A 144,179-nucleotide genomic window follows, 5' to 3' on the forward strand; every position below is an offset into this window, starting at 1 on the left:
AATTACGTCATGTGACTTTCATTTGATTTGAACATCGAAGTTGTTTGCTGTTTATTTACTTTTTGTTCATTAGTTTCAGCCATATACGAACACCTAGGCGCGTTAAATTGATATTGAAATAAAGTGTCATGCATGGACCAATAACAATAAATTCCCACCTACTTGTCATAGTACTGCAGTATCTGCCAGCGTCTTCAGAAGTGGATATCGGATACGACGTTCCTAGGGTGTTTATAAATGGATATAGCAGACGACTTCGAACAAAGTTTGAATATAGTTTCGTAAAAGTTCCGTGATCAAACGATCTGAGTTGCTGGCGAATACAGCTTATCCTCACTAGACAGTATATATTATTATTATACATGAGGTGAATAGGTTTTCGCCGGGTGCGGTGGCCGAGCGGTTCCAGGCGCCTCAGTCACGAACCGCACGGCTGCTTCAGTCGCAGGTTGGAATCCTACCTCGGGCATAGATGTCTGTGAGGCCCTCAGGCTAGCTAGGTTTAAGTAGTCTAGGTCTAGGGGATGATGACCTAATCAGTTAGGTCGCATTGTTCTTGAAGCCATTTTTTGACCTTTCGCGTAAATTTTCTTTACATAAACGGTCGTATCTTTAGATTGCGTTGACATAGAAGCTCACTTTTTTACACCACCAAGGGACCGATTACCGCAAGAAGTGCGATACATTTCCGCTTATTATGTCCACCCGCTCTGGAGGTAAACGGGTTTTAAGGGTTGGGTAGACCGATAGACGGTCAAGAAAGTGAGACTAGTAGGGTTCCGTTTTTACCGGTTTAGGTGACGAAATCCTAACAACGAAAAGAGCTACGACAGCTACTGAAGATGAGGGCCGCATAAATAACACCCGCTACTCTTTATTCGAAATGTTCCAGTTGCAGTCGATACATCAGCATATTAATCGTAGCTACGCTTTCGATCCAAATCACGTTTACAGGAATGCAAATAGAATCCATTTGCCTATACACGTGGTAATTCACATCCCAGTATTAATGCCACCGCGTTTTAGAAGTGTGAACACTCCCATTGCTAGCTAGCCTAAGAAACACTTCGGCTAATGAACGTTTTCTGGCTGTGGCGAGTCTAGTGGAGAATTCGAAACAGTGCAGAATATGTTTGGCAGCTATGTAGCCGTTTATTTCCTGGGGTGGTGCAGAATATTCCTACAAAATTTACTCTCTAATAACAGAATTTTTTATTTCGATAAACATCCCGAATGATTGTCACATAAGCGGTGACATAAAGGAAGAAAATTCATGTTTTTGAGTCCAGAAAGCTCTATGCAACAGAAACTGCAGATTTTCATTGCGAAATTGCCGGCTTGTTCATGTCTGGGATAATAATAGAGGGCTGTTTGCCTGGGTTGTCTGCTAGCGTTGTGAAAGGAAGGTCTGGTCTGTTTTCGGTTCTAATCTCGATGGAGGCAGGTAGAATATCAGTAAAGCAATTTTAAGAAATTCTCGCGCCCCCAATACGTTTTATCGCTAGCTTCATTCTGTACTGGCGCCCTGTGGATGTCAATATGACACTCTTGTAGAATTTCATACATGTTACAGCCAACTTTTTCCGGTTCTGTCAATAATGGAATTGACTTAAGCGTGGCACTGAATGATTTTTAAGTGAATTTCGTTATGAATCTTCACGCATTGCTAAATTTGCACACTTTCATGGTAGGTCAGCAATGGTAATCCAGTATGACTGGTCTGAACGTTGACACAGACCGTTTCGCGGCCGAATGCGGATAATATTTTGCTACTTCGTAGCGATCTGGGGTTCTTTGTCTTACTGAAACAGTTATGTTATCTCGATAAGTTGAAATTCATTTTTATTGGTCCAGTTCATACCAATTAGCGTTTCTTCTTTCAGTTCTGTCTTATATTTACGTGTTGTATTTAACACACTAATCAGCATTAATATAGTCTTACAAATTATTGAAAACAATCTAAAAAAGTTCAGATAGTTTGTCAATTTCACGCCTGTGCATATTATGTTGGTAGCACTTCGTCGCCTTGCTTGTTATGTTGTGTAGCAGACTTTAAAGCCGTGCGGATCAGCATAACGAAAAGGCGAGGGGTCTCGCTCGCTTTGGCCACGACTGTACATGTAGAGTAAAACAAATGATTACAATTTCAGAAAAATAGGATGATTTATTTAAGAGAAAGAACTCCACAAACTGAGCAAGACAATGATGCGTTGGTCCAACTCTGGCCCTTATGCAAGCCGTTATTCGGCTTGTCATAGATTGACAGACGTTCTGGATGTCCTCTTGAGGGATATCATGCCAAATTCTGTCCAGTTGGTGCATTAGATCGTCAAAATCCCGAACTGGTTGGAGGGCCCTGCCCATAATGCTCCAACCTTTCTCAGTTGAGGAGAGATAAGAGATATGGTGCTCTTGCTAGCGACGGTACGGTTTGACAAGAGTGAAGACAAGCAGTAGAAAATCTCGCCAAGTGTGGGCGGACATTATTTTGCTAAAATGTAAGCTGAGGATGGGTTTCCACGAAGGGAAACAAAACAAGACGTAAAATATAGTCAATGTGTTATTGTGCTGTGAGTGTGCCCCGGATGACAACCAAAGGGGTCCTGCTATGAAATGAAGTGGCACAACAGACCATCAGTCCTGTCTGCTGTTTATACACGTCTTCGGCCTCGAGTCTCATCGACTGGAGTAGAATTGTCTTCGTGATGAGTCCCGCTTCGAACTGATTCGCAATGACCGGTGAAAACGTGTCTGCAGACGCTCTGGACAGCAGTGGGATACTTACCTGACTCTCGCTCGCCGTACGGCCCGACAAACAGGAGTGGTGGTCTGGGATACCGTTTCTTTTCATAGCAGAATCCGTTTGGTTGTCATCTGCGGCACCCTTATAGCACAGCGGTATGTAGAGTATATTCTACGCCTTGGTTTGTTGCCCTTCATGGCAAGCCACCCTGGCCTTATATTTAAGCAAGATAATGTCTGCCCAGACACCGCGAGAGTGTCTGCTGCTTATCTACGTACTTGCCACACCCTACCTTGGCCAGCAAAATCGCTGTATCTCTCCCCTCTCCCCAGTTAAGAACCTTTGGAGCATTATTGTCAGGACCCTCCAACCTGCTCGGGATTTTGACGATCTAACGCTCCAATTGGACACAATTTGACACGATATCTCTGCGGAGGACATCCAACAGCTCTGTCAATGAATGCCAACCCGAATAACTACTTGCATAAGAGCCAAAGGTGGACCAACGGGTTGCTCAGCTGGTGGAGCTCCTTCTCTTGAATAAATCATCCAATTTTTACAATCATTATTGTCAGGACCCTCCAACCTGCTCGGGATTTTGACGATCTAACGCTCCAATTGGACACAATTTGACACGATATCTCTGCGGAGGACATCCAACAGCTCTGTCAATGAATGCCAACCCGAATAACTACTTGCATAAGAGCCAAAGGTGGACCAACGGGTTGCTCAGCTGGTGGAGCTCCTTCTCTTGAATAAATCATCCAATTTTTACAATCATTATTGTCAGGACCCTCCAACCTGCTCGGCATTTTGACGATCTAACGCTCCAATTGGACACAATTTGACACGATATCTCTGTGGAGGACATCCAACAGCTCTGTCAATGAATGCCAACCCGAATAACTACTTGCATAAGAGCCAAAGGTGGACCAACGGGTTGCTCAGCTGGTGGAGCTCCTTCTCTTGAATAAATCATCCAATTTTTACAATCATTATTGTCAGGACCCTCCAACCTGCTCGGCATTTTGACGATCTAACGCTCCAATTGGACACAATTTGACACGATATCTCTGCGGAGGACATCCAACAGCTCTGTCAATGAATGCCAACCCGAATAACTACTTGCATAAGAGCCAAAGGTGGACCAACGGGTTGCTCAGCTGGTGGAGCTCCTTCTCTTGAATAAATCATCCAATTTTTACAATCATTATTGTCAGGACCCTCCAACCTGCTCGGGATTTTGACGATCTAACGCTCCAATTGGACACAATTTGACACGATATCTCTGCGGAGGACATCCAACAGCTCTGTCAATGAATGCCAACCCGAATAACTACTTGCATAAGAGCCAAAGGTGGACCAACGGGTTGCTCAGCTGGTGGAGCTCCTTCTCTTGAATAAATCATCCAATTTTTACAATCATTATTGTCAGGACCCTCCAACCTGCTCGGCATTTTGACGATCTAACGCTCCAATTGGACACAATTTGACACGATATCTCTGTGGAGGACATCCAACAGCTCTGTCAATGAATGCCAACCCGAATAACTACTTGCATAAGAGCCAAAGGTGGACCAACGGGTTGCTCAGCTGGTGGAGCTCCTTCTCTTGAATAAATCATCCAATTTTTACAATCATTATTGTCAGGACCCTCCAACCTGCTCGGCATTTTGACGATCTAACGCTCCAATTGGACACAATTTGACACGATATCTCTGCGGAGGACATCCAACAGCTCTGTCAATGAATGCCAACCCGAATAACTACTTGCATAAGAGCCAAAGGTGGACCAACGGGTTGCTCAGCTGGTGGAGCTCCTTCTCTTGAATAAATCATCCAATTTTTACAATCATTTGTTTGCCTGTACACGTACGAGTATATCACATTGTCGATTTCCGTCGCATTCCGATAATTAATTCGAGGTATGTCGTTCTATTTTGTTTTACAGTGTACTTCCACTCCTAAGAATGGAACGGCACCGTTCTTCTCTGCTTCGCGTGTGAATTGTATCTTCCCGTGAATTTTGCTCAAATATTGCTGAAACTTATACTGGTATAGCTCCATATCACCGTGGGGCCATAAAGCGACCGTGTTGTCCATATGTCTGAAACAGCAGCGTGGGCTGAAAGGAACAAAACAAAGTGCCGTTGCTTCAGAGGCGTCCATGAATATGTGGCTGCCAACGGTGATAGGAGAGAACCCATTGGAATGCCGCCTTAAATTTTCCTTCCCAATTTAAGTATGTTGGTGACAAAAACAAATCAACAAGGTTTCATATGGCTGGCGGGACGTGCTCCTGTCGGATGTGAATGGTTTCATCTACTGGTACTTCCATAAATAGTGACTTTATGTCCATGGTGAAAATTGCTTCTGCCTTTATGAGTTCTATAAAGTACATCCAGTTCTTCACGTAAGAGCCCATTTTGCCGACTGGAGGTCTTAATTTGCAGGCTAAGTACTTTACCAAATTGTACGTAGGCTAGTTGATCCCATTTACAATCGGCCTTAAAGGATGGCCTTCTTAGTGTCTTTTTGGCATTCCATAATTTCTAGGAGAAACTGGAATTCTGGGAAGGAGTCCTTTGGTCATTCCAGTGTCATTCTCGAGTCCTTGATTGAGATCTGTATCTTTCGAACTTGGTTGTCTGTTGCGTTTGGAATCATTTCATAACTCTTTCATCTAGTCTTCATAATCCATGGTGTCCAAGATGACAGCAGAGTTGTCTTCATCTGCTTATAATAGTATAATTTCGTTTTTTTTTCTTTATTTCTGTGACAGCTGCCCTTTCCTCACGGTTACTGTTGTGCTTCAATGGCTTAGTCCATGTTAAAATTCGAGCGGTTTCCTGCCTTATTTTCTCAGCTACTATCGCTAATTTGTGCCAAAAAGCTGCTTCTACAGACTTGATGTTTTCTTCTGTAGGAATCCACTCAAGCCGGCCGGAGTGGCCGAGCGGTTCTAGGCGCTACAGTCTGGAGCCGCTCGACCGCTACGGTCGCAGGTTCGAATCCTGCCTCGGGCATGGATGTGTGTGATGTCCTTAGGTTAGTTAGGTTTAAGTAGTTCTAAGTTCTAGGGGACTGATGACCTCAGAAGTTAAGTCCCATAGTGCTCAGAGCCATTTGAACCATTTTGATCCACTCAAATGTGACAGCGAAATTTAGTCCCTTAGCCAGAGCTTTTGCGGCTGCGTTGCTGATAGAATGAGATAAGACATTCCTCACTGTTCGAGATGCATCCAGTAGAGCTTTAGCGTTCCGTGTCGTCCTTACGAGCTGCTCAGATTTATTAATTTGGCGGCTGGTGGAAGTTTCATTGATTCCAGAATGAGATTTTCACTCTGCAGCGGAGTGTGCGCTGACATGAAACTTCCTGGCAGATTAAAACTGTGTGCCCGACCGAGACTCGAACTCGGGACCTTTGCCTTTCGGGGGCAAGTGCTCTACCATCTGAGCTACCGAAGCACGACTCACGCCCGGTACTCACAGCTTTACTTCTGCCAGTATCTCGTCTCCTACCTTCCAAACTTTACAGAAGCTCTCCTGCGAACCTTGCAGAACTAGCACTCCTGAAAGAAAGGATATAGCGGAGACATGGCTTAGCCACAGTCTGGGGGATGTTTCCAGAATGAGATTTTCACTCTGCAGCGGAGTGTGCGCTGATATGAAACTTCCTGGCAGATTAAAACTGTGTGCCCGACCGAGACTCGAACTCGGGATCTTCGCCTTTCGCGAGTTCTGCAAATATGGCCATGTACAGAGCTAACAAGTGCAGCACAGTACTTTAATATTCTGCTAGGCACTCCATTATATCCATGAGAGTCCTTGGTCTTCAGTGACTTAATTATTGACTCAATCTCCCCTTGTGAGTATATCAGAGGAGTATTTCAGACATCAGTCTCGGAACTCAAGTTCTCTTTGCATTTGCTGAATACGCTCGTTCAGAAGAGCAACTTGCATGGGCAGGAATCATACAGCAAAATTCGCGAGCTGGAAATGTTCAGGAAGAAGAAAGGGAAATGTCGAGAAGCGAGAGCATCTACAAGCAATCCACTAAATCTCTCCTGAAGGAGCGTATTGAGTCCGTCTTCTACAGCAGCCGCATGGTACAGGATGTGCCAGGCTCCATCAGTGAAAAGCCAGATGATCTGTACATAGAAGGCATCTACACAACTGGCCATTAAAATTGCTACACCACGTAGATGACGTGATACAGACGCGAAATTTTAACCGACAGGAAGAAGATGCTGTGATATGCAAATGATAAGCTTTTTAGAGCATTCACACAAGGTTGGCGCCGGTGGCGACACCTACAACGAGCTGACATGAGGAAAGTTTCCAACCGATTTCACATACACAAACAGCAGTTGACCGGCGTTACCTGGTGAAACGTTGTTGTGATGCCTCGTGCAAGGAGGAGAAATGCGTACCATCACGTTTCCGACTTTGATAAAGGTCGGATTGTAGTCTATCGCGATTGCGGTTTATCGTATCGCGACGTTGCTGCTCGCGTTGGTCGAGATCCAATGACTGTTAGCAGAATATGGAATCGGTGGGTTCAGGAGGGTAATACGGAACGCCGTGCTGGATCCCAACGGCCTCGTATCACTAGCAGTCGAGATGACAGGCGTCTTATCCGCATGGCTGTAACGGATCGTGCAGCCACGTCTCGATCCGTGAGTCAACAGATGGGGACGTTTGCAAGACAACAACCCATCTGCACGAACAGTTCGACGACGTTTGCAGCAGCATGGACTATCAGCTCGGAGACCATGGCTGCGGTTACCCTTGACGCTGCATCACAGACAGAAGTGCCTGCGATGGTGTACTCCACGACGAACCTGGGTGCACGAATGGTAAAACGTCATGTTTTCGGATGAATCCAGGTTCTGTTTACAGATCATGATGGTCGCATCCGTGTTTGGCGACGTCGCGGTGAACGCACATTGGAGGCGTGTAATCGTCATCGTCATCCTGGCGTATCACCCGGCGTGATGGTATGGGATGCCATTGGTTACACGCCTCGGTCACTTCTTGTTCGCACTGACGGCACTTTGAACATTGGACGTTACATTTCAGATGTGTTACGACCCGTGGCTCTACCCTTCTTTCGATCCCTGCGAAACCCTACATTTCAGCAGGATAATGCACGACCGCATGTTGCAGGTCCTGTGTGGGTCTTCCTGGATACAGAAAGTGTTCGACTGCTGCCCTGGCCAGCACATTCTTCAGATCTGTCACCAATTGAAAACGTCAGGTCAATGGTGGCCGAGCAACTGGCTCGTCACAATACGCGAGTCACTACTCTTGATGAACTGTAGTATCGTGTTGAAGCTGCATGGGCAGCTGTACCTGTACACGCTATCCAAGCTGTGTTTGACTCAATGCCAAGGCGTATCAAGGCCGTTATAACGGCCAGAGGTGGTTGTTCTGGGTACTGATTTCTCAGGATCTATGCCCCCAAATTGCGTGAAAATGTAATCACATGTCAGTTCTAGTATAATATATTTGTCCAATGAATAATGAATACCTTTTTATCATCTGCATTTCTTCTTGGTGTAGCAATTTTAATGGCCAGTACTGTATGTACAAGGTAGAATCTGAGTGTGGATAAGTTTACCTCGTCTAAACCGGCAGGCCAGTAGCAAGGCGCATGCGGGAACACGGGCGCAGCATTCGACTTGGGCAGCACAACAAACTGCAGTGGCCGAACACAAGAAAGACGGCGTCAAGGAAATAAAAATAAACAAAACCTGCGTATTTCCGAAGCACCCGATGATGGAAACGCAATATTAGAGAGGCTATGAAATATTAAAACAATCGAACAACATGAACAAAGAGGATGGACTTGGGTTTGCCCCGTCCTGGTTGCCAGCCATCGGAGCCCAACAGGCCGCAATAACACGAGAGCGTTACCAGCGCCCAACATATAGCATGAGGAAAACAATAGAGTCCACACGCCATTCGCCTATGACTAACAGTCATGGCACACGCTGTAAGAAGCAATGGACGATAGCAGATGCTCACTCCCTCCACCACACTGATCTATTACAATGAATATTTCCACTCCTTCCGCTACAAGTGAGCAATTATATCAATCTTTTTTGAATTATGACCTAATGTCATGCTCAGTAGAGCAGTCATGACTCTGGACAGAAAAAATACATCTGCAGACCCAGAAGAAAGCCACTGTAACCGTATCCGAATCGTTGGTTTCCTCAGTAATAGATTTTCAGAATATTACCCGGTACCGCAACCAAAAAACTTTCATGTTTACTGACTCTACATCTACATCTACATCTACAGGGATACTTTGCAAATCACATTTAAGTGCCTGGCAGCGCGTTCATCGAACCACCTTCACAATTCTCTATTATTTCAATCTCGTATAAAGCGCGGAAAGAATGAACACCTGTATCTTTCCGTACGAGCTCAGATTCCGCTTGTTTTATCTTGGTGATCGTTCCTCCATATGTATGTCGGTGTCAACAAAATATTTTCGCATTCGGAGGAGAACGTTGGTGACTACAATTTCGTGAGAAGAGTCCGTCGCAACGAAAAACGCCTTTCTTTTAATGATGTCCAGCCCAAATCCTGTGACACTCTCTCCCATATTTCGCGATAATACAAAACGTGCTGCCTTTCTTTGAACTGTTTCGGTGTATTCCGTCAGTCCTATCTGGTAAGGATCCCACACCCCGCACCAGTATTCTAAAAGAGGACGGACAAGTTTAGTGTAGGCAGTCTCCTTAGTAGATCTGTCACATTTTCAAAGTGTCCTGCCAATAAAACGCAGTCTTTGTTTAGCCTTCCCCACAACATTTTCTATGTGCTCCTTCCAATTTAAGTTGTTCGTAATTGTAATACCTAGGTATTTAGTTGAATTTACGTCTTTTAGATTAGACTGATTTATCGTGTAACCGAAATTTAACGAGTTCCTTTTAGCACTCATGTGTATGACCTCACACTTTTCTTTAATTAGGGTCAACTGCCACTTTTCGCACCATTCAGATATCTTTTCTAAATCGTTTTTCAGTTCAATTTGGTCTTCTGATGACTTTATAAGTCGATAAACGACAGCGTCATCTGCAAACAACCGAAGACGGCTGCTCAGATTGTCTCCAAAATCGTTAATATAGGTAAGGAACAGCAAGGGGCCTATAACACTACCTTGGGGAACGCCAGAAATCACTTCTGTTTTACTCGATGACTTTCCGTCAATTACTACGAACTGTGACCTCTCTGACAGGAAATCACAAATCCAGTCACATAACTGAGACGATATTCCATAAGCACGCAATTTCACTACGAGCCGACTCTGGTCGCGGAAGCCTACGCAGTTATATAATACTTCTCTCACTAGGCAGATACTCGACAATAGAATCAGTGATTAAATCTCCCACATAGATATAAGAGTATTTAGAGTGTACGAGAACTCCATCGACAGACCTTCCTTCAGAGGTTGTTGAAGGAGGCCTTCTGAGTGTTTTGGCAAAAAGGCTCCACATTCTCTTGCTGCTCGTTACAGAGTTATAGGATTTCGTTTGGTTTCTTGCACCAGTTAGCTTTGTATTCGAATTATACTGAAAATTGTGCGTAGCAGTGCACGTGTCGACGATATGCGCTGTGTGCCTTGCTTATAAACAATTTTGTTCCATTTACTCACGGTACTTGCTGTTAACAACAGTATTACCAATTCTAATCTCCTTGTGGTGTCACCGCCAGACACCACACTTGCTAGGTGGTAGCTTAAAATCGGCCGCGGTCCATTATTACATGTCGGACCCGCGTGTCACCACTGTCAGGGATCGCAGACCGAGCGCCACCACAAGGCAGGTCTCGAGATACGGACTAGCACTCGCCCCAGTTGTACGGACGACTTTGCTAGCGACTACATGGACGAAGCATTGCTCATTAGCCGAGCCAATAGTTAGAATAGCCTTCAGCTAAGTCAATGGCTACGACCTAGCAAGGCGCCATTAGTAACATTGCATGTATCTAAAGAGTCTCACTTGTATCGCCACAATCTCCAGATGTACCACAAGGATGGATTAAAGTTAAGTATTCCAGAAGCTACGTACTTTTCTTTATAGAATTCGTTACGTATCCTGTTTCAGACCTCACGCACCCTGCTTTGGCTTAGCGCGTGCCTTCCGGCTTCCTCTCATTGTGTCTAGGCTGTCTTGTCTAGACACAACACTCCTTCCTCAAGCTTCAGCTCAGCACTAATCTGACTTGTTTCTCCGGCAGCGTTATTTGTACAGTAACAGTAATACCCAGCAGTATGGATGTTGTTCACGCCTCTTCAGTACCCTACCAGACCTCGTAACAACACTGACACGAGCACCACTAATCTTCTCTTGTAGACGTTCAAAAAATGGTTCAAATGACTCTGAGCACTATGGGACTCAACTGCTGTGGTCATAAGTCCCCTAGAACTTAGAACTACTTAAACCTAACTAACCTAAGGACAGCACACAACACCCAGCCATCACGAGGGAGAGAAAATCCCTGACCCCGCCGGGAATCGAACCCGGGAACCCGGGCGTGGGAAGCAAGAACGCTACCACACGACCACGAGATGCGGGCTGTAGACGTTCTACCTTTAATCTCTTCCATAACTGCCGACGTGTTTTCCTTCACCCAGAAGATGACAGCTGTTTCTCTGACACGCAGTTTGAAAAGTAGGACCCTAAACGCTACTTCCAACGCAATTTACGGAAATCTTGGAAAACCTAAACTGAATGGCTAGATGCGGATTTGAACCATCGCCTCCCAAAATACCATCGTAAGGGCCTATCCCTAATTTTGTTGTATTTCGACTTCTCTATCAGCTCCTTCAATTTGTGCGCAACTTCTGTATATAACTGTGGCGTGAGCAGATAAGGCTCTGTAGTCTTTCTGTAATTGTTGGATCATGCCAGAAAAGATGAGGATGATTGGAAGAGCACTGACGTGGGAGTGAATAGCGCCCATTCTAGGCGAAAACTTTTGTCTCTCATTCGTAAAATGGACGCTTCGTCTACATTTCTCCGTGAATGAAGTCTATCAGAAATTAAGTCAGGTAGTTTAGTTAGCTATACAGCAAGTTTCGCTCTCCGCATCCAGTAGTATTCATATCAGTGTGAAATACAGCTTGATGGCATCCTGCTCAAAATACCTGTCTCTTCATATTGTTGCAAAGCGTATGTAGAAGGGCATGATAAGCTGTTCAAACGGAGTGATAAGATGACAGTTTCCAAAAGGTGAACACCAGCAATTACAGCCCGTCCACTCAAGAAATGTATCGAACGCCACACGAGAGTTACCATCACTGCAGATGTTCTTGTTTCTGGAGCTGAAGCACCAGTCTCGTGTGAAACTGACATCAGCATATGATATGTGCAGAAGAGAAGGTGTCAGCAACACCTCGCTGGCTCCACACCGGCCTGTCACTGCACATCTGGTCTTGGTACAGGTATGGAAATGGTCTAGCACTGTTCCAAAAGCTGACGTTTCAGCTATGCCCAAGTGCAGTTAACGGCACAATTGTCACTTGAGGGTTCGTTGGCGGATCTCTCAATTACATCCTCTTAAATTAGTGTGTCCTGTGATTGCGCTGTACTCTAGCAACGCGTGTCGTGAGAAGTAGGATTAAAATGTCGATCTGTCCATTCTGATTTTGGACTTTCACGGGTTGAAGCGCTATGCCATAACGTGTCTTCAACGAGGACACGGCAGATTCGTTAACAACCCTTCTGAAATCCACGACAATTTTCAACGTCATCAAAATACAGAGGGGTCCAAAAAATGTATCCACTGTTTAAAAGTCCATAACTGGCAAACTAATTGACGGAGTTGTCTCATCTTTGGTAGTGTAATAGTTTGTAGTTCAGGCAATCGTCACACAAGCGTTGTATTGCGTTGTTTTGTTTTGTCAGATGACAGTCGCCAGATAGTCAGTGTTTTGTTCTTAGTTGCACCTAGTTACTCGAGTAAACATGGCTGGTGCAAGGCTTACATTCGATGAAAGGAAGTCAGTTTTGAAGTGGTATTTTAAGCACGAAAACATTAATGAGGTTCAACGGCAATGGCGAAATGAGTATCAAACAGAGCCACCGACACGTTTAACGATTTGTCGCATTCGAGACAAATTTGAAGCCGAAGGCTGTGTTAAAGATGTATACAAACAACGATATGGACGACCTGTAACAGTAACAAGTCCGGTTAACTCCCGTCGTGTGTTACAACAATTCACTCGCTCACCACAGAAGTCTGTTAGACAGTGTGCCCGTGAAACTGGAGTGAGTCGCTCAAAGTGTTCGGCGAATTTTGAAGACAGCAAAGTGGAAGTGCTACATCCCACGATTGCTACACGCAATGAACGACGACGACCCAGATCGTAGAATGGAGTACTGCGAGTGGTTTACTAACATGGTGCGCAACGATGAAGAGTTTGCAGAGATGATTGTGTGGTCTGATGAGACACAGTTCAAACTCAATGGTACAGTAAATCGTCGCAATTGCATCTACTGGGCCACTGAAGATCCGAACGTCCATGTAGACAAAAAAATGGCTCTGAGCACTATGGGACTTAACATCTATGGTCATCAGTCCCCTAGAACTTAGAACTACTTAAACCTAACTAACCTAAGGACATCACACAACACCCAGCCATCACGAGGCAGAGAAAATCCCTGACCCCGCCGGGAATCGAATCCGCGAACCCGGGCGTGGGAAGCGAGAACGCTACCGCACGACCACGAGATGCGGGCGTCCATGTAGACAAAGCCGTGAATTTGCCAGGAGTAAATAAGTGGTGTGGGTTGTCTTACCAAGGCTTGATTGGGTCATTCTTCTTTGACGGCACATTTACCGGTGAGGTGTACCTTCAGAAGCTTCAGACATCCATTTTACCTACCATCCGAGACTTGCATAGAGACGGAAGAGTTTACTTTCAACAAGATGGTGCCCCAGCCCACTACCAAAATCGTATTAGGGTGTATCTCGATGAAAATCTACCAGTAAGATGGATAGGCCGTAGAGGTGCTGTGGAGTATCCACCTCGTTCCCCAGACCTAACACCTCTGGACTTTTACCTGTGGGGAACACTAAAGGACGTCGTTTATCGACAAAAGCCACTTGTCACTGTGAACGATGGCCTTACGCACTGAAGTGCGGTAAACGAAGACCTAATGTGAACGTAAGTTTCACGAAATATGCAGACTCTACAAGCAGCCCCTCCAGACTTCGAGAATCCATCGTTCATTCATGTGCAAATATCCAACTGAACACGTTGCAGTCAGTAGTTCGTGCTGCAGTTCGGCGGCATCGTTTGTGTGTGGATGTTAATGGTGACCATTTCGAACACCTACAATGATATCTTTAAGTTGGACTTTAAGCTACACTTTCACCAAAAATGAGACAACTCCGTCAATTACTTTGCAAGTTATGGACTTTTAAACAGTGGATACATTTTTTTTGGATGTCTAGCTCCTTCCTACCGCAACATGCCCACTCCTGCAACATCGCCCTTTTCAAAAGTTGTCGATTTTGAGGGGATTGATTTTGGACAGCGAGTTGCCAGGCACGTAAAATGCTTTGCATTTGGTTGGTTTTCGGCGAATTCGGTGACTGAATTTGTATGAAAGTTAAGACACGTATATGTGGTTTGAACTTAGAAGTTTTTCCAGTGGCCTTGCGTTATTTCCTTTAGATGGCGTTAGACCCTTGAACTTTTATGAGTGCCACTCGGGACTTGCAATGGCATACTGAAAAGTAATGCTACCGAATTTTTTTTGTTCTGTTCTGTTCTCAGTATCGGCTGAGGTATTAGATGTCATACATATTACTCGGTTGACATTCCCATATCGATGACGCAAGTTGCAACCTTCTGCTGCTAGAGGGCTCCGGATTGTAGCGTGTAACATGGCGGTGTGTAACGTAACTATGTCGATGCGTGAAAAACAGCGTACTGTAATCGAGTTTCTAACCACAGAAGAGCTCATCCTTCAGCATGACAATGCTAGACCACACAGGTGAGCTGCGGCGTCTGCAACAGTACGACGCCTTGGGTTCACTGTCATTGATCATCCTCCGTAAAGTCCCGACTTGGCTCTATCCGGTTTTCATCTGTTTCCAAAAGTTAAAGAACACCTGTAGTGGACTTCCTTTGATAGTGATGAAGCGGTGCAAGCGGGAGCAAGGTTATGACTCCGTCAACAAATCAAAACATTTTACAGTGACGGTATCAACAAACTTGTCTCTCGTTGGGAAAAACGTGTTCGTCGCCAGGGTGAATATGTTGAGACATAAATACGTAGATATGAAAAACAAAGATGTAGAATGTTAATAAAGTTCGTTTTATTTAAAAAAACCTTAAGATTTTTCACATAAAAAATTCGGAGGCATTACTTTTCAGCACGCCCTCGTAGATTTTGTGCGTGCGTGTCATGATTTACTTAGCCTGGAGAGGCTGCTTGTAGAGACTGCATATTTCGCGAAACTTAACTTCACGTTAGGTCTTCGTTTACCGCACTTCAGTGTGTAAGGCCACCATTCACAGTATCTTTTCGAAATGATTTAAATAAACCTGATTTCATTTAAAAGTTTGGTTTGGTCTATTTAATTAATCCTGTAAGATTTATACCGTTCATTCTTTTATAATGATTTTATTCGTACTGCTGCATACTTAGAAATTTGTGTGTAAGATCTGTGAAGTATTTCTGAATTGCTGGAGGGCTTAAAAGATAGCGGTGTGAGACTCATTCTTAAGAACGACAGTGAGCCAACATTCCCTCCCGCCGGAGGTTCGAGTCCTCCCTCGGGCATGGGTGTGAATGTTGTCCTTAGCGTTAAGTTAGTTTAAGTAGTGTGTAAGTCTAGGGACCGATGACCTCAGCAGTTTGTCCCTAAGGAATTCACACACATTTGAACATTTGAGCCAACATTACGACTTAGGGTCCCACATTTGACCAGTTCCCGAAATTATGTTTATTTATTTATTCAGCTAAAAGAAAGGCGAGCATGCTTTCATATAGACAGTGTTCAGCCATGTCGAGGACTTGGATAAGGTAAGAGGCAGGCGAGAGGTCTTGAAGAACTGCGCACCAAGTTTACTGAAACTGGTGGCAAATTGGGTGATAGATTTAACAATAAAAAAACGAAGCGATGGAAACGTTAACTGTGTACTGTGAAATGGGTTGTTAGCACACTGAACTCGCATGCGGGAAGACGACGGTTCAAATCCCCGTTCAGCCATCCAGATTTAGGCTTTCCGTGATTGCCTTAAATCGCTTCAGGCAAGTGCCGAGATGGTTCCTCTGAAAAGGGCACAGCCTATTTCCTTCCCGATCGTTTTGTAATCCGAACTTGTGCTCCGTCTCTAATGATCACGTTGTATACGGGACGTTATACTCTAATCTTCCTTTTTCCTTCCTTCTGGCCAAATAAGGAAGTACGAGGAGAGCTATAGAAACTAGGTTTCAACATATACTGTGAAACACCACTTACTGACAAAATTAAAGTGAGACGTGAAATGGATGTCCCCGTAAATAGAAATAAGAGGAGGTTTCAAAAATTTTATCCTGCTAAGAAGGACTTAAACTTATGACAGAATACAAGGTCAACTATGTCGTAGTTTTGTGTCAATGTTAAAAATATACATTTATAGTATGACATTAGCAAGGACCTTTTAGCTTTTGAAACAGGGTATTTAGAAACAAACAGGGTGGTTAGAAAAAGTCTGAAAAGCTTGTGAGGATGTTGCAGGGTAAGTTGTTCTGAGAAATAAATGTTAAGAAAAAAATCGTCATGTTACGCCATTACCAACTTAATTAGCATTGAAGTTAGCCAATCAGGCCGCCGCCAGCGCAAATGTAAGTGCCCCTCCAGATACAAGTAACGTGACTTGTCAGAGCGTAGCTAATAGCGCACTAGCGTACTCAGTCTTTGGCTCGGATTCGATCCTTTCTGTGGACCCATGTCCAATGTTTTATCGCTTTCTTGTTCTTATTTAAGAAGCCAAACGAAGCACACATTTGGCGACACAGTCTCTGGTGGGCCGCTTGAATTTGCACGCGCAGTGACCTGATGGCTAACTTCCATGCTAATTAACTCGAAAACGATGCAACGTATCGAATTTTTTCTTAACAATTATTTCCCAGCACAACTAACTCTGCAACACCCTTACAAGCATTTCAGACTGTTTCTGACCACTCTGTATGCCTGGGAACAGATAGTGAAAAACAGATAATGAATATTTGTCAGAATAGTAAGACAGACCGCAAAACAGCCACTTACAACAAGCTGCATATGTTTCACCAGGAAAAGAAGCACGTTAAACGTAATCACCAGAAAGAAGACCCCGAGAAAACCTAGGTAGTGACAGTTGGAACGTAAACATTGCCTTGTCGTTCACAAAATTTCCAGGAACTCAATGAAAATCACGCACCAATTAACCATCACATCGACCAAATGAGAACAATCAGCTTATCTGGTTTGATCGCCTCGCACAGGCAAGCGGCTGTAGCACATACCTAACAATAACTGCTTGTCCACTGATGACTGTTCACAACTTGGGCACCTTTATTTATACCACAACCTGGCAGTACGCAAAAACAACAAGTTTACTACCATGAGCAGGTATTATTTCTTATCACAGATAACTGGCTTCCAGCGTGTTACCAGGTTTTCTTCTAGAGTACTGTGCGCGTTGCTCGACAGAGGACATCGAAAAAGTTCAAAGCACGCCAGTTCGTTTTATATTAAAGAGAAATAGGGGAGAGAGTGTCACAGATAAGTTGGGGTGGTAGTCAGTAAAACAAAGGCAGTTTTCGTTGCAACGGGATCTTTTCACGAAATTTCAATCACCAATTTTCTCCTCTGAATGAGAAAATATTTTGTTGGCGCCCAAGTACATAACGAGAAATGACCAAAGTTATAGAATAAGAGAAATCAGAGCTCGCACGGAAAGACTTAAGTGTTAGTTTTATCCGCACGCTGTTCGGGGGTGGAACGGCAGAGAAATAGTTTGAAGGTGGTTCGATGAACCCTATACCAGGCTCTTCATTATGAATTCCAGAGTAGTCATGTAGATGTAGATGAAGATGAAGATGTCATCTTTTGCTGCAGCGTATTATATGGTAAACAGTGATGTTAATAAAAATGGAAATTTTCAACAGACATTGACGCCTAGAATGCTCTGCCTTTGCATTTCAGGGTCATAAAGAGATGAAAGAAATTAATTTAAAAATCCAGAGCCTTACCTTCTGCTTGTCCCCCGTTGTGTGGGCGCTGAAGGCAAAAAATGAACAGCATACTGTTAAACAGCAGCGTGAACACAGAATGCGCCAGTGCGAGTCTATTTTTAGGAAGCAGCAGCAGAGAGAAAAATACATTTGCCAGTTTGGTGTAAACGTTACACGTTGATAAACATAAAGCGGGTCCTGCAGCTTTTTCACACTAGGGGAATCATGTGACCCTGAGTTGCTGAGGCGATGCGACCCTAAACGACACAAGACTCTTCAACATCGGCGAGAAATCCTTGATATTATTAACAGCAATGTAGTTCAGATGGCTTACGACAGCGAGTGATAAATGGAAAGACCTCAAAATACAATGGTCATAAACTGATGTTACTGTGAACTAGAATTTATATGCAGTAGAACAGATGATGTATTTTTTTGGTGCTGTGAGACAGTGACATATACTCGTATTTCCAGTGTACGATATGGCGGATACTGGAATCCACTGAGAAACATGCAATATCCTCTAATAACAGAAAAATATACACTGCCTTACTAAAAAAGAGAAGCAGCCAGAAAACATGGACGGATATCATGATAACTTCGTATATGTCCACACCTTCAGTATGTACGTAAATGATTAGAGTTGCAATTCTCTGTGACGCACAGAACGGTCACCAGAGCGTCTTAGTATTGTTCGTGGTTAGTGTTGAGATAAGTCTGACAGGGTATATACGGGGCTTGGATAGCGTCAGATGTTGAACGATTGCTGTGAAGGACAAGAACATTTCGAGTGCTGGTGTGAGGCAGCTTTATCAGTACCTGATAGAGTTTGGAAGGGCCTCACTGTGTTTCCTCATTTGCCCAGCTGCTGGAATAGGGCAATATCCAGATTAGTGGGGCAGTCGGACATGACAGTGGCCAGATGTCGGACTGTATGAAAACGTGAGGGCATACACGTCGCCAAGATTCCAGTCGATCATGTCTCACCACCGCTAGGAAACATCGACATATTGTGCACCAGGCACATCGTTACCCATTCACATCTGCACCTGCCATTAAAAAACAAGTAGTGGACACTATGCAAGATTGTGTATCATCCCGCACCGTTATCCGGAGACTCGCAGCAGCTGATATAGGAAATTATCGTCACAGTAGTAGGCTGCCATTAACACCACAACGCAAACACTGCCTTTGGGTTGGTGCCACAACCGGGAACCATGGACTGCTGATGAATGGCGTCACATGACCTTTAGCAATGACTCGCGAGTCTACACTACCCCAGATGACCATCATCGACGACCTGGGTAGAGGTTGCATTCTTCCAATGATTTAGAGAGTCACAACAGTGTTACTCCTGGCACCATGGTGTAGCTTGAATCGGGTATGACTTCAGATCACGACTGGTAATTATTGAGCGAACTCTAAAGGCACAACGGTACGTCATTAACATCTTGAGCTCTCATGTGTCATCTCTCATGCGACAGTATTGTGGTCCCATTTTTCAACAGGACAATACTCATCCACACGTGGCACGTGTCTCTATGAACTGCCTGCGTGACACTGACCAACAAGATCCTCAGATTTTTCCTCGATAGAACATGTGTGAGACCAGCTCAGATATCAGCTGCGTCCAGTCACCAGTATTCAAAATATCAAGGACAAGTTACAACAGTTGTAGATCAGGTTGCCTCAGGAGAGCCTTTATGCTATTCTTCCCAACAAAATCAGTGGATGTATCCAGGCCAGAGGAAGTGCAACGTCATGCCGAACATCACATACGTTCTCAACCCTTGAAGTTTCTTTTCCTCCCCTCCTCCCCTTACGTGTCCTTCAGTTTTTTGTCAGGCAGCGTATTTCCATTAGCAATAACCTTTTTACTCTCAGGTGTTATATTAGTTAAATCAGCAGCGTATATAGTGAAATAATATTGATCTCAACGCAGCTAAGATTACATACGTTAAATGTAGTAACCATTATCTATGAATACAGCCTTCGGAAGAGACATAACATTATGTAGCGTACATCTCTAATGACCTTGTTGTCGACGAGGCTGTAAACTCTAATCTTCCTTTTTGTGTAGCACTGAAGGAGATTTCAGTTGTTATGCCTTTTGCATTAAACCTAACTTTCATTATCATGGCCAACGAAGTGGGCCTATCTCGTTGAGCTACTGAGACTACTCTACGGCATATGAATGCTTTTCAGACCCATCAAACTGTCTTCCCTCGTCCTAAATATCGAATAAGAAAGTAAATCAGACGTTACCCGGAATCGTTGTACCAAAAGCCTCATTGTTTTCCCTTAACTTCTAATCTAAGTACGCTGCCACACCAGTACCAACAAATACCTCTAACCCTGCGTTTACGCATCTCTCTTACCCTAATGCATTCTGACTCCAAAAGTTCCCACTCCTATATCACGAGATCCGCCCTGATATCTGATTAACTGTCACCATTCGTCGTAAAAATCATCCTTCATCCACACCCTCTTCTTAATATTTCTCTTCTTCCGACACATCAGCGATTTCTTCTTCTAATCTCCCTCCTATATACCATATCTCCATCCCTTCTTCGTCTTTCCTTGTGATACACCTTGTATCAACTCGTAAGGAAATACTCTTCGATCACATCGCGGACTCTCTGAACCATTGGATCTCCACCACATCATAGAATGTTACAATACGCTATCCATAACTGGCATAGTATACTCACTCTTAATACCCTCAGTCTAACATACGCTTGTGCAATTTCTTCATTGGGATTTTTTCTCCAAGAGACACAACCTATATTCACATTCTCACAGACGACTAAAATGGAATCACAACCACCAGAATCAATGAGAAAACGCCAATTCAGCATGTGATACTTATAATATTAAACATTAAAAAAGTAATTCATATTTTTCCTTCATTCTCACTGAAAAAAAATTACTGTCAACGATTGATCTGGAATTTCTCTCGGCTGAAGAACGGTACCTTCTAATAATCGGCAGCCTGCCTCCACTTGGAGGGACGAAACAACAGTAACGAAAACAGTACATTCCTGGCCTCAAATAACCTTATATACAAAAATCACCAAGTACAATGTATGGAGACACAGCCAAATGTCAATAGTAGTAGTTGTTAAACTGGACGCTTGGTGAAATGAGGCGCTCAATCCTGCAATGAGCGCCGAATTCTTTTGCAAAGAGTAAATGACACTGTCTCTGAAAAACGTTCACTTATGTATTTCCTATAAGAAGACAATACCATTAAGGAACCGCACAAGGAACCCAAACCACAATGTTTTCCGCAAAGGAATTTCGACAACTGCGTTCAGATAACGTGTCACCTAGACAAACAGTTCGTGTAGAGTCACATTCCATAAAGTGAAAAATGCACCTCGTGCAGCCACAACACTGAACACTACGTTTTCTATTGCTACGAAAGCTATATTTTCAAATTTTTCATGTCTCACAAAGTCAGTTGATTTCAGTTGGTATACGCGCTGAATTTTGTAAGAATATATCTGAAGTATGGAAATACACCGATGAGCCAAGACATTATTGCCACTACCCGCTGCGAGAGTGAATTTCATCTGATGACGTTGCGAGCATGTGGCGCTGTAAGGAAAGTACAGAAGCGCAGCAGAGCGACGATATGAACTACAAATGGGAAAAAACCATTGACATAAGCCACTTTTAATCGGAACAGATAGTTATGATCTGGCGCCTGGGACCAGGCGTCTCAGAAACGAGGAAACCGGCTGTTCACGTGTTACTGTCGTGAACATCTATGGAAAGTGATTGAAGGAGGGTGACGAGTGGGCGAGAAGTTGTTAGACTTGGACGCCTCACACAGAAGTAGAGGCTTATCCATTTTCTGAGCAGTGTAGGCGGCGATCTGTAGTAGAACTGATGACAGAATGATATTGGTTCAGGCACAAGTCTTTCGGAGCACATTGTTAAGTGGACGTTGCCGAACATGGGGCTCTGCAGCAGATGATCCCTGCGTGTTGATTTGTTAAATAAACGACATCGTCAGTTACGACTGCAATGGGCACGTGAACATCAAGATTGGAACGGTGGATCAGTGGATACGGGTTCGCCTGGCCAATCTTCTTGTTACACCAGGTTGGTGGGAGTGTGGTGCTGCGGACATAAGTGTGTTTTATGCTATAAGAAACATTCACCTTCGAAGGGCCTGTGGTAGTAATGGAAGGCACCGTAGCATCTGTGTACTACCATAAACGAAAGTTACTGCAGACCACATGTATATTTTCATGCTTTATGTCTTCCACTACAGCGATGGCTGGTTTCAGTAGAATAATTGTTTGTGGCACAAGGGCAGAATCGTGCCACAGTAGTATATGGAGCTTCTTAGTGATCTTGTTGTGAATTGGCAGGAGCCAATCCACGGGGTTTGGAGGAAGCCGAAAGGCACGCGTTTAAGCTCACGCAGGCTGGCGTGAGGTCTGGAACAGGTAAAGTAATTAGACTATCAAGAAAAGTACGTAGCTGCTGGAATACTTAACTTTAATCCATAACTGGTGAACATCGGTCTGACGGTACATGCATCACAAGATAAATATCAAATGATAATGGGGCCTTGCTAGGTCGTAGCAAATGACGTAGCTGAAGGCTATGCTAACTATCGTTTCGGCAAATGAGAGCGTAATTTGTCAGTGAACCATCGCTAGCAAAGTCTGCTGTACAACTGGGGCGAGTGCTAGGAAGTCTCTCTAGACCTGCCGTGTGGCGGCGCTCGGTCTGCAATCACTGACAGTGGCGACACGCGGGTCCGACGTATACTAACGGACCGCGGCCGATTTAAAGGCTACCACCTAGCAAGTGTGGTGTCTGGCGGTGACACCACAGATCTCACGTTGATGTCTTGTTCTCCAAACTCACCAGGCATGTACTCGATAGAGCACGTTTGTGTCCCTACCGAGCGACAGATCCGCGACCACAAACCACCTGCCCGTAATTTACGGAAAGTGCGTGATCTGTGCGAAGACATGTGGTGCCACATACCTCCGGTAAAGCACCAAGGAATTGTCGAATCCGTCCCCGTCAGGACAGCGGCTGCATTCCGTTACAATGGTGCACCATTACACCATTAAGCAGGTGGTCGTAATGATTTGGAAGATTTCTCCTTAGTTCGAACCAAATGCCTGCGGGACTCCAGAATTCACCCACACCGTGTTCCCCAGTTAACGAAGCCGCCACCTGCGTCGGCATCAAGTTCAACTTTGAGAGTAAAGTCTTCAAAGTGTTTCATCCTTACGGTCAGTGAGGAAAAAAACGCTGCTACCCTTTCACGTCTGACCCCAAATATCGTAAAATAGGAAGCCAAAGATGCACTTAAACATTCATAGATCTGGTGACACAGCTTCACTTCAAAAGCCTTTTGTCGGGAAAGGTAACATACCTCACCTTAAGAGAAAGGTTTACTTGAGTGAATCGGTTAAGTAAATGAAGTTATACTTCACCATTCATAACGAAAGGAAGTTATTTCCATCACGGCGCCGTTTGTTTGATTGGACTTCACTCACGCAGAATGCGCAGAGCAAAAGACGGCAGAAATAGCTTAAATAACCACGCGCAGCACAGTAGTTTCCAGGACGTTAAAGCGCCATTTTCTGTTGAAAGAGTGGTGAGTGTTGTATGTAGGCGGTAGCGTACCTAGGGATACAAGGTGTTTTTTGGTTGGTATATCAGTCTAATGACACATTTTAGAATCACGTGAGGGATAAACAGTTTCCGTTCTTTATACAGTTTTTGTTGTTGTTGTTGTTGTTAGACGTAGGTATGTTTTGTGCAGCATTTGCAAATCTTTCGCGTTGTAAAAATTTAAGTGCCGTATATTATACTAAAGGTAATTGGAGCATATTGTTAATTCTTCAGGTACAGGATTTTGTGGTGAGTAAACTGCTACACGACTGGCCATTAAAATTGCTACAACAAGAAGAAATGCATATGATAAACGGGTATTCATTGGACAAATATATTATACTAGAACTGACATCTGATTACACTTTCACGCAATTTGGGTGCATAGATCCTGAGAAATCAGTATCCAGAACAACCACCTCTGGCCGTAATAACGGCCTTAATACGCCTGGACATTGAGTCAAACAGAGCTTGGATGGCGTGTACAGGTACAGTTGCCCATGCAGCTTCAACACGATACCACAGTTCATCAAGAGTAGTGACCAGGCGTATTGTGACGAGCCAGTTGCTCGGCCACCATTCACCAGACGTTTTCAATTGGTGACAGATTTGGAGAATGTGCTGGCCAGGGCAGCAGTCGAACATTTTCTGTATCCAGAAAGACCCACACAGGACCCGCAACACGCGGTCGTGCATTATCCTGCTGAAATGTAGGGTTTTGCAGGGATCAAATGGAGGGTAGAGCCACGGGTCGTAACACATCTGAAATGTAACGTCCACTGTTCAAAGAGCCGTCAATGCGAACAAGAGGTGACCGAGACGTGTAACCAATGGCACCTCATACCATCACGGGTGAAACGCCAGTATGGCGATGACGAATACACGCTTCCAATGTGCGTTCACCGCGATGTCGCCAAACACGGATGCGACCATCATGATCTGTAAACAGAACCTGGATTCATACTAAAAAAATGACATTTTGCCATTCGTGCACCAAGGTTCGTCGTTGAGTACACCATCGCAGGTGCTCCTGTCTGTGATGCAGCGTCAAGGGTAACCGCAGCCACGGTCTCTGAGCTGATAGTCCATGCTGCTGCAAACGTCGTCGAACTGTTCGTGCAGATGGTTGTTGTCTTGCAAACGTCCCCATCTGTTGACTCAGGGATCGAGACATGGCTGCACGATCCGTTACAGCCATGCGGATAAGACGCCTGTCATCTCGACTGCTAGTGATACGAGGCCGTTGGGATCCAGCACAGCGTTCCGTATTACCCCCTGAACCTACCGATTCCATATTCTGCTAACAGTCATTGGATCTCGACCAACGCGAGCAGCAATGTCGCGATACGATAATCCGCAATCGCGATGGGCTACAATTCAACCTTTATCAAAGTCGGAAACGTGATGGTACGCATTTCTCCTCCTTACACGAGGCATCACAACAACGTTTCACCAGGTAACGCCGGTCAACTGCTGTTTGTGTATGAGAAAAAAAAATGGCTCTGAGTACTATGGGACTTAACATCTGTGGTCATCAGTCCCCTAGAACTTAAAACTACTTAAACCTAACTAACCTAAGGACATCACACACATCCATGCCCGAGGCAGGATTCGAACCTGCGACCGTAGCAGTCGCGCGGTTTCGGACTGAGCGCCTAGAACCGCTAGACCACCGCGGCCGGCTTGTGTATGAGAAATCGGTAGGAAACTTTCCTCACGTCAGCACATTGTAGGTGTCGCCACCGGCGCCAGCCTTGTGTGGATGTTCTGAAAAGCGAATCATTTGCCTATAACACAGCATTTTCTTCCTGTCGGTTAAATTTCGCGTATCTAGCACGTCGTCTTCGTGGTGTAGTAATTTTAATGGCCAGTAGCGTATATGTTTTTGAAACTACTAGTATTTATACAACATGTGGACAGTTAAGCCATACTTCGTTGGTCGTGCGTATCTTGTACCTTGAAACAGAAGAAGGTATTTTACCACGCAACATGTTATACTTGCAAATGGACTGAAGTCCCTTAGTGTCTTAATAAATTCACTTGTCTTGAAAACGGAAACTAGTTTTAATTTCGGTAGCTTCCGTCTCAAAATTAATTTAACTTGTTACTGGTTTTTGATAATACTTCTGCGTAATTTAATTTCACTTACTGATTGTTGGTGGCCAACGGTCTTGCCGCAGTGGTCACATCGGTTCCTATCAGATCTCCAAAGTTAAAAGCTATCGGGATTGGCTAGCACTTGGATGGACCACCGTCCGTGGCTGCCGAGTGCGGTTGGCGAGCGGGTTGCATTCAGCACTTGTGAGGCCAATTGAGGAGCTACTTGATTGAGAAGTAGCGGCACCGGTCACTATAATTGACAACGGCTGGGAGAGCGCTGTGCTGATCACATGCCACTCCGCATCCGCATCCGGTGATGTCTAAGAGCTGAGGATGACATGGCGGCCAGTCGGTACCGTTGGGCCCTCATGGCCTGTTTGGACGATTGTCTTTTTCTTTTTTTCAACAGGTTTTAGGTGTGTGTAGTAGAGTAATAATGTAACTGATAGATGATTAAATACAGTGTTGACAAGATTTTTCTAGATTGCAACGCATTTAAATTTCATTAGAATATTTGTTACTAGGTACACAACTATGTTGTACCTTGGAATGTGTTTTCATATTTGTGAAAATCTTAATTTTCCGCAATAATTTTTGTAATTTCAGAAAAAGACTGCAGCCCACATTAAGTGAACGCATTCTTTTAAAAAAAGGAACAAGAAAATGTATGAAACTTGTATTGTAGGAATGGCTAAAGGCGAAAGTCTGCAAATTGTACCACGGTATAATATTCTCCCCCACTATTTGCAACAAACCGTTTCATTATGCCGGCCGCTGTGGCCGAGGGGTTCTAGGCGCTTCAGTCCGGAACCGCGCTGCTGCTACAGTCGCAGGTTCGAATCCTGCCTCTGGCATGGGTGTGTGTGGTGTCCTTAGGTTAGTTAGGTGTAAGTAGTTCTAAGTTTAGGGGACTGATGACCTCAGATGTTAAGTCCCATACTGCTTAGAGTCATTTCAACCTTTCATTATTTGAAAGTCCCAACGCCTCCCTGCGGATTTATATCAAAATTTTCATCAATGGATATTTAATTTTACTCTTTTTTCTGTTACTTTTGGATCACCAGTACAAAAAACTATCCCAGTGAATGACCATCGTCAGGTTCTTACAACTCTTTTCCATCGGATGGACAAATAATAAATAGAAAGAAATAGTGTTTCTGTTGCAAGCTAAGGCATCCGCATTACTTTCCCTTGCAATAAAGAAGTGAGATATCTGATTTACACAGGTTTAAAACAATTGGGAGTAGAGGCGTGTTGTTCCGTTTCTCGGATGTGCTGCGATAGCAGAAACACACAGCCCGTAGTATCGGGAGGTCGTGACTCTTGGCTAACACTTGTTTAAGAATAATAGACTTGATTCTGTAATCTGAGTTTCAGTAACTCAGTCAGCAAGGCTGCTCGCACAAACATGGCGTCATTTTGGTCCTTGAGAAGTTTGCGTACAGTACGCTTCTTTTAGATTAGGTGCAGTGGACTGAAAGGCCTAAAACGTATATCTAATGTCACTTGCTGAGTTCTTTGCAATGTATATGATACCTTTATTGTTCACATTGTCTTATTTTTTATGTGAAACGCGTTCTGAAAATGCTGTGCGCGTTGTCTGCTTGTACTCGAATTTGGAAAATTTGCTAAAGGTTCGATGGCTTTTCGTCGACTGATCATTCAGACACTCATCTTAAATATGTATAAGCTGGTCAGGTGTCTAATGCATTCCCTTTCAGTTCGCAATTAGGTGAGAATGTAATTGGCGAGGTTTTCCATTATTTCTGTCGGTACTCGTCAGTGTATGTCCCTTTCCTTACTGATGGGTATAGCTTATTGCATGAAGTAGAATTCTCAGGTTTTAGCGTCTATTTCGGGTGCGGGAAGAAATAACTGCAACAGTTGATAATTATGCTAAGGGCTATAGAAAATTCCGCACATCCGCATCACGTAGCAACTTTGTACTCTTTCGTGCAAAGCCAGTAATGTTTCAACTGTAACAAAATACTATATTTTCATGGAAATTATGATAACACTTGTAACTGGTTGACTTCAGAGTTTGCTCTTATTTTCCACAACCACGAATTAGTTATATCAGAAGATATTCTGTAACATATAGCATATTCTAATGACTCGACAGTAAGTTAAAAGTGAATATGATAAACGGCAGGAATTGATACTCTTTCCTTTTCTTATGTAGTTTCTGATAGCTGAAATAGTGATAAGAAAGATGATATGACCATTGCACAATTGGAGAAGTAGTTCACTGAGATTCGACGCTAAAGATAGGTTCGCCATAAGTGAAAATCTGCTACATGTATTTCATCTGGCCCATAACAGTCGCAGAGAGGGCAGCGCGTCTGATTCTCATGCGGAGGACCAGGCATTATTTCGTAGTGGGAGTACTGGAGAAGGGTGCAGTCTACCTCTTGATGCGAACTGAGGAGTAACTTGAATGAGAAGTAGCCGCTCCAAGATCTGATTGTCGACCACAGCCCCGAGAGCAGTGTGCCGAGTCCTGTGCTCCTCCATACGTCATCCAGATGACGCCACATAGCAGAGGATGGCACGGCAGCCGGTCAACATCGCATTATGTTCAGGGCATGATCGCAGATTTTAGATAATTAGATCCACAAGAACTTGAGAAATGGGTATTAGTTACACATGGAAGTAGACTAGTGTTCAAAAAAATTTCTTACTGGGAAAATAAGGGAAACTGAAAGAGAAGAGGCAAGAAATCACAGCAAATGATTGTCAAGATCTGCCTGCAGATCGTCATCAGGATATCTGTATCTTCTTTACGTTTAAATAACCAGTATTGATTTGCACATTCTCTTCGTGAAATTTGACCGTTGACCATCCTTTTCAATTCCACGAATGTTCCACAGCCGAAGTCCTGCAATCCCATTCAGTTTCGTATGGAGAAATGGCTGCTTAAATTCCACTTTAGTTTGCGGATTGAGTCTCGTAGCACATGTATGGAGAGACATGGTAACCTCCAAAACCGCAAGTACATTGTGAAAAGAAACCAGTCTGTTGGTGGTGGGGTCATATTGTGGGCAAGCATCAGCACGGATAGGAATCGCAGCATCACTTCCTCGTTATTGGTCCGAGAAACATTTTGAACGCACAGAAGTGCGAAGAAGTTTTCCAGCTAGACAGTCGCTTTTCAGAGGTGGTTTTAGTCCAGACCATCTCATCGTGGACTATAATGCCCGTCGATTTTTAGCTGCTTGGTTGGTAAATTTTTCGTCAGCAAATTATTCGGATGTGGATGTTATGGAATATGTCTGGCCTGAGTCTATTTGCCCGTCAGCCAACACCATGGAATTATTGATATCTCTTTAATATCCTTGCCGGAAGGAACTGCGTGCAGTCGACTCGTCTCTGAGGGAACCACTGGCCGGCTGTAGATGTCACTCACAGCGCGCGTCATGGGCACAAGTCTGGCGAAGATTGACGGATGAAACGGCTCACGACAGCCTGTCTTCCTATACTCTCTAATCTCCGGCCTGCTGCCGCGCCTGTAGCAACTTGTCCCCACTCTCCACCTCCACCTCCACACCCTTCATACCCTATCTCAAAGAAACTTCAACAAATCCCCTCTTCCTAACACGGAACTCCTATCTGTCAAATAGCCACCCAATCAACTGCAGTCCTAGCCTCCATATCCTTTCCGTAGATCGAGACTCCAACACTCCTCTAAGCCTTCTGGCCACCATGACTCCACTCTCGTTCCTTCCTGTGTCAGATCCCCCTTATCGATCTCACTTCCCGGCACACCATCCTTCCAGCTACCAGACATAGCGATCCATCGTATTGTTCCTCATCCCTCTATCCTACTGTCCTATCCCTACGGCATTTGTTAATAGCTGACATCCAGAAGCACATCGCCATCTTCAGCACCAGTCATCATCTTTTATTAAATTTTAAACGCATTAGTTACACTGCAGAGAGTTTTGGCAGGACATCTGATAACGCCTTTATGCCCCATCGACAGATTACGATCGTGCGTATATCTCGCGAAAAGGCCATGAAGATATAATCTGAGAGTTCCGAGCTAGCGCAGATGTTTACGAGCACCCGTTGTTCCCACGACCCACAACAGGGAAACATGAATGACAACGGTACACCACGTACCCTCCGCCACACACCATAAGGAGGCCTGCAGTGTATAGGTGTAGATACACATGTATCAAACTGTCAGGAAATAACAAGGCCAAAATACACGACGAGTAATGAGCTGGGCACCTATCATGCCGGTATCACATATATCTTCGTTCTGTAACGGGTGCTTCTTCCAATGCGTATCTTTTACCTGTTAACGTTCCCACAACGAAGTAAGTACTAATTAAATAGTATTCATTGATTTCACGTCGAACATTCGCACTTCATTGCCTCTGATGTCCCATCTACTTCAGCCCACGTGGATGGTCAGTAACAAACCGAGCGAAGTGCCGCAGTGATTAGCACACTGGACTCGCATTCGGGAGGACGCTGGTTCAGATCAGCGGCCGGCCATCCAGATTTGGGTTTTCCGTGATGCCCCTATATTGTTCTAGTAAATGTCGAGATGGTTCCTCCGAAAGGGCATAGCCGATTTCCTATCCCATGCTTACCAGTCCCAGATTGTGCTCCGTTTCCAATGACCTCGATGTCGACGGGACGTCAGATCCTAATCTTCCTTCCTTCCTAGACAGCAACAATAATGGTTATTTCTTATATTTACACGTACATTATTGGTGAAATTTGGCATCATCAATGTAGAGACTTCTTTGATAAAACAACGGAATTACCGACATCTTTCGGTCGAGTGAAATTCCTGATGAAGTAACGCGCGATATGGTTGAAATTAGTTCGTGCGTAAAATTCGAATAAGGTTGCGCCGACTCATTCATAGGCACTAGCAACTTTCCTGTATCTAAATTTTAGGTTTCAACCAAAAACACATTTCCTTTTCTTGCAGGCTTGCCGTGAATATTTGATGTAGCTTTCTGGAGCTTTGCACGTTCTCACTATTGTTCTGGCTGATGGAGACTACTTGTCAGGATATCTTTGTGCACTTCATCTCCCCTCTAAGTGTTCTTTCTGCATTCCCTGTGGTGTGTCACTATCAAATTTTTCTTGTTTCACATAAAACTAAACAACACCCGACAATAGAATTCGAAACACTAGCTTTACACAACTCAAATACTAAAGTGTATATTACTATCATTTCGTTATTTCGTTACCTCACACGAGCCAGGCTGAAGCTAGTCTGTTCTTCAGCCTAGATATTTTTTTATATTTACACTGCATTACAATAATTAAAGAGTTGAACATAAGGAATTAAATATGTTGTTGTGTTTGTTGTTGTGATCTTCAGTACGAAGGCTTGATTGATGCAGCTCTAACCCCTAGGCTATCCCTTTATCCCTGAATAAGTACTGCAGTCAACACCAATTTGAACCTGTTTACCGTGAAACGTCCCCTTAGAAAAATTATAAATGACTGTACGTAAACTGACACACAATATTTTTAGCGCAACGCAATCTGACTTAAAAAAATCCCTACAAAAGAATGGCACTGACTAACAATGCCCATACCTTTCATTAACCACTTATCTCACAAAAATCTTCGTTACTCGAACTACTGCAAGCGCCAATACTGCCAGCTAAATAAAAGATTCCAAATACTGAAGGCACTAACTACTGATAGGCATAGTTAGCAAATGAAAGATTTTGATAGAGAACAAACAATGTATTTACCTTAATAGTGTTCAAAAGTCATTATATATATATATATATATATATATATATATATATATATATATATATATATATATCAGTTCATGACATCCAGTCTTGCAAATTTACTGTCTCTGATGGACAGACGTCCCGATCATCCGCTCTCAAAACTCCGCCATCTCACTCCCCACATCCTCCACTGCTGGCGGCTCACATCCAACTGCGCAACGCTACGCGCTGTTAACAGCCAACTGCCCAACACTACAATAGCAAATTCCAACAGTGCAAACCACCCACAGACTGCAAACAGCACAGTCAGTGATTTTAATATAGAGCGCTACATGGCGTTACCAACATACACTCCTGGAAATTGAAATAAGAACACCGTGAATTCATTGTCCCAGGAAGGGGAAACTTTATTGACACATTCCTGGGGCAGATACATCACATGATCACACTGACAGAACCACAGGCACATAGACACAGGCAACAGAGCATGCACAATGTCGGCACTAGTACAGTGTATATCCACCTTTCGCAGCAATGCAGGCTGCTATTCTCCCATGGAAACGATCGTAGAGATGCTGGATGTAGTCCTGTGGAACGGCTTGCCATGCCATTTCCACCTGGCGCCTCAGTTGGACCAGCGTTCGTGCTGGACGTGCAGACCGCGTGAGACGACGCTTCATCCAGTCCCAAACATGCTCAGTGGGGGACAGATCCGGAGATCTTGCTGGCCAGGGTAGTTGACTTACACCTTCTAGAGCACGTTGGGTGGCACGGGATACATGCGGACGTGCATTGTCCTGTTGGAACAGCAAGTTCCCTTGCCGGTCTAGGAATGGTAGAACGATGGGTTCGATGACGGTTTGGATGTACCGTGCACTATTCAGTGTCCCCTCGACGATCACCAGTGGTGTACGGCCAGTGTAGGAGATCGCTCCCCACACCATGATGCCGGGTGTTGGCCCTGTGTGCCTCGGTCGTATGCAGTCCTGATTGTGGCGCTCACCTGCACGGCGCCAAACACGTATACGACCATCATTGGCACCAAGGCAGAAGCGACTCTCATCGCTGAAGACGACACGTCTCCATTCGTCCCTCCATTCATGCCTGTCGCGACACCACTGGAGGCGGGCTGCACGATGTTGGGGCGTGAGCGGAAGACGGCCTAACGGTGTGTGGGACCGTAGCCCAGCTTCATGGAGACGGTTGCGAATGGTCCTCGCCGATACCCCAGGAGCAACAGTGTCCCTAATTTGCTGGGAAGTGGCGGTGCGGTCCCCTACGGCACTGCGTAAGATCCTACGGTCGTGCATCCGTGCGTCGCTGCGGTCCGGTCCCAGGTCGACGGGCACGTGCACCTTCCGCCGACCACTGGCGACAACATCGATGTACTGTGGAGACCTCACGCCCCACGTGTTGAGCAATTCGGCGGTACGTCCACCCGGCCTCCCGCATGCCCACTATACGCCCTCGCTCAAAGTCCGTCAACTGCACATACGGTTCACGTCCACGCTGTCGCGGCATGCTACCGGTGTTAAAGACTGCGATGGAGCTCCGTATGCCACGGCAAACTGGCTGACACTGACGGCGGCGGTGCACAAATGCTGCGCAGCTAGCGCCATTCGACGGCCAACACCGCGGTTCCTGGTGTGTCCGCTGTGCCGTGCGTGTGATCATTGCTTGTACAGCCCTCTCGCAGTGTCCGGAGCAAGTATGGTGGGTCTGACACACCGGTGTCAATGTGTTCTTTTTTCCATTTCCAGGAGTGTAAAAACCTAAACAGCCTACTTACAACAGTAGCCAAACCTCAGTCTCCTTATACAATTTTTATCCACCTCACTTCACTCCATTTCCAAATTCACGGTTCTTCGATACCTCAGAATGTGTTCTACCAAACGATTCATTATTTAGTCAAGTTGTGCCATAAATTTCTGTTTTCCTCAATTCGATTCAGTACCTCCCCATCAGTCATCCGATCTACCCATCTAACCTTAAGCATTAAAAATCTCATGCACCAATTAATACAGGATCAGACAAGTTGTCTTTTTCTTGTCTCGATTGCACGGACACAACGCCGCTTATATCTCTTGTGAAAAATGTTTAATTTAGTTAATTTATATTGCTCTGACAATAAGCGTCCTGAAGTCAGAATCGTGGGAGGTGGGGCTGCTGATAAACAGGTAGTTACGCCGTCTCTACTCAGTTGGTTTTGCGGATGCAGTAGTGAGGACTCAGTGTTGTACGTCGGTTCGGGCGGTGATTCAGGCGCGTTTGTTTGTATCGTCGATACGCCATAGTTCTTTGATAATTATTAACTTTTTAGAGTTGGCCTCCCGCGTGACTTATGATGTAAAAATCACTAGTTACACTGAACAGTGAATACACCTGTGAACAAAAAAATGGTTCAAATGGCTCTGAGCACTATGGGACTCAACTGCTGTGGTCATAAGCCCCCTAGAACTTAGAACTACTTAAACCTAACTAACCTAAGAACATCACACACATCCATGCCCGAGGCAGGATTCGAACCTGCGACCGTAGCGGTCGTGCGGTTCCAGACTGTAGCGCCTTTAACCGCGCGGCCACTCCGGCCGGCACACCTGTGAACAATAAAGTTAGTTTAATAATAGGAATGACACTATCGAACTTTGTCGGAATTCCTGTAACTCGTACGTTTGAAGTGCACCTTGGTGTACAACAAGATGTCCTCTACCCTGTAAGTTAACGGTGCGATTTTTTTTTATGGACTCGTGCATGAACTTCAAGTATACGGCGGAAGTGATCGAAGATATTCTATCACATGTCTGCTAGAATGAAGTCAATAGTTCCTGGTTTCGAATGATCGCGCTGATAAAGTTTTCAGCCAGTCGCCGCTAATTTTTGGAACATCTAATGATACGGCTACCCCTAGACGACGCAGAAACGTTTATCCGTGCACTAGATTGAGGTGACAAAAGTCATGGGACAGCTCTATGTACACATACAGATGGTGATTGCATCACGCACAAAAGGTATAAAAGGGCAGTGCATTGGCTGGGCTATCATTTGTACTCAGGTGAGTCATGCGAAAAGTTTCGGACGTGATTATGGCCACAACCCGGGAATTAACAGACTTTGAATGCGGAATGGGAGTTGGAGCTAGACGCATGGGACATTCCATTTCGGAAGTCGTTAGGGAATTCAATATTTCGAGACCCACAGTATCAAGAGTGTGCCGACAATACCAAATTTCAGGCATTACCTCTCACCACAGACAACGCAGCGGCCGACGGCCTTCAGTTAACGACCGAGAGCCGCGATGTTTACGTACAGTTATCAGTGCTAGCAGACAAGCAACACTGCATGAAATAACCGCAGAAATCAATGTGGGGTGTATGACGAACGTATTCGTTAGGACAGAGAGGCGAAATTTGGTGTTAATGGACTATGGCAGCAGACGACCGATGCGAGTGCCTTTGCTAACAGCAGATCGCCTGCAGCGCCTCTCCTACGGCTCCTGACCCTATTAGTTGGATTTTAACCAACATTGCGATCTTACTTATGATAATTAGTTATGAAGAAACAGTATGTCATTTATTTACTTTTAGTACCGACATAGCCACATAGCTCTTATTACAAATTTTAATTAATTATCTAAAAAAATTACTCACACGTCATAATTATTGCAAATGTCGTATAATTCTCCCAGTATTTTATAAATCATGGTATTCTCTAAGCACAACGTTGAAAAGTTCGAGCAAAACGCTAATTCAACCAAAGTAACGGTCACCTGGGCACCGTCTCAAATGGGAACAGCGTAAAAAAAAAAAAAAAAAAATGTTTCAAATGGCTCTGAGCACTAAGCGACTTAACTTCTGAGATCATCAGTCCCCTAGAACTTAGAACTACTTAAACCTAAGTAACCTAAGGACATCACACACATCTATGCCCGAGGCAGGATTCGAACCTGCGACCATAGCGGTCGCGCGGTTCCAGACTGTGGTGCCTAGAACCGCTCGGCCACAACGGCCGGCGAGCAGGGTAATCTGCACACATGTTTGGACGCCAATAGACTCTATACAACGTCGCCTAGGCAACAATGTTCTACAGCAGGGTCTTTGACGAACACCGGCCAACACATGGCCTCTCCACGGAAACGGCGTCGCATTAAAGTACCAACAAGCACCACCAGCTGGCGTTCAACGCTCGCATAACATTTTTTATTGGTGCACTTCTATTTAAAGTTTATTTAAAGTTAAGCAATTTTATTAATGATCTGCACTATTTATTTAAACAGCAGCACTCTAATGTTAGTTTTATACTTCATTCGCACGTCATAAACATTTTTACGTCAAGTGAGATTCCATTGGGTGCGGCTGGCGTAATGCAACAAATTGGCGAGCTATCAAGCACTATTTAACTCGTGGCAGTACAGCCAGTAGCAGCAGCTGTCGTCTTGGCAACACGCAGTTGCTCAGCACATCGCCGGCCTCAAATACGTGGGTAAAACATCACGCCTTTTTAGTTTAATCTTTGTACATTTTATGCAGGACTGACTACCTTAATTACCATGCACTTTTATAATCTTTACAGTGCAGTCAATCTGATGACGGCCTACTGTATGCGCTGAAACCGGTCATTTTAAATAACTGATATTTTGCGATCGTCACTATTCCTTCATAAGTAAATATCAGTTGGAAAACCGTGGCCTGGTGAGATGAGTACCGATTTCAGATGGTAAGAGCTGATGGTAGGGTTCGAGTGCGGTGGAGGCCCTACGAAGCCATGGACCCAAGTTGTTACCAACGCACTGTGCAAGCTGGTGGTGGCTTCGTAATGATGTGGGCTGTGTTCACATCGAATTCCAATCAAGAACAACTGGCAAGATGAGAAACATAGAAGTAGATATCCTCGGACTAACGAAGCAGCTTAGATCACTTAATAAAGGCAAGGCCTCCGGTCCAGATTGTATACCTGTCAGGTTCCTCTCAGAGTATGCTGATAAAATAGATCCATATTTAGTTATTATATACAACCATTCGCTCACAGAAAGATCCGTACCTAAAGACTGGAAAATTGCTCAAGTCACACCAATACCCAAAAAGGGAAGTAGGAGTAATCCGCTAAATTACAGGCCTATATAACTAACGTCGATTTGCAGTAGGGTTTTGGAACATATACTATGTTCGAACATTATGAAGTACCTTGAAGAAAACGATTTATTCGCTACGGTCGCTGGTTCGAATCCTGCCTCGGGCGTGGATGTGTGTGATGTCCTTAGGTTAGTTAGGTTCAATTAGTTCTGGGTTCTAGGCGACTGATGACCTCAGAAGTTAAGTCGCATAGTGCTCGGAGCCATCTGAATTTCTTGAAAACGATTTATTGACACATAGTCAGCACGGTTTCAGAAAATATCGTTCTTGTGAAACACAACTTGCTCTTTATACTCACGAAGTAATAAGTGCTATCGACAGGGGATGTCAAATTGATTCGATATTTTTAGATTTCGAGAAGGCTTTCGACGCCGTTCCTCACTAGCGCTTTCTAACCAAACTGCGTGCCTACGGAGTATCGCCTCAGCTGTGCCACTGGATTCGTGATTTCCTGCCAGAAAGGTCACAGTTCGTAGTAATACACGGAAAGTCATCAAATAAAACAGAAGTAACATCCGGCGTTCCAAAAGGAAGTGTTATAGGCTCTCTGTTGTTCCTGATCTATATTGACGACATAGGAGATACTCTGAGTAGCCGTCTCAATTTCTTTGCAGATGACGCTGTCATTTACCGTCTTGTTAAGTCATCAGATGATCAAAACGACTTGCAAAATGATTTAGATAAGATATCTGTATGGTACGAAAAGTGGCAATTGACACTGAATAAAGAAAAGTGTGAAATTAAATTTCGATTACGCGATAAGTCACACAAATCTGAAGGCTGTAAATTCAACTAAATACTTAGGGATTACAATTACAAATAACATAAATTGGAACGATCACATAGATAATATTGTGGGTAGAGCAAATCAAAGACTGCGATTCATTTGCAGAACACTTAGAAGGTGCAACAGGTCTACTAGACTGCTTACACCACGCTTGTCCCCCCTATTCTGGAGTATTGCTGGACGCTGTGGGATCAGGATCAGGTGGGACTGACGGATGACATCAAAAAAGTACAAAGAAGGGCAGCTCGTTTTGTATTATCGTGAAATAGGGGAAATAGTGTCACAGACATGATACGTGAATTGGGGTGGTAATCATTAAAACAAAGGCGTTTTTCGTTGCGACGGGATCTTCTCATGAAATTTCAGTCACCAGTTTTCTCCTCCGATTGCGAAAACATTCTGTTGGCACACATCTACATAGGGAGAAATGATAATCACTATAAAATAAGAGAAATCAGGGCTCGCACAGAAAAGTTTAAGTGCCCGTTTTTCCCCTGTGCCGTTCGAGAGTGGGACGGTAGAGAGACAGCTTGAAGGTGGTTCATTGAACCCTCTGCCAGGCACTTTATTGTGAATAGCAGAGTAATCACCTAGATGTAGATGTAGATGCAGTGGATACTCTAGACCAACTGAACTGATCATTGACTGGAAACGGTTATGTTCGGCTACTTGAAGACCATGTGCAGCCATTCATGGACTTCATTTTCCCGAACAACGATGGAATTTTTATGGATAACAATGCTCTATGTCACCGGAGCGCAAGTGGTCGCGACTGTATATTCTGGACCATTCGAGCGAATGATTTGGCAACCCAGATCGCCCGACTTGAATCCATCGAACATCTGTGGAACACAGTTGGTGCACAAAATCCTGCACCGGCAATACGTTCGTAGTTATGGAGGACTGTAATGGAAGCGTGGCACAATATTTCTTCAGGGGACATCCAGCGACTTGTTGAGTCCATGCCACGTCGAGTTACTGCACTATGCTGGGCAAAAGGAGGGTCGACACGGTATTAGGAGGTATCCCATGACGTTAGCCACCTCAATGTTATACGTTTCGCAGGACTATGATAAAGTGGTACTTTAGAGAGCAGTAGTCATTCAGTATCTACGGCTCTCGTCTTCCGTCCAGTTTCTGAAGTCGTACGCTCTAGACAAATACATTCAGAAAAGACTTCCTAATACTTAAATTTGTATTTGATGTTAACAAACAACTTTTTTCAGCAGTCTCTCTCGCTAGTGGCAGTCTGCATTTTATATCAACTCTACTTTAGCCACCGTCAGTTAATTTTCCTCCCAAACATCAAAGCCCATCGACTGCTTTTCCCAAACATCAAAGCGCATCTAGTGTTTTTAGTATTTAATTTCCCAATCTAATATCTGATTTAATTCGGTTGCAATCTATTATACTTGTTTAACTTTGATTGATATTCATCTTGTAACGTCTTTTGAAGGCAGTATCCATCTTGTAAACTTTTTTGACGACGATATCCATTCCATTCAAGTGGGAGGAGGGAGAGGGAATGTTATTTTATTCCTAAGTGTCCTTCTTTCTCGTACATTCTTATAAAGGTCACATTATGGCCGGTGTCGGCTTACTGCGGTCATCATCTGAGTTAAAGCAAGATGGAACTTAACACTAAAGTAACAATAATAGGCAAAGTCTACCAAAAAAAATCTAAGAGTACGTAATTAGCATAGCAAAGCACAACATGACAGAAAGAGATAACATACCATTTTGTACACACAGGTAAACGAACCAATGTTAGCGATGCCCTGAAGGCATCCTATAATTATGCAGCGCTAGCTATGAAATTAGTCATAAATAATCCATCAATACTTGAGAGGAACAATGCTGTGCGTACCTGCAACGTTAGAAGGAAAAATGGCCTTTATTACCCATTGTTAAAGCTGTCAGTGGACCAGAGAGGAGCTCAATATGCTGCAATAGAATTTTTTGATCCTTTCCAAATAAAATAATATGACTGACAGGTAGCGAAGGGAGTTTTAAATCTAATTTAAAATAATTTCTCCAGGACAACTACTTTTATTCCACTGACGAATTACTAGCAGCAGTAAAATAAAGGGAAAAAAGAAAAGAAACTTGTTTTTAAGTGTAGTTGCATAAATAGGAATATAATCATGTGTTCACTGATGTTAACACTAACCATGTGTACATATCCTGTAAACTGGCTCGTTCCACATGATTTCGATAAAAGAACCGTTAAAATTATCTGTGGCATATGTGGAACATGTAATTAACTAACTAAAGCGGTAGCTGACGCAAGGGTGGTGAGGTTGATGGGATGATGAACATACGTGTTCAGCATCACAGATTCAGTTCTTCAGAATGGGGGTATTAATAGTCACCAATTAAAGTGGCTTCACAAGGCTAAAGTGTGTGTCTAAGAGTAAGATATAAAATATAATACAATATGTAGCAACAAAATTCATACTTAAAATCAGAATAAAAGTGTAAGAGTGGTAAGCAGTCTACGAACAGGAGACCTTCTAGTATGACAAGGCAAATAAAACAAGAATTTATGTGATCGTGATTTGTGACGGAATTAAACAGTAATTATTTAATTACAGTCTCGAGGGTCGATGGTGCTTTCAGAGGACAATGCAGTAGCTGCGCCTCGTGGCAACAGTGTGAAATGTTTTGTTTTCCTGTGGTGGTGCTTACGGGAAGAGGCCCACAGTTCATGGAGCCGGTGGTACGCAGCCCCATGTCGAGCTGCTGTGATATGCAATCCTGTTCACACTAGTAAGTTCCTGAATAAATCGAAATAAACATTCAAGTTAAAGTCACTCTGTTCATTAAACAATAACTCTGGTTGCGCTTTTCTGTGCACGTAAATCTCCATTTCCTCTTGTAGGTTTAATAATTGCACTTTCACTGCTTTCTGCCACATTTCTAAATTGTTCTGTTTATATTATGCCACCTGTTCTTCTTTTTCGAAATGTGTACCGAATGCGGTTTTATTTTGTCTATACATCTGTTCTCTGAAGTGAGTCTTAAAACCCTTCTCCATCTGACCGATATAAAACTTATCGCAGCCCTTGCAGTTGATCTTATAGACACAGGCTTCCAAATATTTATTGATGTTGTTGCCAAATTGGTGGTATGGCATAGTGCTAGTTGTGCCCGTCGTTTTGGTCGCGTAACCGTTTTAACATCCTTGTAATAATGGCTGTAAAATATGCATATTTATGCTTTTATAGTTGACAGGATTTCACTTTTATGATTGTATCAGTAGCTGCTAGCTTCCTAAATAAGCTAATTTTGTGTATTCTGTCTCTTTTAGTCAACCTGAGATCTAGAAAGCTTATGCTTATCCTCTTCTTCCAATCCCCGAATAAAATTGATTTTTTCATGCACCACAGTGATTGTTTCTGCTAGCTCACGTATTTCCATTCCGTCACCTGTGTACGGTACGATGATATTGTCAGAATACCGCCTGTAACTGATAAGTATTTCTTTGCATAAACCAGGATTTTGTTAAAAAACCCTATTTTCTAGTTCGTTTATGAAGATTTCTGCTAAAACAGCTACAAAACTGTTACGCATCCCAAGTTCAACTTTTTGTAAAAAAAATTATCACTAAATTTATGGTAATTAAATAACAATAACCATTTCCATTCGTAACCACGATGTCCAGTCACAAACTGACCACCTGTCAAAAGCCTGAATAACCAGTTCTGCAGTGCGGACCGCTGCAAGACGTGCAGGAAGAGTGTTAGCGAGGTTCTGGAAGGCACCGACAAGGATTGGGACCCGTGCCGACTCCAGTGCTGTGGCCAGCTGGGATAGGTTTCTCGGTTGAGGATGCATGGCGCGTACAGCCCGATCGAAGTGGTCCGACAGATTCTCGGTTGGGTTTAAAACTGGGGAGTTTGGTAGCCAGAGGAGTACGGTAAACTCATCCTGTTGCTCTTCGAACAACGCACGTACACTGTGAGCTGTGTGTCACGTTGCATTGTGCTGCTGGTAGGTGTCATTGTGCCGAGGATAAACAAACTGCATGTAGGGGTGAACATCTACATACACTACTGGCCATTAAAATTGCTACACCACGAAGATGACGTGCTACAGACGCGAAATTTAACAGTCAGGAAGAAGATGCTGTGACATGCAAATGATTAGCTTTTCAGAGCATTCACACGAGGTTGGCGCCGGTGGCGACACCTACAACGTGCTGACGTGAGGAAAGTCTCGATCCGATTTCTGATACACAAACGGCAGTTGACCGGCGTTGCCTGGTGAAACGTTGTTGTGATGCCTCGTGTAAGGAGGAGAAATGCGTACCGTCACGTTTCCGACTTTGACAAAGGTCGGATTGTAGCCTATCGCGATTGCGGTTTATCGTATCGCGACATTGCTGCTCGCGTTGGTCGAGATCCAATGACTGTTAGCAGAATACGGAATCGGTGGGTTCAGGAGGGTAATCTACATCTACATTTATACTCCGCAAGCCACCCAACGGTGTGTGGCGGAGGGCACTTTACGTGCCACTGTCATTACCTCCCTTTCCTGTTCCAGTCGCGTATGGTTCGCGGGAAGAACGACTGTCTGAAAGCCTCCGTGCGCGCTCTAATCTCTCTAATTTTACATTCGTGATCTCCTCGGGAGGTATAAGTAGGGGGAAGCAATATATTCGATACCTCATCCAGAAACGCTCCCTCTCGAAATCTGGCGAGCAATCTACACCGCGATGCAGAGCGCCTCTCTTGCATAGTCTGCCAGTTGAGTTTATTAAACATCTCCGTAACGCTATCACGGTTACCAAATGACCCTGTGACGAAACGCGCCGCTGTTCTTTGGATCTTCTCTATCTCCTCCGTCAAACCGATCTGGTACGGATCCCACACTGATGAGCAATACTCAAGTATAGGTCGAACGAGTGTTTTGTAAGCCACCTCCTTTGTTGATGGACTACATTTTCTAAGCACTCTCCCAATGAATCTCAACCTGGTACCCGCCTTACCAACAATTAATTTTATATGATCATTCCACTTCAAATCGTTCCGCACGCATACTCCCAGATATTTTACAGAAGTAACTGCTATCAGTGTTTGTTCCGCTATCATATAATCATATAATAAAGGATCCTTCTTTCTATGTATTCGCAATACATTACATTTGTCTATGTTAAGGGACAGTTGCCACTCCCTGCACCAAGTGCCTATCCGCTGCAGATCTTCCTTCATTTCGCTACAATTTTCTAATGCTGCAACTTCTCTGTATACTACAGCATCGTCCGCGAAAAGCCGCATGGAACTTCCGACACTATCTACTAGGTCATTTATATATATTGTGAAAAGCAATGGTCCCATAACACTCCCCTGTGGCACGCCAGAGGTTACTTTAACGTCTGTAGACGTCTCTCCATTGATAACAACATGCTGTGTTCTGTTTGCTAAAAACTCTTCAATCCAGCCACACAGCTGGTCTGATGTTCCGTAGGCTCTTACTTTGTTTATCAGGCGACAGTGCGGAACTTCATCGAACGCCTTCCGGAAGTCAAGAAAAATAGCATCTACCTGGGAGCCTGTATCTAATATTTTCTGGGTCTCATGAACAAATAAAGCGAGTTGGGTCTCACACGATCGCTGTTTCCGGAATCCATGTTGATTCCTACATAGTAGATTCTGGGTTTCCAAAAACGACATGATACTCGAGCAAAAAACATGTTCTAAAATTCTACAACAGATCGACGTCAGAGATATAGGTCTATAGTTTTGCGCATCTGCTCGACGACCCTTCTTGAAGACTGGGACTACCTGTGCTCTTTTCCAATCATTTGGAACCTTCCGTTCCTCTAGAGACTTGCGGTACACGGCTGTTAGAAGGGGGGCAAGTTCTTTCGCGTACTCTGTGTAGAATCGAATTGGTATCCCGTCAGGTCCAGTGGACTTTCCTCTATTGATTGATTCCAGTTGATTTTCTATTCCTTGGACACTTATTTCGATGTCAGCCATTTTTTCGTTTGTGAGAGGATTTAGAGAAGGAACTGCAGTGCGGTCTTCCTCTGTGAAACAGCTTTGGAAAAAGGTGTTTAGTATTTCAGCTTTACGCGTGTCATCCTCTGTTTCAATGCCATCATCATCCCGGAGTGTCTGGATATGCTGTTTCGAGCCACTTACTGATTTAAAGTAAGACCAGAACTTCCTAGGATTTTCTGTCAAGTCGGTACATAGAATTTTACTTTCGAATTCACTGAACGCTTCACGCATAGCCCTCCCTACGCTAACTTTGAGATCGTTTAGCTTCTGTTTGTCTGAGAGGTTTTGGCTGCGTTTAAACTTGGAGCGAAGCTCTCTTTGCTTTCGCAGTAGTTTCCTAACTTTGTTGTTGTACCACGGTGGGTTTTTCCCGTCCCTCACAGTTTTACTCGGCACGTACCTGTCTAAAACGCATATTACGATTGCCTTGAACTTTTTCCATAAACACTCAACATTGTCAGTGTCGGAACAGAAATTTTCGTTTTGATCTGTTAGGTAGTCTGAAATCTGCCTTCTATTACTCTTGCTAAACAGATAAACCTTCCTCCCTTTTTTATATTCCTATTAACTTCCATATTCAGGGATGCTGCAACGGCCTTATGATCACTGATTCCCTGTTCTGCACTTAAAGAGTCGAAAAGTTCGGGTCTGTTTGTTATCAGTAGGCCCAGATGTTATCTCCACGAGTCGGTTCTCTGTTTAATTGCTCGAGGTAATTTTCGGATATTGCACTCAGTATAATGTCACTCGATGCTCTGTCCCTACCACCCGTCCTAAACATCTGTGTGTCCCAGTCTATATCTGGTAAATTGAAATCTCCACCTAAGACTATAACATGCTGAGAAAATTTATGTGAAATGTATTCCAAATTTTCTCTCAGTTGTTCTGCCACTAATGCTGCTGAGTCGGGAGGTCGGTAAAAGGAGCCAATTATTAACCTAGCTCGGTTGTTGAGTGTAACCTCCACCCATAATAATTCACAGGAACTATCCACTTCTACTTCACTACAGGATAAACTACTACTAACAGCGACGAACACTCCACCACCGGTTGCATGCAATCTATCCTTTCTAAACACCGTCTGTACCTTTGTAAAAATTTCAGCAGAATTTATCTCTGGCTTAAGCCAGCTTTCTGTACCTACAACGATTTCAGCTTCGGTGCTTTCTATCAGCGCTTGAAGTTCTGGTACTTTACCAACGCAGCTTCCACAGTTGACAATTACAATAGTGATACAGAACGCCGTGCTGGATCCCAACGGCCTCGTATCACTAGCAGTCGAGATGACAGGCATCTTATCCGCACGGCTGTAACGGATCGTGCAGCCACGTCTCGATCCGTGAGTCAACAGATGGGGACGTTTGCAAGACAACAACCATCTGCACGAACAGATTGACGACGTTTGCAGCAGCATGGACTATCAGCTCGGAGACCATGGCTGCGGTTACCCTTGACGCTGCATCACAGACAGGGGTGCCTGCGATGGTGTACTCAACGACGAACCTTGGTGCACGAATGGCAAAACGTCATTTTTTCGGATGAATCCAGGTTCTGTGTACAGCATCATGATGGTCGCATCCGTGTTTGGCGACATCGCGGTGAACGCACATTGGAGGCGTGTATTCGTCATCGTCATACTGGCGTATCACCCGGCGTGATGGTATGGGTTGCCATTGGTTACACATCTCGGTCACCTCTTGTTCGCATTGACGGCACTTTGAACAGTGAACTTTCAGGTGTGTTACAACCCGTGGCTCTACCCTTCATTCGATCCCTGCGAAACCCTACATTTCGGCAGGATAATGCACGACCGCGTGTTGCAGGTCCTGTACGGGCCTTTCTGGGTACAGAAAATGTTCGACTGCTGCCCTGGCCAGCACATTCTCCAGATCTCTCACCAACTGAAAACGTCTGGTCAATGGTGGCCGAGCAACTGGCTCGTCAGAATACGCCAGTGACTACTCTTGATGGACTGTGGTATCGTGTTGAAGCCGCATGGGCAGCTGTACCTGTACCCGCGGTCTAGGCTCTGTTTGACTCAATGCCCAGGCTTATCAAGGCCGTTATTACGGCCAGAGGTGGTTGTTCTGGGTACTGATTTGTCAGGATCTATGCACCCAAATTGCGTGAAAATGTAATCACATGTCAGGTCTAGTACAAAATAGTTGTCCAATGAATACCCGTTTATCATCTGCATTTCTCCTTGGTGTAGCAATTTTAATGGCCAGTAGTGTATATACTCCTCAAACCACCTTACGATGCGTGGTACCTTGTACCATAATTAATAATTTATTTTCCACTCGCAACGGAGCGAGGGAAAAACGGCTGTTTAAAAGCCTCGGCACGCGGCCTAATTTCTCCCAGCTTATCTTCATGGTCCTTACGCAGAATATACGTTGACGGCAGCAGGATCATTCTGCAGTCGGCCTCAAATGCCGGTTCTCTGAATTTCTGCTATAGTGCTGCGCAAAAAGAGCATCATCTTCCCTTCATGGGTTTTCTTTTGAGTTCGTGAAACATCTACGTAATACCCGTGTGCTGATCGAACGTACCATTAACAAATCTAGCAGTATTCCTATGAATTGTTTCGATGCCTTCCTTTAATCCGACCTGTTGGGGATCCAAAACACTCGAACAGTACGGGCCGCTGTAGCGTTTTCTACGCCGTCTCCTTATTGATGAGCTACGCTTCTCCATAATTCTCCCAATAAAACAAAGTCGAGCATTCGTCTTTCATACTATCTACCTGATGTGCTCATTCCATTTCATATCTCTTTGCAACAGTACGATTAGATATTTAAACGGTGTGAGTGTTTCAAGCTGCACCCTACTAATACTTTATTCGAAAACAATAGGATTGTTTTTCCTATTCATTAAATTACGTTTTCCTACATTTAGAGAAAGCTGCTATTCATTGCACTAACTAGAAATTTTTTCTAAGTCATCTTGTATACCGCTACAGTCACTCAACGACGACACTTTCCCATACACCACAGCGTCATCAGCCAAGAGCCGTAAAGTGCTGCTCAACATGTCCGTCAATTCATTTATGTACGAGAGAGTAAAAACAGTCCTATCACTCTTACCTGGTATACACCTGGCGATACCCTCGACTCTGATGTACACTCGCCGTCGAGGACAGCATACTGGGTTCTAGTTCTAGAAGGGAGAACCGATAGAGGTACTCAAGGTACCCTCCGCTATACACCGTCAGGTGGCTTGCGGAGTATGGATGTAAATGTAGATGTTGATGTAGTCTTTGAGTCAGGGAACCTAAACTGAATGCTCGGACCTTCGTCAAGAATTTGTGGTGGGGCAACGTTTCCGAAAATCTAGGACTATGGAATTTGACTGTTGTCCCTATCCATGGTTTGTAGGACATCATGTGAGGAAAAGACAATCTGAGTTCCGTACGAGCGATGATTTCTGAATTGTGCAAGCTTCCGAATGCGAATCGTGCTGATATACACAGGCGGCTCTAACAAACGGTCGCTCCCAAGGTCCTTGAAAAACAAAATGGCAGTGATTTTTGCAGTACTACTATCCGCGAAGAGAAGCCTTTCGAGATCAGCAACCGAATACCCGTCGAGCGATTTGTAAACTCGGGCACCGCAGCGCAGTGTGTGTCCGCGGTTCACATCCCAGAAGTCAACAGCGGGAGGGTATGAAACGTTGGTGCAGCCTCGCCCCAGAGGGCGGCCCGGTCTCTTTGCCCCTCTGGTTGGGACACCTGTTTGGGCGCGAATTCTCTGAACCAGGGAAAACTGTTATGTCTCCGCTACCACGTGGCGTCACCTTTTGTTTCTATTGGCTTTCATAACGTGCCCATACACACAAATCTTAACCTTACGCTGAAAAGTAACGGCCAGGAACTATTCAAGAAATTCACCATTTTGAGCATTTTCTACATTAACCAATTGGAGAACGTGAAAATATTCCCTCTCCATTTGATGGTGCACCATGTAAGCAATCCTTCGGTGACACTCTTTGGCTACGGAAAATTTCTCTCATTGCATAAAATGATCGATTTAGTTTTATGACTTGTTAATGAAAAATCCGTCCAGTCTCAGATTATTATCATTGCGTTTGAAATTTTGTAGGTAGCGAGAATCTGTGTTTGGAATTACCAAATTTTATTTGGCTATCTTTGCAGTAGGAATTGGCCAGTACAGCCGTTGTGGCCACTTCCCGGGCGTTGTATGCCCTCAAAAAGCCTCTACGTTGCGGTTCCAGCACTAATACCAGAGTTTCTTAGTTCAATTCAAACGATCCTGTTATTATGAACTTATAGCTCCCTCCAGAAAACAAGAGAAGACAATGGTTTACAAACACTGTAGAATTTCCAGCAGACACTAGTAACGAGGCCAGCAGTGCCTCTGCCAGTGCCATAAGCGTTCCTCCAAAGTCTCCTCTGGCAAACAAACTAAAAGGGGAGTGTCAACTGCAGAAGAAGACTGGTCATAAACGTCTGACCATGCAGATCTCATTCTATCTGACAGTTCTAATGATTCCACTTCGGAGGCAACGGAATACGAAGTCTGTTTGAGGAAATAATTAACCCCTCGATTAAAACTCCAACCGTCACAGGATTGTCACCCCAGTGGGGAGACATGTTGAGCGAGAAAGAAAATGGCTCCCATAGCACAGTGGAAAATTAGTGTATTCAGGGCACTTGTGGAGGAACTGATATTCCTAGTGCAGGGAAGTCTTCTGAGCTCGGGTTTATAAGAAACGCATTTTGAACTTACTGACAGCATCCTACTATGGAGCTATACCCTCAACCACAAGAATGACGTCACTAGGGAAAAGGCCAAGGGAAGAATAGCTGCCGCGCAGGATTAGCCGAGCGGTCTAGGGCGCTGCAGTCATGGACTGTTGGACTGTGCGGCTGGTCCCGGCGGAGGTTCGAGTCCTCCCTCGGGCATGGGTGTGTGTGTTTGTCCTTACGACAATTTAGGGTAAGTAGTGTGTAAGCTTAGGTACTGATGACCTTAGCAGTTAAGTCCCATAAGATTTCACACACATTTGAACATTTGAAGAATAGCTGTGATTGTAACTAACACAGACCATTCCTTTGCTCCTTACCTGGTTACTGACCTGCAAGGAGTTGCAGCTTAAATTCATGTGGCTCAAAGGAACGTCGTAGTCTCGCTGTGTTTACCACCAGAAGAAGCAATAGGTGTTGCGACTCAGATCGCTTTGAACAACTTCCCCGACGGTAGTAAGTCTATGCCAAATTTGATCCACAATACAATTTTCTCTCGCTAGATGGAACTGCAGCCACCTGATGTCATAAAGGTGGCATTGGAGGAAAATTTAACAATCCAAGGTGGCGGATGGCGAGAGATTTCAAAATAAAAGAGGGCACATAGTGGGACGCTTAGAAATTAAAGAAGGCGGATGACGGCAAACTTAAAAACTGAAGATTACAGATCGAGGAAAATTTTAGAGGTTGATGGATCGTGGAAAATTAAGAATTAGGGAGATAGTGAATGGTCAGAAATTTAAACACTACAGACGCCGTACGGCAGTAAATTTAAAACTAAATATGGCAGATAATAGGAAATTTAAAAATTAAATATGGCACATGATAGAAAATGTAATACTTAAAGATAGCAGATTAAGGTAAATTTCAAAATTAAAGATGGTGGATTAGGGAAAATTCCATACTCCAGGATATCAATGGTGATGAACTTAAAAAATGCAACATAGGGCAGACATAGAAAGGCAATTAGAGATGTACGACCACTCTGAGGAGCGGAAATGGACTCGAACCACAACCTAGTGAATTAGAATCAAGTTGAACGCAGCACCTGAAACGAAAATGAGATCTGTAAATGTGGCCAAATTTCATCTCGAAAATGTAATAGGAACAGAAGAAATACTAAAATACAAAGTTGTAGTTCCCAACCGATTTGAGGTTTTAACTAGCATCGGAGAAAATTATGAAATGATCAGTAGTGAGTGCCAGAGTAGAATAAAAGAAGACACCCTCAGAGCTGCAAGTAATCAACTAAAGGGAGAAAAAAAAAGGCAGGAAGAAATTTTTTCCTGAAGAATGTGGCGAAGCTGAAGACAAGGTTATGAAATTACGCAGGAAATCACTTATCGGGAGGCACAAAAGCAAGCTAATAAAATAAACTATAATAAAAAACATTACCTAAAACAACAGTTTGAATCTATTCACGAATATAATCACAGTAATAAGCCGGAAAATGTATAGCACAGTCAACAAAATTAAAACAGGTTTTAATTCCAAATCTAAGCCGATGAAGGATAGAAATACCAACATGATTAATCAAGCATGCAAAATTTTATCAACAAGCAAGGAATATTTTGAACCGTTTAGTCCAGAATCATCAATTAGAAATTCTATCAGCAGCCGTAATAATGATCAAATTCCACAACCGACATATCAAGAGGTGCTGGGAAGTATCAAAGATATAAATAATGGCAAGGCAACTGGGAGTGACAGAATTCCAGCTGAGATACTAACACATGGAGAAGAAACACTGCAACTGACACCAGTAATCTGGAGAACTGGGACCATACCAACAGAATTGAAAGAATCATTAATAGTCCTGATACATAAAAAATGAGGCAGATAAAATTTCAGAAACTACAAGGGAATTCCTTAGTTAACACTGTCTATAGGATTTTATCCTATTTATTACTAAACCTCTTGAAACCACACACAGAAAAAAATCGGGGATAATCACAGTATTTGTCATAGAAATAGATCATTACTGACAATATATGTATTTGTAATCAATACAGTAAATGAAAAAGTGTGGGAATACAAACAAAAAATATATTACTTGTTTATCGATTTTATGAAAGATTATGAATTCATTCACAGACAAAACTTGTGGACTGTGATGATGGACTTGGGATTTCCAATTATACTTATAAATCTTTCTAAAATGTGCATGGATAATACCATCGGACCTGGGCAAGAACAGTGAGATAACTCAAAAATGAAATATTTGAGAAAACTCAGCATAAGGAATTAGTTCTATAAAACATACACTGAAGCGCCAAAGAAACTGGTATAGGCATACGTATTGAAATACAGAGATATATAAACATGCAGAAGACGGCGCTGCGGTTGGCAACACCTATTTAAGACAACAAATGTCTGGCGCAATTGTTAAATCGCTTACTGCTGCCACAATGACAGGTTATCAAGATTTAAGTGAGTTTGAACGTGGCGCTATAGTCGGGGCACGAGCGATGGGTTGCATCATCTCCGAGGTAGCGATTGTAACGTGAATATCAGGAATCCGGTAAAACATCAAATCTCCGACATAGCTGCGGCCGGAAACAGAGTGGCGCCAGGAACACTCTTCTGAGTTTAAACACTTCCGCTGGCCACCAAACTCCCCAGACATGAACATTATTGGGCATATCTGGGGTGTCTTGCAACGTTCTGTTCAGAAGAGATCTCCACCCCCACGTACTCTTACTGATTTATGGACAGCCCTGCAGGATTCACCGTGTCCTTTCCCTCCAGCACTACTTCAGACATTATTCGTGTCTATGCCACGTCGCATTACGACATTTCTACGTGCTCTCGAGAAACTTTACGGTTTTCTTGGCTCTTCTGTGTATATTGCTGTAGCATAACCTTCTTTTAAATATCAAGTCCGTATTGTAGACAGTAAATTCTACTACACTTCTAATACATATTGAGGCTCTTCGGACATATTCTTAAATGATATAAAGTAAAACTGCCGACATGTGTCACTTTTCGTGCTGGGGTACGATATAAGCCGGGTTTTGCTAATTTTTTAAAAATCTGACCACCTTAAAAGTAAGTCAGGACAATAGACATGGAACTGCTGTGTCCCCTCTTCTCTGTAATGTAGCCTTGGAAGGGGGTTGTGAGTAAACTCTACCAGTAGCTGCTGGGGCCCTCCAAAGAAATGAAGTTAAGGTTTTAGATTATGCAGATGATACGGTACTCACTGGAAAAAGTGAAATACAGATTGGACAGTTATTTGAGGAGCTTGTAGAAGGAGCATCCAAGCTTAGCCGAAACGTTAAGATCAGAAAACAAAATACATGCTAGTTCAGAGATGTAGAGGTGAATAAGACAACCAATTAGATTTATTAATTGGAAAACATTAATTTGATAGTGTTGAACAGTTTAAATTTCTGGGTGCAACGACAGGTGAAGGAAATCAGAGAAAAGCAGAATTGAGAATGAGATTGCAAAATACTAATACAACCTACGACTCCATATGTAAACTTCTATGGTCTGAACTGCTGTCAAGGAAAACGAAAATGAAGCTATACAACACAATCATCAGAACAGCCTTAACATGTGGAGCAGAAACATGGAGCTTAACTAAAATGGAGGAACACCATTTGAAAACAAAATTTGCGGGGAAAAATTTAATTCATACTACGATAATGAATTGCAAAGCTGGAAGAGAACACACAACACAGAAATGTACAAGTTACTACAACAAGCAACACTAATGAGCATAATAAATTACAGAAGACTTCAATGGGCAGGACATTTGATGAGAACGAATGAGGATCAAATGGTTTTAAGAATATTTATGGATAAGCCATTTGGTAGGAGACTTAAAAGGAAACCAAGCAGCACATGGGAAAATGAAATTAAAACAGGGTGAGCATAAATACACTACTGGCCATTAAAATTGCTACACCATGAGGATGACGTGCTACATTGGGTTGTTGGTTGAGTTGTTTGAGGGAAGAGACCAAACAGCGAGGTCATCGGTCTCAGCGGATTAGGGAAGGACGGAGAAGGAAGTCAGCCGTGCCCTTTTAAAGGAACCATCCAGGCATTTGCCTGGAGCTATTTAGGGAAATCACGGAAAACCTAAATCAGGATGGCCGGACGCGGGATTGACCCGTCGTCCTCCCGAATGCGAGTCGACGTGCTACAGACGTGTCATTTAACCTACAGGAAGAAGATGCTGTGATATGCAAATGATTAGCTTTTCAGAGCGTTCACACCAGGTTGGCGCCGGTGGCGACACCTACAACGTGCTGACATGAGGAAAGTTTCCAACTAATTTCTCATACACAAACAGCAGATGACCGGCGTTGCCTGGTGAAACGTTGTTGTGATGCCTCGTGTAAGGAGGAGAAATGCGTACCATCACGTTTCCGACTTTGATAAAGATCGGATTGTAGCCTATCGCGATTGCGGTTTATCGTATTGGTCGCGTTGGTCGATATCCAATGACTGATAGCAGAATATGGAATCGGTGGGTTCAGGAGGGTGGTACGGAACGCCGTGCTGGATCCCAACGGCCTCGTATCACTAGCAGTCGAGATGACAGGCATCTTATCCGCATGGGTGTGCGGATCGTGCAGCCACGTCTCGATCCCTGAGTCAACAAAAATGGTTCAAATGGCTCTGAGCACTATGCGACTTAACTTCTGAGGTCATCAGTCGCCTAGAACTCAGAACTAATTAAACCTAACTAACCTAAGGACATCACACACATCCATGCCCGAGGCACGATTCGAACCTGCGACCGTAGCGGTCACGCGGTTCCAGACTGAAGCGCCTTTAACCGCACGGCCACACCGGCCGGCCCTGAGTCAACAGATGAGGACGTTTGCAAGACAACAACCATCTGCACGAACAGTTCGATGACGTTTGCAGCAGCATGGACTATCAGGTCGGAGACCATGGCTGCGGTTACCCTTGACGCTGCATCACAGACAGGAGCGCCTGCGATGGTGTACTCAACGACGAACCAGGGTGCACGAATGGCAAAAAATCATATTTTCCGACGAATCCAGGTTCTGTTTACAGCATCATGATGGTCGCATCCTTGTTTGGCGACATCGCGGTGAACGCACATTGGAAGCGTGTATTCGTCATCGCCATACTGGCGTATCACCTGGCGTGATGGTATGGGGTGCCATTGGTTACACGTCTCGGTCACCTCTTGTTCACATTGACGGCACTTTGAACAGTGGACGTTACATTTCAGATGTGTTACGACCCGTGGCTCTACCCTTCATTCGATCCCTGCGAAACGCTACATTTCAGCAGGATAATGCACGACCGCATGTTGCAGGTCCTGTACGAGCCTTTCAGGATACAGAAAATGTTCGACTGCTGCCCTGGCCAGCACATTCTTCAGATCTCTCACCAACTGAAAACGTCTGGTCAATGGTGGCCGAGCAATTGGCTCGTCACAATACGCCAGTCACTACTGTGGATGAACTGTGGTATCGTGTTGAAGCCGCATGGGCAGCTGAACCTGTACACGCCATGCAAGCTCTGTTTGACTCAATGCCCAGGCTTATTAAGGCCGTTATTACGGTCAGAGGTGGCTGTTTTGGGTATTGATTTGTCAGGATCTATGCACCCAAATTGCGTGGAAATGTATTCACATGTCAGTTCTAGTATAATATATTTATCCAATGAATACCCGTTTATCATCTGCATTTCTTATTGGTGTAGCAATTTTAATGGCCAGTAGTGTAATTGGAAAGAACTAGCATACAATAGAAGCATTTGGAGGTAATATGTGACATTGGCACTGGAACTACGTGACCCATAGAAACCAAGAAGAGGGAGATGTTGTTAGCATGAATTAATTTTCAGCCAATCACAGTGTTTAAAAATGCAATATGGTGCTAATGGGAAAATTTTCATTAAAATGAAACAGCCAATCACAGTGCAGTATACACACACACACACACACACACACACACACACCGAGCGAGGTGGCGCAGTGGTTAGTACACTGGACTCGCATTCGGGAGGACGACGGTTCAATCCCGTCTCCAGCCATCCTGATTTAGTGTTTCCGTGATTTCCCTAAATAGTTTCAGGCAAATGCCGGGATGGTTCCTTTGAAAGGGCACGGCCGATTTCCTTCCCAATCCTTCCCTAACCCGAGCTTGCGCTCCGTCTCTGTCCGGAACCGCGGGACTGCTACGGTCGCAGTTTCGAATCCTGCCTCGGGCATGGATGTGTGTGATGTCCTTAGGTTAGTTAGGTTTAAGTAGTTCTAAGTTCTAGGGGACTGATGACCTAAGATGTTAAGTCCCATAGTGCTCAGACCCATTTTTTTGCTCCGTCTCTACTGACCTCGTTGTCGGCGGGACGTTAAACACTAACCACCACCACCACACACACACACACACACACACACACACACACACACACACACACAAACACACAATCTAATGGAAAGTACCGTACACGCATCAGTAAATTTAGTTGCTTTTATGCTTTACACGTTTTTAGACTTTAAGTTTTTGTCAGTTACTGTATGCAGAGAGAACAAAGAGGTAAAACAGCAAACGAAAATGCTATAGATATAAATATTCTAAAAGCAGCACAAAATATTTAACATTGCATGATATCATACTTATGGAAAAAATAAATATTCAGTGTTTTATCTCAACACATTCCTTTCATGTTTTTCACTATCTTCCCTTGTCAGATCTACAACTGTCGTGGAGGAAAAAAAAATCACGAGACAGTATATTTTCGGTTAGTAGTAACAGAAAAAAAAGTCACTGTGTAAAACAAAAGTGGTATCTCACATTCCTCAAAATAGATATTATAAACCCTCTACTGTTCCTAATCTATATAAACGATTTAGGAGAGCTCTTACATTGTTTGCAGATAATGCCGTTGTTTACCATCTAGGAAAATCATCTTGCATGTATGAAACGAGGGTTACTATACTTTACATCGAAATACACAGCAACCAGTTGCGTAAAAGAAATTTAATTTCTTAAACAGCTTCCGGCACATCAACTACCTTGATTCAACTACTTCTAAAGCTCACCCAACTATCCATTTCCAGCTACTTTGCACGTAGGTAATTTTAAATAGAGGATTTTTAGAATTTTAGGCAGGGTAGCGAATAAGAAAACAAATATTATTGTACAAAAACTTTATTCATTTTTTTCATATACCATACCTTTACATACAGAAAACAATTCTTTCTTTATTTTTGTTTGGCGTAGTTTTGGTAGTATCCAGCTTGATTTTTAACTTATAACTTAAATATACACCAGAACTACTTCGTTGACAAATACAAGTACAAAGAAGGTATGTACTCAAATTCTAACATGTATCTAATTTTTCCCTGTAAGCTATTTCCTTGATGGCTTTAACAATGTTCCTTCTTGCAGTTCTTCTAGCTGAGATAATTTGGGGATTTTAATTTTGCATTTTATTTCCTGCATTAAACTATTGTTAAATCACACCATGTCTTCTTGTGTTTATGTTGGTAACTCGTTTGCTCCACATTCTTGTGGAACATCTATATATAAATTTAATTTTATAGTTTTTATAAATGAATTACCATTAAATGTAGTCATTCTGTCGATTTTAATCACATAATATAGCTTTTGTTGTTAGTTGCATGACATCCAGTTCACCACATTTACATACAACGTAACCATTCTTTTTCATCGGGTACAAATGGGAATGGATGTTTATAAACAGATTTTTCGTATGTCCTTTAAACTACTAGTCCCCAAATTATTTTCTTCTTATTTTTTTTATATTTATTAATTTTATCATGTTTGTTCCACTGAGAAAGAAGGATTTCAAGCCCAAAATCAATCTCTACCTTTCTGGTTTTATACAATATACCATTTCATAAATGTAATGCTAAGCACTATTTGGAGCGAAACATACATTTATACGGAAAGGTAACACATTTTTGTACTGAAAGAAAGAAATTAAACATGACTATAAATTAAAATAAAAAAACAAAACGAACAAATTGCCTGGTATGAAGAGTAATAAAACATTCAGGTCACAGCCCCATATTACATTTCTGGGTGTGTACTGATGTCTTACATTGTATGCCAATGGCTCATCTTCTTTGGTGTTCCTGCATCTTCTCAGTCAGGTTGTTAATTCCATCAAACCGGGCTTATCTGCTATAGTACTGGAGTGCAGTGTTCGATCTGGTTCTTTTGGTGGTGTCACACACCTCCTTATGTGTACCTGTGCAATGCCTCTCTAAAAACGTACGTGAGAAACTGTATTTACGTTTTTGGTATAGAGTACCATCATATACTGATAACTTCATCATCAAACAATAGCGCAAATGTCTCAGCTGCACCATCGGTATCTTGTTGCTGGAAAGTAGAAGCATGAAATTGTATGGAATGCATTTCAAAATCTACTTCAATCCACCTACTACTTTATCACAATCAATGCACGACTTGTTCAGAACTGTTATAAGCTGTGACGGCGGTTGTAGTGATGATGCAGCAAGCATTTCGGTTGGTGAACGAAATAGGCCTGCAGCAGTTTGCAATTTCGATGTTAGTGCATCCTGCTGGTGAAGTAATATCTGTTCTTAACGCAAAGTACTAACTTCATCATCAGCAAGAAGTACTCTTTGACAGAATTTCTCCTTTGCTCCTCATCCACAAAATCTTCATGACTCAAGACGTTTGAGTCAGGTTGGGCAATAAAAATATCTAGCACAGAATGTTCATCACCAGATAGCATGTCAAAAGATTCCTAAGCTGTAAACCCTGACTGCAGAATCTCAACCAGTCCCTCAAAAAGTGCGCTAATGTTACGTAAATAACAATAATAATAATAATAACAGAAAATTACAACAGCAATAGGGAAAATAGAATAATGCATAAAAAAATTTTAAAGTGCTCTCATTAGTGCTTATGTTACTTTTATGTAACACTAAAACTGTAAGATGTGTCACTGTAATACTTATAATGTTGTATAAATTTAAATAATTAAATAGTGATTGTTAGTTTATTAAGGAACTATTTAGAGTTTTGAATGGGAAAGAGAAAATATTTTGTTATATTTACTCTAAATCCATGGTGTGATGAGATTCAGGCTGTGGAAAAAAATGTTCAAATTCAGTTGTCTGTTGCCCCTAGTAGTGGAGTGCTACCAACACAAAAATGAAAGAATAGATGCTCTAGAATTGCTAAAGAAGCATAACAAGATTATAAAAGTCAATTGTTGACCAAAAATCAGTAAAACTACAGTCGTGTCATGTGTACCTTAATGTAACACTGGGCACTAATGAATTAATATAGCAAATGTCCTTGGATACATTGATTTCTGCAAACACTCGATTGGGTGGCCAATTTCCACTGGTATTTACAGTAAATGCCGACACCTTGTATTCCCCAGTCATATCCCGATAACTAATCCTTGCTAACACAGTTGCAGTCGCTTCTTCTGCTAGGTTTTCCGCCGGTTGAGGTGCCATGAGAACACAACCCATGTTTTATTGAAAAGTACATAAAGAAAAATACTCTTCCTTTGGAGAAAAGATAGTCATTACAACAGTCAGTGCAAGTTCGTGATCAGCACTGAATTTACACAAGTTCTAACTTAGGCTGAAGGCTGTAATGATGAAACAGTCAAAACTTTAATATCCACTCGAAAGTAGAAAAAAAATATGTACTGAAAGCCGACAGCCAATACGAAGTTCCCAGTCGTCTCCAATGAAGAGGAGAAGTCCTGATGAGGCTGTAAGCAAACACTAGAGGCTCCCTTGGTCGGCTCTGGATGGTGTGGCATGGCATTGTATGTAGCGAAGGTTTTATTAAAGAATCTGATTGAAGAACTGTGTGTGTAGTCAGTGCCTGGCGCAGAGTTCGATGGATGATTCCTTAGAGTGGCTAGGCGCCATCCTCAATACCCAGGCCAATTAGAGATACTAGAGGAACTATTCGCAATCATGTGGCCTGCTGAGGCAAACAGGTCTTCGGGACCAGCGACCTCTGGTGGTGCTCACTCTGCCACCTGCTGGCTTATGTAGCATGCATGATTGAAGCTCTGTCATCTGCTGATGTAACCCCTTTGAGGTTAGGCCTCTGGTACACCACTGCTGTGAGAAGGATTACCAGTCTGTGGGGTGTACAATCCATACATAGTATCCCTACAACCCCATCCTCCTCTGGAGGAATGATACAGTGGCAAATCTCAATGTCTGAGGAACCTGGTGCCTCTTCGTTTGATGCCCATGAAACTGGTGAGCTGAGGTTGGTGTCAATTGAAGATGGTGTCCGACCCAGTAATGGGCTGTGCTCGCCAGAGGATGGAGGACGTGGACAATATGGCTGCCACGGTTGTGCTGCGTCGTCCAAGGTTCTGGGGAGATGTCTGACTCTGGAACAAAAGATCATATCAGTCCACTGCTAGTAGGTGTCACTGTTTTCCACGGCTGCATCTGGTTAAAATACTTGTGAAAAATGGAGCCATCATGTAGTCATATTTTCACCATGATCTGTCCCAATAAATGGGTGATCACTGCCAGGCTCGAGTGACGGCGATTTTTGAAGAAAACCAATGCGCAGACGTCATATTGAAAGGAATAATGATAGTATGAAGACCGCTGATGGTGAGACGCAGTTGTTGTAGGATGGAGGATGGAGAGTTGGGACCACAGTTGCCGTCCATTGAACATTTCTGTCGTGCTGACGCCATCTCGAGGGTTGGAGTGGTAAGATACTGTACGAAAAACAGAGTTTGAGTTTCATCTAAAATAATTATGGCAACGCAACTTGCTAATTGTGACTCGTATATGCGAGCAAAACATTCCACTAATCCATTAGATGTGGAATGAAAAGGTGCAGTGTGTACTAGGGCGATGCTATTGGAAAAACAGAAAGATGTAAATTGAGGCTCGTTGTCAGTAACCATGATGAGTCCTCCTATGAAGAAGATCTGTGCCAGAGCCTGGATAATATGTGACAAGGACGTTGAAGACACCCAAGAAATGTAGAGGAATACAGTTCCCATGTCAACTACAATAAACCATGAGTAGCCAATAATGGGGCTTGCGAAGTCTAAAGGAGTCACAACCAGGGCACTGAAGCACCCAGCCAAGGAAAGTTTCTGCTAGCTGGTGCTGCCTGCTTGCTTTCACAGTAATCATATGCCACCACCACGTTGGCAATATCTGAATCAATACTTTGCCAGTACACATGTTAACAGGCCAATCTCTTCATGAGCATAACTCCCCACTGGGCCTGATGTAGGAGGGATAGGATGCAGTGCTGCAAGGTGGGTCGGATCACAGCGTCCATGTGGCCATTTTCTCCTTGCAATGAGAAGGCTCCATTGTGGGTGGGGACCTCCTGGCGCTTGCTCCAGAATGCTTGGACTTCCTCATGACCCAAATGCTTTCGATGCATTGACCATCTTCAGTGCACCAGGTAGAGCATTTCCTGGATAACCAGGTCCTCTGAGGAGCGATGGGCTATTACCTTTGCATCCAAATCGAATTGGATATCCTGTTCCAATGGTAACCTGGAGAGAATATCGGCGTTGGCATTTCGAGCTGTCGAGGGTATGTGATGCCATATGAGAAGCTAGACAAGAACAGTGCTCTGATTTGGTTGGAATATAGGAGTCTGCCTTCCGTAACAGTAAAAGAGTTTTATGGTCAGCCAATGACGTGAAATGCTGTCCATACACATAACTGTGGAATTCGTTGAGTGTGAATACAATGACCAGGGCCTTCTTTTCTATTTGGCTGTAGATGCGTTGGTCAGAGTTTTGGATATGAACGGAATTGGATCTTCCATACCGCCTAGTTCATGAGATAACACCCCGCCAAAGCCACAATCAGAAGCATCAGCTGCTACAATAAAAGGGTTTTGCTGGCATGTCTGACAAAGCAGGGCTTGCTTGAGATCTCTGTACGCCTTATCGCAGGTGGAAGTCTAATTCCACTTTACATTTTTGTGTAACAACTGATAGAGCAGTTCTCCTATGGCCACAGCACGTGGGATGAACTTGCGATAATAATTAAGTTGACTGAGCACATATTGCACATGCATAATGTCCTTTGGGACTGGAAGATGCTGGATGGCTTGAATAAATTAGAGCGTGGGTCGTATTTCTGAAGCATTGACAACATGACCAAGAACTCCACCTGAGGCAAAAAAACGGCTTTGGCTACGTCACAATTGAGATTTGCTTGTTAAAGAAGAGCAAAAAAGGCATCAAGGTTGGCCAACAATTCCTGGACGTTTTTACCAGTGATTAAAATGTCGTCTACATAGTTTTCTGTGCTGGGAACATATCATTTCAACTGTTCCAAATACCACTGAAAAACACCCAGAGCACTGTCAATGCAAACTGGAAGCCTGTTATATAAGAACAGCCCAGACAGAGTGTTAATGACTAGAATGGGCCGTGATGCCTCATCCATAGGGAGCTCAAGGTAAGCATCCCACAAATCAATATTGAGAAAAATCTTACCTCCTGCGATTCATACCACAGTCTTATCAACTTTTGGAATTTGGTAAGCATCAATGACAGACTGTGCATTGATTGTGGCCTTGAAGTCACCGAAAATTAGAAGTGACCCAGTCAGCTTATTCACAATAACGAAGGGACAGCCCACTACTGGTGACAGTAATGAGAGTGCCTTCCTCTTGGAGGGGCTGTAGTTTCGACTATAGCTGATAGCAGAGAGCAAATGGAACATTCTGTACTTTGAAGAAGTGGGTAGTGGCTATTGAAAGGAGCCAGTGACGCCAGCGGTAGGATGAGAACAAACTGACTTCTACGTGGAGTATAGGTCGCTTAAGTACGAACTAGCCCCTGACGGTTGAATGCTGTTTGTGGAGTCACGTATTTCCAAGCCCAGAGCATTGAAAAGGTCCGAACCAAGGATGTTTGTGCCCCCATCAGTGTTTACTACCAAGATGCATGCCATGAAAACAATAGAATGACACTGAATGTGAGTCGTGAATTGTCCTTTCACTTCAACAATATCGCTGTTGTAGGTACACAGGTGTCAGGAGTATTCCTGTTTTGAGGGTGAGCCCATACGGTGATGAGTCTTCCAAACCACTGTAGTCGTGGTAGAAAGCGAATCAACATTGCACTCCAGTGGGACTGTGTTGACGACCACCATGTGCATTAAGAGTCTATCAGATATGAGGAACACAGTGTGGACATGTAAAACATCTGGAGCATAGGTGTCAGGCACCTCCTCAACTGGAATGGGATCTGTGAGGGCATAGTAAACATAAATCTTGAGTGAAGACTGGAAGACTTCCGTTTTGTGTCCTGTCTTACCACATGAGGAACATTTAGACCAGCAATAATAACATTGTTGATGTGGGTGAGTAACAAAACAGTTGCTGCATGAAGGTAACCCTTGCAAGTGACGCCTATTTGTCGAGGGCTTGCCAGCTGCAGGCAAATCATAATGCTGTGAAGGCCGTGGTTGGGGTTGGGACCAGCGAGTTGGGTGGGCAGCAAGGGTAATGTAATGATGCTGATGACCATAGAGACTTTTCAAAGGAAAGGTGAGTCTCTAATATGTGATCCTTGAGCCTGATAAGGTCGTTTAAAGTCCTTCCTCTCATGAATGTATGAGAATCATGTCTCTGACAAGGGGAGTTTCGTAGAACTGTTTACATTGAGGATTAGTGCTCAAATGGCTCTGAGCACTATGGGACTTAACATCTGAGGTCATCAGTCCCCAGGATTAGTGCAGTGGAACCGACAGTCATCAGATAAGACCTGCAATTTGGCTATTCACCCTCTGTAAGATTGTCCACTAAGCTTGTGGTAGCCAAAAAGTTTATGTTAGGCCGCCGCAAAGTGCACTGCAGAGTCGAAATATTCTAGTAAACAAGACTTCAAGCGACTGTATGAGAGGGCATGGGGCTCTACTTGAGTTGCTGCAGTAAATCGTAAATTACAGGGCCGTGTATGCCCAAAAGAATGGGTGCTGCTGTGTGTCACCTGGGATGCCACGGTCCAGGAAATGTTGCTCCAATTCTCGCTGCATAGTTGGCCCAGGGCTCGATCTTCTGTTCAAATACCTGAAGTCGCGACGGTGCACCTATGAGTCCTTTCACCAGTGAGTCGATGTAAGACAATTCGACAGCTCTGCGTTGTATGTGGTGATCGTCACCATCTTTCCTCCATCATTTGCATGGCGTGTTGCATGTTCTGGGATAGAAGCAATACGTGGGTAGTAATATCCAAAGGGTTAGACAAAGTGGAGCAAAAATTTATCAAGGTCTTCGAGACGTAGATTTACACACACACACATACACATACACATACACACACACACACATTGAGACTGTCTACCTGAGGCATAAAATACGTGTGAAAATATTGGTCCACAGAGAGTTTCCTCGTCGCTACTTGCTGAGTCTTGTACAGGTCGAGGTGCAATGACAACAGAGCGCAGGTGCACAAAGTAGAACAGTTTTATTTATAATTAGACTAACGAAAATACTCCCTCTTTGGAGAAAAGTTAGTCATTAGAATAGTTTGTGAAAGTTGATGATCAGCACTAAATTCTAACAAGTCCAAACTTACGCTGAGGGCCGTAATGATGAAACACTCAAACTCTAATGTTCTAGCCCGCATCTCGTGGTCGTGCGGTAGCGTTCTCGCTCGCCACGCCCGGGTTCCCGGGTTCGATTCCCGGCGGGGTCAGGGATTTTCTCTGCCTCGTGATGGCTGGGTGTTGTGTGCTGTTCTTAGGTTAGTTAGGTTTAAGTAGTTCTAAGTTCTAGGGGACTGATGATCATAGATGTTAAGTCCCATAGTGCTCAGAGCCATTTGAACCATTTTTTTCTAATATTCTCTTAGCACAAGAACAAAATGAGGTAGTGAAGGTCGGCAGTCAGTACCAAAGTCCTGGTCGTCTCTGATGCAGAGACCAAGTCCCACTGATGGTGAAGGCAGCTGGTGGTTCCTGCGGTCGGCAGTAGCTAGTGTGGCACGTAGCGTAGGGTACAGTCGAGACTCTGACTGAAAAAGTGTGGGTGTATACAGTGCGTCGCCCAGAGCTCGACGGAAAATGCCTCAGAGAGGCTTTGCGGTGCCCTAAATACCCAGACCTTACAGGTATACTAGAGGAATTATTAGTGATCACGTGGCCCACCAAGGCGAACAGATTCGTGGGGCCAGCGACATCCGTCGACGCTATCTCTGCCGCATGCTGGCCTATTCGACGTGCATGATTGAAGCTCTGTCGTCTGCCTTTGAGGTCAGGCTGCTGGCACACCAAGGTTTGCCGGTCAGTAGGCTGTACAGCCCGTACACAGAACTTCCTTTTCAAATATCAGTTTATTTTCTTCCATTACGGCAACCGTTTTAGCCATATACTCCAGTTTTCGTTTTTTTTGTGTTTCAATTCTCCGTTTTCATGTGTTATTTAGCGTACACATATCACATTAACTGTACTTAAGGAAGTAATTTCTTCAACAGGGAATTATTTTAGTCTATACAATAAATGTACTGTTTACATTAAGACCTGTGGAATAACATTACTTGTGGGAACCGATCCCAATTTAGCAATGTCTATATTTGATGGGCTCAAGTACATTATATCCTGAAAAGAGAAAAACATGTTTCTCCAAATTCAATATAAAATTTATAAACAACATCTATGCCGTCTTTGTTGGAGCCTGGGTTAACAATTTCTGCATAGAGTACAGGTAAGTAATTAAACCTTGGGCACACAGATCATACTTTTTAATCTCTTCTCGGCCTAGCTTGTCTACAATGTTTTACATACACCAGCCAACTTTCATGTCTACATAAGCGCCAGTACACAAATGGCAGGACATTGTTAAACACAACAGCTGTTCTGTAAGCTATCTGATAATTTACACTACATAAAATTGACTGGCACAAGTACAGCAGAGCACATTATAAATACTGTTCGTTGGCATTCAGTAGACATAAAAAGTCTTCAATAGGGTAAACCTCACCACCCATTCTGTAGCTGTATATTGTAGCTTCCAGTCTGGTAATACCGTGCTCTGTATCTAAAGGAGACATAAAAGTTTGCTGTAGTCACATGAATAGGCACTTTATAAAACTGATAAGATATTTTTGTTGCTGTTTAGGTTTGTTATTTGACATATAAATGTGTTATATATGTTTACTCTAGATTCACAACTCATCCACGTTAAACAGTCTATTTCAAATGTCTTATAGTCGTTCATGATCACATTGCTGTTTCCTTAGTAGCCTTCCTGCACACAGAAGTCGTGATCTGATGTTAGATAATAACACATCTCCACTGTGTTAAAAATCCTAGCAGAATCTTTCATTATAACCAGGTCCAGAAGATGTTTACACAGAGCGGCTGCAATATCCCAGGCAGCTCACCGATTAGTACACGCATTTCAATGTCAGCCAATTCAGCTTTATAGGATAAGGTGCCCTATTTTCGGATTTCCGTTTTTATTTCTTTTAAGGGAATGGTAGGAAAGAAAACAAAGTGTTGGGCAGAGAAAATTTGAAGAAGGCAGTGGAAGCCATTATAAATAAAGTATTGGAATTCTAAAATGTGTTTCAAGTGCAAAAATTTACGCTTTCAGATTATGTGAAGACAGGAAACATGGAAGCGAAACTGAACTCCAGGACAGGCAGAAAATTTTTATGAAGTGATTTTGAAAAAGAACGTTCCAAATTTTGTTAAGTGATGGGTGAGAGATTTTGTGGTCAACAGAGGAGGGATATTTTAGCATGTCAGTTTGCTGTCCTAAATAATTTTAAACATCCTTTTGCTTCAGACAAGGACATAGTTGATAAAAAAGGTTGCGAGGCTTTTTAAGAATGCATGCAATTCATTGTTTTAGAAAACCTGAGCTCATCTCAATGGCCTGAGCAAAGGGTTTCACCAAAGAAAAAGTTTCTGCAATTTTTCGATATTTTGCGATATGAACTACAAAGAGTGAACTTTGGCCCTTCAAAGGTTTACAGTGTGGATGAAACCGGCATATGTGTAGTTCAGGGATTTCGGTCTCGAGTACCGAGCGTGAAAGGTAAAAAGGAAGTTGTTAGACTATCTTCAGCAGAGAGAGCATCCTTGACTTTAGTTGTTACCTGTATGAATTCTCTTGGGACGTTTGTTCCACCACTTATTGTATTTCCACGAGTGTGAATGAAGCCAGAACTTTTGAAATGCACGTCGCCAGCGACAGTAACAGCCTGCCACCCGTCTGAATGGATATAAGCCCACATTTTCACTCAATAGTTGCAGCATTTTACCGGAACTGTGAAAATATCCTTTCATGATGAAGTTGGGCTCATTTTAGATGGCCACCGCTCACATACAAGAAATCTGGATGTTATTCAATTAGAAAAACAGCACACAGTAATACTCGTATGCCTACCACCCCATAGTACCCATAAGCCTCAGCCACTAGACGTCAGCTTCATGGGGCTATTCAAAAGGGGTTTACTCACACGAAAATGATCTCTGGCTTGACGACCATCCTTTTCAGTCGGTGACTATAGCTGAAGTTGAGGAAATATTTGGGAAAGCCTATGTGCGAATAACAAATATGCGAACAGCTATAAATGGTTTCAGGAAATGTGGAATAATTCCATTCAGTCCAAACGTTTTTGTTGATACAAACTTTCTCCCACAGGAAACCAGTGCAGGAGAAAAAACAGATGAAGGTGACTGCTGCGATTATGTAGAAAATTATTCTGTAGCCACTGTTTCAACATTTCAAATGCGTCAACCGCCAGTCCTAACTCAGTCTTCTACAAGTGGAAGACCAGTTGGACAGCTAGTTGTGTTGACATCCTCACCACACTAGAAAGAGCTTGGTGTGAAAAGTCCTCAGCATACAGTTCAAGACATGATAAAATGCAAGAGATCGATTTTATAAGAATTAGGAGAACCTTCAAAAAGAGGAAAACACCAAAACATCCAAAAGACCTGTCAGAAGAGCACAAAGGTGGCTAAAATAAGCAGTCGACAAAGAAAATCGACATGTGAGTTTTTATCTGCTGATGATTCCAAAAGTTGTGTTTACCTTGCCCTCTACAGACGATGAAGACAGCGCAGACGACGAATGCATCTCTTGTTCAGTCCCAAACTGAGAAGATAAATCTGGAGAAGATTGGGTGAGGTGTTTAGGTTGTTAGCGTTGGGTGAATGGACTGTGTGCTGAGACTGACGAAGATGACAGGAAAGCATAAAAATGAGAAAAATACAGACAGACTCAGACTATCGTAATGAAATTGGTATGTCACAACATTACTTTTAGCATGTTTTGTAATAAAGCACTATTCCTACACGTATGTAATTTTGAACTTTCCTTATGAAATAACCCTATCCGAAATTAGGAAGCACACCGTTTTAGTATACTCTCCAAAATACATAAGTTTCTTTGACATTTTGCTATAAAAGGTTACATATAACCAAAATCTAGTATCTATTACATAAGTCAGTCATTTTTGGAGCTTCCAGCTGATTTTTAGTTAACCATACCCTCAGATTTCCTTAGCTATTCGAAAATAGGGCACCTTACGCTACAATAAAGTCACAGGATTTTTATATTTTCTCGAAAAGATGTCCAGTGCCTCTTTGCTGATTTTTATCGACAAACTTATTGTTGTTATTGTTGTAACATTGTCATTCCCATGTAGAATAAATGATTGTTTTATGGTGATGCTGTGTCTCACAGATAAGAATCTGAAAATTTAACATTCACAATTGTGAAATGCACCACACATTTCCTTCTTTAACATTATATACAGTTTCAATTTTAATTGTTCTTCACCGTTCACTTGATCACAGATTTTAGCCACCATAATGTTGTCACAAAAAGGTTCTGTAAAGCGTGTAAGCACATTCACATTCTTTTTGCTAAGGAGCATATCTTCAAAAATGTAGTCAATTTTAGGTGATGAGCAAAATATTTGCTGAGGAGAGAGAATTTTTGTTGAAGAGGCAGGATTTTTTTTTTTGAAGAGGCAGAATTTTTGCCAGCTATAGCGAATGTCTGCTGTTGGGGTATGTTCGCTAATGGGGGATGAATGTATTGGGGGTGTCATCCATTGGGGGTGTCAGCTACTGGTGATACAATAAAGTTTTAAGATACACTAGGTGTTAGGTAACAGCCCCAGTAGCTATTACGCCGCCCAGTAAGTATAGATTTCTCACTGGTAGCAGCTGACATCCCCTCGTAGCTGACAGCCCCCAGTAGTTGACATCCCCAACAGCTAACATCTTCTAGTAGCTGACATCCCCTAGTAGCTGCAAAAATTCCGCTTTGTCAACAAAATTTCTGTCCCATCAGCAAAAATGCTGGCTTGCCAGCAAAAATATGGTGGTGTAAATTATCAGATGACTTACAGAAAAGTTACTGTGTTGTGTTTAACAGTGTCCTGTAATTTGTCTACTGGGTCAATATGAACACATGAAATTTGATTGATGTACAATTAAACTTTCCCACAAAGAAGACCCAGAAAAGATTATAAACTATTTTATGTGTGTCTAGAATTTTAATTATTTTCCTGTAAATTATACGGAAATTCTTAACATGGACTCCATAAAAATGATGTTAGCATTATTTATAATTTTTGTATGAAAGATGGAGAAAACTACTTCTCTCATACCAGGAAACTGTTCTCCACAATACCATCATATATATATATATATATATATATATATATATATATATATATATATATATATATATATATAGTACTGAATTAGGATTGGTTCCCACAGACCATGTTATTCCACAGGCCGAAAGAAAAAGGATAAATGTATTGTACAGACATAAATCATTCCCTATGAAAGAAATTACTCCCTTAAGCAAAGTTAATGTGCTATGTGCAAATAAAAGAAGCTGGAAAAGTAGGGGTTTGGATTCAGAAAACTAAAACTGGAGTATATGACGAAAACAACTGTCATAACAGAAGATTATAAACTTCTGTCGGAACGAGGAGAAACGACTGGAGATCTACAATTATTTTAAACGCTGTGTAAGGAAATCTCGTTGTGGCTGGGGAGTACAAGTTATGTACATTTATTGTAAATAACAATCGAAAATGGCCACGTGTTGGAGTACTCACAGAAATCAATCTATCCAAGGACATTTACTGTAGTAACAGATACACGAAAAGTCTGTTTATAAACATCCATTCTCATTTCTATATTCTTAAAAAGGATAGTTATTCCGTATCTAAATGTGGTGGGCTGGAATTCGTGCATCTAGAAACAAAGAAGCCATTGGCAGAGTTAAAAACCGACAGAAAAGTTATAGTTAATGGTGATTCGTATGTAATAACTGTAAAGTTAAATTTCTATATGGATATTACGCAATAATGTAGAACAAAAGAGTTGACAACGTACACGAAAGAATACGTGGAATGATCCAACAATAGCATAATTCAGGAAATAAAGGCAAAATTAAAATCCCTGAATGCTCTCGGCTAAAAAAATTGCAAGAAGGAACACAGCTAATTGTTAAAAACATCAAAGATATAATTTATAGGAATAAATTAGATACATATTACAATATGAGAATATGCCTTTTGTATATTTGTCAAGTTACTGGTTGGAAGAAGGGGTAGATAAGTCTGATGTAGACTGCAATTGTAATTTAAAATTAAGCTGGACGTTATTAAAACTACACTGAACAAAAGTAAAGGGAGTTGTTTTCCGCATGTAAATGTTTGATATATGAAAAATAGATAAAGTTTTTGCGCAAGAATTCGCTCCTCTACCAAAAATCCTAAAAGTCCTCTATTTACAACGATTTGCATGTTTCTCTTGGATGGTGACGTTGCAAAGAAGTCGAAGGTTGATAGTCTGGTGACATCGAAAAGTGGTTGAAACTATGTAACTTTAAGTACAGTAACTCTAGTTCTGTACCTATATGAGGACAAAGCCTTTTCCTCACTTCCTGTCTTTTCACAGTATATGTGTGTGGACAAATACGAACTAGTGCCTGCTGATTTAAATGTGAATTTGTAGCAACAGTGGTTGGATGATTGTCACCTGCATGATTTTCCTCATGACGTCAGTGAGTGGAATGGGCTTTATAGTTGAACAGTTAAATAAATGAAATGGTTTTAAATAAGATTTGTATCTTGATACCAATAAGCAAAATGGACCTCGTTGTCGAACAAAGAAATGTAGTGCTTCTGTAATAAAATTTATGTATAGAGTATTTTAGTTTGTCTGTTTCTTTGCTCTCCCTCTGCAATATATATCAAGAAACATTTTATTGTTGATGTATCATTCCAACAAGAACTTGTTCTTGTTGCTGACTTCATTCCAATCAGCATGAAAGATGAAACAACTGAAGAAATGCATTAACCAGTACGAAAAATATGTCCAAAGAGATAGTTTATCTTGAGAGGAATTGATTACCTTCATCAAGCGGATTTGGTTCACCTTATAGCATATTCCAAATACAATTGAAGATATAAATATTTATTAATACTAATTTGATGTGTACTCCAAATACACATGGGTCGCTCGTCTAAAGATTAAAACGCGTCCTACAGTTGCAGATGAGTTTTGAAAAATATACAGAAAAAGTTATAGGATTATTAAACATTTACAAACAGACTCAGGAAAGGAATTTTCAACCCTCATTACAAGAACCTAATGGGAAAACATGAAATCAGTTTCTACTCACCGTTTGTCAACTTTATAGCTTCAGTTGTGGAATGATTCAACAGAAATCTGAATGAAAAGACACTTAAACGTTTTACTGCTGAGTGTTCTTTCAAATACATTGATATGGTGTAAGATATAGTTAGTCAGTATAGTCACCACAAAAAACAATCAATAAAATACTTTTTAAATATGAAAGATAACAGTCATTTATCTAATGTGTATATATGATCAAGATAACAGATTCACAAAAAGGTAAACTCAGAATCGGAGATTTTATTAGAATTACTAAAGGTAAGACGAATTTCAAGAAATGCTTCACCCAGAACTGGCCTACCAAGATAGTTAAAATTTAAGCAATTCGGGAGACCAACCCAAGACCGTATCTTCAGGAAGATTACACGCTGAAACCTGCAACAGGAGGTTTCTACAACACAGAAATACAAAACAAGAGACATCCACCCACAGATATGGTTGAAAAAACCATACAAAGAAAAGGAAAAGAAGCTTTCATAAAATGACTGGGTTTTGATAAAAGACGCAAAACCTAGATTATGAACACCGAATAAATTTCCAACTTCCAAGATCGCTAAAATCATTTGTTCATATAGCTGACCGGTTTCGGCAATTCTCTGATGCTGCCTTCCTTTCTGCAAGAGCTGGGGCCGAAAATGCTAGGATACAGCAACTAACATAACAGCATACATACTTATATCCAGAAAGTTGCTATACGTGGTATAGCAACATTCCTATATTTACATCATTACATAATCTCCTCCGTCATTATAGTAAGTGGTGCTATGTAATGTACGTCGGTGTTGCTATCTTGAGCTATACTAGAAAGGGTTCAAATGGCTCTGAGCACTATGGGACTTAACTTCTGAGGTCATCAGTCCCCTAGAACTTAGAACTACTTAACCTTACCAACCTAAGGACATCATACACACCCATGCCCGAAGCACGATTCGAACCTGCGACCGTAGCTGTCGCGCGATTCCAGACTGTAGCGCGTAGAAGCAGTCGGCCACACCGGCCGGCAGCTATACTAGAAGTCGGCATGTCAGTTTTAAAGTAACAGCTATGTACACACATATCATTGTGCCACTTACATATTCATCACCGCTTTACAAATAACAGATTTCAGACTCAACATTCTTAGTGATATGTAAGTACATCAGATGGCGCTTGTAGTAGTACTTGTAGTACAAATCGATACCATCTCACATTACATAAAAGTGGTGCAAAATGGGATGAGCCTGAATAAAACCTCAAAGGAGTTTCACGTTCCATGGTCAACGCTGAAGAGACGATTAGCAAACGGGTGCTTTACAAAAAACCTTTGGGTGGGCCGCCTGTACTAACACAAGAATGTGAGAAAAAGTTGGTAAAACGTATCATAAAATTACAAAATTTCGGATTTGCACCGACAAGGACAGAAGTACGTACCATGGCATATAAACTAGCTGAGAAATATAACCAACATCACAAATTTACCCGAGAAAAGGAAATTGCTGGAATGGACTGGCTACATTTATTCTTAAAAAGAAATCCAGAACTCTCAATCCGCAAATGGGAAGGAGTTTCACAATCACGGTCAAGGTGTTTAAGTACGAAAAACGTCTCAGACTATTTTTCATTGCTGCAGAACATCTTGGTAGAGCATAACCTCCTTGATAAGCCGGGAAATACATTCAACGTAGATGAGTCCGACTATAGCGGAATAATAGACCAGATTACGTGTTGTGCAGCAAAGGGGTCAAAGAAGGTTCCAGCGATAACATCCGGTGAAAAGGGTGAAACCATATCCGTAATCGCTTGCTGGAATGGAGAGGGCTTGTTTTTACCCCCAGCTTGTGTTTTGAAGGGAAAAAATGAAAAGGCCGAGTACAAGGACGGTATGCCGCCGGTTTACGTGATTTTCATGTCACAAAAGTCAGCGTGCGTAACAACTGATTTTTTTTCTTCTGTGGCTAAGGAACCATTTTGCACCGAGGAAGCCTGAGGGTACAGTCGTGCTTATTTTGGATGGACATAGCTCTCATTGCAGCAGCGTGGATACATTAGAGTTTGCAGAAGGAAAAAAAAATATTTCTCTCTCTACCCAGCCACACCACACACTATCCGCAGCTACTAGACAGAGCATTTTTTAAAATCTCTGCAATCATATTATTACAATGCTTGCAATTCGTACATTAAAATGAATCCAGATAGAAAAATTTCCAAACTAGTGTTCGGAGGGCTGCTTACAAAGGCATGGGTACAGGCAGCTACGACAGAGAATGCAATATCGGGGTTCAGAAGCACAGGAATCATCCCGTTTAATCCTGATGTCATCCCCGAATACGCGTTTTTAACATCAGCTTCAGATTAACATCAGGAAAACAACGAACGAAATGAAAACAGACCTACTTCACCTCGACCAAGTTGTTCGCACTGGCAGGAGATACCTAATCCCTCGGAAGAAGCAACTGCAGACGTAGATAACGATCAAGGACTTGAACACATAGAAGCTTTACCACAACTGGGCAGTTCGTAACGGCGGAAAATCCACAGGAAAACATGCAGCCTTCATCAGAATCAACAGATATGACCTCGACAGTGGCAAAAGAAGAATATCAAATAACCCCTGGCAAACTCTTGGACCATATTCCGCCGGTACCTATCCTTGATAAAGTTGCATCTGCAAGGAAGAAGTCCAGAGCTTTAGCTCAGGGTTTGACTTCTCCAGAAAACATCGACAACCTGCGAAAGAGAAAACGACAAAATGAGTCAGTGAAGAGAAGAGCAAATGCTAAAAAGAGGACCAAAGGAGAAATCGTAACCAAAGGAAAAACCGTAACCAAAGGAAAAACCGTAACCAAAGGAAAAACCGTAACCAAAGAGACTACCAAAGGAATTATCAAAACGAAGCAGCCTAAGAAACGAAAAGCGTCTACCACAGACACCGAATCCGACTCGTCGCTGGATATCCACTTGCAAGACGATGATTACGAAGTGGATGATGAAGAGTGTTGTTGTGTAGGGTGCGGTGAACTGTAGAGTTGCACTAAAAAGGATGTGGATTGGATCAAATGTATTAGCTGCCAACGTTGGCTGCATGAAGACTGTTCAAAATACACTACTGGCCATTAAAATTGCTACACCACGAATAAATGCAGATGATGAACGGGTATTCATTGGACAAATATATTATACTAGAACTGACATGTAATTACATTTTCACGCAATTTGGGGGCATAGAACCTGAGAAATCAGTACCCAGAACAACCACCTCTCGCCCTAATAACGGCCTTGATACGCCTGGGCATTGAGTCAAACATAGCTTGGATGGCGTGTAGAGGTACAGCTACCCATGCAGCTTCAACACGATACCACAGTTCATCAAGAGTAGTGACTGGCGTATTGTGACGAGCCAGTTGCTCGGCCACCATTGACCAGACGTTTTCCGTTGGTGAGAGATCTGGAGAATGTGCTGGCCAGGGCAGCAGTCGAACATTTTCTGTATCCAGAAAGGCCCGTACAGGACCTGCAACATGCGGTCGTGCTTTATCCTGTTGAAATGTAGAGTTTCGCAGGGATCGAATGAAGGGTAGAGCCACGGGTCGTAACACATCTGAAATGTAACGTCCACTGTTCAAAGTGCCGTCAATGCGAACAAGAGGTGACCGAGACGTGTAACCAATGGCACCCCATACCATCACGCTGGGTGATACGCCATTATGACGATGACGACCACACGCTTCCAATGTGCGTTCACTGCGATGTCGCCAAACACGGATGCGACCATCATGATGGTGTAAACAGAATCTGGATTCATCCAAAAATATGACGTTTTGCCATTCGTGCACCTACGTTCATCGTTAAGTACACCATCGCAGGCGCTCCTGTCTGTGATGCAGCGTCAAGGGTAACCGCAGCCATGGTCTCCGAGCTGATAGTCCATGCTGCTGCAAACGTTGTCGAATTGTTCGTGCAGATGGTTGTTGTCTTGCAAACGTCCCCATCTGTTGACGCAGGGATCGAGACGTGGCTGCACGATCCGTTACAGCCATGCGGATAAGATGGCTGTCATCTCTACCGCTAGGGACACGAGGCCGTTGGGATCCAGCACGGCGTTCCATATTACCCTCCTGAACTCACTGATTCCATATTTTGCTAACAGTCATTGGATCTCGACTAACGCGAGCAGCAATGTCGCGATACGATAAACCGCAATCGCGATAGGCTACAATCCGACCTTTATCAAAGTCGAAAACGTGATGGTACGCATTTTTCCTCCTTTCATGAGGCATTACAACAACGTTTCACCAAGCAACGCCGGTCAGCTGCAGTTTGTGTATGAGAAATCGGTTGGAAACTTTCCTCATGTCAGCACGTTGTAGGTGTCGCCACCGGCGTCAAACTTGAGCGAATTCTCTGAAAAGCTAATCATTTGCATATCACAGTATCTTCAACCTGTCGGTTAAATTTCGCTCTGTTGCACGTCATCTTCGTGGTGTAGCAATTTTAATGAACAGTAGTATATGGATCTATGTGTGACGTATGTGGTAGAAAGCAGGGGAAATAAGTTCACCATTTCACCCAAAGGGCATTCGTCATTTCACCCATATGCATGGGTGAAATGGTGAAATTGATAAAGATAAGTATTGTTTTTTTTAACTTTTGTAGTGCCTTAAAGAGGATGTGGTACTGTAAATGTGTTACTTATGTACTTTGTGGAAGGAGATTGTTTTTATTTTGTTTAGATAAACAATTTCTTGTCTTATACGAAGCCCAAATGTTTTGTTCACCATATCACCCTGATTTACCCTATAGCACTACTTGCTGTACTGACGGAGGAGATTATGTAATGATGTAAACTCAGATGTGTTGCTACGCCATGTATTGTAAATCTTTTGTAGATGCGAAGATGGCAACAGAAAATTGCCGAAACTGTTCATCTGCACGAATAAATGATTTTAGCGATCTTGGCAGTTGAGAAATTATTCAGTGTTCCCAATACTACAGATTACCCCGACGTTGACGACGTCACAAGTGTAATCTGAATTACATTGTAAGAGAGTGCATGAGTAAGGGATGAGACAAACAGGTGCACATATTACACAATGTTTGTCTGATTTCTGCGTAGCCACACAAGTCCAGCGTGACAAAGATACTGACAAAATCACACCGCTCTCCTTATGACCAATACACAGTGTGTGTCTGGTTTCAGAAAAGGCAGCCAGACTTGACAGTGATGCTGACACTGTTCTTCCTGTCTCCATCTCCTCCAGTTAGCTTTCGTCCGTCATGTGCACATGTGTGCGTCGTGTGTGTGTTGTGTGTGTGTGTGTGTGTGTGTGTGTGTGTGTGAGAGAGAGAGAGAGAGAGATAGAGAGAGAGAGAGAGAGAGAGTGCTAACGAAAGTTTTTGATAAATAGCGCTGTGGAAAATGCTGTGGTATAAGTGGATACTTCTGAACATGGAGACTTCGGTAAAAAATGTACTGCGCTGTGATTGGCAATGATATTTCAATGAAAATTTTCCCGCTAGTGCCATATTACATTTCTGTGAGCACTATTTCGATAATGTCACATGACTGCAGCTCCGACTACTGGCAGAAACTTGGAACTGTGGGTCAAAGTAGGCATAGATATACTACCCCCGGCCATTTCTAATTTTGGGAGACTGCCGATAATGTATTAGGGAGCTCATATGTCTCAGGGGTCAAGTTTTAGAGAGCCTCATGATGTCTCATAAGCTGTGTATCCTCATCATGGGCAGGTCCACTCATTTCAACACTGATACTGGGTCATCCTCATCTACAGCTTCTCTATCTGTCCTCCAGTGTTTGTAGATTCTGCTCAGTGGGAAGTTACTGATGATCTTCATTCCAGTGACCTTTTCCCACGCTGGATCTATCTGTCAGACAGAGCAGCCTTCGAAAGAAAGACACCAAGTTCGATGAGCAACAGAGGAAAAGGTATACTGTTCAGCCAGCTGGCTGTGTTCGAACACCGCAGAAACATACAGGAATAGGTGGAGTTCATCACAAGTGTGATCCACCACGCCGTTGACTTATCCATCCCAACATTCTCGGGCCATCTTAGATGGCAGCCCATGCCTTGGTGGACTGATGAGTGACGCTCTGCAAGCTGGGTAAGGCCTGCGGCTCTGTGACGGTGCAAGTGCCGACCGGCAGCAGAAAACCTCGCAGGCTTTCGAGTTCCAAGAGCCAGAGCTCGATGCATAATCATGGAAAGCAAGAAAAGGTAATTGCAATCGTTCCTGACTCTATCGTCCGCCGCACACATTCTAAATAAGTATGAGATGTCATTAGGAGGATTTCCGGTAAATGCAGTTGGTTACTTCGGACCTAAAAATTCTGGGCCATACAACTGCCCTTTCTCCGTGTGGAAGCTAGATTCGGCATAGTCAAAGTCTCGTAATACTGCGCCCAGTCACGACCAAATCCAATACAGCATGCTGCGAAACATGCAAACGGCATCAAAAGAGATTTTTCTGGAATGTTTAAATTCGATATGGCAGACAAGACAATTTTCCAACTGGTATAGGGAACCGACTTTGATACCCCTCCTCAAACTTGGAAAGGACCTGAAGTCTCCCAGTGGTCACAGAAACGTCGCCTTAACGAACTGTGGAAGAAGAGTAGGGTTGGGTTGTTTGGGGGAAGAGACCAAACAGCGAGGTCATCGGTCTCATCGGATTAGGGAAAGATGGGGAATGAAGTCGGCCTTGCCCTTTCAAAGGAACCATTCCAGCATTTGCCTAGAGCGATTTAGGGAAATCACGGAAAACCTAAGTCAGGATGGCCGGACGGGGATTGAACCGTCGTCTTCCCGAATGCGAGTCCAGTGTGCTACCACTGCGCCACCTCGCTCGGTGTGGAAGAAGAGTTTCGGCGTTAATGGTCAACCAGGCTGCTTCTCTCGGTGTGGACCGAGGAGAATTCACTCCACTGTCGACAAAGTGACCTTGCTAGATCTAGCTATTCAACAGGCTTTCCTACATAGACAGCGCTGTATAGTGATACTTTTTTTGGCATCAATAAGGCTACAACGCTACTTGGAGGCACAATATTGTATCATAGCTCCAACAATGGGGCTTTCGTGGTCACCTACCCATAATCATTCAGTTCGTCTTCGTAAAGGACACAGACTTTGAAGCGTGACTTCTTGTTCCGGGAGAGGACCATCCAATATGTGATGCTTGTGGCATACAGATCACGTGAGCCACATTTTAGTTGACTGTGTTTTATGTTCAAACAATAGAGCAGCATCCAATCTAGCGACAGCTTTGCCCTCTATTTACTGATAGCAAGACGAATATGTTACGACTTTTAAGGTTCTGGGAAATGTAGGGAGAATTTTTTAATGTGTTACCAAGGTGGCTAGCTCATCCATGTTGTTTGTAAGCGACCAGCTAACCACATATCCCGATGTAATTATTGTACTTTCCCTCTTGTATTATTTATGGTTTAATTGAAAGTTTTAAATCATTTTATCAAATTTGTAGTGTCTTGAAGGATGTGACATAGCGTAATTGTGCAGGTTATCGTGAGTGAAACTGAGAGAGTGTCAGTGAAATTTCATGTAACATTGATTTATGTTCTATAATACAGGGTGTTCCAAAAAGAATCATCCGATTTGGCACGTCTATATTTCTGAAACTAATAAATATAAACAATAAATTTTGTTTTTTGATGAATGGGAAACCCAAAAAGCTTTTTTCGTACCTTTTCATGGGTGTTCAATACGCCCCCCTTGAGATGTACACCATATCTCAATGCGGTGTTCAAATTGTTGCCACACTGCAGCGAGCATGTCTTGAGTTACAGCTTCCACAGTCGCTGTTATGCGATGTCTCAATTCATTCATTGTTGTTGGTAACAGAAGCACATAAACCGAGTCTTTTATAGCCCCCCCCCCCCACACACACACAAGAAATAATCACATATAGTCAGGTCCGGTGACTTTGGAGGTCAGTAACGTAAGGCTGAATCATTTGGTCCAGTGCGACCAATCCTTCATCCAGAAACCCTTTGATTAAAAAATTCCCACACTGCAAGATTCCAGTGAGGCGGTGCCCCATCCATGTAAAACTCAAGTGTTTGCTCTTTCCCGCAGTACGTTTTTCGCGCACGTATCTCAAATAACATAATAGTTATGAGTTTTTAAAATCGGATGATTCTTTTTGATACAACCTGTATTTTGGACTTTTTAATCACATTCAGTCCACTAATTTTAGTAAGGGCACTGATAACTTCGTCATCGAGCGCCCAAAAATGCACAGAAACACTCGCACACACACAGACACACACATACACACTCACACTCTGTTCAAGTGACTATCAAAGTCTTTTGCCATCTCTGACAGTATTACAACGTTACCAGAGCTCCAAGGGCTCATTGAAAGCACTGCAGCAGGAATCCTTACAGGCACTGAGAGCTGGCTAAAGCCAGAGGTAAGTTCAGGCCAAAGTTTTTACCAAGGGTCTAACGGTGGTCAGAAAGGACATATTAAGTTCAGTTGGTGCTGTTAGAAGCAGTTTATCTCGTAGTGAAATTTTGGTAGATAGCTACTGCAAGTTGGTATGGGTAAAGGTTATACTCGTCAACCGGAGTAAATTAACACATTCGTTGCCATGTGTATCAAGGTGACTTCCCTTGCAGGCCATGTGCATCAAATGAATACACATATTCCAGGCCGTCTGCATAATTCGTATACATAGCTACAATGAATTCAAATGGATATACAGTTTCACTGACCTCCTAGGGAGGGCTTGCACTTTTGCTTTCGAAATTCGTTGACTGTTGTAGATGGTCCTACAGTCAACTGTTTCCTTTCGTTTACGACCTCTTGTTACACTCGCAGTAACTCGGACGGCAACGTTGTCGCTGGATATCATGTGTATTTGAAGTCGCGTTTCCGTGAAGATTTGAACTTATTTTCTTGTAAGTTTGTAACAATGTTCAACATGAAGCCAACTGTGAGTTGGTCGGACGAGGCAAACGAATTCGGTGACAGTGTGGCCAGTTTGCTTGCCGAACTTTGTGACGGTGATGTTCCTGAATATTCTTCTGACAGCTCTGAACGTGACTCCGACGATTCTGATGCTGGCGGATCGAGAGGTCTCCCAGAGCCATCCCCGAAGTTACTTATCATGATGTAACTGCAAATATAAAGGATTTTACCACAATCTGTTATGAAGGAATTGTTGATCATGTGACGACAAAAACGATGGGAAAATATGATGAACGGAATTATCACCGATTTTTTTTGAGGACCCAGTTTTGGAAATTAATGTCACAGAGACGGATCGTTATGCTGAGCACCGAATTTTTGAGGGCATTGTCAATGAAATATGTACAGAACCCAACAGTCCACAACACAGGGCGGACACAAATAATAAAGAAACGCTGCGTGTTTTTGGACTCGTTTTGTGACTTGGTTTGAATCGAGCACCTACATTCCAAAACTACTGGTCACAGAATGTTCTGTACAATAATGAAGTAAGGATTTGCCGCGCAACAGGTCTTGGGCTGTTTTGAGTATGCCACAGTTTTTGGAAAATTCTGACACGAACAAAGGTAAACTGTACAAAATTTCACCATTAGTTGACCTAATACACGATACTTTTCATGAAATGTATTGTCTTGGTGAGAAAATGTGCATTGATGAAGCTATGGTGCCATATAGATGAAGTCTGCAGTTTTGCCAGTATATTCCGGGGAAACGTCATAAATATGGTCTCAAACTATTCAAGCTGTGTGTTCATTGTTGAATGACGAACGCACTTTGTTCCTCGACAATTACAAAAACAAAAAAAAAAAGAATGGTTGCCTTAGCCCATAAGGTGAATGAGCGTTCAACCCACTTCGTTGGTACACTCATGTTCAGAAAGAAACAGAACACTTGAACGACTAGAGATAGCACATTCATACTCACAGAACATGTACATTAGTATGTTCTGCAAAAATGATCAGCATTTTAGTCACCTTGGTTCAGCATTTGTCTGTTGCCTAGTAGGCACAGGGTCCGCCATGGGTCCTGATAACTTGTGTGATGGCATCGACGTGTATTAGGAGCGAATGACATCCTTTGGTATAGCGATATATGCTGCATTCACCTGGTTCCTAAGTTCATCTGTGGTGGTCGGCATTGGGCCACAGCGCTCCACCCATCGTATCACCATATTCCACACATTTTCGATTGGAGACAAGTCTGGGGATCAACCGGGCCAGGGCAAAAGGCCAGAAGACACGTGTTCGTGCAGCAACATGTGGTCGTGCATTGGTTTGCTGAAAAATGGCGTCTGGGGTGTTGTGCAGAAAGGGTATGACTACGGATCATAATGATCACAGTGCCCTGGACAAGCACCAACTGTGATTTGTGGCTGTACTCAATAGCACTTCACACCATAAGGCCTTGAGTTGGCGCCGTATGTCTTGGGCGAATGCTGTCACTGTGATGCCACTCCCCTTGTCTACGGCGAACCAAAATGCTGCCATCATTCTCAAATAAACAGAAATCTTGATTCGCCCGAAAACACTATCTGATGCCTTTCCTGTCCCCAGTGACGTCATTCCATACACCATTGCCGTCTAGCATGCTTCTGCGGGGGCGGTGTGGGTGATGCGAACTGACCCATCGTGTCGTGTTGAGCGGCCTTCCGTGAACCATTCTGCACACACCCGTTGCACTGTGGAAATACTTGGTCCTACACGAGCAGCAATTTCCTGAATGGATGGATCACATTCTCTTAGGCGAATAATGCACCTTCTTGAAAACTCACAGATGTGACGATGGGGTTTGCGCATACGTCTGCGAGGCATCCTGCACGACTGCTCAAGTCACAGGGATTTATTTATTACCTTCGGTTTATAGCGACAACGACTGCCGCAGGTACCTTTTACCGGTGGGTGGTGATGCGCCGCGATATCGATGTTGATCTTGACCCGCGGGCCGACGTGGTTCACATGCAAATTATTTCTGCAGAACATACTAATCTACGTGTCCTGTGAAAATGAACGTCCTATCTCTAGTCGCTAAAGGTGATCTGTTTTTCTGGACATCAGTGTACATTGAGGAATTACAGGAAGTGCAATTCAACGACCGTACTCATAGGAAAGATCAAGAAAGGTGAAATGTGATGCATGCAGAGCAACACAAATGTTATTGTAGTAAAATGAAAGAACAAGAGAGTTGTCTTGTTTCTGACCACTAAAGATGTTCTTGAAATGGTAGCAACCACCTGAAGAAAAGGAGTAACCAAAAGCCATCTACAATTTTGGAGTATAGTGCCGCAGAATCATTCATAGAAGTGTCACGTCAAATGACAGCTTATACCTCAACTATACCGAAAGGTGTGAAGGGGTAAAGCAGGATTGCGTTAGAGCTCTTCACAAATGCGGCAGTTGTCAATGCTCATGCTGTCTACAAGGAAGTACGGTAAGGTGCCCTATTTTCTGATGGTAGCCTACTACCGGATAGACGGATATTTGCTCCCTGGACAGTGCTGCCGATGCGGAAACTAGCTGAAACGCCGGTGCTTCCGACATTTTAGTGTCCTGCAAACTGCCAAGCGCATCAGTCGCGTTCTGTGCTCGCAGCTGATTTTTCTTAACATACACATATATTAAAAAAAAAATTGCATCATCTCGGTTTCGAGAGTTCCGGAACTGCACAATAAATTGGAATAGAGATCAACATCATTTCCGCCCTTTTTATTGCTCATTAAAACCACACATTACATGTTGTACCACCATACAGCGAGACCTTCAGAGGTGGTGGCCCAGATTTCTGCACACACCGGTACCTCTAATACCCAGTAGCACGTCCTCTTGCATTGATGCATGCCTGATTCATCGTGGCATACTATCCACTGTTGGTCCAGATTGTCCCACTCTTCAATGACGATTCGGCGTAGATCCCTCAGAGTGGTTGGTGGGTCACGTAGTCCATAAACACCCCTTTTCAATCAATCCCAGACATGTTAGATAGGGTTCATGTCTGGAGAACATGCTGACCACTCTATTGAGTGATGTAGTTATCCTGAGGGAAGTCATTCATAAGATGTGCACGATGGGGGTGCGAATTGTCGTCCGTGAAGACGAAAACCTCGCCAATATGCTGCCGATATGGTTGCACTATCAGACGGAGGATGGCATTCACGTATCGTACGCCCGTTATGGCGCATTCCATGACCACCAGCGGCGTACGTCTGCCCCATGTAATGTCACCCCAAAACAAGAGGGAACCTCCACCTTGCTGCATGCACTCTCTGGACAGTGTGTCTAAGGCGTTCAGCCTGACCGCGTTGTCTCCGAACACGCCTCCGACAGTTGCCTGGTTGAAGGCATGTGTGACACTCATCGGCGAAGAGAACGTGATGCCAATCCTGAGCGTTCCATTCGGTATTTTGTTGGGGCCATCTGCACCGCGCTGCATGGTGTCGTGGTTGCAAAGATGGACCTTGCCATGGACGTCAGGAGTGAAGTTGCGCATCATGCAGCCTATTGAGCACAGTTTGAGCCGTAACGCGACGTCCTGTGGCTGCATGAAAAGCATTATTCAACATGGTGGCGTTGCTGTCAGGGTTCCTCCGAGCCACAATCCCTAGGTAGCGGTTATCAAATGGCTCTGAGCACTATGGGACTCAACTGCTGAGGTCATTAGTCCCCTAGAACTTAGAACTAGTTAAACCTAACTAACCTAAGGACATCACACACATCCATGCCCGAGGCAGGATTCGAACCTGCGACCGTAGCGGTCTCGCGGTTCCAGACTGCAGCGCCAGAACCGCGCGGCCACTTCGGCCGGCTGGTAGCGGTTATCCACTGCAGTAGTAGCCCTTGGGCGGTGTGAGCGACGCATGTCATCGACAGTTCCTCTCTCTTTGTATCTCCTCCATGTCCGAACAACACCGCTTTGGTTCACTCCGAGACGCCTGGACACTTGCCTTGTTGAGAGCCCATCCTGGTACAAAGTAACAAGGCAGACGCAAACGAACCGCAGTATTGACTGTCTAGGCATGGTTGAAGTACAGACAACACGAGCCGTGTACCTTCTTCCTGGTGGAATGACTGGAACTGATCGGCTGTCGGACCCCCTCCGTCTAATAGGCGCTGCTCATGCATGGTTGTTTACATCTATGGGCGGCTTTAGTGACATCTCTGAACAGTCAAAGAGACTGTGTATGTGATACAATATCCACAGTTAACGTCTATCTTCAGGAGTTCTGAGAACCGCGGTGATGCAAAACATTTTTTGATGCGTGTATTAGATTTGACTGTAATATTTTGTAGACACAACCTAAGCATCACAGATGCATGGTAAGTAGTTTGATATTTTAGTTTTATTCGTTAGTGATGTATCAAATTTAATGAAAATTGTGAGTAGTTTTTAAACGCGATAATTCATTACATGTTTCGGTAGTTCAACCATGTTCGTTAAGTGGTACAAGTGTCTAATTTCAGATAGCCATTGGGTGCCTAATTTTGATCATCTGAAAAATAATCCTCGTTATAGATTTCGTATTTTATTTCTTTTCAGGAGAAGACTGGGAAAAAAAAGAAAGTGTTGGGCAGAGAAAAATAGAAGCAAAGCAATGGAATCCATTAATTTTTAAAAGCATCCTAAATGTTTCAAGTGCCACTTTTAGATTATGTAAAGGCAGGAAACTTGGGAGTTAACTGGGTTCTTTGATTGGCAAAAAATGTGCTTCACGAAGAGCCTTCAGCTCAAGACATGTCAAAATATAACAGAGCAATTTTAGAATTCAAAAAGGGGAAAACATCAAAGTGACCAAAAGGTCAATCGGAAGAACGCAAAAGTGGCTAAAATAAGTAGGCGACAAAGAAAATCGACGTGTGAGAATCTGCTGAGGATTCCGAAAGTCCTTTGTCTCGACAGGTTATGAAGACAGCGCAGATGAGGAATGCCTCTATTATTCTGTCCCATACCGGGAAGACAAATCTGGAGAAGACTATATTAGGTGTTTAGAATGTTTTCGTTGGGTACAGGACCTGTGTGCTTGTACTGAGGAACACGACTGGAAAACGTACAACGTGAAAACCGCAAACGATAGTCTCAATGTAATTATAAGTGTACCGTTACCGTAATCGAGCTGGAATATATCAATATTAATTTTGTATTTTTTGTAATAAAACAATATTCCTATAGGTATGCAGCCTTGAATTTTCCTTATGAAGTAACCCTACACGAAATGAAGAACCAAACTATCTGAAATTGCGCACCCTTTTAGTACACTCTCCAAAAGGCACAAGTTTCTTTAACATAAATTATGAAATGTAATCTCTTGACTTTCGCTATAAAAGATTATATATAACCAAAATCTGTTATGTTTTAGATGTATCAGTCATTTTCGGCAGTTTTCAACTGGTTGTTGACCTACCATATCCTTAGACTTTCTTTGCTATTCGAAAATTGGGCACGTTACCCTAACCGATAAATAAATGTGCACGTAACTGTCGAGAGTAAGTTGCACTTGCGTTGATAAACGTTGGCAACGCGAAAGATGTACCTGGATCACCAGGGATACCAGGAACATCAAATTCACGAAACTATCTTTTGGCACAAACCGGTACAAGGGGAAGGTGCCTATCATGTTACCAAAGATCCTCTCAAACATTTGTCGAGCTGAAGCCATAAAGTGCAGTGGTTCGGTAGCTCAGGTTTTCGATTGCGTTGCTAAGCGAAGTCGCGAAGTGATCTGTCACCCTGATGCTGTTCGTAATACTGGTTACCTTGAATATCTTCTTACTGTCGCCTTTTCGTCGATTCTTGAGGCAGTGGTACTGCTACGGAATGACACTGATTGTAACATGGAACTTCGTCTCTGTCTGCAGGGGCCTGCAGTGTGTAAGAGAGCTCGTATCCTCTAGCAGCTTGCTACGAAATCGAGTAACCACTGTAAAGCACTTATCTGCATCAAATATTTCTCATTAACTACACTCCTGGAAATTGAAATAAGAACACCGTGAATTCATTGTCCCAGGAAGGGGAAACTTTATTGACACATTCCTGGGGTCAGATACATCACATGATCACACTGACAGAACCACAGGCACATAGACACAGGCAACAGAGCATGCACAATGTCGGCACTAGTACAGTGTATATCCACCTTTCGCAGCAATGCAGGCTGCTATTCTCCCATGGAGACGATCGTAGAGATGCTGGATGTAGTCCTGTGGAACGGCTTGCCATGCCATTTCCACCTGGCGCCTCAGTTGGACCAGCGTTCGTGCTGGACGTGCAGACCGCGTGAGACGACGCTTCATCCAGTCCCAAACATGCTCAATGGGGGACAGATCCGGAGATCTTGCTGGCCAGGGTAGTTGACTTACACCTTCTAGAGCACGTTGGGTGGCACGGGGTACATGCGGACGTGCATTTGTCCTGTTGGAACAGCAAGTTCCCTTGCCGGTCTAGGAATGGTAGAACGATGGGTTCGATGACGGTTTGGATGTACCGTGCACTATTCAGTGTCCCCTCGACGATCACCAGTGGTGTACGGCCAGTGTAGGAGATCGCTCCCCACACCATGATGCCGGGTGTTGGCCCTGTGTGCCTCGGTCGTATGCAGTCCTGATTGTGGCGCTCACCTGCACGGCGCCAAACACGCATACGACCATCATTGGCACCAAGGCAGAAGCGACTCTCATCGCTGAAGACGACACGTCTCCATTCGTCCCTCCATTCACGCCTGTCGCGACACCACTGGAGGCGGGCTGCACGATGTTGGGGCGTGAGCGGAAGACGGCCTAACGGTGTGCGGGACTGTAGCCCAGCTTCATGGAGACGGTTGCGAATGGTCCTCGCCGATACCCCAGGAGCAACAGTGTCCCTAATTTGCTGGGAAGTGGCGGTGCGGTCCCCTACGGCACTGCGTAGGATCCTACGGTCTTGGCGTGCATCTGTGCGTCGCTGCGGTCCGGTCCCACGTCGACGGGCACGTGCACCTTCCGCCGACCACTGGCGACAACATCGATGTACTGTGGAGATCTCACGCCCCACGTGTTGAGCAATTCGGCGGTACGTCCACCCGGCCTCCCGCATGCCCACTATACGCCCTCGCTCAAAGTCCGTCAACTGCACATACGGTTCACGTCCACGCTGCCGCGGCATGCTACCAGTGTTAAAGACTGCGATGGAGCTCCGTATGCCACGGCAAACTGGCTGACACTGACGGCGGCGGTGCACAAATGCAGCGCAGCTAGCGCCATTCGACGGCCAACACCGCGGTTCCTGGTGTGTCCGCTGTGCCGTGCGTGTGATCATTGCTTGTACAGCCCTCTCGCAGTGTCCGGAGCAAGTATGGTGGGTCTGACACACCGGTGTCAATGTGTTCTTTTTTCCATTTCCAGGAGTGTATTATAACATCGAGTGAACTGATCGCTCATGTACTACATGCTCGTAGCCGCTCTGGACATGATAACTCATCGAAAGAAAGTACGTAATATAGACCCCTTGTCTTCTGGAGTCCACAGCATCCCCAAAGCGCGGCTGCAAAGTGTAAACCACCACTCCATCGCAAATAAAGACACTCGCTCAGCGTCGCGTCTTGTTGATGTACTGTGCTTACATTTCTCCCTTCATATCTGCACATAAAACAAAACAGTGAGCCCACAGTGGGCAATCCTCTTTAATCTATGGAAATGAAATCTCATGCTTCTTGACAGAGCGTAGGGGAACGATGCGGGAGACCCGCACTGCTGTACTAGGCAAGGTCCTAATGGAGGTGGTCTGCCGTTGCCTCCCTCGACCGTAATGGGGATGAATGATGATGATGAAGACGACACAACAACACCCAGTCATCTCGAGGTAGGTGAAAATCTCTGACCCCGTCAGGAATAAAACCCCCTGCTGGGGAAGCGAGAACGCTGCCGCGAGACAACGAGCGGCGGACCTTTTTATACTGCTGTTTGAAATCATGTTTCTCCACAGCGACACGTGTTGCTATATTAAATATCATGTACTACTACAAAGGAAATTAAAGCAAATCGTTACAAACTGTAAGGGTTGTCGAAAGAAATGTTGTCGTACTTGGAATGTTTTTCCGTTATTCACACTTGCACAGTAAAGCATACAACCTATTAATTATTTCAAATATGTTGTGACGTCTGCTATGAATTTTTAAACCAACCTGTAGAGTTATTAAAAATTGAGCAGTTATATTATTTTTGCTCCCTTCTTCCAAAAAATAAATGTCATTTGCCTGAAATGCTGGGCTTGATTGTTATTAAATGCTGTGTATAGTTCCCATACACTTGGCCTGGCAGGAATAATATAGAAGAAATTAACTTCACAGGCTATGTGTCTAACAAGTATACACACCTGAAAGAGGCCTTGGTCTTGTACGTAACCTACGGTGATTCGGGGTCGGCACCTAATCTGTTAATAACTGATACTTTTACCGTACCCAGAATTCAGATAATATAGTTGCTGAAGGGTTCAAGGAAAATATGTCTCTCACTTAGAATAGGAAACAGACTCATCCAGTTATAACTGCAGGTGACTTCAATCTATCCTCGACATGTTGGCGAAAATATATGTTTAAAGTTGGTTGTAGGTATAAAACATTGTCCGAAATTGTACTAAATGCGTTCTCTGAAAATTATTTTGAGTAACCATTTCAGGAGCCCACACGAAGTGTAAATGTTCGCGATAACATCATAGACCTCTTAGCAATAAACAATCCTGAGCAAATAGAGAGCGTCTTGAAGGATACAGGGACTATAGATCACAAGGTCGTTGTAGCGAAACAATACCGTAACATCCATATAAACCAAAAATAAACGCAAAATATACATATTAAAAAAATAGATAAAATTCATTTTACGGTTTCCTAAGAGAAAGTCTCCACTCCGTCCAGAATAAGTAAGCGTGGACCAGATGTGGCTTAAATTCAAAGAAATACACTCCTGGAAATTGAAATAAGAACACCGTGAATTCATTGTCCCAGGAAGGGGAAACTTTATTGACACATTCCTGGGGTCAGATACATCACATGATCACACTGACAGAACCACAGGCACATAGACACAGGCAACAGAGCATGCACAATGTCGGCACTAGTACAGTGTATATCCACCTTTCGCAGCAATGCAGGCTGCTATTCTCCCATGGAGACGATCGTAGAGATGCTGGATGTAGTCCTGTGGAACGGCTTGCCATGCCATTTCCACCTGGCGCCTCAGTTGGACCAGCGTTCGTGCTGGACGTGCAGACCGCGTGAGACGACGCTTCATCCAGTCCCAAACATGCTCAATGGGGGACAGATCCGGAGATCTTGCTGGCCAGGGTAGTTGACTTACACCTTCTAGAGCACGTTGGGTGGCACGGGGTACATGCGGACGTGCATTTGTCCTGTTGGAACAGCAAGTTCCCTTGCCGGTCTAGGAATGGTAGAACGATGGGTTCGATGACGGTTTGGATGTACCGTGCACTATTCAGTGTCCCCTCGACGATCACCAGTGGTGTACGGCCAGTGTAGGAGATCGCTCCCCACACCATGATGCCGGGTGTTGGCCCTGTGTGCCTCGGTCGTATGCAGTCCTGATTGTGGCGCTCACCTGCACGGCGCCAAACACGCATACGACCATCATTGGCACCAAGGCAGAAGCGACTCTCATCGCTGAAGACGACACGTCTCCATTCGTCCCTCCATTCACGCCTGTCGCGACACCACTGGAGGCGGGCTGCACGATGTTGGGGCGTGAGCGGAAGACGGCCTAACGGTGTGCGGGACAGCGCCATTAAAGCGGGGTTACTTAAAATGATTTTCCGAAATTCCTTCACCAAAAAAGATGCAGTAAATATTCCAGAATTCAAATCAAGGACAGCTACCAACTTAACTAACTTAGAAGTAGAGAACCTTGGTGTAGCGAAGCAACTCAGTCCATTCTGGTCCAGAGTGTATACGAAATAGCTTTCTTTCGGAGTATGCTGATGTGGCAGCTCCGTATTTGACAATCACATACTAACTCTTGTTCAGCGAAAGATCCGTCGCTGAGGACTGAAAAGTTGCACAGGTCACACCACAACAGAGGAAAGGAAATAAATGTAATCCACGGAATTATAGACCTCTATTTGAAGTAAGATAATGGAACATATACTTTGTTGGAACATTATGATATACTTCAAAGAAAACGATCTATTAACACATAGTCAGCGCAGATTAAAAAGGATACAGGACAGAGTGCTTTGTAACTGACTGGAAGTCATCGAGTGAAACAGAAGTGGTGTCCGGCGTTCCCCAAGAAAGTGTTATAGGCAGTTTGCTGCTTCTAATATGCATAAACGATTCATGAGACGATCTAGGTAGCCTTCTCAGACTGTTTGCAGATGATGCTGTGGTTTATCGTCTAGGAAAGCCATCAGAAGAGTAATACGAATCGGAAAAATGACTTAGACAAGATACCAGTATGGTGCGAAAACTGCCTTTAGCTCTGAACAATAAAACACGTGAGGTTCTGCACATAAGTACTAAAAACAATTCGTTGAATTTATAGATAATACATATTTCAAGGTTGTCGATTCAACTAAATAGCTAGGAATAATAATTACGACCAACTTAAACTGGAGCGGTCATTTAGCAAAAGGCTGTGGGGAAGGTGAACCAAAGACTCCGCTTTATTTGCGGAACACTTAATAGATACAAAAAACCTATGTCCAGTTGCTGCTCAGTGCTGCTGAGCGGTATGAGGTCCATACAAGATACAGCTGACGGATGGCGTCGAAAATGTTCAAAGAAGGGTAGCAGGTTCTGTATTATCGCGAAATAAAGAAGACAGTGTCACGGACAGAATACTTAAGCTGGGGTGGCAATCATTAAAGCAAAGACTTCTTCGTTGCAGCGAAATCCGTTCACAAATTTCGATCACCGACATTTCCTCCGAAAGCGAAAATACTTTTTGACTCCCACCTACATCAGGAGAAAAGATCATCGTAATAAAATAAGAGAAATCAGAGCCTGCAAGGAAAGATTTAGGCGCCGGCCGGAGTGGCCGTGCGGTTCTAGGCGCTACAGTCTAGAGCCGAGCGCCGCTACGGTCGCAGGTTCGAATCCTGCCTCGGGCATGGATGTGTGTGATGCCCTTAGGTTAGTTAGGTTTAATTAGTTCTAAGTTCTAGGCGACTGATGACCTCAGAAGTTAAGTCCCATAGTGCTCAGAGTCATTTTTGAAAGATTTAGGCGGCCATTTTCCCCACGTGCTGTTCGAGTGTATACCGTCTGAAAATGGTTCTGTGAACCCTCTGACAAGCATTTTGATGTGAATTGTAGCGTAATTATGTGTACGACATAGAACCGGTGACAGAATTCGCAACACCCATCACTTCATTGTTATACTGAACTGCACAGCTTTACTGTCTGTTAACACAGCATAACCTGCAAGGAGACACACTGCTACCAACATACACTGTGAGATCAAAATTATTCGGACACCCCCAAAAACATACATTTATCATATTAGGTGCCTTGTGCTGCTACCTACTACCAGGTACTCCATATCAGCGGCCTCAGTAGTCATTAGACATCGTGAGAGAGCAGAATGGGGCTATCCGCGGAACTCACGGACTTCGAATGTGTTCAGGTGATTGGGTGTCACTTGTGTCATACGTCTGCACGCGAGATTTCCATACTCCTAAACATCTCTAGGTCCACTGTTTCCGATGTGATAGTGAAGTGGAAACGTGAAGAGACGCATACAGCACAAAAGCGTACAGGCCGACCTCGTCTGTTGACTGACGGAGACCGCCGACAGTTGAAGAGGGTCGTAATGTGTAATAGGCAGACATCTATCCAGACCATCACACAGGAATCCCAAACTGCATCTGGATCCACTGCAAGGACTATGACAGGTCGGCAGGAGGTGAGAAAACTTGGATTTTATGGTCGAGCGGCTGCTCATAAGCCAAACATCACACCGGTAAATGCCAAACGACGCCACGCTTCGTAAACATTGGACGATTGGACAGTGGAAAATCATTATGTGAAGTGAAGAATCACGGTACACAATTTGGCGATCCGATGGCAGGGTGTGGGTATGGCGAATGTCCGGTGAACGTCATCTGTCAGCCTGTGTACTGCCAACAGTAAAATTCGGAGGCAGTGGTGTTATAGTGTGGTCGAGTTTTTCATGGAGGAGGCTTGCACCGCTTCTTGTTTTGCGTGGCACTATCACAGCACAGGCCTACACTGATGTTTTAAGCACCTTCTTGCTTCCCATTGTTGAAGAGCAGTCCTGGAATGGCGATTGCATCTTTCAACACGATCGAGCACCTGCTCATAATGCACGGCTTGTGGCGCTTAGACGACAATAACATCCTTGTAATGGACTGGCCTGCACTGAGTCCTGTTGTGAATCCTATAGCACACCTTAGGGATGTTTCTGAACTCCGACTTCGTGTCAGGCCTCACCGACCGACATCGATACCTCTCCTCAGTGCAGCACTCTGTGAAGAATGGACTGCCATGCCTCAAGAAACCTTCCAGCACCTGATTGAACGTATGCCTGCGAGAGTGGAAAAAAATGTCTCTGAGCACTATGGGACTTAACTTCTCAGGCCATCAGTCTCTTAGAACTTAAAACTACTTAAACCTAACTAACCTAGGGACATCACACACACTCATGCCCGAGACAGGATTCGAACCTATGTACTGACTTGGCAGAAAATCCTAAGAAATTTTGGTCTTATGTCAAAGCGGTAGGTGGATCAAAACAAAATGGTACTGAAACAGAGGATGACAGACTAAAGGCCGAAATTCTAAATGTATTTTTCCAAAGCTGTTTCACAGAGGAAGACTGCGCTGTAGTTCCCTCTCTAGATTGTCGCACAGATGACAGAATTGTAGATATCGAAATAGACGACAGAGGGATAGAGAAACAATTAAAATCGCTCAAAAGAGGAAAGGCTGCTGGACCTGATGGGATACCAGTTCGATTTTACACAGAGTACGCGAAAGAACTTGCCCCCCTTCTTGCAGTGGTGTACCGTAGGTCTCTAGAAGAGCGTAGCGTTCCAAAGGATTGGAAAGGGCACAGGTCATCCCCGTTTTCAAGAAGGGACGTCGAATAGATGTGCAGAACTATAGACCTATATCTCTAACGTCGATCAGTTGTAGAATTTTGGAACACGTATTATGTTCGAGTATAATGACTTTTCTGGAGACTAGAAATCTACTCGGTAGGAATCAGCATGGGTTTCGAAAAAGACGGTCGTGTGAAACCCAGCTCGCGCTATTCGTCCACGAGATTCAGAGGGCCATAGACACAAGTTCCCAGGTAGATGCCGTGTTTCTTGACTTCCGCAAGGCGTTCGATACAGTTCCCCACAGTCGTTTAATGAACAAAGTAAGAGCATATGGACTATCCGACCAATTGTGTGATTGGACTGAAGAGTTCCTAGATAACAGAACGCAGCATCTCATACTCAATGGAGAGAAGTTTTCCGAAGTAAGAGTGATTTCAGGTGTGCCGTAGGGGAGTGTCGTAGGACCGTTGCTATTCACGATATACATAAATGACCTTGTGGATGACATCGGAAGTTCATTGAGGATTTTTGCGGATGGTGCTGTGGTATATCGAGAGGTTGTAACAACGGAAAATTGTACTGAAATGCAGGAGGATCTGCAGCGAATTGACGCATGGTGCAGGGAATGGCAATTGAATCTCAATGTAGACAAGTGTAATGTGCTGCGAATACATAGAAAGATAGATCCCTTATCATTTAGCTACAAAATAGCAGGTCAGCAACTGGAAGCAGTTAATTCCATAAATTATCTGGGAGTACGCATCAGGAGTGATTTAAAATGGAATGATCATATAAAGTTGATCGTTGGTAAATCAGAGGCCAGACTGAGGTTCATTGGAAGAATCCTAAGGAAATGCAATACGAAAACAGAGGAAGTAGGTTACAGTACGCTTGTTCGCCCACTGCTTGAATACTGCTCAGCAGTGTGACATCCGTACCAGATAGGGTTGATAGAAGAGATAGAGAAGATCCAACGGAGAGCAGCGTGCTTCGTTACAGGATCATTTAGTAATCGCGAAAGCGTTACGGAGATGATAGATAAAATCCAGTGGAAGACTCTGCAGAAGAGACCCTCGGTAGCTCGGTACGGGCTTTTGTTGAAGTTTCGAGAACATACCTTCACCGAAGATGAAAGCAGTATATTGCTCCCTCCTACGAGACTGGAATAGAAGGGAGAACCGATAGAGGTACTCAAGGTACCCTCCGCCACACACCGTCAGGTGGCTTGCGGAGTATGGATGTAGATGTAGATGTAGATGTAGCCTAGAACCGCTCGGCTACTCCGGCCGGCTGCGAGAGTGGAAGCTGTCATCAAGGACAAGGGTGGGCCAACACATTTTGAATTTCAGCATTACCGATGGAAGGCGTCACGAACTTGTGAATAATTTTCAGCCAGGTGTCCGGATACTTTTGATCACATAGTGTATTGTATACAAGTACGAAGTTGAAATACTATAGATGATGCGGCAGACTGTATTGCTGCAGATTTATGTATCTCTTATATTTATCTGCTGCCGTGTTCAATGAACTAACGAAACAACACTATATCGTATGCACTGCACTAATACGAATGAACCACAACTTCCAACGATAATGTTACGAAAAATGTCGTTTTTAATAAAACAAAGTATCCTCAATTGTCACGAATTAACGGGATAATATGCACTTCCTGCTTGAAATCGTCTGTGTCTTCGTTCAGTCCACAGTCATAGTGAAGCACCGTTAAAGGGCTACCATGAGAGCATGCAAATATAGCAGAAAGAATGGAGACATAAGAAAATCCAGTTAACAAATCTCTTAGTGCCACAGTTAAGTCAATACAGTTGACAGGATTACGGAAGCGACAAAACGTATGGGGGAAAACTTATGTTACGGTTTCTTTACTGATTTTCGAGCTTGCCTCTACCGAGACTTGAACTGAAAACTAACGTACTTTTCCGCTTAATGCATCAACACTTTACCGATAAACTAGCATACAAATACGCCAAACAGCGTTCCCTTGTTGTCCCAGTGAGAGATTTCGTGACGTAAATGGTGAAGTAAGCTGCAGTGTCTATTGAAACGAACTTCCTGGTATCAAAACCATAAATTTGCTGCCTCTTCATCATCCCTTAAGCGAGAATAATTGAGAATATTTAATCTAAAAGACAAGAAAATATCAAGTGAAATTACCAGGGATAAGTCCGAATCAAGCCAGGAAGTAAACTGACAGTCAAATAGCTGTCAAACTTCTTCCACAATGTTGCCAATTATCTGTTACCATAGCCACAGGTAGATTAAGTTTGCTGAGCCGATGTGACTTTTTAGCTGGTTGGTACCGCCGAAGATCGCCATTCGAAAATGCGGTGCTGCTTGCTGTCACTGCATTGACGCAAAGCAGAAACGTAGTATAGTTCAAAGAGTTTTATTCGCATATCTATAACTATGAGTTTGGCCTAAAGCGTAGTTAGGAATAATTTCCAGATGCATCGACTGCAACTCGAACATCATAAATAAAGAGCAGGGAAAAATATTCTGTAGCTGTATTGGCTATATTTTGTTTTTCTGCCTTAAACGAACTAGAAACTTATTCACAAGAAATGATTCTTTTTTAGCGTCACTAGGCACTTTTAACATATTGAGTGAAGAAAATTCATTTTAATATTATATACTTGAAAATAGTTTTCCTCCTGAATTGTCACCACCTCAAATTCATAATAACACAAGTGAAAAGACAGCGTAACACTATTTGTGGATGTTCGCATTAGGTAATGAAATTTCATATGCCGCGAGTAACATATAACGTTAAATCAGAAAAGCAAACTGCACTAGCGAATTTCTTGCAAAGACAAAAAAAAAAAAACTCAGAAGCTGTGAAGATAATTAAACAAGTGTACCATTGCAGTGCAAGTTCGATTACAGATTTTGATAACATGTAAGGAGAAGCAGTTGTGACGAGAATATGAAAAAATGAACAAAAAGCGCCAATATTAATGTGTCGAATATGTCATTCTTAAGTAAAATTGTCGTTCAATTTATAAAAACCAAAGAGACGAAAAATATTATGTAATCATAATGATTGCAATGCAGCTACTAGTAATGCCTTGTCAATAGCACCCAAAAATGCCTGATAAATGAGCTTCTTAATTTTCAGACAGCTTTAGACAGAGAGGAACCAAAGTAAAAAGAAGAGGTTACCCTAGAAGAACATGGTACAGAATTCCTATGTAGTATCTCGCTGTTGCCACACTTTGCTCGTATTTCTTGGCTGTTTCACACTGACGACCTCTCTAGGCTACTAAACCATTTATGTGTGAATTATCGACTTGTGTTTGTTGGAAGAGACTGCTATTCTAAACGTAATAGCATTTGTGGCTGGAACTGACTAAATGAATACTGCTAACTGTGATTTCAGTTAATCTTGAGGACTACTGGAAATGCTTAATAATGCTTTCAAGATAGTCATTGGACCTAACTTGTCTCCTGACACACTTGCTCTTCGGCTCTTGCTTCACTAAAACGTCGAAGGTCACAAACATAGCATAAAATCAACAGTAAAAATAGGCATGGAGCCTAGACACTTCACTCCTTACATTACTACGGAATAAACTGAAAAAGATAAGCACTGGTAAGACAAAGATTTATATGAAATGAAGTTCGTGAAATAAATTAGACATTATGAGATGAAAACTAAATCATTTCCTCTGTGAGTGTTTTCGTTTTGAAATCGCCCCTGCACAGCTACCAAACGCCACATACGAGTAATTTAAGATCTTTTCGAGTCTTTTTAAACTCTGTGGTTCAAAATGGTTCAAATGGCTCTGAGCACTATGGGATTTAACATCTGCGGTCATCAGTCCCCTAGAACTTAGAACTAATTAAACCTAACTAACCTAAGGACATCACACCCATCCATGCCCGAGGCAGGATTCGAACCTGCGACCGTAGCAGTCGCGCGGTTCCGGACTACGCGCCTAGAACCGCTAGACCACCGCGGCCGGCAACTCTGTGGTAACTCGAGGCTGCAGTGGGGAGTGTTTGCCACCCGATACTGTCGTCATCCTAGTCCTGGTGCGATGCAGTCGCCAACTAGCATCCTACAGATTCGTCGAAAAGCTCAGCAATGATACAGTTTCAGGAAGAATGACAAAATGAGAGAATAAAAAGTCCTGAAATCACAGAAAATGAAATATGTCAATTTCCACGGAATCAATACGGTTTGATCTTATTTTAATGGGCGTAGGTACATTATAGGCTGCAGGACGTGGTGATTAATTTCGATAGTATATTAGTTCCTCAATACCAACGTTTGGGGCCCGTAGGGATTGGCTGATCTGGGTTTCTGTTATAGGAAATACTGGAAGAACTCCATCTTCAATGTGTGTGCGTGCAGTTACATCAGCAGTTTACTGAAACTATATCTTACAAGGAGCAGCGGCAATACATCGCTCTCTGACACAGTCAAAACTTCGCTTGGCGAAAGAAGGACGGAAAGAAACGAACACCTATTTTGTTTAAGGTGCCAACACACAATAGTTACCGAGAAAATGACACTAAAAGTTTTGAAAATACTGCATCAGTTTGCAGTGGAGTTATACCAAGCCAGTTGGAGGGAACGGATAACAGAAGAGATTCGAATTTTTGTGCTTCATTTTCAAATCCAATCTTATATTGTTATTTTTTTCTTTATGTTGTCACGTAAGTATGTGACATCGATGACATCTATATTTTTGTGACATCGAGATATACAATAGAGTTATTTACGAAGTTAATAAACATTTCAAATATTAATAAAATTAGATTTTATCATCAAAAATCTTATGCAATATAACCCTATTGTGTAACTAACAGTAACTGCAAATGAAAAACATATAAATTCTAGTATATCAATTTTTGATTTAATTTTCACTATTATAGTACAACAGGACCAGTGTATTCGCCAGGGTGATATCAACCATACAACGTTCAAAGCATAAATAGTAGAAGCACTACCAGCAACCTGGGAAGGCACATATGCCACATTCATATTCTTTCATGTGATTATCATTAGGAAAAGCAGCTTCGTCTACGTTCGGAATACCTCACGACCTGGCCATAATTTCATGGCAAGCCAAGCATATCAAATCATTTTCTCGAAAGCTGGACCCTGCAACTGATTACGGATCTAGATATACAATTTAATAACTTCATCGCCTCGACTTCCAATTTCTGCTTGGAGTGCGATGAGAATAGGGCACTTTTGTAACGAGCGAATTCTTAACTTGTCAATAAAAGTATACGCTGTAATGTTCACAGAACAACATGCGCCCTGACAGAATCACTTTTAATGGAAAAAAAGAGTGTGTGAAATCTTATGGGATTTAACTGCTAAGGTCATCAGTCCCTAAGCTTACACACTGTTTAACCTAAATTATCCTAAGGACAAACACACACACCCATGCCCGAGGGAGGGCTCGAACCTCCGCCGGGATCAACCGCACAGTCCATGACTGCAGCGCCTTAGACCGCTCGGCTAATCCCACGCGGCTTTAATGAACACATCGATATTCCGATATCATTGACACCATACCATCATGAAGATTGTTTCACAATTCATATTACGCACTTCAGAGGTTGTAGAGGGGACTTAGTAGATCAAGTTTTATATAGGAAACCACGTCCGGAAACGTCATGTAGTGACATTACAGAGCGTCAATGTTATAGTCGCTGGAGCCTGTAAATGTATATGTTACCGTGATGATGTTACAGACCTAGGATAATGGAGAAGGATAAACGTCCCAATTTGAGGTAACGGTCCCTGTGCCGCAACTGAACCAGTCGAAAGTTATAAGCGAAAACGTTCTCATACCTCTGGCATTGGAATACATGTACTGTTGTTGCTAAGATGGTAGGGTGGGCAAGTTTCAGAGGTCGTGGTATGGACCAAAACAAGAAAAAAATCATGTAAACATTGGCTCTAAAATGCATAGCTTAAGAGATATGAGCACTTGTTCATTAGATGAGATGTGTTTGACAGTAGCGAAGATGAACAAATGCTCGTAGCTCGTCAGGTATGCATTTTAGAAACCATGTTTACAGGACATTTTTCTTTGTTTTGGGTCATACTACCACCCCTAAGAGGTGCCTATCCTTCCATCTTAGCAACAGTAGTATGAGTATATGTATTCCATTCTCTGTGGTATCAGAACGTTTTCGATTATAACTTTCGAGTCGTTCGTTTCCGATACAGGGACCCTTACTTCAAATTGATAGATTTACCCTTCTTCATCACCCTAGAAAGTCTTTAACATCGTCACGGAATCACCCTGTATACATGGTGTACAAACTCTACGGATTGATCGATGAGAGGATACGAAAAACAGGTCTAATGAGCTTATGTCTGGAAATGCATGGTTTCCATGCTAGAGACCATTTATTGGTTGGTTGATTTGGGTTAAGGGACCGAACAGCGAGGTGATCGGTCCCATTGGATTAAGGAAGGACGTGGAAGGAAGTCGGCCATACCACTGCAAAGGAACCACCACGGCATTTGCCTGAAGCGATTTAGGGAAATCACGGAAAACCTAAATCTGGATGGCCGGAACATTTTTATTATTTTATTTATTTTATTTACACGTCAAGGACCAAATTGAGGAGCAAATCTCCAAGGTCACGGAACGTGTCAGTACATGAACTTACAACATAAAAGTAATAACACATAAAAATAAATGTTCATGAACCTGAAAAAAAGTCTGTCCATAAGTTTAAGTAAACGCTATCAGCAATACAATAAGAATCAGCTTAATTTTTCAAGGAACTCCTCGACAGAATAGAAGGAGTGACCCATGAGGAAACTCTTCAGTTTGGATTTGAAAGCGCGTGGATTACTGCTAAGATTTTTGAATTAGAGTGGCAGCTTATTAAAAATGGATGCAGCAGTATACTGCACACCTTTTTGCACAAGAGTTAAGGAAGTTCGATCCAAATGGAGGTTTGATTTCTGCCGAGTATTAACCGACTGAGAGCTGCTTATTCTTGGGAATAAACTAATATTGGTAACAAGAAACGACAATAAGGAATATACATATTGAGAGGCCAATGTCAAAATACCCAGACTCGTGAACAGAGGTCGACAAGAGGTTCGTGAACTCACACCACTTATTGCCCGTACCGCCCGTTTCTGAGCCAAAAATATCCTTCTAGAATGAGAAGAGTTACCCCAAAACATAATACCATACGACATAAGCGAATGAAAATAAGCAAAGTAGACTAATTTACGTGTCGAAGTATCGCTCACTTTTGATAACGTTCGAATAGTAAAAATGGCAGTAATAAGTCTATGAACAAGATCCTGAACGTGGGCTTTCCACGACAGCTTACTGTCTATTTGAACACCTAGAAATTTGAACTGCTTAGTTTCACTAATCATATGCCCGTTCTGTGAGATTAAAACGTCAGGTTTTGTTGAACTGTGTGTTAGAAACCGTAAAAACTGAGTCTTACTGTGATTTAACGTTAGTTTATTTTCTACAACCCATGAACTGAGGTCATGTACTGCACTATTTGAAACCGAGTCAATGTTGTACACAACATCCTTTACTACCAAGCTAGTGTCATCAGCAAACAGAAATGTTCTAGAGTTACCCATAATACTAGAGGGCATATCATTTATATGCATAAGGAACAGGAGTGGCCCCAACACTGATCCCTGGGGCACCCCCCACTTGACAGTCATACTTTGTTACAGAGACTGCGGTCTAATATGCGCTGTATCATGCAGCTACAGTTGCAGTATGCATGGTTTCCTCCTAGGGAGACGTACTGTTCCTCATACGTCATGCTCCAGCTCCATCTTCTGCCGTAGTAATTGGCAATGTTGTGTCGGATTCACTACTCTTGCTGACTGATCTTGTAGCGGATGTGATACAGCGTTGAACACAATGGTTCCGTATTCGAATCGAGAGCTTGCCGACATGGCGTTTACTTACGGAAAGGCAAATGGCAACGGGCGACAAGCAACAAGGTTTTATCAAGAGGTCTACCCCCGCCGATAACGGTCACAGAACTCAATGTTTGCAACAGTGTTTCGTCGTTTTTCTGAGACAGGGTCGTTTCAGAAAACAGGAAATCATGAAGGACGTACCCGAAATGTTCGGACACCAGACTTGGAGGAAAATGTGATTAAAACTTACAAGGCGACGGCTGTTTCAGAACCAAGCAGTTGACCCGCCAGTACAAGCTAAGCCAGACGGCCGTGTTGAACATTGTCCATGACAATTGTTACCATCCTTATCACTTACAGCGTGTGTAGGGCTTATTAGCGACAGACTTCCACATCGGGAGCAGTTTTGTCACTGGTTTCTTCTCCAGGCAACCACAGTTCCGGAATTTGTGTCATGCATCCTATTCACAGATGAGGCCACCTTTACGCGGAGTGGTATCTTCAACTTCCAGAACAGTCATCTGTGGGATAGTATGCAGAACCCCCATGATATGGTGACAGCGAATCATCAGCATCGGTGCAGCCGAAACGTGTGGCCCGGGATAATTGGCGAGCGTATTTGGGGACCAGTTTTCCTTCCACGTAGCCTAACAGGCCGAAACTATTGGCGTTGACTTTGCGTCCCATGCTGGAAGAAGCGCCATTCATGATTGGAAGGGTTATGTGGCTGCCACGTGATGGTACTCCAGCCCACTTCGCCGTTAACGTCCGGACGCATCTCAATCTTGTCTTCCCTGGTCGATGGATAGGACGATGGGGTCAATCCGTGCAATTTCTGGTTATGGGGCCATCTCAAAAGTCTCAAGTACTTAGAGCCCATTCAAGATGTGGAGAAGTGAAGCAGCGTATTCATATTACCTTTGACACTGTTCGGATGCAGCCTGGCCGATGTGACCGTGTGAGACGGAACATACTACTGTACCTACACGCATGAGTCGAGGGACATGGAAACCATTTTCAACACATACTGTAACTGTGGCTGCATGGTACAGCGCGTATTAGACTGCAGTCTTTGTAACGATGTATGCTGGAAACCATTCATTTCCGGACATAAGTCCATTAGACCTTTTTTTGCTCCGTATCCTCTCACGATCAAACCCTAGAATTGTACACGGTGGAAAAAATCACCCGGCGCTTATAGCGTTGACGCTCTGTAGTGTCGTTGGATGACGTTTCCGAGCATGTGTTCCTATGTAAAACTTGACCTAGTAAGTCCCCCTTACATCATCTGTAAGTGTGTAACATGAATTGCGAAGCACTCTGCATAAGGATGGATAACTCTGTATACACCACGAGCAAGTAATGTACAGAAACAACTCCATTTTTGGGCTTGCGTACTTCAGTTGGTAAAAACAGAACCCTCATAGGATGACTTTGTTGTCTGTCCGTCGGTCTGTCTGACCAAGTGGTAAGACCCCTTTTCTCAGGAACGGGCTGGGGTACCAAGTTGAAATTTATGTCAAGTACTAGGGTCTATGGTCCATTGGCGATGTTAATAACACTGGTCCACAAATAATCACTTTTTAATTTTTACGGAAAGGAAAGTAATTGTGCTCTATATGTTCAGATGCGCTGAACAGGAATAGCGATGTTAAAATTGTCTCCTAGCTCAGGGTTATAAGTAAGTAAGGTGTTTACGTTTCACAGTGACACTTATGGTGCATTAGAACAGCAACATGCAAAGATATTATGACAAGGGTTCCTGTGCCATATGTGAATGAGGTGGACGCTTCCAACACAATTTGGCAACACTGGTTTTCATCATAACTCATGTGCGCACCATCTACTCACCTGAACATTGTCGAATAGAGAAATCACATGCGATTTAAATTGTCGTTTGTCACGGTTGCGTCCTCTTGTGCTATGTTAGGTCATTTACTACTGGAATGAGTGACGTGGCTGTTGTCAGTGAATGTATGTGAAGTCAGGTGTTGCAATTGAAAATCTGTGTTCTGTGCGTGCATACACTTTTACAAAAACATCCCGCACCCACAGTAACAAGCCTAATAACTTTTGTTACGTTTGTGCACCTGTTATTTGTGGTTCAGTAAGGCGACCAAAAGCATATGCTTTGTATTTCGGAGGTAGAGCTGGAGACCAAGATAAATCGTAGGCTCCACACGTGTATTGCACTTCGTGTTCGTCAGCACTGAATACGGAGTGGCCGAGCGGTTCTAGGCGCTACAGTCTGGAACCGCGGGACCGCTGCGGTCGCAGGTTCGAATCCTGTCTCGGGCATGGATGTATGTGATGTCCTTAGGTTAGTTAGGTTTAAGTAGTCCTAAGTTCTAGGTGACTGATGACCTCAGAAGTTAAGTCCCATAGTGCTCAGAGCCATTTTTTTTTCGTCTGCATTAAGTTTGGTGTACCTGGTATTTGGCGTGCACGCACAAATCGTGCATCGGATTGCTGTTTTTGCATGGGATCTCCCTTGAGGAAAGGAGTCAGAACTAAGAGGAAGAGGAATAGTCAGTCTCCTGACACCCAATCTGTCATTCGCTCTGTGACTCATGACGAAGGATTGCCTGTTTTTGTTCCCCCACATGTACCACCATGAAGCAGTGATAGCTATGATTCTAAACCGACGCATACAGCCGAAAAAGTGCAACCATCCGCCAATGACACTGACCCCCCACTAACACCAACATCGTCATCTGAGGAACCGCACAAAGTCACACAGTGACAACTCAGTGTCCTGATGATGGATTTACATCTTCCTGAGCGTAAAGCCGGACTCTTGGTACCACGACTGCAGCAGTGCAAATCTCCTCGCTGACGCAGGATGTGTGTCAATGTGTTTCGGGAGCTTCAGAAGAAACTTACATTCTGCAGTGACACTGCCACTTTGTTTTATAGCTCAAAAACAAGCCTGGAAACAGTACTGTTACACAATAATAATGGAAGACCATCCATCCCTTTCGCATATGCTGCCTTAGATAAAGAGAGTTGTACACAGTGAAATCTGTTGTAAACTGTGACAATTACAATTAGCATGTATGGCTGATACGTGGAGATTTCAAAGTCACTGACATTTTGTTGGGTTCGCAAAGGGGTCGCACTAAGTATTGGTGCTACCTGTGTGAATGGGACAGAAGCACAAGAAAAAAACACTACACTCAGAGGAATGGCCTCCACGAACAGCTCTGGTGTCTGGGTCAAAAAATATTACCGATGAACCTCTAGTGCACCGGAACAAAATTATTCTCCCCACATTGCACATTATGTTGGGACTTATGAAGCATACGTTGAGGCTGTGCACAGGAATGAAACAGCATTTCAGGATTTGTGTAAGACGATTCCGTGACTCAGCACAGAGGATATCAGAAAGTGGATATTCAAAGGTCCACACACTTTGAGTTCACTTCAACCCGGATCAGCTGCATGTACGGCATTGTTTTCGGAACGTGACAACATTGTACTTGGAAAACAAGAGAGCTGAAAGTTACAGGGACCTTGTTGACGAACTTATTCATGCTTATTAGGTTATTGGCTACAACATGACACTGTAGATGCATTTTCTTTACTTCCACCTCGATGTTTTCCCAGAGAACTGTGGTGTATTCTGTGATAAGAACGGCGAGCGATTCTACCAGGACATTTCTCTCATGGAACAGCGGTACACAGAACAGTGAACTATTGCTATGTTGGTTCTTTCTGCAGGATGTTGCAAGAGATGCTCCAGGCACCACCCACAAGACGAAGGCAAGAACACGGCGAGAGTAAACTAGGTAGGTTCAATTAATGCGTAAATCCGACTGATTACGGTAGCAATGTACTATACATGCAACGTTAAGTCCCAACTTAACTTGTAACTCTGAGCTAGGAGACATTTTTAATCGTGATATTCGTGTTCAGCGCATCAAAATCTTTAAAGACTCCCTACTTTGGCTCGGCTCTGAGCACTATGGGACTTAACTTCTGAGGTCATCAGTCCCCTAGAACTTAGAACTACTTAAACCTAACTAAGCTAAGGACATCACACACATCCATGCCCGAGGCAGGATTCGAACCTGCGACTGTAGCGCCTAGAACCGCTCGGCCACTCCGCTCCCTACTTCGGTTTTACTAAAAAAAATCGCTGTGGTACATTATAATTTAAGTTTACAAGCCAATGCAGCCAAAAGATACTGCCATATATGTCACACCTCTTAATACTCTCAAACTCTGTCACCAAAACTTGTAGATGAATTTTGTATACACATCTTGGTATGTGGCGGTCTAGTGATAAAGTGCATGCCTGGAAACAAGACGTTTTGGGACCGAATCTCGGTGGGAGCACGGGTTCTTCAATCTTCTTTTTAGCGTAGTCTTCCCCTCTCAACGATGTGAGGAATTTCCGGAATCAACACGTGGTTCGGATTCCATGTTAAAGCAGTGAGGCAGCGGTCTGTTTCAGGCCTTTCTCCTCAAATTTTATCCTGTTTGCATACGAGACACTCTTGCTTCGTTTATTCAAAATGGCTCTGAGCACTATGGGACTTAGCATCTATGGTCATCAGTCCCCTAGAACTTAGAACTACTTAAACCTAACTAACCTAAGGACATCACACAACACCCAGTCATCACGAGGCAGAGAAAATCACTGACCCCGCCGGGAATCGCCGGCCGGTGTGGCCGTGCGGTTAAAGGCGCTTCAGTCTGGACCCGCGTGACCGCTACGGTCGCAGGTTCGAATCCTGCTTCGGGCATGGATGTGTGTGATGTTCTTAGATCAGTTACGTTTAACTAGTTCTAAGTTCTAGGGGACTGATGACCTGAGAAGTTGAGTCCCATAGTGCTCAGAGCCATTTGATTTATCAGCTTTTGGGCAATGTTCGCAAGCTTACATAAATAACCGGACAAATCCGGACATCCATGCCCGAGGCAGCATTCGAACCTGCGACCGTAGCGGTCTGGCGGTTCCAGACTGCAGCGCCGAGAACCGCACGGCCACTTCGGCCGGCAAAAGCTGATAACATATCTGTTTGTTTCAGTTGGTGGACAGCTATTTCTGTAACTTTCTCACCTCAAAACGATAACATTATCTTACTAGAGATGTGATTCAATCAGTTTGGTTTGTACCTATAACTAAATCAAAGTTAAATTCATAAATTATAGTGGAGGTTTGAAGTTGAAAGAATGTTGCTATTTCTAACAATTCATCAAATGTAAACTTGTCAGTGGTGCTGATGTATTTGGTAGCATGACGCTCCCAAGTTCTGCTTTTCCCCTAGAATGAATAGCAGCAAGAGCATGAGGCTTTTAATTCAAAAATATCTGACAGTAATGATGAGTCTGCAGCCATGGCCCAATGCCATGCTGCTCGTGTAGTAACCACATGTCCATTGTTTCCAGTCTCTGTAAGATGATGAAACACCCACGAGTCAATCATTTTATATTTATCTCAAGTTGATCATCCACTTGTCGCTTGGGTCCTCCATCATAATAGCTGTTTTGTAATTGTAAGCTTGCGCATTCGCACACAGCCTAGTATGGACTAAAACTTCCTTAAGACTTTTCGTTTGTCTCCAAGAATTCGGTGGCAGATTTGGTCCTCGAGTCGAACAAGACATAAACTATTCAATGGAATGGCATCATAATGTGTACGCAACAGCCACAAAATCTGGAAATGACACAAAAAATGATTACCATTAGTTTTTGGACAAAAATTTGTGACCTTGCATAAAAATTGAGCCGTTTCTCTACGTTATTGACTCATGGGATGAGTAAAGCTTCTCCGTCCCTATACAACGGTCTGGTTGTCGATGACATCGGAATACCGATCTGTCCATTAAAAGTAATTATGCCAAAGTGCATGCCATTTTGTCATCCTTAAGTCTTATACATTTATTGACAGGTGAAGAATTACATTGACCCTTTATAGTAGTGCCCTGTTCTCACTGCACGGCGAACAGAAATCACAAGCAGAAGCGATGAAATTAATAAAATATATCTTGGATCTATAATCAATTACAGGCTCCAGCTTTCTAGAAAATGTTTTGATATGCTTGGTTTGCAGCGTTATTATAGCCAGATCGATAGGTATTTAGAAGGTTAATGAATTTGCTTTTCCTGGTGATATTCACATTGAAGAATATGACTGTGGTGGCATATGTGGTACATCACTCTCTGGAAGACACTTGTCCTCTTGAAGTATAAAAGTAAAAAATTCAAATCAAAAGTTGATATGCAACAATTTATGTGTTTTTCACTATCACTTACTGTTAGTTGTATAATAAAGTTGTACTGTACAAGATGTGTGACGATGAAATCTAGTTTTAATAATATTCGAAATGCTTATTTGCTTTGTAAATAATTCCTTTTTATTTCTTGATGTCACAAAATATTCATGTCATTAATGTCACGAACATCCGTGACAACAAAGGAGAAAGAAACAACATAAGATTCGATGTGAACACGGAGTCCAGAAATTTTTACCTGTGCTATTAGCCACTACGCTACCAACTCGGTTGGTATAAGACCATGTGTGGAAACGGACGCAGTAGCATCAAATTTTTAGTGTCATTTTTTCGGGAACTATTGAGCGTTGGAACCTAAGACAAGATACGTGTCCATAGCCGCATACTTGTGAGACACAGTTGCAGGGAAGGCTCACGCGGTAGCCACGCGGTCTAGGCGTCTTGCCATGGTTCGCTGGCTACCCCTGTCGGAGGTTCGAGTCCTCCCTAGGGCATGGGTGTGTGTGTTGTCGTTAGCGTAAGTTAGTTTAAGTTAGATTAAGTAGTGTGTAAGCCTTGGGACCTATGACTTCGGCAGTTTGGTCCCACAGGAACTTACCGCCACAGGCCACAGTTGCAGGAAAACCGCTGATGTAACTCCATGCCTGTGCAGGGAAGATGGAGTTGTTGCAGTATTTCCAGAACAGAAACATAGCTTGGACAATCCCTACAGGCTCCAAATGTCGCTCTTGTGGAACTAATACATTATCGAAATTAATCACCATGTCTTGAACCCATCAGGACTTCTATGATGTAACAAGGCTTGTAAAAGTACGATTAAACAGTCCTGATTCCGTGGAAACAGACGTTTCCTGTGATCTGTGTACTTTTTTATTCTCTCATCCTAAAACAATATCATTGCTGAGCTTTTTGATGAAACTGTAGCATGCAAGTTGTGGATTGTATCGCACCACGACTGAGATGACGACAGTATCAAGTGGCGGACAATCCCGACAGCAACCTCGAGTTACCAAAGTGTCTGAAACGACTCAAAGAGATCTTCAATTACACGTATTTGGCGTTGTTATATGTGTGCACAAGGTGGCGGCAGAAACAGAAATATTGATTGAGTTGGTGCGTGCAAATGTATTTTAGTACGATATATGACACTGTGATTATAACAATGTGATGAAAAAGGTGGTAACAAGAAAGAAAATTGACGCAAGTATATATCAAACACGTGCTTTCTTTGTTTTTAAATAAATATGCAGTTGTATGATACACTAGTAGATGAATATTGTAGTGTACAATACAGTTCATTTGAAATATTAATGTGCTTGCATAAACTAGTGGTGCCATTGTAGTACAATTTAAGCTTCAAATATGCCGCTTTGACAGTAGCTTCTACAGTGCCGATTATAAGTCTATAAACCTTAAAAATACTCATCACTATCGAGCGAGTATACCGAAGTCATTTTCCTCCACGACGGCCTCTGCATACACGTATTTCTTTATTGAAAATTGCTTTTGAAGGATCTTCCAAGGCCGCTCATTTGAGGTAAGGGGTCATCAGATAGATTAGGAAATTTAAGCCCTGTTAGCTCACGAGGGACCGGCATATTTGTGCCTGGCAATGGTTTATTCCTCGTATGAATTTGCGGAAAAATGAAGAGTTTTCAAAACTTGCGCTGCCATAGGGTCTGCCATAGCTGTACACGTCGATAACCACGGCGATGTAATCGAGATCCAATACCTGCAAGCAGGACAATTTTTGTAACGAAAATAATTCCAGCCACTGTTTTTAGGACAATTCATTCTAATATGCTTCCCATCTATGCTGCCAGTGCAGCTAGGGAATTGCCACAGTCCATCAATCCCGTCTCAATTTTTTTCCATATTTCCTCTGATGGTTGAGGTAAATACAGTGATTGTGAAACGTTGTACAGTTCTTGACATACATATTTCACTAAGTTGAAGACAATTGGCCTTCCCATGCGGAATTCAAAAGCGATGGTGTGGTGTAAATCACCAGTGGCGAAATATGTGGAACAACATTTACTATTTATTAGTAATAAATGCATCATATGGATTAAAATAATTTACATACGGTTTGACTGACAGGTGGGGCTGTTCGAGCAAAATGGAAGACTTTACTAAACTCCTACAGCAAATACCTAAAATTCATAAAGGGAGGCACAGCTTCAGCCAAGAAGTATTAAAACTGGCCATGAGCTGGTTTTTTGGAATTTCTTCCTGGACACTGTCGCCACATCATACATCATCAAATGTTGAATAGTTAGAGGAAATATTTCTTGACGTTGAGGATCAAGAGGAAGAAGCATAGTGGAGTCCGTAATATCTGGTCATCCGGCGAAAACGCCAAAACCAAAGGAAATAAATAAAGGTGTAGCTGCAGTCACTAATTATCAACACACCGACGACAGCAACAGGAGAGAGACACGTGAGCTCAACCACCTGGCAACACATTTTTAAGTTATACACACTCGTTCAAGACATTCCCAGCCCGAACAAAAACTCATTTCAAAATGCAGCTGGCACAGTATTTGGAGAGACTGAACTTGCAATATTTAACGACGAATCACCACCACATCCATTACCCACACTCCTTGCATCGCCCAGCTCAGTGGTGCCCAATATACATTTTATAAAATGAAGTCACCATAGCAATTTTCGAACCAGGGGAATCTTCCAATGACTTTTTTAGCACTAGAGAAATGCATGAGAAGGCAAGAGTTTATTTCAGTGTAGACGATTGACGATAGACTTGTTTGTACACAGTGTTGACAATATTTTTCAGTTTGTATTTTATTTATATAGTCCCGTGTATTATTATTATTACTATTTTTGAAAATATAAAGTTACACCAAATAATAAAATAAATGTTTTCTACCACAAATAGTGTTCTATCCTAAATAATGGCCAAGCAAGCAGTGACAGAAGAATCAAATTAACATCATAAATAACGGCCGCGCGGTTTGAGGAGCCATGCCATGGATTGCGCGGCCCCTCTCGCCGGAGGTTTAAGTCTTCCCTCGGGCAAGGGTGTGTGTGATGTTCTTAACATGAGTTAGTTTAGGTTAGTCTATGTTGTGTGTAAGTCTAGGGACCGATCACCTCAGCAGTATGGTCCCTTAGGAATTCACACACATCTGAACGTTTTTGAACATAAATAATGTGCTTCCCTCAAACAAATTGACAAGTCTGTCCTCTGACTCTGTGGGTTTCCTCTAGTTCGCTTCAGTTTTTGAGATCATCGCTTAAATGAATTGGTTTAACTTTTCTAGTTGTTCGTAAGTCATTCAAAAATACACTACTGGCCATTAAAATTGCTACACCAAGAAGAAATGAAGATGATAAACGGGTTTTCATTGGACAAAAATATTACACTAGAACTGACATGTGATTACATTTTCACGCAATTTGTGTGCATAGATCTGGAGAAATCAGCACCCAGAACAACCACCCCTGGCCGTAATAACGGCCGTGATACGCCTGGGCATTGAGTCAAACAGAGCTTATATGGCGTGTACAGGTACAGCTGCCCATGCAGCTTCAACACGATACCACAGTTCATCAAGAGTAGTGACTGGCGTATTGTGACGAGCCAGTTGCTCGGCCACCATTGACCAGACGTTTTCAGTTGGTGAGAGATCTGGAGAATGTGCTGGCCAGGGCAGCAGTCGAACATTTACTGTGTCCAGAAAGGCCCGTACAGGACCTGCAACATGCGGTCCTGCATTATCCTGCTGATATGTAGGGTTTCGCAGGGATCAAATGAAGGGTAGAGCCACGGGTCGTAACACATCTGAAATGTAACGTCCACTGTTCAAAGTGCTGTCAATGCGAACAAGAGGTGACCGAGACGTGTAACCAATGGCACCCCATACCATCACGCCTGCTGATACGCCAGTATGTCGCTGATTGACGAATACACGTTTCCAATGTACGTTCACCGCGATGTCGCCAAACACGGATGCGACCATCATGATGCTGTAAACAGAACCTAGATTCATCCGAAAAAATGACGTTTTGCCATTCGTGCACCCAGGTTCGTCGTCGAGTACACCATCGCAGGCGCTTCTGTCTGTGATGCAGCGTCAAGGGGTAACCGCAGCCATGGTCTCGGAGCTGATAGTCCATGCTGCTGCAAACGTCGTCGAACTGTTCGTGCAGATGGTTTTTGTCTTGCAAACGTCCCCATCTGTTGACTCAGGGATCGAGACGTGGCTGCACGATCCGTTACAGCCATGCGGATAAGATGCCTGCCATGTCGACTGCTAGTGATACGAGGCGGTTGGGATCCAGCACGGCGTTCCGTATTACCCTCCTGAGCCCACCAATTCCATATTCTGCTGACAGTAATTGGATCTCACCCATGCCTGCAGCAATGTCACGATACGATAAACCGCAATTGCGATGGGTTACAATCCGACCTTTATCAAAGTCGGAAACGTGATGGTACGCATTTCTTCTCCTTACACGAGGCATCACAACAACGTTTCACCAGGCAACGCCGGTGAACTGCTGTTTGTGTATGAGAAATCGGTTGGAAACTTTCCTAAAGTCAGCACGTTGTAGGTGTCTCCACTAGCGCCAACCTTGTGTGAAAGCTCTGAAAAGCTAATCATTTGCATATCACAGCATCTTCTTCCTGTCGGTTAAATTTCGCGTCTGTAGCACGTCATCTTCGTGGTGTAGCAATTTTAATGGCCAGTAGTGTAACTAAGGGAACGGTCTTCACAAGACGACAGTTCCCTGCAAAGACGGTGGAAGTCCCCGTCATCGGGTCGTTTAGTGTTAATTTCGTATTTCCTCTTTCTTCGTTTCCTCGACGTGAGTACAATTGGAGGCTACAGTTCATCGTCAACTGAGCTGCTATTCATGTTCACTAGACAGTAGCTGACTCGCTCGCAACGAGCGCCATTCGACAACTGGTTGGTCCCGTTCTGCAAGGGCCCTGTGGACCATGCCGACAGCAGCGGGTAACAGAGCGTAGAATCATACACTGCGGCGCGTCACGCAGCATCGCCCGCGAAGTGGCTTGCCCTGTTGGTCCAGTCTGCGGCCCGAGTTCCTCAGCTGACGGGACGCACTACTGGCCGGCAGCACTGGGCTGCTCAGCCCGCCTCAGCCCACTGCATGCGGTGGGATGGGCCGCCTATCAAATATAGAGGGTGACAATTATTGAACTATATGAAAAAAACTTAAATTAGTTACAAATTACGGCGTGCACACACTTTATTCAACATGTAAACGTCACTACAGATATTCGGATTTAGGTTATGACATGTTCGATATGCCTGACATCATTGGCGATGATGTGGCGCAGACGAATAGCGAAATTCTGCATGACCCGCTGAAGTGTCGGAACATCGATGCTGTCGATGACCTGAATGGCTGTTTTCAGCTCAGCAATGGTTTTGGGGTTATTGCTGTACACCTATCCTTTAATATAGCTCCACAAACAGGAGTCGCATGTGTTCAGATCTGGAGAATATGACCAATCGAGGTCCATGCCAATAGCCTCTGGGTACCCCAGAGTCAGAATGCTGTCCCCAAAGTGCTCTTCCAGGACATCAAATGCCCTCCTGTTTCAGTGGGGTCGTGCTCCGTCTTGCATGAACCACATCTTGTCGAAATCGGGGTCACTTTGTGTAACTTAGGAAGTCGGGATAAGGGGAACACTTAGCATGGAAGGTCAAGGCCACTACAAAGTCACTCCTTAAACAACAACTAACGCATCAATTAATAACAATTTATTCAAACAAGCTTTTACAAATCAAATCAGAGCCAATCAACACGTGGCTGTTCTTAAGACTATATCGAATGTACAGTTACAACAAATTACTGGAGATTTCAATACTTACGAAACAAATTACAATCTGAAGGTGATCTTACAAGGTAGCACATATGTTCCCTACCCCCCCCCCCCTTTTTTTTAAGTCAATAATCAATAATATGAAAATGATTTACAAAGCAGACCAGTTCGTTACGAACCCAAATAACACAAGGAGCACATCAAGTTAATTAATGCAATTTATTGCCAACAAATTAAAAACACCTTTTTTTACATATGTATAAAATAGGTTCAATAACTACCAAATGGGCAGTGACGCCAGGATGCCCTGGGCAAAATGTGACTAAACTTAAACTGCCGGAAGCAGCAGACCAGCCGTCCAAAACAACACCTAAACGCCGGGGCCCAACCGAGAGTCACTTCCCTTTAGACGACACGGCACAGCTTCTGCGCAGCGAAGCAGGAGGTGGCGCCGCTCCCACATACCCCAACTCGCAGGAAAACTGCAGCACAAACAGACCGCAGAAAACACGGCAGATACCAACCAAACATCAATTAATATAAGTTAAGAACCAATAAATAATAATATTATTTAAAAAAAACAAGTACTTTCAATAAAACGACTAAAATATCATACTTTTTCACTCTCATAGTTAGGCAAAGAATATTTGCACATACCATTAAGGCCGACAATGTGTACAAAGATGAAATGGAAATAATTTCAAGATAATATTATGTTTTTCAGATGCACAACTTCAGCACAAACCAGGTTTTGTGCACTTTAATGTCCTTGCGTAGGTCTGCAATGTAACTGCCAATAGTGTAAACTTGGTATGCAGAAAATTAGAACTAACCTATGACCTAATATCTTCAATAGCTTACAGTTACTACATCTTTTAGGGACGCTGATTTCCTTAAAGGAAGTAGTGACTCCTGGTCTTGCGATCACACACCTTGCCGGCTGCTCTTACTTCAACAACACATACATTAGGGCAACCAATCAGCAAGTGACAGTAGGTATAACGCAAATGGTTCCACGAAACGAAGGCACCAAAACCACCTTCACCTCTAATGGAGAGCGTTGTTCGAGATGGTCTCGAGGAAATGGTCTTGTCAGAGAAAACAGGTACCAAAGCAAGACGACGAGCATCGCCCGGAGTTGACATCAGGCAGGTGTACCACAAACTCGCGGCTGTCCTGCAAGGTAGACGGGCCGCGCCGCTGCTGGCCGAGCCCGCGCGTTTTGCTCCTTCGTCCCCTCAAGCACGTCCTTGCGCCTCGTAGCGAGTCCCACGACCAACTCCCCGATCGCAAATACCCGCCGCCAGATCACAACAGGGGCAAAGATCGTAGTACAGCCGGGTAATCGATAGTGGTGCCAAAGAACTGGTGTGCCAGAAAAGGTCCACCACGGCTCACTTTAGACAATGAAGATGAAATCATCTTCCGAAACCTTGACGTACCGTTCGGTAGCCACCGTGCCATCAGGGAATATCGCACCGATTATATCGTGACTGGACATTGAACACCACACAGTCACCCGTCGAGGGTGAAGAGACAAATTTGATTATTGACGAACCCATCCAAATTGAAGTCGGCTTCCTCGCTAATGCGCATGCGCATGCGCGTACTAATTCCAATAATTCCTCGCGTTCAACCGTGCAGTTTGAACGTCCTAATGCAAACTGTTCAGAATTTATGTCGATTTTATATCACATAGTTCAATAACTGTCACCTTGTACATCCCGCACTGTGTACCGAGTTTTACCACTGTAGACCTGCTGTTACCTCCTCTCAGTGAATGATTTCTCTGTATGTCGTGAAAAACGCTTAACCCCAGATTAATGAGGCTGAAATATTTTTCTTTGTTAAAAGAAAAAAAAATTGTTCAAATGGCTCTGAGCACAATAGGACTTAACTTCTACTACGGTCATCACTCCTCTAGAACTTAGAACGACTTAAACCTAACTAACCTAAGGACATCACACACATCCATGCCCGAGGCAGGATTCGAACCTGCGACCTTAGCGGTCGCGCGGTTCCAGACTGAAGCGCCTAGAAACGCTCGGCCACACCGGCCGGCGGTTGCATACAGTAGGTACTGAAAATCTACAGGGCGACAATTATTGAACTATACGAAACTAAATCGTCATAACATCTGAACGACTTGCGTTAGGACGTTCAAACTGCACGGTCGGCCGCGGGACATGATGAAAATTAGTATGCGCTGTATGGTTTGGTTTAGCGACGAAGCCCACTTTCATTTCGATGGGTTCGCCAATAAGCAAAACTGGTGCATTTGGCGGCCTGAAAATCCGCATTTCGCTATCGAGAAGTCTCTTCACCCTCAACGGGTGACAGTGTGGTGTGCAATGTTCAGTCACGAAATAATCAGTGCGATATTCCTTGAGGGCACGGTGAGTACCGAACGCTACGTGAAGGCTTTGGAAGACGAGTTCATCCCCATTATCCAAAGTGACCATCATTCCGACAAGATACGGTTCATGCAACACGGAGCTCGACCGTATCGAAGCAGGAGATGTTTGATCTCTTAGAGGAGCACTTCGGGGACAGCATTCTGTCCCTTGGGTACCCAGAGGCCACTTTCATGGGCCTCGATTGGCTACCATATTATCCAGACCTGAACACGTACGACTCCTTTTTGTGGTGGTATATTTAAAGAGAAGGTATACAGCAATAGCCCCAATACAATTTCTGAGCTGAAAACAGCCATTCAGGAGGACATAGACAGCATCGATGTTCCGACGCTTCAGCGGGTCACGCAGAATTTCGCTATTCGTCTGCGCCACATCATCGCCAATGATGACAGGCATATCGAACATGTCATAAGCTAAATACGAATATCTGTAGTGAAGTTTACATGTTGAATAAAGTGTGTGCACGCCGTAGTCTGTAATTAATTTACGTTTTTTTCATATAGTTCAATAATTATCACCCTGTATTTTTCCTGAGAAGCGGATTATTGACAAACAATTTTATTTCGTGCTACAGAAAAACTGATCATGGGATTACGTCGGGTCCACAGTAATATTTCATGTCAACGGATTACCTACATTAAGCGTTTTCATGTGAAACCATTTACGCCGGCCGCTGTGACCGAGTGGTTCTAGGCGCCTTAGTCCAGGACCGCTCTGCTGCTACGGTCGCAGGTTCGAATCCTGCCTCGGGCATGGGTGTATGATGTCCTTAGGTTAATTAAGTTTAAGTAGTTCTAAGTTCTAGGGGACTGATGACCTCAGATGTTAAGTCCCATAGTGCTTAGAGCCATTTGAACCATTTGAAACCATTCACACTGCACTGACTTCGAAACATAATGACTTAGGTTGCGATAATGAATCAGAAAGAAACAGGTTCGTTTATTTGGTTGTAATAAATCAACAGTAATTTGAGATTAGTTTGCATAAATGAAAGCTACAAGACGAATAGATAAAATTATCGACAACCGATTTAAAGAGAACATAAAAAAATGGTGTGACAAATATATATACAACTTCTCCTTCATTCATTTTCTCTGCTATTGGAGCTACTATGAAGAAAGGGAAGAGCATCAACATTGCAAGGTCCAAAAGCGCCGTCGTGCACCTAGAATGAAACCTGCAGAGACAAAATTTCTCTGTGATACAAAGCTGGATGACTGTACACATAAAATTTTTCTTGCTATCGTCTGTTCATGGTGATGAAACAAAGACTTTTAACATACCGGTTGGCAAGCCAGCGGAATATAAAAGTACTACTGGAAACACCAGATGTTCCGTTCTTAAAAACATTTGAATTTTTTACAGCATTTCAGGACGCCACTAAAGTAGCTCTCAGATTCTATCTGGACAGCCTGAAAAAATGTTCACGTTTATTTGACTGTGCTTCAGGTGAGAATTTACCTGAGACGACCGTATTTCCTGCGGCGGAATTTAGTTTTGTTTGGTAGACGGCGATTCAGATGGGAGCGTCCTTTTGTGACTGGTCAGTCGAAATTATTGATGTAGTAGTTAGTGAATTGAATGCTTCAGCTCTCCCATGACTTCACGCCTCTGAGTTTCGGATATTTCCAGAGGGAGAAATGGTGCCCACAAGAAGGTAGCTATCTCGTGATGTCTTTTCCTCTACATAATTTTTAAGGCGGATTCAGAAGGTTTATTTCAGAGGCGTCTCACTTAAGTGTTTATTGAGCGTCATCTTCTGTGGCAACAGGAGGTGCAGTGTAAACTATTTTTCCGTTTCCAGTTCTTTTGCGTCCTCCTTGAAGGGATGTAAGAAAAATCCTTGCTTTACAGTTCCTGAAATATTTTACGTGCTAATGTATACCAGTTTAATATGAAAACACAACAGCATACATACAGTCATAACAGAAATCAGTTCGTACATCAACGTGATGTCAGTTCCTTCTGTTCTCTCTGTTCCTCATTTCTGAGAAAGCTTTCTCTACAATACCACAGCCTGCCTTTAGACCGAATCAAGCATGGTCAATCTTGCGTTCGTGCGCGTATCGTTCGACTGCTCTAGTTTTCTCTCTAGGCTATGAACAAGGCCACTTTGTTTTGCAAACGTCACAAATTCCTTCAATGTAGTCGGAACAAAATGGAATTGCGTACAATTGGATGATATATACGGCACATTAAACGCGTTTCTTAGCACTGTGTTCAGCATGTGACAGGAACAAGTCAGTGAAGAATATCTACGATAATGTTGGCATCTTGGTCAGTCGTAAGAGGTACATGTTTCAGACTATTCTCGTCATTCTTAAGGGAGATAAATCGTCTCAACAATTCTTTTGTAATATTTTCTCCTGTTTTAGGCTCATATGGAAACCGGCTCGTAAACAAGAAGCACGATCTGAGGTTCAAATTGGCAAAGTAAGAGCCTGTAAGTGTCAGGTACTAATCTCCCCTAGCGCCACATGTTCATATATCTGTGGTCTACGACCATTCACGTCCATTCACATAATAAATTACTTTAAGCACCATTTTCTTTCTATGGTTTTTCGCTTTTTCTGCGATGTGTCGTGAGACAATTGTGGGGTGGGGCGTAATAGGTTTTGTTGATACTTACCCGTAAGTCGCTGCAGCGTCGGCTATCTATGAGCCTGATCCAAAAATCCTTCACCTCCAATAGCTTCATAAGATCTCAAATTCCGTGCACACACAGTCACACATTTGTCAGTACTTTTGCTCTGAGCAGATCTGGGATGAAATTTTTGGTAAACACATACCAGCTGTTTGTGAGACCTGAGTTTCTCCTGGCGTATACAACTTTCAAATAACTTCTGGGAATTCAGCCAGGTAACACTTTCAGCGACCGCCGATATTTCGGCGGGAGAACACCCCGCCATTTTCAAGGCAAACTGCAACGGACAGGCGGCGTACATGCAAATTTAATACCTCGGTTCTCGGACAGAAGCAGGAAAGATAACACACACACACTGAACACTAGTGCCACCAAAGATGACCAAAGTCAGAGCTATCGATAGTGAGACTATGAATTCGCAGGTGAGGCAGCATTGACTCTGTTCCTCTGTTTTTTGACAAGGGAGAGAGCCGGATTCCAAACAGAGTTTAAACAGAAACCTCCATCCCTGTTAACGAGGTTGCTCGCTAATTTAATCTCAACTGCCTCCCTAATAACACTGTCCCAATAGCTGGACGTGCATGCCAATATCTCGGTGTTATTGTATAACATGGGGTGACCAGTATCCAAGCAAGTATCCGCCTGTTTCTTTAGATACGTTGACGATACCTTCGTTGTTTGGCCTCACGGCAGGGAGAATTTGAATGTCTTTCTAGAACATCTGAACTCGATCCACCCGAACATTCGTTTTACAATGGAGGTGGAAGAGGATGGTTGCCTTCCCTTTCTCGACGTGTTGGTTAGGAGGAAGGATGATGGATCATTGGGACATGCAGTCTACAGGAAACGTACTCACACCGACTTGTACTTACAAGCTAATAGTTGTCACCACTCGGCTCAGCGTGAAGGGGTACTTCGTACCTTGGTACACAGGGCACATGTCGTTTCTGACGCTGAGACTTTGCCAGATGAGCTGTCCCATCTTGAAGTTACATTTCGTCAAAATGGTTATAGTGATAGACAGATTGAACGTGCGTTGCGCTATCGACCAACTGTACATCGGGTGATTGATGATAATTCTGAGTCAACACCTAAGTCTACTGCCTTTTTGCCTTACGTAGGAAACACGTCCAATAAGATCGGTCGTATTTTACAGAAATACGATGTGAAATGTGTTTTCCGACCTCCATCTAAAATTAGAGCACTTTTGAGTTCCGTTAAAGATGATCTTGGACTGCGTAAGGCGGGTGTATATCGTATTCCTTGTAGCTGCGGCATGGCATATATTGGTCAAACTATCAGGACCGTGGAGGACAGATGTACTGAGCATAAACGGCACACACGATTACAGCAGCCAAATAGATCTGCTATTGCCGAACATTGCTTGGATACTGGTCACCCCATGTTATATAATAACACCGAGATATTGGCATGCACGTCCAGCTATTGGGACAGTGTTATTAGGGAGGCAGTTGAGATTAAATTAGCGAGCAACCTCGTTAACAGGGATGGAGGTTTCTGTTTAAACTCTGTTTGGAATCCGGCTCTCTCCCTTGTCAAAAAACAGAGGAACAGAGTCAATGCTGCCTCACCTGCGAATTCATAGTCTCACTATCGATAGCTCTGACTCTGGTCATCTTTGGTGGCACTAGTGTTCAGTGTGTGTGTGTTATCTTTCCTGCTTCTGTCCGAGAACCGAGGTATTAAATTTGCATGTACGCCGCCTGTCCGTTGCAGTTTGCCTTGAAAATGGCGGGGTGTTCTCCCGCCGAAATATCGGCGGTCGCTGAAAGTGTTACCTGGCTGAATTCCCGGAAGTTATTTGAAACATACCAGCTGTTTGTCAGACACACACGAATGGCGTAAAACATCCGAAGTGTCACATGACCGTTTTGCATGCAAGTAAAATTCGTTGCACTCCACACAACAAACATAACTAACACTGTTGCCATCACCATCTGCTACAGACTTAAACACTGACCAAATTGAACTCCCAAAATTTGGATCAGGCTCTATGGTTCTGTACTCACTAGCCATTAGTTTTTGTTTTATTCCCCGTTTTATTGACGTACTTTCCTTACAATTTCCGCTCTCATTTACTATATATTGCGTAAAACATGAAAGTATGTTATATCATCACTTTTATTTGGCAAATAATAAGACAAAGTATCCTTGCAAAAGATTATATACGAACTTTTGTCAACGATATCCTGCAATTTACTAACGATTCGCGCCTCATTTACTTGCCACCACCGCAGTACGATTGATATTAATTGTGTTGGAGCAGCAGTGTTACAAAACATCCATTGTAAAAGTATAAAGATACCGCTGTGTTGTATAACTGCCGTTATCCTGGTTATAAAAATTGAAAAAGCTTAATTCCTGTGCCCGAAAATGGCCGAGGCGATTAGTGTCATTAGGGAAGGCAATAAAGTAGCTGATGTGAGGAAAGAGGGCAACGAACTAAGAAGTAATATGTTGCAAAATACAGAATGACAGTTCTTCTACGAGTGCTTCTGCAATGATTAATAAAAAATGTCGTATAGTCCTTTGCATTATATTCTGAAGTAAGACTCCAATATTTCAGACATTATACCTATGTTAGTGGATAAGAACACAAAGATAGCAATACGCTGAGAAAGCAAGACATTCTCTGTCTGATAACGATCTAGACTGCATGTGAAATGATATGAATACCTATGGGACATTAGTCTCAGAAGAAGATAATGAAAATCGAGAAAAGAGAGGTAACATGTTATTGTTTGACCGTGTACATCGTGGCAATAAAAGCAGTTAATTTATAACTGAATGAATGCTGCAGAAGCAGCTAATAAAATTAATAATAGTTCTACTCTGTAGCAGCAAGATAAGTAAACATACATATGTTTGTCCATGTTTTGACGCAGAGTAGTTAATAAAAATCATTTCCTTTGATGAATTCCGACACTCTGTCTCAAGTAGTGATTTCCACGACGTATTTTCCTGACGGAAAGTATGTGCCACTATTTCTCTAAACAAAGAATTTTCAAAAAAATGGCTCCAAGCACTATGGGACTTAACATCTGAGGTCATCAGTCCCCTGGACTTAGAACTACACTACTGGCCGTTAAAATTGCTACACCACGAAGATGACGTGCTACAGATGCGAAATTTAACCGACAGGAAGAAAATGCTGTGATATGATTAGCTTTTCAGAGCATTCATATAAGGTTGGCGCCGGTGGCGACACCTACAACGTGCTGACATTAGGAAAGTTTCCAACCGATTTCTCATACACAAACAGCAGTTCATCGGCGTTGCCTGGTGAAACGTTGTTGTGATGCCTTGTGTAAGGAGGAGAAATGCGTACCATCACGTTTCCGACTTTGATACAGGTCGGATTATAACCTATCGCGATTGCGGTTTATCGTATCGCGACATTGCTACTAGCGTTGGTCGAGATCCAATGACTGTTAGCAGAACATGGAATTGGTGGGTTCAGGAGGGTAATACGGAACGCCGTGCTGGATCCCAACGGCCTTGTATCACTAGCAGTCGAGATGACAAGCATCTTATCCGCATGGCTGTAACGGATCGTACAGCCACGTCTCCATCCCTGAGTCAACAGACGGGGACATTTGGAAGACAACAACCGTCTGCACGAACAGTTCGACGACGTTGGAATCAGCATGGACTATCAGCTCGGAGACCATGGCTGCGGTTACCCCTGACGCTGCATCACAGACAGGAGCGCCTGCGATGGTGTACTCGACGACGAACCTCGGTGCACGAATGGCAAAACGTCATTTTTTCGGATGAATCTAGGTTCTGTTTACAGCATCATGATGGTCGCATCCGTGTTTGGCGACATCGCGGTGAACGCACGTTGGAAGCGTGTATTCGTCATCGCGATACTGGCATATCACCCGACGTGACGGTATGGGGTGCCATTGGTTACACGTCTCGGTCACCTCTTGTTCGCATTGACGGCACTTTGAACAGTGAACTTTCAGATGTGTTACGACCCGTGGCTCTACCCTTCATTCGATCCCTGCGAAACCCTACATTTCAGCAGTATAATGTACGACCGTATGTTGCAGGTCCTGTACGGGCCTTTCTGGATACAGAAAATGTTCGACTGCTGCCTGGCCAGCACATTCTCCAGATCTCTCACCAATTGAAAACGTCTGGTCAATGGTGGCCGAGCAACTGGCTCGTCACAATATGCCAGTCACTACCCTTGAAGAACTGTGGTATCGTTTTGAAGCTGCATGGGCAGCTGTACCTGTACACGTCATCCAAGCTCTGTTTGACTCAATGCCCAGGCATATCAAGGCCGTTATTACGGCCAGGGGTGGTTGTTCTGGGTGCTGATTTCTCAGGATCTATGCACCCAAATTGCGTGAAAATGTAATCACATGTCAGTTCTAGTATAATATATTTGTCCAATGAATACGCGTTTGTAATCTGCATTTCTTCTTTTGTAGCAATTTTAATGGCCAGTAGTGTACTTAAACCTAACTTACCTAAAGACATCACACACATCCATGCCCGAGGTAGGATGTGAACCTGCGACCGGAGCAGCAGCGCAGTTCCGGACTGAAGCGCCTAGAACCGCTCGGCCGCAATGGAGGGCCAAAGAATTTTCAACGTATAATAGATTCGACTCCCTTTAACAGTACACATGGCCAAAGTTTACTATCGAATTGCGGCCATATTATCTTTGTTTCACATTCATGCGATATTGCACATGTTACATATTTGATTACATGTTAGCAATTGTTATGTACTGAGTTCTACCATTTTTTCTTTTTCTTTTGCTATACTGCATACAGCGTTGAGAAATGATCTCTATTTGAAGCGTTATGCACACATGGAGCCAAACCTACAAGTTTCGCCACCAGAAGCAAATATTTGCGAGTGCACAAAGACTAACACGAGCAATGGGAAAGTTGACTATTTTTTCCAAACCAAATACACGTTTCCTTACAATTCCTTACGATTCCTTACAATCGACTTCGTCATAAACCTGCTTCAGACACTACAAAAGCTATACATTGTTTCAGAAACTGTAGTAAGCTAAATTTAATCAAAAATCTAGTAGGTAACTGTAATAAAGTTAAAGTCAGCAATACGACGTGGCAGCGCCGTGTAGATGTTGTAGTTGCACACCGAGTTGCATGTGTTGACTGAAACGTTCGTCCCAGTAAATACGTGAGGCCACGCCCACGACGTATTGTTTTGATCAAATTGTTAGAACAGAACTTCATTTATGAAATAAAAAAAACACTCCGTCTTCAGGCCACGAGTGGCCCACCGGGACCATCCGACCGCCGTGTCATCCTCAGAGGAGGATGCAGTTAAGAGGGGCCTACCGCTCTCCCGGTCGTTATGATGGTATTCTTGATCGAAGCCGCTACTATTCGGTCGAGTAGCTCCTCAATTGGCATCACGAGGCTGAGTGCACTCCGAAACAATGGCAACAGCGCATGGCGGCCCGGATGGTCACCCATCCAAGTGCCGACCACGCCCGACAGCGCATAGCTTCGGTGATCTCGCGGAAACCGGTGTATCCACTGCGGCAAGGTCATTTCTAAAACAAAGGTACGTAAAGTAACGAGAAAATAAAGTAAGTGTCCCAGTTATGGGAATATAAGGTAAAATTATTGTGAACAATTTCAAAATAATGTGCGGAGGAGGGTGGCCCGCGGAAAGCCGTCACGGCCTCGCTACATCCAACAGTCTGTTGCGGAGCAGTGCCGTGTCAACTTGTGGGCCCGACTGATTTGAAGGGCTGAGAGAGCAACGCTGGCCCGCCGCACTCCATTCACAAACAGGTGAACCAGCCAGGTCCCCGTTGTGACGTCACGAGCTCGTTTCTAGGGTCGTGTCACACATGTCCGGACCGTGTCCGTGCGGAGACACGTCCGGATATCGGCCATCACCTGAAGAACGAAATATACCATTAAAATAAACGTAGTTGTCCAGATCTGATCGGGCCGTGCTCGTGGAACATCAATGAGCCGAGAGTGCCCTGGGCGGTATTTGTTCTGTTTCATTGTCTTACGAGACGGATGACGTGACGATAGAATTGTCTTGTGGGCTGTGCAACTGTGCAACGATGTTTTGTGAACAAAAACTGGATGCGGGAATACTAATAGCAGAAGTTCGTAAGTTTCCTGTGTTTACGACCAGATGGTTCAAATGGTTCAAATGGCTCTGAGCACTATGGGACACAACTGCGGAGGTCATTAGTCCCCTAGAACTTAGAACTAGTTAAACCTAACTAACCTAAGGACATCACAAACGTCCATGCCCGAGGCAGGATTCGAACCTGCGACCGTAGCGGTCTTGCGGTTCCAGGCTGCAGCGCCTTTAACCGCACGGCCACTTCGGCCGGCTTACGACCAGACAAATGAACATTACCGGAATACCGAGTACAAAGACAGAGTCTGGAAGAAAAATGGAACAGATTTGCAAGCCAAAGGTAACATAAAAATTATACAAATTTTAATACCGGAAAGACATTTATTTACTTTTCATTTTGCAAACAGGTAGAAGTTTCAAAGCAGAAACTTCTACCTGTTTGCAAAATATCGCCAAGATGACATGTTCTTGCCATTCCACAGTCTCCTGTGGAAAATTCAAGAAGTTTTATCTTTTAATTACCACAGTAATAAAATAGAAATGCTATCCGTAAAACTTCTTTTCTGTATACCTTCTGTTTACTCTTTCTTCAACTTGCTGTTGTTGCAGTCTTCAGTCCAGAGACTGGTTTGATGCAGCTGTCCGTGCTACTCTATCCTGTGCAAGCTTTTTCATCTCCCAGTACCTACTGCAACCTACATCCTTCTGAATCTGCTTACTGTATTCATCTCTTAGTCTCCCTCTACGATTTTTACCCTCCACGCTTCCCTCCGATATTAAATGGGTGATCCTTTGACGCCTCAGAATGTGTCCTACCATCCGATCCGCTCTTTTAGTCATGTTGTGCCATAAATTCCTCTTCCCCCCCCAATTCTATTCAATACCTTCTCATTAGTTACATCATCTACCCATATAATCTTCAGCACTCTTCTGTAGCACCACATTTCGAAAGCTTCTATTCCCTTCTTGTGTAAACTATTTATCGCCCATGTTTCGCTTCCATAAATGTCTACACTCTATACAAATACTTTAAGAAATGACTTCCTGACACTTAAATCTATACTTGATCTTAACAAATTTCTCTTCTTCAGAAACGCTTTCCTTCCCAGAGACAGTCTATATTTTATATCCACTCTACTTCGACCATCATCAGTTATTTTGCTCCCAAGATAGCAAAACTCATCGACTAATTCCCTCAGCATCACCTGACTTCATTCGACTACATACCGTTATCCTCGTTTTGCTTTTGTTGATGTTCTTCTTATATTCTCCTTCCAAGACGCTGTCCATTCCGTTCAACTGCTCTTCCAACTCCTTTGCTCTGTCTGACAGAATTACAGTGTCATCGGCGAAGTTCAAAGTTTTTATTTCTTCCCCATGGAGTTTAATTCCTACTACAATTTTTTTTATTTCCTTTACTGCTTGCTCAATATAAAGAGTGAATAACCTTGGGGATAGGCTAAAACCCTGTCTCATTCCCTTTTCAATCACTGCTTCCATTTCGCGCCCTCGACATTTATAACTGCCATCTGGTTTCTGTACAAATTGTAAATAGCATTTCGCTCCCTGTATTTTACTCCTGTCACCTTCATAATTTGAAATAGAGTATTCCAGTCAAAATTGTCAAAAGCTTTCTCTATGTCTATAAATGCTAGAAATGTAGGTTTGCTTTTCCTTAATCTATCTCCTAAGATAAGTCTTACGGCCAGTTCCAACATTTCTACGGAATCCAAACTGATCTTCCCCGACGTCGGCTTCTACCAACTTTTCCATTCGTCTGTAAAGAATTCGTGTTAGTATTTTGCAACCATGATTTATTAAACTGATACTTCGGTAATTTTCACGCCTGTCGACATCTGCTTTCTTTGGGATTGGAATTATTATATTCTTCTTGAAGTCTGAGGGTATTTCACCTGTCTCATTCATCTTGCTCACCAGATGGTAGAGTTTTGTCATGGCTGGCTCTCCCAAGGCTATCAGTAGTTCTAACGGAATGTTGTCTACTCCCGGGGCCTTTTTTTGACTTAGGTCTTTCAGTGCTCTGTCAAACTCTTCAAGCAGTATCATACCTCCCATTTCATCTTCATCTACGTCCTCTTCCATGTCCATGATATTGTCGTCAAGTACATTGCCCTTCCACCTTTCTGCTTTCCCTTCTTTGCTTAAGACTAGTTTTCCATCTGCGCTCTTGATATTCATATAGGAGGTTCTCTTTTCTCCAAACGTCTCTTTAATTTTCCTGTAGGCAGTATCTATCTTACCTCTAGTCATATATGCCTCTACATCCTTAAATTTGTCCTCCAGCCATCCTTGCTTAGCTACTTTGCACTTCCTGTTAATCTCATTTTTGAGACGTTTGTATTTCTTTTCGCCTGCTTCATTTACTGCATTTTTATATTTTCTCCTTTCATCAATTAAATTCAATATCTCTCCTCTTACCCAAGGATTTCTACTAGCCCTCGTATTTTTACCTACTTGATCATCTGCTGCCTTCACTATTTCATCTCTCAGAGCTTCCCATTCTTCTTCTACTTTATTTCTTTCCCCTGTATTTGTCAATCGTCCCCTAATGCTCTACGCGCGGGGTAGACGTGCGGTCTAGGGCGACTTTTCACGGTTCGAACGGCTTCCCCGTCGGAGGTTCGGGTCCTCCCTCGGGCATGGGTGTGTGTATTGTCCTTAGCGTAAGTTAGATTAAGTAGTATATAAGCTTAGGGACCTATGACCTTAGCTGTCTGGTCCCATAGAACTTACCACTACCCTGATGCTCTCTCTGAAACTCTCTACGACCTCTGGTTCTTTCAGTTTATCCAGGTCCCATATCCGTAAATTCCTACCTTTTTGCAGTTTCCTCAGTTTTAGTCTACAGTTCATAACCAATAAATTGTGGTCAGAGTCACTATCTGCCCCTGGAAATGTCTTACAGTTTAAAACCTGGTTCCTAAATCTCTGTCTTGCCATTGTATAATCTATCTGAAATGTCCGCCGCTGGTAGCTGACTGGTCAGCGCAACGGAATGTCATACCTAACGGCCCGGGTTCGATTCCCGGCTGAGTCGGAGATTTTCTCTGCTCAGGGACTGGGTGTTGTGTTGTCCTTATCATCATCATTTCATCCCCATCGACATGCAAGTCGCCGAAGTGGCGTCAACTCGGCACCAGGCGAACAGTCTATCCGACGGGAGGCCCTAGACACGGCATTTCCATTTCCATCTATCTGAAATCTTCCAGTGTCTCCAGGCCTCTTCCACGTATACAGTCCTCTTTCATGGTTCTTAAACCAAGTGTTAGCGATGATTAAGCTATGTTCTGTGCAAAATTCTACCAGGCCGCTTCCTCTTTCATTCCTTACTCCTAGTTCTATTTACTTAAGTTTTAAAAATAGCCACGTGTTATTTGGGTGAAATTGTTAGTGTCCTGAACCTGTCTTTTTTTCTTTTTTCCATGAGATGAGAAAATAGTGTTCGTAGATCTCCTTGTACTGGTCTTTTTCCCCAGGCACATATTTCTTGTTTTCTTTGCCTTGCTTCTTTTTCTTCTTCCTCTAAAGCGTCGGACGAGTGACGGCTGTGCCCCGGCCCTTTCCTTTATGAACCATACGTAACTGAGGCTCATCCATGTTTCTGTTGTTCCTTGTACTGACTTGGAAGTCAGTCACTCGTCCGACGCTCGGTCTGACACGACCCGGACATGTGTGACTGGACCTACACAGGGTCACGTCAGGACCGTGCGTTGGACGAGTGACACCTGTGCTCTGGCCCGTTCCTCTAGTAACCACACATAACCGAGGCTTGTCCGTGTTTCTGTTATTCCTTGTAGTGACTCGAAGTGGTGGTCTGTGTTTCTGTTTGTGAAGGTTATGTATATGTTCGCTAATTTTTATAAAGGTGAATTAGGACCTATAGCACTTGCTTTGGAGGAGGAAGAAAAAGAAGCAAGGCAAAAAAGAAGAAATATGTGCCTGCACAGTACCTGGAAAACATGACCAAAACTTTGTGTTCTGCCTTACGGCAGGTCTTGTCATGGGGGAAGCCTCGTCAGAGAGGTCCACTGCATGAGCGTCTAGGGAAGTGGTTCCAGTGGTGGTTTCCCGTTGCCTTCCCCTGATGATGATGAATGATAATGAGGAAAACACAACACCCAGTCCCTGAGAAGAGAAAATCTTCGACCCAGCCGGGAATCGAACCCGGGCCCGATGGCGTGACAGACCGCTGCGCTGACCACTCAGCTATCGTGGCGGACAAACGTGACCAGACAGCGAGAATTTCGAACATGATTTACTCATCTCATTTATTACGAGACGAAGTTTTACGAATATTTTAGGACGACGCAGCATACCTTCTGTCAACTTTTGTTTCGTTCGATTCGGGCTAGAACGATATCCGAAAATGCCTTCAGTATATTACAACAGAAATTTCGAATATTTAGATTTCGAATACTTAGATTTCAGGGAGATCCTGAAAACTTTACAAGTATTATGACGGAATCGTGTGTATTGTACAATTTCATTCGAAAAAATGGAAGTTTATGGTGAGCCCGAACAGAGAACGGATCAAAAGGAAACTGTTGAGGTATCCGAAACATCATCAAATCTTCGAAAACTATCTCGAATTCGTGGGCGATAAGCAGATGCTGCACTTGCTGTACGAGACCAAATAAAAAACTTCCTCAGTTCTCCACAATGGAGTGTGCAATGGCAAGAACACGTCGCCTTGGTGACATAGCGATGCAATATAAAATGTAAATAAATATTTTTCTGGTGGTGAAACTAGTATAATTTTTATCTTATCTTTGGCTTGCAAATCTATTGCAATTTCCTTCCAGACACTGTCTTCGTACTCGACGTTACGGTACTTTCATTTACCTGGTCGTACAGCACAGTAAACTTACGAACTTCTTCTGTTAGTCTTTCCACATCCATTTTTTTACACAAAATAGTCTTGCACAGTTGCACAGCCTACAAAACAATTCTACTGTCACGTCGTCCGTCACGTGAAAAATTAAGTAGAACAAATTCCGAGCAGCATACTCTCGCCTCACTGATGTTCCTCGAGCACGACCCGGTCATGTCTGTCCCCCTACGTTTGTTTTAATGTATTTAGTTCTCCGGGTGACGCCCGATACTCGAACACGTCTCGGCACGGACACGGCTCAGACATTTGTGACCGGACCTTTGCTCTCCACGTAACCACGTAGTCTACGAGACATTGCGTGTTACGCGTTGCTTACTTCTTCAACTTCTCATGTTTATGTTGCCGTCATACACAACAGAACGTTTGACGTGGTTCTCAACTTAAAATTAAGGTGTGTAATTCGAGTACTAACTAGTCATAGTGAATTTGGTTCTGTTCCATTTGATATAATCAAAGTACAGTGGACTCTCGACCACTCGGCTCGAGAGTATCGGGCCTCCAGACCGCACGACCTACTTAATTAATATCATAATAATTCTTCTATAATACTTCTCCGTGATAAAATGAGGACTGATTTATTGTATGTACTGTATTTTCCAAAGCTTTAGCAAGTAGGCACCGGCTACATCGCTGCATGGCCTTTCAAACTGTTTTATACATGTTCTGTAATTCTAGCACATATGGAGTCACAATTACAAATATTGAATAAATTACGGGAACCACTCTACAAAAAACGAAACGCTCACAAACAACAGTGAACACACGTAGAGAGCAGCTCTCTTGCTAACCCTGTGTCCTTTGTTTCTTCAGTTGCATATCCGGCAGCCAAAGTGCGTACGTTCTTAAATTCTTATTTTGTGCTGTCCTTTGTGTTTTAATTAAAGAGTCCGAAATGGGTGATACACGAAAAAACTTGTAGTGATTATGCAAGTCAGAAAATGTTAATAAATCTGGATTTTTGAACAAAAAAGGGTGTTTTTAATGATACTGCAGGGCTCAGAAGAGAGAATTTATAAAACTCTGGCCTACCGTTTTTTTTTTCCAGCTTGATCTTCCACCACATTAGGACAGATAGTAGAAAGTATACAGTACGTTCAGTTTCAACGCTCCCTTCAGTTTACAGTAGCGGTGTGGATGGTCGATCTAGGTTAAGTGATGCTGCATATTGGAAAAAAATGAAGGAAGAAGGCAGAGGGGTAGTAAACTTTTACAGAAAATACCGCAACTGGAATCATATTTTAGTGGTAAAAGTGAAAATGAACTGTGTGGTTCTGAACATTCAGGTGAAGTGTCGGTTCAAAACATTAACAATGAACAATGTAGCTCTGTAAATGCAGACGAAATTAGAGTTGTAAACGGTAAACACAATGCAGAAGTTCTAACCTTCGGAATTCCGAAAGGATGTCAAGAACCTACGCGCTTTAAAGCAGACAATTTTCCTGCTCCCAGTAATACCTATTTTAACGGGAAAACAACGACCAGACACGGGATTATTTGGTTAAAAATGGTATTAATCAAAATAAAAATGCTGATTTTTCTATGCCCTCACGGTAATACTCTAAAGGACCTCACCGACTTTGGAGCAAAAAAATGTTTCAAGGGTTTTTGGTGAACGGGAAAATTATCAGTCGTGAATATCTTGTATATTCTCCTAACCAAGGATCATTGTTCTGTGGATGTTGTAAATTACTCGGTGGTGCATCTCAATTTGCATCATCTGGTGTCAGTGACTGGAGCCATGCTGGAATACGAATAGCCGAACATCAAAATCCTACCTCTCACAGAGAATGCTTGATAAAATTGAAAAACAGCTGAAACGAGATGACTAGAATTTAGGAACGGCTGCTCATCCAGGACAAACATGAAGTTACATATTGGAGAAAGGAGCCAAAAAGATTTGTTTCTGTAATTAAGACGCTAGCTTCTATGGGCCCAGCATTTCGTGAAGACAAAAAGATGGTTTGCTTTGTGAAAAATGGAAAATCCTTGATGTGTCTGGAATTAATGCCGGAGTATGATTCTTTTTTGACTGACCGATCAGCAAATTTGGTAACCCTAGAGATGGATTTATTTCATACTTGTCACCAGCAACTTATGAAGATTTAATACGTCTTATGGGGAGATCAGTGACCCAAAAATATATAATGCAGTTATTTCTTCTAAATATTTTTCGTCGTAGTAGATTCTACACCAGATATACCCCATAACGACCTGTTAAGTATAAAAATTAGATACTTAAATGAAGATGGGTTCTCAGTTGACAGATCCCTATGTTTTATGAAAAATGCGGGTCACCCCGGAGAGAAAGTTTCTGAAGCAGTTTCGAATTCTTTATGATTACATGGACTGAAATTTGACAGCTGTAGAGGTCAATCATACGATAACGCAGCCAATGTCTGATGCATATTCAGGCTTGCAAGCAGGACCCAAGGACCGAAACTTTCTAATTTTCTTCACTCCACGTTCGTCTCACTCTCTGACTGCTGCACAGCTGTAACACGGTTTTTTGAGTTATTTCAAGGTTTATACAACTTACTTGCAGACAGACGGATGGAACATTTTTGAAACTTTTTTTTATGCTACAAGTATGACGCTCAAGTCACTGCCTACAACACGATGGTATGCACGTGAGAATGCTTGTAGGAGGTTGAATGCAGATTGGAAAGCTGTGATTTCTGCATGAAGAATAATTTCAGAAAATGAGAGTGAGAGAGTTAGATGTGAAGCTGAGGGTCTTCTTATAAAGTTAAGTAGCATTGAGGTAGCTTTTATGATATCAGTGTGGGGTTGTATTCTGCAACAGTTTGGCGAAGCAATGAAAAAACTGCAAGCTGTCGATGTAGACATTATTACTTCTGTTGAAATGTGTGACTCTCTTCCAATGTTTTTAGATAAACTTTAGACATCTTTATCACTTCACAAGGATTCAGCTGAAAGAAACTTACGGAGATCAAGAATTCGGAATCAGTTCCACCTAGTTCAGATGCTGAGAATCAAAAAAGAAAACGTCAGACTGAACACAAGAGATTCTTTGATGAATCGTTTGACTCAGAAGACGAACACAAATGTGTCGAAGAAGAAACAGGATCAGATTCTGTTGAGATCTGGAGAAGAATGAAAATGTCGTATTTTAAGATTATACAAACTCTTCAGATGAGCTGCACAAGAGAGTTAATGTCTACAGAGAGTATAGCTTAAGATTTTCATTCCTCTGAAATATCACCAAACTAGGAGCTGTTCAAATTATGATGCTGTAGAGAAACTTAAAACCACCTGTAACTCTGACATAGGGAACAACGTTGGTGAAGAATGTATACATTTTAAGAGCTATCTGTCGTCGATGGATAAAGAAGATGGTGACAAGTTGTCCTCGCTTCCATGTCTCCGTAGAACATTGGTTTACAAAAATGGTGATGTCTATCAAAAAGTGTACATAGCACTCAAGTTTTAGACCTGTGGTCCAGCAACAAACTGTTCAGCTGAAAGGTCCTTTCCTGTTTTAAAACAGATTAAGAACCACATTCGGACAACAGAAAACCAAAAACGACTGGTCAGTCTTGGAGTTCTAGCAATAGAATCAGGCATGACAGTCAGTGTAGTCACTCAGGAGGTGATAAGTGAAATCGCAAGTACATAAGCGAAGAGGAAGTCATTTCTCTACGTTCGATATATATTGGGAAAGGTCAGTTAAATGGTATTGTGCCATGTATTTGGGACTGACTAAATTTCACGTTTAAGTGAATTAATTTTGATGTAGGGTATAAAACTGTAATGATTTTCTTTGTATTTTTACCACATATTGTGTCCACGTTTGATGTTTCTGTAGCAATTTTTCATTAAAAGGAGCTATTGAACTGTAGCAGTTACTTTGTTTTTCAATGTCTAACTTGTACATTTTCTTTCTTCCGTCAATCGTGATTTCAATTTATTGAAATGAAATCTTTCTTCCACACACATCATTTTATAACAATCCCTGTAGAAGAGATCTTATGATAGTTTTTGATAGTGTATATTTTAGAAACAACGACAGTTTCTTGCTAATTCCCCACGTCACACAATAAAGGAAAGTGTTATTTAAAAGACGATAACAAACATTACACTAGGCACAGCTGACAGAAGAAAAATTAGTGCTTCCAGACACGTAACGGTAATTATTTGTTTTATTTAGACAGAATTGCGATGGAGTAGAAAATGGACCTGTCCGTTGCCCTGCTTACTGTGCTGCATGCAGAGCATATTTAAAACAATTCGTAAAATGTGCCGATGCAAACTGATAATGCACAAATGATTGTATTTAAGCATACTGCTCTACTGTTAAACTTTAAATGGCACGGAGCAATCGGAAATTATACTGCCCAACAATTTCCTTAAAAATACTTTCTACAGTCGAAAAAATTCTTTATCGAGAGTCACAATGGTTGTTCGAGGGGGAATCTTAATTATACGAACAGTTTTTGCCTCGTCCACCTTAAGACAGAGGAACCGTTAGGTCAAGGCCTAGAATCAAACAAAAGGAATGAAGTAATTTCTGCAACTGGTTACAAATAGTTTGGAATGAAATGTTAAAAATTATTCTTTCTTATTTTCCAGGTTTTCATAGGTTGTTTATAAGATTTTTGCCATTTAACAGCCGTTTTTTAATTTTTGTTCGTTATATCCTTTGAGGTCCTGTCGTATACTGACGACATAATGATTCTGTACGTTGTTACGCTTACGGCGATTTGGAGCCATCAAGGGCACTCCAAGGTAGGAAATCAGAGACACATTGCAGAGAGCAGGCAAAAGTCGTAGCGTTACCGGAAAGAAATAATAATGCTATAGCCGCGAAAATTGCAGACGCTCTGCTCAGCTGTCCCAGGGAAGAAATTTCACTTCAGATAATTAACTGGTAACTCCATCCACCGCCGAGACGCTGCCGCAAGGCGTCATTGCAGTAGATGGCCACGAAAAGGCACGTCTTAGCAGAGGCAGCAAGCTTGATACTTGCTCCTGAGAACTGCAACGTCAATGGGTTTACACAGGTTAGAGTACTAGTACAGGAGTTCCCACCCACAGAAGGGCGGAGGGCGTGGCCAAGTGACGTAAAACACTGTTGTTGCTGGCCATAATAGGAATGACAGTGACGTTTAGCTTTCAGCTAAACGGTGTTGATACCAAACTTGCCAGTTTGTTATTGTAAAATCCAGAAGCGTTCCTACCTACCGAGCAGGAGTAGGGGAGGAATCTAAATGTGGTTGGCCAGAGGCGCCCTGAAGGTGCAGAAGACTCACCAGATTGGCCGAAGATTGTTAAGTACTGGTGAATTGGTGAGTCGACTATAGGAAAGGAGAAATGGTGCGCCGCCACGATTGTTTAAAAACCCATGTTTTTGCATTCAGAGGGAGTTCTCAGTCAGATCGCTGAGGCACCAACTCCTCGCCGCTCGTAGCCAGCCTCGGTAAGCTCTGACATGTCTGTTTTTCTCACTTGGAGTGCTGCTCTCAAGTTTGTACTTAACGTGCTGCTAGTGTTCGCTACTTCTGTTAGCATCTGCCCCCGTGGATTCAGACGCTGACTTCTGTTGTGCAATCAGTTGCCTCCTCTGCTTTTTCTAATGTTTAGAATTAGCCTTCAGTGAAGTAGTTAGTCTGATTGCAAGCAAATAGTGTTAATCAGACCCCTGAATTCCATGAGTCTCCTGCTGCAAGCCTGTTGTCGAGTACCAAAATCTCACTCTCTCGTAGATGCCCTGTAATAGTGTTTGGCGCTGATCCAAGTCATCAACCTGCCTTCACTGGGAATTTTTTCCTTTCTGTGTTCGCTCTTCACCGCTCGGAAATTGCAGACTGACCATAAACGTCCTAACTTCCCTCAATCCTGTGCCAGGATACGACAGTCCCTGAAGACAGGTGTAAAGCTGCAGGGACAGTATTGCACCTACACTTATCACTGTCATTGTTCTAAACGTGTCACAGCATTAATCGATTGCACAATAGACTGTTATTCTTGGCCGAAAAATGATAAAGTGCGGTTTACTAGCAGTTCTTTCGCGAAACCTGACTGATCGGCGTTAGACATACCAGATGTGGGCGTAACAAATGGTTCAAATGACTCTGAGCACTATGGGACTTAACATCTGAGGTCATCAGTCCCCTAGACTTAGAACTACTTAAACCTGACCAACCTAAGGATATCACACACATCCATGCCCGAGGCAGGATTCGAGCGCGGTTCCAGACTGAAGCGCCTAGAACCGCTCGGTCCAGTCTCGTAGATCTGCATCGGTAACTGTACATTGCCTCTCACAGGCAGTTCTGCGTGGTTCATAAGAGAAAACTCCTCTAAAGCACTGATGTTCATGTTATTTATTCACGTATAGAGGTTTATATTGATTGTTGACGGGAGCTATGTGACTTTGTGCCATCCTGTACAGTAAATCTTAAGGAGAGTTTTTCTTTCATAGTTTTGCGAGGTTCATTTGCTGCCTATGTATAACTTCTTGTGAGTCTTTCTTTTAGTTATATAGTTAATGGTTAGGTATTACAAAGCAAAACCGGGTTTGCACATTTCTTAACATTAAGCGTTAATTCAGTTTTAGCTCCATTGTTAACACTTCTGCAGAAGCAACTAGTTAATTATTATGGATATTAAATTTGATTTTGCTTCGTAAAATCTAACCATGAACTACGAGGGGCGTTCAGAAAGTAAGCTCCGATCGGTCGCGAAATGGAAACGACTATGAAAATCCGATAAAGCTTTGCACAGATGTGTTGGGTAGTGTCTCTAGTACAACCCCAGTTAGCATCACGTCGCTCTTCTCGTTTCTGAGTTCGCAGTGAGTGCGTAAAGATGTCTAGAAAATAGTGTCTGCCGCCAAGTACGAGGGCCTAGTGAGAAATTTCGCCTGAAGCTATGCAGCTAACATTACATAACTGACGTGCTGTTTCTTCTTCAAGACAATTCTCAGCCGCATTCTGCAGGGGCAATGAAGATGCTCCTGCATCGTTTTCAAATGGAAATGTGAGATTACCCACAATACAGTCCGCAATTGTCTCCCCCTGAGTTTCATCTCTGGTCACATGAACCGCTGTCTTTGAAGACAACATTTTGACACAGACAACGAGGTGTAGGCCAGCGTGGAGAATTGGCGGAAAGCACTGGCGGCTGCCTTCTATGATGAGGCTATTGAAAAGTTGGTACAACGCTATGACAAAAGTCTAAGTCAGAACGGCGACTACGTAGAGAAGTAGCTGAAAGGTGTAGCTAATTGTTACAAGTAAAACATTTCTGATGTTCACTGTGGTTTCAATTTGGCAATCAATCGGAGCTTACTTTCTGAACAGGCCTCGTATATAACTAGAAGAAAGACTCACAGGAAGTCATACATAGGCGCCAAAGGAACCTCGCAAAACTGTGAAAGAAAAAGTCTCCTTACGATTTACTGTAAAGGTGGCCACAAAGCCACATAGTTTCCGTCAAATTTGATTGACCAGTGACTGTGGACAACTGTTTCAGAGAAACTATCAATGAAAATTGTATTTCGCTTTACAAATTACGATCTCTCCAAGTCATGTTATCTGTTTACAGATGCACCGTCAACCGAGGATATGTGCTTGCCATGTTCCGCATGTGTAGTCTACTACAGCTCCGGTAGGGGTGTAAATTTCTCCAGCCGCCTGGCGACCTACGTACTTGGCAATTTTCAACATTTTTTTGTGAAAATACTTGCAGTGCGTCTTAGCAGCTAAAATTTTGACAGCGTCTTTCTTTTGATGTGTTCTTTCTCTGTAAAAAAAAAGTTTAGGGCATGTTTCGATATGTCGAATTGGGCCATTCCCCGGTTAGCATGTGCGAGCTAACATCCCAGAGATGTTCGGGCTCGCATGCCGATCCTCTTCGTCGAAATGTCTTGGCTCAAACTCGTCTAGGGGTTGAACCGCACGCGTCGCATTACACGCCCTAAACTAGACACTTGTGACCCTTTGGTTAAATTGTCTGGCTGATGGCAAGTTTGCGAAATACAAAGTTAATATAACGTATAATAACAGTAATAATAACATCGGGAGCTAAATTAACGACCCATAAATGATGTAGGCCACACAGTTGCTATTTGATTAGAATAATGTTTATTCAGAAAGCAAACTAAAAGCGAAAGTGGTCATATTTCGAGTTACCGTTATCCTCGATAGCGTATCAATTTCACTCAGTTCGATCATCCAAAATCTCATCACGAATTACAAGTCCAATACTCCACCTCGTTAACTACGCGAAAAGTTAGAGTTCACACCAGACGCGCTGCTGCTCACCGCTCAGAGACTTGTGATACCACACAACGCTAAATTTTCTGACTAGTTTCACTTCCTAGCTACCTAAAGACCGACCGTCCGCTTTCCTGTCTCCACCAGCACTGTCCCCTTTGGTGTCTAGACCAGAACTGTCCCTCTGCCCGTCTCCTGCCGCGTCCCCCGCGTGCCGAACATCGTCGCTCAACTGAATAGGGCAGTTCCTTTTCCTGAAGCCGTCCATCTTATTGGCTACAGCTTATTCTACATTATTTTACATTTTAACATATTTAAATAATCAAATCTTGACCACTTTCACGTTCTAAATAAAGTAACAATAATATCCATTACATAACAAACGCTAAGTTCTTTTACATAAAAAATGGCTCTAAGCACTGTGGGACTTAACATCTGAGGTCATCAGTCCCCTAGACTTAGAATTACTTAAACCTATCTAGCCTGAGGACATCACACACATCCATGCCCGAGGCAGGATTCGAACTTGCGACCGTAGCAGCAGCGCGGTTCCGGACTGCAGCGCCTAGAACCGCTCGGCCACACCCGCCGGCTTTTACGTAAAACCAGTACAGTTTCCTTCTTAGCTTTGAATGCCATGGCCAGACACCTTGCACCAGTGTGCTTTTCGATAAATAAATAAAGAACAAAAGTAACTATTATGCACTAAACTTTACAACAAATATTCTGTTACCTAATGATTCAATAAGGTGTCATGCTGTCTTCGTTCAATGCGCTTTGTGTGGACGAAATGATGATCTGATGCTTAACTGAAAATACTGATAATTTAAATTTACTAAATCTTTTAAACAAATAAAGTTACAGATTTTATGTGTACAACATCTGTCATTTTAATGATGCGCTTCTATAAGAAATGTAGATCGTTAAAATCGACCAAAGCGTTCAGATTTTAACATTCAGGTCTTTGTCACAAAACGTGTTAATTTCAGTTTAACAGTAAATCCTAAACTATTATAGATATGATCAATATTCGAGTTTTATTGGGATCATCACGAAAATTTATAAAGGATGGTAGATTAAAATTACTGTGGCTTCATTCTCTGAATTACTACTGAATTAAATAGTTTTCATAAATGTTTCCCTTTATGGCCGATCTTAGGTCCGCCATATTTAACACTGCTATGTCTCCCTGGCCTCAAACGGCGTGTATGGGTTTTCTCCATGACGTAGGTTCTTATCTGTCTCACTCGCACACTACGTACAGCGCCTAGGCCTCATTCAACACAATAGACGCCTGTGAATTTCCCCATCTCGTGGCGAATGTGCGCTCTTTGTGGCACACCGTCATGGACGACAGGGTTCGTTTCACAATTCCTGAAGGCTGACTCTTTCGGCCATATATTTAAATGAGAGTGAAATGCTCGTTAACTCACACATGCCTGCCACTATGCTAATGGAGAATTGGCAGCATTGCAGAATACGTTTGGCAACTATGTGACCGTCGACTTATTTCCTAGTTCGATTCATAATTATCCTGGTAAATTTACTCGATATTGTGCTATCATCTAAATTAATTAATATTCGGAACTATTCTCACTTAATGGATAACATAGAGGAAGCAAATTTATGGTTCTGAGTCCAGGAAGCTCGTTTCAACAGAAACTGCCACTCTGCTAATGGAGAACTGGCAGCATTGCAGAATACGTTTGGCAACTATGTGACCGTCGACTTATTTCCTAGTTCGATTCATAATTATCCTGGTAAATTTACTCGATATTGTGCTATCATCTAAATTAATTAATATTCGGAACTATTCTCACTTAATGGATGACATAGAGGAAGCAAATTTATGGTTCTGAGTCCAGGAAGCTCGTTTCAACAGAAACTGAAGCTTACTTCGCCATTTAAAACGTCACGAAATCTCTATCTTAGTCATCGCTGGAACAACAAAGCAGCGCTTTTTGGTGTATTTGTATGCTAGCGTATCTGTGAAGGGTGCGTCCTTTAAGCGGAAGAGTGTGTCAGTCTACGGTTCTAATCTCTTTGAAGACAAAATTTTTACCTCATCTGTGAAAGAGCCACTAGCAAACAGATCGACAATCAGTAAAGAAACTTTAAGATAACTTCTTCCCCATAAGTTCGGTCGCTACCTCGATTCTTACAACCTGTAGATCTGAAAGTGAAAAACTTGTAGAATTGCGCACTTGTCAGCTTCTGCTTTTTCTGATTCTGTCAATTGTATTGACTTAATGATGACATTGAATGATCTGTTAACTGGATTTTGTTATGTATCTATCCGTACTACTTTCGTGATAGTCGTGTAACGTTACTTCAGTGTGACTGTGGACTAAACGTAGACACGAACTGTTTCGAAACTGAAAGGGGTATTATCTTGATAATTCGTAACTCTTTGGGATACTTTGTTTTGCGAAAAAATACTTGTTTCGTAACGCTATTATGAGAAGTTGTAATTCGTTTATATTATTGTTACAGTGCAAAATAAATAGCGTTATTTCGTTAATTTATTGAACACAGCATATAAACATAAGAGATAAATAGATCAGCAGCAGTATGTTCTCCCACATTATCAAAACCAGTAAGACAGTGTTCGATTAGTACTACGACTACATGCCTGTAGACAATATGTTGGTAGCACTTCATCTCTTTGCATGTTATGCTGTGTTAACAGAGAGTAAAGCTGTGCAGTTCAGTTTAACAATGAGGCGGGGAGTGTCGCGAATTCTGTCACCTATTGTACCTTGGGATTGTGTTCTAATCCAAAATCTGGACGAATAAAATGTTTGCGATATACCTTTATGTGTGGTACTTGGGCAGCGCACGGCTCTATTTTGAAATGTGACTCGATATAGTCATAGCGTAGAGCTGTACGTGCCTCCTATCATGCTCTGCAGCTAAACTGCAAAATACACTGTCCAGTCACATTAAAGTCACCACCTGTCAAAGCTAGAATAACCACCTTTTGCAGTGCGGACCGCTGCGAGACGTGCAGGAAGAGTGTCAATGAGGGTCTGGAAGGTGGAGCCGTGCTAGTTTTCTCACATGAGGATCTAGGAGTGAACAGACCGATAGAGGGGGTCCCACAGATTCTCAATTTGGTTTAAATTCGGGGAGTTCGGAGGTCAGTGGAGTCTGGTAAACTCATCCTGATGCTCTTCGAACCACGCGCGTACATTGCGAGCTGTGTGATACGTTGCATTGTTCTGTTGGTAGATGCCACCGTTCCGACGAAAAGCAAACTGCATGCAAGGTTGGACATGGTACCCAAGGACAGATGTATTCTTGTGTTGATCCATTGTGCCTTCCAGAATGATGAGATCACCCAGGAGATGCCACGGAAACAATACCCAGCTCGCAACAATCCCTTCTTGTTTGCTATCAGATATTTCAAGCTGTACACACCAACGGCCATCTGCCTGATGGAGCATACAACGTGGCTAACTTGAAAAGGTTACCCGTCGCCACCCAGTGAACGCCTAATTGCGATATTGGCATGCAAATTCCAGCCTTCGTCGCCCAAGAACAGCAGTCAGCGTGGGTACACGAACCAGACACCTGCTGCAGAGGAACATACGCACCAACGTTCGCTGAACGGTCGTCGAGGAGACGCTGTTGGTAGCCCCTTGGTTCACCTGCGTGGTCAGTTGTTCAACAATTGAATGTCTATTCGGCCGTACACTTTTCCACAGCCATCGCTCACCCCTGTCCTCTATGGCCTTTGGTGCACCACAGCTGCCTCAGTGCCGGTTCTCGATAGCACCATTTTGTCATGCACGGTATACTTTAACCACGGTGGCAGACGAACAATTTACTGACATCGCCATTTCAGAAATGCTTCTATCCTTGGTCCAAAAGCTAATGATCAGGCCCTTTTGGATGTCAGATATGTGGCTCCATTACCGCATTATAACAACGACTGCGCTGTTTTCCGTGCCTCTCTAACACACTTTATATACCCTCCACTGCTAGCGCTGTCACTTGTCAACTGTGAGCGGTTATTACACGTCGACATCGAACGTAGGTGGTGGTCATATTAATATGATTGGACCGTGTAATTATACCTGTGATCCTGCAGTCTAATTATATAAGCACTGATATCTAATACGATTAAGTTCAACAATTTGCAGTAAAATTGAATATTAATCTCGTATGATGGGAAGGGTTGTACTCTAAGAGATAACTCAAGTAGACGACACCAGAAAGTTTAAATTGACGGAATGATTTATCCGGTCGGTCAGATTTGGAAATTGTTAACGATGGTGGTCCTACAGCAAGTCATGAAAACATTACACAAGATAACACTGTTTTTCTAATGCAGTTAAGCTTTCGCATATGCGCAATTAGAATAGTAGCATATTGCCCAGATGCTATCTAAACATCAGCTCAGACAGGCAAGTACTAGTAACGTTAAAATATCACAAGATCCTCATAAAAATACAGTGAAAAATAATGTTAGTATGTCACAAGATCCTCATAAAAGCAGAGTGAAAAATAATGTTAGTATATTGCATCAGAATATCAGTGGATTAAGAAACAAAGTACATGAGCTTCTCCTTTGTTTAGAAGATTTAGAAACTGAGGGTTGTTTAGATGTAAAATGCCTGTCTGAACATGATTTAGTCACAGATATGAAAAAGGTAAATGTAGATGAAATAAGTTTCAGCACATGTAAGTAGAGACACTATGGAGAGAGGAGGAGTTGGTGTATATGTTAAAATCTATCACAGTGTGAAAAATTTAGAATCTAAAATATTTTGTGTGGAGCAGAAGCATGTGCATGTAAACTTAAACTAAATAATGATACTTTTATAACTGTAGCCATTTATAGGTCCCCACTGGGAAATTTTCAGCTATTTTAGAAAAACTTGGATTTTTTGTTGTGCTATCTGTTGGACAGAGGGAATCAAACTGTTGTTTGTGGGGATTTTAATGTAGATTTTCTGAAAGAGTTCTATAGAAAGTTTGACCTTGAAGTATTACTTGGTTGTTCCAATTTGATGTTAGTTGTTGATTTTCCTACTCGGTGGTAGAGGAAAGCAGCACACTAATAGATTTTTTTTATATATCAAGGTAAATATAATCAAATAAAAACTTTTCTGGTTAAGAATGGTCTGTCTGATCACGATGCACAGCTAATTGGTAGTATATGACACAGCTCCAATCAGTAATGCAAAACAGTTCACCAAAATAGTGCATTCAATTAACGATTTAACAATTGAACATTTTAGGGAAAACTTGCAACAGTTAGACTGGGATGAGGTGTACAGGGAACCTGATGCTAATTTCAAATTTAACCCATTTCGTGATACCTTTGTGAGCATATTTTAAAACAGGTTTTCTAAGAAGACAGTGAAATATAATTGTAAGAAACCATCTAAAAAGCCATGGCTTACTAAAGGGATAAAAATATTATGTAAACAGTAGAGGGAAATGTATCTTACGGCTAGAAGGAGTAATGGTCCAGAAACAGTGAAACATTATGAAAAATACTGCACTGTATTAAGAAAAGTTATTAAAAAGTCCAGAAGTATGTGCATTATGTCTGACATTAGCACATCTGATAATATAATTAAAACAATTTGGAATATTGTTAAAAGGGAAACAGGACAACCAATAGCACAGGAAGACTGTATTTCTATCAGACTCAGTGAAAAGTTTGTTAACAGAAGGTCAGAGGTAGAAAGCATTTTTAATAACCATTTTTTAAGTATTTTAGAAAAAATAGGATCCAGATATTCTTACAAAACGCAAGCCAGTATATGGAAGAGGCAAAAGCTATGCAATTTGATAAAATTTAACTTCGACACACCTCTCCTACTGATATTAGGAAAATAATACATTCACTCAAAAGTGAAAGCTCATATGGAATTGATGGCATTTCCAACAGGGTACTAAAAGCTTGTCCCTATATGTAGGATTCTCAGCCAGCTCAGTTTCAGTAGTAGCTCACTGAAACAGGGCATTTTTCCAGATAGACTGAAATACGCTATTTTTAAACCATTGCATAAAAGGGGATGGATCTGATTCTAACAACTACGACTCAATCTCACTTCTGACAGCTTTATCCAAAATTTTTGAAAATGTATGTGCTCGAGAGAAGCATCACATATTTGTAAAAATGAAGTACTAACAAAATGTCAGTTGGGTTTTCAGAAAGCCTTTTCAACACAAAATGCTATATATGCTTTCACTGATCAAGTATTAAATGTTTTGAATAACCAAACATTACCTATTGGGATATTTTGTGATTTCTCAAAGGCTCTTGTCCGTGTGAATCACGAAATTCTTCTAGATAAGCTTAAGTGTTATGGTGTGAACGAGTCAGTGCAGAAATGGATTAATTCATATTTAAGTGGAGGAACGCAGAAGGTTGAAATTAATGGTACAGATAGTTTTCAAAAATCAGCAGAGTCCTCTAACTGGGGAGGTATCAAGAATGGCATTCCACAGGGTCTTGGGTCTCTTATTGTTCTTATGTTCATGAAGATGCAAAACTAGTTATTTTTGCTGATGATACAGTATAGTAATCACACCCAACAAGCAAGAATCAGTGACGAAATTGTAAATAATATCTTTCAGAAAATTATTAAATGGTTTTCTGCAAATGTACTCTCAATATATTTTGAGAAAACACAGTATGTACAATTTTGTACCGTAAATGGCATCACACGATTGATAAATATAGACTAGGAGCAGAAGTCTGTTGCTAAAGCAGAATATTAAAAATTCCTGGGTGTGTGAAATGAGGAGAAATTGAAGTGGTAGAAACACATTGATGATCTGCTGAAATGTTTAGGTTCAGCTACTTACGCTATTAGGGTTATTGCAACTTTTGGTGATAAACATATCAGTAAATTAGCCTACTATATCTATTTTCATTCACTGTTTTCATATGGGATCATATTTTGGGGTAATTCATCATCAAGAGAAAAGGTATTCATTGCACAAAAGGATTTAATCAGAATAATAGCTGGAGCCCAGCCAAGATCACCTTGCAGACATTTATTTAAGGAACCGGTGATATTCACATTACCAGCGCAATACATATATTCGCTTATGAAATTTGTTATTAATAACCCACCCCAATTAAAAAATAATAGCGAAGTGCATAGCTAAAATGCTAGAAGAAAGGATAATGTTCACTATTTTGCGTTAAATCCTGACTTTGACACAGAAAGGGGTGAATTACGCTGCCACAAAAATCTTTGTTCATTTGCTAAATAGCATTAAAAGTCTGCTAGATAGCCAACCAACATTTAAAAACAAATTGAAAGAATTTCTGAATGACAACTCCTTCTACTCAATAGATGAAGCAGATATGAAGTAGTAAATGTAAAAAGAAATTAATTATATTGTGTAAAGAAAACTTATGTTAAAGTGGCACATTCCACATCATTACGAAATGTCATATTCATGATGTATGGAATAAGTATTAATGTAATGTAATCACTGGTATTCGAAAAACATTGTTTCATTTCGTTAACTAATAAGAACTTGTTTACGAACTAATAAACACTTGATGTCCACTTATGACAATCAACATATTAACACACGCTAATTCACGAGTAGAATCTCGTGGTCGATTCAGTAAGAACTGCAAAAGTGCAACCGAAATAAGTTAAAGTACAAGCTTGTGCTTCATATAATGTTCACAAGATGTTAATGTTCCAGCCAGGTCTCAGAGTCTCTGTCCCACATGACTCGTAAATTTTCAGAAGTTCGAACGAATTTTGAAACATTTGTGCCGCCATTTGTCACCCAGAAACCAACACTTTACCACGCTATCAGATCTACCATGTGTTACCTGAAGACTTCCCTGCACCAAGCTTGACTTCCGAATCACCTGGCGGCTCGACGCAAAACCACCGCAACGCAACTCAATTTCTCGAAACCTTCCTTGCTCCCAGGAGCAACTCAAAATGGTCGAGCGCCTATCCACTAATGGCAATGAGAACTTTCCTTTCCCCACCATACATGCACAGTTTACTTCAAATATAGAAAATGGACCACCATTTACATAACAGTAATATTACACATTACACATATGGCTTAAGTA

Source organism: Schistocerca serialis, chromosome 3, assembly GCF_023864345.2.
Source record: "Schistocerca serialis cubense isolate TAMUIC-IGC-003099 chromosome 3, iqSchSeri2.2, whole genome shotgun sequence".
NCBI lineage: Eukaryota > Metazoa > Arthropoda > Insecta > Orthoptera > Acrididae > Schistocerca > Schistocerca serialis.